This window comes from Aspergillus multicolor (genome assembly GCF_047715735.1).
Source record: "Aspergillus multicolor strain CBS 133.54 unplaced genomic scaffold BDW74scaffold_56, whole genome shotgun sequence".
Lineage (NCBI taxonomy): Eukaryota > Fungi > Ascomycota > Eurotiomycetes > Eurotiales > Aspergillaceae > Aspergillus > Aspergillus multicolor.
This window is the reverse complement of record NW_027396007.1, coordinates 1-122,622: the sequence shown is the minus strand read 5'-3', so window position 1 is coordinate 122,622 and position 122,622 is coordinate 1. Positions and strand designations below refer to the sequence as shown.

Sequence of the window (122,622 nt, the reverse complement as noted above, 5' to 3'; positions counted from 1 at the left end):
CCCCCGGACATAAAAGAAGCATGTCATCTTTGACAAATATATTAACCAATATTTGACCTAGCACGATAATATCCAAGCCCGTCATATCCTCGTATACACACCACAAATCAATCAATATATATCTCATAGATCATGATCAAGCCTCCTCAACATACTCCCTCGTAACACCCCCCTTCCCCTCAGCCTCCATATCCGCCCTAAACGCCTCCTCGTTGTCCCGCAACTCCTTAAGGAGCAGCCCATGCGCCCGCCAAACAGGCTTCTTGTCAAACAGACTCTCCATGCTCTCAAGCGGCACGCCCTTTGTCTCAGGAATTAGGAAGAAGACAAACACAATGGACAAAATCATCAGCGACGCGAAGAAGAAGTACACTCCGTATCCCATCGCCGTGAACATCTGTGGTGTGAACCGACTGATCAGGAAGTTCCAGAGCCAGTTTGAAGCGGCGGCGCAGGCTTGCGCGAGGGAGCGGACGGTTGGGTCGAACATTTCCTGGCAGATTGTTAGTCGGAGTTTCTTTTGGGGGGTAAAAAATGATGGGGTGGAATGGGATAGGGGATGAACGTACGGAGTTAATAACCCACGGCGTGCCGTTCCATGACGGTGTGTAGAATGCCGTCCACAGGTAGAAGAAGAAAATAGCCGCGATGCCACCGCTGTCGAGCTCCGTGCCCTCAGGGTTATTCTCTGGCTGTGCGATCTTGATGTATCCGCCGACAATCCAGAGACAGATCGAACCGCCGAACGCACCAACGAGAAGCAAGTTGCGTCGTCCGAAGTGGTCAATCAGGTACAGCAGCCAGACGAAGGTGATAACGGCCTTGACAACGCCGAAGATACCGGTTGTGAGGAGAGAAGTGTTGCCACCTGTCACACCGATACTCCTGAACACAGTCGGACTGTAGTAGTTGATCGCGTTGATACCGGAGCCGTTCTGCCAGAGGAACAACATGGAACCCAGAAAGAGGCGGTAGAGGATACGCTTGTTTGTCCAGGCTGCCTTGAAGGGCTTCCAGAAACCAAGACCAACCTTGACGCGCTGTTCCTCGAGAGAATGTTCGATCATGTTGACTTCCTCCACCATGTAGATGTGGTCGGGGGACAGGTTGCGGATCCAGGCCAGAGTCTCAACACCCTTCTCGCGGTGACCGCGGAGGAAGAGCCATCTGGGCGACTCGCGAATGAACAGCGCACCGATGATGAGGAGACCAGCGGGGATAAGCTGCACGGCGAAGGGAATAATCCATTGCTTGTGGCTTGGAGCTAGGGTTTCGTCCACACCGTACTATTCATGTTAGCAATGCGGGCTGCGGGATGAACGAAGAGGGAAATTACATTGATCCAAAACCCAACAACGCCACCCAGCTGCCAACCCAGTTCGTACACACCCACAAGACGACCACGAATCGCAGGCGGCGCCATCTCGGCAATATAAATCGGACAGATATTCGATCCAGCACCGACGCCGATACCCGCAAGCACTCGACCGCCATAGATGAGTCCCAGTCCTCGATCCCCATTAGCGCCCAGCATCATGCCGGCACCGAGGAAGAAGATCAGGGCAGCGGACATCAGACCCCAGCGGCGGCCCCAGAAGTGACCGATGGGATACGCGAAGAGGGCACCAAAAAAGGCGCCAGCCTGGTACAGAGAGACAATGTTGGCACTGACGAGATTGGAATTGAGGTTCTCCCAGTCAAATTCATCTTTAAAGGATTGCAGGGACAGCGTTGTGCCGATGAAGGCGCTGTCGTAGCCGATCATGCATGATGTGAAGGAGGCGACTGCGGCAAGCAGGTAGACGCGCCAGTTGTAGACTTCGCGGGGGGTCGGTCGGTCTTCGACCAGAGCGAGGATGGACATTGTGCCTACCTCACCCTAAAAAGATACAGAAAAATAGGAGCGGATGGAGTGGTAATGGAGCGGAAGAAAGAACACCTGGGGAGCAGAGCAGGGGAAAGCTTATATAGGGCCGGGGCGAGCATGCTGGGTAAAGGAAAGCGAGGGCCAAGAAGGGCCACGAAGGGATTTCAGCAGCCCATGACTCGACGCTCGATTGTGGGGAAAGCATTTACCACCTGAGCTAAAGCAGATTAAACGAGGACAATCGCCGAGATCCCCACGGGGTCAGGTCTCCAACTCCGATTAAGCGAGGCCGCAGTTCTGTTTCTCCACGGCCCACTCGCAGGCGAAAGCGTTCATCCGGCTCAGTCCACTCCACCACGCCCGGTTAAACACTCGCCGCCAAATTATAATATCCCATCTTTCTCTCCCCAGAAGATTTTGGACAGTCTACCTTCTCATCTCACATCCAGCATCACAATGGAACCCATCACCATCCCCTCCGACCGTGACGGCGTCGCCTACCTCTACGGCCACCCCCTGCGCAACTCCCTCTCGCCACCCCTCCACCAAACAGTCTACAACGCGCTCGGCCTAAACTGGACGCAGATCCCCCTCTCAACAGCAAATGGCACCTCCTTCACCAAGTCCCCCGAAATCACCACTTTCCTCTCCTCCATCCGCTCAAACCCTAAGTTCGTTGGCTCCTCCGTCACAATGCCCTGGAAGGTCGCCATCATGCCGCATCTCGACGACCTGACAGAAGACGCGCGCCAAGCAGGCGCCTGCAACACGATTTTCCTGCGCAAGGATGAAGACGGCAAGACCGGGTATGTCGGGACGAACACAGATTGTATTGGCATCCGCGAGGCGCTATTGCAGGGTTCGCCCAACGGCGCCGAGCACTTCAAGGGCAAGCCCGCGCTTATCGTTGGCGGAGGCGGCACTGCGCGAACAGCAGTATACGTCCTGAGAAAGTGGCTAGGCGTGAGCAAGATCTACATCGTGAACCGAGATGCGGCCGAGGTCGCGGCGATCCTTGCAGAAGACAAGCAGCGGAATCCATCGCCGTCGGCGCCATTGATCCCCGTATCAGATCCCGCTGTTGCGGCGACGCTCGAGGCGCCTGTTGCGATTGTTAGCGGGATCCCGAACTACCCGCCGCAGACGGAAGAGGAAGTTAGGGCTCGCGAGACGCTGCGAGTGCTGCTGAACAGCCAGACACATGAGAAGGATCAGGGTGTTATCCTGGAGATGTGCTACCACCCTCTGCCCTGGACGGAGATCGCGCAGATGGCGCAGGATGCTCGGTGGAAGGTTATCCTTGGTTCGGAGGCGCTTATCTGGCAGGGTCTTGAGCAGGCGAGGCTCTGGACGGGTAAGGATATTGTTGGGGAGCCGGGGTTGGTGGAGAAGGTCAAGGCGTTTGTTGCGCAGACGGTTGCGGAGCGGTCGAAGTCAAATCTGTAAATAAATTATGAAGCATATAGATCTAGATTAAATGCATTGTATAGAGTTCTATGTGTTCTATGATTGTAAAGTAGGTCTAGTGTATTCTAGCTGGCGGACGCGGCGCCAGACTTCTCGGACTGTCCGTTCTTGCGTCTGTCGTCCTGTCTCTGTGTCTGAAGGGCCCGCGGGCCTAGATAGCACTTGTTAGTATGTAGTCAGGTAGGAGGTAAAGGCCGAGCGTACCGAATAGCCAAGTACAACCGACTCCCCAAGTCCACCGGCGCAATCGGCCCATCAATATCCTGTGGCGGATTCGCCGTCGTAACCAAGCCTCCAGCTTCAAGTAGAATCGCAATACCAGCGGCGACATCCCTGCCCACTTATCAGCAACCTCTCTTCCACGAGACGCCGCAGGAGAACCAGGAAAGAGAACTCACCACTCCCAACACCCACCCTCCCACCAAATATCCACCGACCCCATAGCCGTATACGCCAAATCCATCGTCGCACTCCCCAAACTCCGCATCCCATGCACCATTCCTCCCTTCCCACCCCTGGAGCCTAGTTCAGACGCCAAATTCACAAAACTTTCAATCTTCCTCTGCAGGTTGCCATCGGGGATATCGCGCCGGTCCTTCCCCCACTCACACGCAAAGATACACTTCGACGGCGCGGTCGCTGGCATTGGCAGGATGGAGGGCTGTCGGATCAACGGGAGTTGTTGCGTCTCGTTTAGCCATGCGCCGCGGTTGAGGCAGGATGAGAAGAGCTGGTTTAGCATGGGCGCGTAGATGACTCCGATTACGGGGTTGTGGTTCACGATGAAGCCGATCGAGACGCAGAACATCGGGAAGGCGTGGGTGAAGTTTACGGTTCCTACACACTTGTATTAGAGGACCAGGGACTGTAGGTGCGTTGTAGCCTGGAGAAGATTGGAGAGGTGAGGATAAGATGGAAGAGCATACCGTCCAGCGGATCAACGCACCACGTTGGCTGTGCGTCAATCAGGTACTCCCTGCTCTGGCCCTTCGCGTAGCTCTCCTCGCCGATGAATTTGTGCTGCGGGTATTTGGATTGGATGGCGGTTTTGATGAGGGCTTCGACGTCTGCTCGTCGTTGCATTAGCATAGCCCACACAATCACCAAGCCCTAAGTACGGAAAGAGATGATGGCGAGGTGCGACATACCCTCGTCAGTCTGCGTCACCAAGTCGACCGCATTCTCCTTCTCCGCGTAGACCTGCTCGGAGTTGCGCTCGTAGATGCGCTCGAGTAGCAGCTGGCCTGCTTTGCGGGCGACGTCGATGGCAAAGGCGTAGATCTCGTCGAGCTCGGCTTGCGGGATGGGGTAGTCCATTTCGTTCATGTTTTGTCGTATTGACGTTCAGGGAAAGAGAAGAGGGGAGATAAGAGAGGGGAGAAAAGAGTCAGAGGGGTGATCCATGATGACTTGGAGTGGAGATCATCCAGATAGGCCGCTGATAACCGAGTCACTTATACTGCGATCTATACCTGCATTGCATAATTCTGGGGTTAAACCACGAGGGAAAAGTTAATAAAGACTTTTCTGGAACATACATAGTATTAAAATAGACCGAAGATCATCGACTACCTTCAAAGTTCGATTGCCCCATACTGCCACCCTGATCTTGTGCGCGTTGACTGAGACCGAGCCGGCAGAGCGTTCTCCCACGGCTTTCCCTTAGCCGACCTCCCCGCAACCCCATACTAGGACATACCAGAAAAGAAATATTGATTTAATAACAGTTCATCTCCCATTCGATACTCTCTATATACCTGCATTTGCAATATACTGTTACTTTCACAATGGCCAAGTCAATCCTCCTCATCAACGGCCCCAACCTCAACCTCCTGGGCACCCGCGAGCCGCACATCTACGGCTCAACCACCCTCTCCGACGTCGAAGAATCATCCAAAGCTCACGCGGCCTCGCTCGGCGCCACCCTCCAGACGTTCCAGTCAAATCACGAAGGTGCCATCGTCGACCGAGTTCAGGCTGCCCGCGGGAACACCGACGCAATCATTATAAACCCCGGAGCCTACACGCATACGTCCGTGGCTATTCGCGATGCCCTGTTAGGCGTCGAGATTCCCTTCATCGAGCTCCACGTGAGCAACGTGCACGCACGAGAGTCATTCAGGCATCACAGTTACTTCAGCGATAAGGCGTCGGGGATCATCGTGGGTTTGGGCGTGTATGGGTACAAAGTCGCGGTGGAGCATGTTGCGCTGAATTCCAAGCCTCTGGAGAAGAAGGCTGCTCTGTAAATAGCGTCTGGCGCTACGATATTCCTGCGACGAGTTCATGTATTTTATGGTATCAAACGAATTCCGTTCATTTCAAAGGTTTTCATCTGGGATTGAGAGAATCGGCCGCTATTGGCGGCTCACGTCGTAGGGCGCTTTCCGGTGACGTTAGTGTCTGTTGTGTCGGAAGCAGAAATGAATCGTTATGGCTCGTGTACGGATACAGCTCCGGGATACCTGCTTCTGGCACAAATCCCAGATTCTGCATGAATTCAGGTTGATTGTCCAGCCTATACTCGTTAGTCACGCTACTATAAGCTGTGGAGAGGCTGGTTTACCTGTCTGTCCCATCAAGCGACGCTAACTCATCAAATAAAGCATCTAGATCGGGCGCAATCCTCGGCCGTCGTAGTGGACCAGCGCTGTCAATGTCGATCAAGGAATTGAAACTCAAACTAGCGTCGTTATATGTCGGTTGGAACTGCGTCCCAGTCGCAGAGAAGGGACTAGTCAGATCAGGTACCATTGGGGCGCCATTAGGCCTTCCAGAAACAGAAGAACGATGTTGGTGTGAGCCTTGCTGATGTGGAGGATTTGATGCCTCGAGGCCGGGGGCGATGTTGAGAGATGAGGCGGGCGTTGGTAGAGACAAGATAGCATTCTCCTCGTTGGACGTCCGCATCCAAGTTGGTGAGAGGTATGATTCTGGAGTTGAAAGGTTGACAGGGCGGGATTCATCAATCAAGCTCGTTACCCGCAGATTATTTCCAGGTATATTCTGGACTGACGGGCTCTTCGCATTCGAGTTGCTTGGCCGCATAGTCGGCCTTGATCGTGCTTGAGGCCCATTATCATGAGCCCATACGGTCGCAAGGTGGGCAGAGAATGATTGTAGTTTATGTTTGATCCCAACAAGATCAGCCTCAAAGGCCCAAGGTGCTGTTGCTTTTGCGCCGCCAAGAGGGAGGCCCAACGTCATCGCCATCCCAAAAGTTGGACAAGTGGCTGAAATGCTGTAAGTTTCCATATAAGCTTGTAGTAGCAATATTAGCCGCCTAGAGCCTTCTGAAGCACGTCGTATTCCATTTCTGTCGTTTTTGTGCACAGCTAACTGCAAACTTATGGCGGTCGCAACGGACTCGTACATCATCTCCAGCCCAAATATGTGTGGCGATGCCGGCTTGGTTGGGGCTGTCTGCAGATCAATACGATAGCTTTTCGGAAGAGCCGATACCCAGAGCTGCAACTGCCGCTCAAGTGCTTCTAGATGGGATAGAGAGTTTGTATTCAATTGTCCCCAGCAGCAAAGCTCGTTAAGAATGCACATCAGCGACAGCAGCCGGTTAAACGTGCTGAGCGCATGAAGAGGCCCACGTTGGAAAGAGCGGGAAGACTCTACCGGGCGAAGTCCAGTCTGGTCCTCCCAAGGGTGCCATTCTTCCAGGCCATCTTCATTGATTAGCCCAACTCTTGTCAGATCACTCTTGCCCAGTGAAGGCACCTGGCCTGTCTGGGCAGCGACCAGCGTTTCTAGCACAAAGCACCCCAAGAAAACATGCTTGGACCGTCCGGCGGTTTTATCTTCCGTATTGGTGGCTGCATTCAATGGACAGTTCAACCCTAAGCTTTGCGCAATCCTAACTGCTTGCCCTACAAGCATCCAACTGGCTGCCCAGTCCTGCTGGCCGAGCCTAATCAATGACAGGATCAGGAGTGCCTGAACATGTCCAAGCTGATAGATTCCGCTTTCTGTCGGAATGAGGTTTCGTGCTGTCTCGTAAAACTTATTGGGGTCTGGTCGGTCGTCATGCAAGTCCGATAATTGCCGTGTGGCTGATATTGAAGTTTGTTGAATCGACGCCAATGCAAGGACCGCCCACAATGCCGCGTTGTCTCCTGAGGCAGATGATGTATTATATTGGCCATCGTCAGCCTGCCGAAAGGCTGTTCTAAGGATGTCATGTTTTTCTAGTATAGGAAACCAGCATTGCGTGTAGGAAAAGTATATGTCCAGTAGAGGCCAAGGATTGGAGGGAAGTTGGTAAACTTGGGCTAAGCTGGAAGTATTCTCGGGTCGATTGTGGAACGCGCCATTGATAGTGAGCTCTTTGAATTCGTTGATCGAGATAGTTTGAGTACTCGAATCTCTGGCGAAACGGGCTGGGGTTGGCTTAGGTGGCCTCACTGGGGATGGTCCCACAGCCAACGGGCTATCCTTACCAGCAGCCCCAAGCGAATCCGGAAGCTGCCACTCGAGCGTCTCCGGCGATAGGATACTGCTTCCTTCAACGTCAACTGGAGACTCTATCTCGCCTCGCGCAATCCGTTCTTGGTCTCCATCCGGCTGCTCAAGCAAAGTCAAAATGCGCTCAATTTCTTTCAAAACAGTACTGTTCTTCCACGACGAGAGCAGGGTGTCAGATCCTTCTGCCTCTTTTCCCATGGTGGCCAAATGGCTGGGAATGTTGGCGGCCCTCAACAATGTCCGGACAGCCTCCTCGCTACCTTGGATTTTATTGAACACTAGCCCCCAGAGTAACTCCAGTGTGCGGATGTATCCGGTCGGGAGGCCGCGCTTCTTTGGATTGGCTCGGTATGTACATGGCCGCGAAAGAGAGGCGCAAGTTGAGCATATCGGTTGAGCCCCATCGCATTTGTCCTAAGAGCGACTGAAGATTAGAACCGGACGATGAAGTATGTCTTCCGTGTTCCACAAACCTTTTTGGCGCGACAGCTGTCGCAGGCTCGCGACACTCGCTGCCTTTTCGGGTTCGATGTAGAATCGTCGGCCGTGGGGATCTGCCTGCTATCCTCGTCGACCGCATCGGTTAATCGTCGTTTGGACCTGGCGTTTCCCCCGGTGGTTTGCCGGGTATCGCTGCTCATAGTAGATACAACGGTGCGCTTGAATGTTCCGAGCACATGCTCATCTTCGACAGGCGGGACGAAATGAATCCTTTGCCGGCGGCTGGTTAACTGCTTCCCCGGATGTTGAGCTTGCACTCCCCGCCCACCGACGTAGTAAAATCAAACGCGTCGAACAATTGGTCAACCTAACACGGTCGCGAATGTTACTCTTATAAGCTCCAATCAGATATGCATAACGACAATCATTGGATTGTGATGGAGACGGATGAGGGCAATGATGTTGTGTGGGATGGAAGAAAGCGGAGAAGAGAAGTTGGGGAAATCGACATCGCTTACCCGCTACCATGACAGCGACTACCTTTTAGGCGTCAGTTCAACCAGAAAATCTCCACGCTGTAGCAAACTTTTCATAAGCCAAGCTAATACAGAGAGCTAGAACGCTTTTGCCCACCGGCGAGCAGTTGAGGTAACGTGGACATGGAGGGTGGAACTGGGCGCCGCTAGCAAATGCTGGCCCCAACTGCAGGTCGGAGATTCCCCGCGGGGAAACACAGATTCTGCCAATGACATCTCGCATATTTTGTCGCTTCAAACCCGAGGGCTTCCGCTGTGTTGTTCCGCTGGGGGTGAGGGAGTGGAGGGTGACCTGGCGGCAGTGAGAATCGGCATTTGCTGTCGGTGGGTGAGCGGTTAGCCGAGTAAGGCATCAAGGCAGCGACTATCTATACTGAGCCTCGTTGATCGTTTCAACGCGTTTCTGGAGTATGACCATGGTCTCATGACACGCTTGAACTTTCAGGACGGAGATTGACACATCGACAAAGTAGGTACTCCTGGCAACGAGTTACTCAAATACCAGATTATGGGTTTCTAGATTATGCATGGTCGGTCTCAAAAACATATTTCTTTTCTTGTCACCATTTTCCAAAAAATTTATCACTTTTTGCTGACATTACATGCATATAAGATATCAAATATGGTTTCTACCAGACCTCCTTCAACAGCTCCTTCAGGACACCCTTTTTTGCCGCAGCCTTGGGGAAGATCCTCTCCGTCTCCTTAATGTTCGCCCGCAACGCCTTGATATTGGGAAATCTAGGAACCTCCGTTTCCATGCGCATGGCGTCAATCAAATCAATCAGATTCACGTATACACACTTGAGTGCCTGTTCTTTCCCTTGTTAGCTCCCATATACAACGCCGTTCCCAGAACTGCGCAGAGAGATGGGACAACCCGACGCACCTTTCGACACTGCGTGATACTCGCCGGAACCGGTTCGTCAGGATTCAATACGCGACATAGGTTTTGATAGCTTTCGAGCTTCGTCTCGGCACCAAAGGAAGTGTTGAATGCTGCTTCGGCGAAGTTGATCCATTCTCTGTGAAATCGCCTGCGCCGCGAGTTACGACTCCAGCCTTCGTGGCGGGCTAAACGCTCGAATTCTTCCGTGACTGAGGCCAATGGATTTGGCGTGAAGCCCGGGAAGCGAGAGAAAAAATCTGCAGTTGCTGCCATCGTGATGTATTGGACTGCGTGACCGACGGCTTGTTGTGTATGAGTAACTGTCGGTTGGTGATGGACACAGGTATGATCTTCAGGGCAGCCTGCTATTCTGATGATGGATGCGGTAATACTTCTGTCGGAAGAGAGGTTGAATTGAAGTTGATTCAAAATTGATTCTGGCCTGAAGATAGGTAAGTTTTTGCGTTACGAAGACAGCTTGTGCTCAGGCAAACGGATCGTTCAATGTATGGAAGGCCGCAGAATATCCAGGATACAGTGATGAAAAGAGCTCCAGCAAAAGAAGAACATACGGCCCCTGGATGTCTATCCTTATGCTGAATGGCGTTTAGTCTCCGTTTGTATGGCTTCTATGGCTTATTTCCTGTTGGAAAATGCCCACTAAGCAAATAGTGAGAGTCTGTTAATCCTCTATTAAAGCTCACAGTTTCTCAGGCAATGTTTGCCTCTGGATGGAGATAGCAAGCTAGCTAGGAATTGCCCTCGATATGGCTTCAGGGCCATCCTGAGCCAAGGTGAGAAACCGCCTCTTCCTCAGAGACGACATCCGCGTACTTGGCATCTAAATCGAAGAGCTTGGAATTTTGGATTTCCATTGTCCGATCACCGCAGGCCGAGCCTACAACTTGTGCAATCTTAAGCACAATATTGCGTTGCTTTCAAAAGGTATTGACATATCATTGACCAAAATCCGTTCTGCATTGCATCAAGTCTCGTCGCTCGAACGCATCCTGAGGTACTGACACCGCAGATGACCAGGGTGCCGACGTCCAGTGTCTGTTTTACCACATCAGCCTTGTGGAAGAAGCATACTTAAGCTCGGCCGCTGCTTCCTTAACTTACCTGAAGCTCCGTTGTCAATGTCATCCCAAAGAAAGCGCTCGCGTACTTCTTGAAAACCACAACGTCCCGCTCTGCAGATTGCAATCCATCCATCCAAGCATCCGAGCCCCGACTGTCGCCTTTTCTCCATACGTCGAGATTTTTCGATTTGCGCCAGAACAGGCCGGCATCGGCCATATTGGCCTTAGAATATTCAACTTTACTCTAGGTGACAGGCACATCACCCACCCGCGCGGAAGCAAGAAGCCATCGCATTAAAACCGGGGCTGCTTCGGCCCCCGGTGCCCTAGTAATGATAGAGGTGAAGTCGGTGCCCAGTACGCCTTGCACACATCAATCAATAGCAAATCTGGTCGGTTGCCCCAGCCCATGCGGTGAGAGAAACCGGACCGGGCGTAAGATGCGGAGGCAGCATGTTCGACTTGGAAGACATGTTGACGGGGTCAACACTTACCAGGACTCGGCAGTCTGTTACCATTGAAATTGACTTGGGGTTAAGATAAGGAGCGGGGAAGACATATTTCTTAAAGTGTCTATCCGAAGGACTAGCGTGCCGAAGGATCATAGGACGGGTTAAGAGAAGAGGGAACCCCGGATACTCCACCTCATACATCCCCTGGCAATATGGAAACTTCCAGCCGACGCGTGCCTCCCGACAAGCGGAAGCGTACCGAGATAAGCTGCGACAAATGCAAGTCCCGCAAGCAGAAATGCGACCGGCTGCTTGGCCGAGACCAGTGTCGATACTGCGAGATTCATGGGATTGTATGCAGTACAACCCAGCCGAGAAAGCCGCACAGCTACACCAATGATGATGACCTCCGCAGCCGGCTGGACCTCCTAGAGTCACTCGTGAGAGGACTCATCCCGGAGGCTGACCTCTCTAGCAACAATGAGCTACAGCATCTGGGCAAGTCCCTAGGCATTTCCTTGCCTGGAATACTGGCAGCCATATAACAAGACAGGCATTGGAAGGAAAGAAGGATGCAAGCTACAATGCTGTAACCAGGGCGGATCTGCTACCAGACCAGCAAGGCCGCGCCCAATACATTGGGCCGTCCAGCTCGTTCGCGTTTCACAATAGACTCAGGTTTCTGCTGGGCAGCTACACGTTCAGCGAGATTGCTCTCTTCGGTCGCAACGCCGCAAATGATATTTCAGTTACCCCTGGTTCTGAGTAAACGCGCACACCCAGTGCGAGACAATCTGCGTCGATTGACTATAAGAGCATTTCTCTTGCATTAATGTCGGCAATGACGGGGCTTCTCTGGACTCCCTTGTGGACATTTACTTTGATTTCATCCACCCTGACTTTCCTATTTTGCACGAGGCTTCATTTCGAGACGACTATGAAATATGGGTTGTGAACACCAGAGACCCCAATGCCGTATGGATGTGCAGCCTATTCTGCGTCCTGATACTCAGCAGTCGAATGTCATCGCTATCCGTCTCCGTCACAGGAAGCATAGAGCAACTATGCTGGGCGCATGTGCAGACACTCCTTTCAGCAGTCCTTTTCACCACGAGTGTACACGCCATTCAGGCCCTTCCTCTAACGGCCCTTCACCTCCATAACAACAATCACAGAGATGCCTGCTGGAATCTAACTGGCACAGCGCTCCGTGTTGCCATTGCCATGGGTCTGCACCGTGACAATATCAGGCAAACACATGCCCTACAAAGAGAAACACAAACCCAATGGCAATCTTTCATCGCCATAATCGGGGCAGGCATAGGTGGTCTCGCCCTCGCAATCGGGCTTCTTAAGCGCAACATGCCATGTACAGTCTACGAATCGGCATCCCAGTTCTCGGCCATCGGGGCAGGCATCGGTCTCGGTCCTAACGCCTTACGGGCGATGGAGCTGATGGACTCGCAGTTTGCGGCTATGTACGAAGATATCAAAGTTGGGAATACAAGCCCCTCACGCAGACATCAACAGTTTGAGATGCTGGCTGCAGAAGAAGGGTTCGGGAAAGGAACAGGCTGGAAAGGAGGGTCCGTGGGTCACCAAGAGTTTGAGCGGAGCAGTGCGCATCGGAAGGACCTGCTTGAGGTTATGAAGAGCCTTATCCCCGAGGGGGTCGTGAGACTTGGGAAACGAGTTACAGGCATTGAGGAAGTTGCTACTGGGGAGAAAATTGCCCTGGCCTTGGCAGATGGAGAAACCGTCACCGTTGATGCGGTCGTTGGTTGTGATGGGATCAAGGGGACTACAAGGCATTTCGTCCTGGGGGAAAGATACCCTGAGGAAGTTCCAGCGAAGTACGCGCATACCTACGCATACCGGCATATTGTGTCCATGGAGAGCGCCAAACAAGTGCTGAGCGATCATGCCGCCGATGCAAAATGGTACGTGAGACAGGGGAAGGGAAATGTCACGTATCCTGTCTCGAAGGGTAAAGAGGTAAATATGGTTGTTTTTATCCATGATCCGAACCAGTGGGAAGGCGAGCAGGCTACTAGAGAAGTCCCTCGTCAGGATATGCTCGATGATCTCGCTGGTTTTGATAGGAGATTTGTCGAGATTCTGAAGGTATGCATGGATCTGTCGACTGCCCACTGCTATCCACTTTATCTCACCAATGCTCTACTCGTTAGAACGCAGCGCCTGTTCGTTGGCCTCTCTTCCATCATCCCAACACACCTACCTACTACCGCCAAAACATCTGCCTCCTAGGCGATGCCGCCCACGCCTCCAGTCCAAGCCAAGCCGCCGGAGCCGGTCAAGGTCTCGAAGACGCCCTGATTCTCTCGAGACTCCTTCGGCTAGTATCACACCCATCCGAAATTCAGATTGCATTCCAAGTGTACGACTCTATCCGCCGCCCACGCGCCCAGAGTGTAGTGCAGCAGAGCCACGAAGTCATGCATGCCTACTATCTACTCCACCCTAACTTCGGCGACGACTTGCAAAAACTCACGGACGATGCGAATGAACGTCTTCTAAAGCTCTGGTGGCATGATTTGGAGAAGGACGTTAGGGATGCTGGGAGAACGTTTCGTTCATTGGCTAGACCGGAACGGGACGAGGACACGAGGACACGAGGCCAGTCATTGACGGAGGATCTGCTATCTCCAGCGTATCTGTTGGAATCTAGTTGTTATTCAAGTTGAGATATTAGCGTCGCCATCGGGCGCCCTATCTTAGGGACTGTTGCCGACGGATGTGGGATCCTACCTCGAACGTACATAGTCCCCGCTGGGGTGCAGTTCGCCCCCGAGATAAGCAGGGATTCTCCAAGTTGGTGATAACCATGTGATCATCTCAAAGTCATGATAGATATTGCTGTTGATACCAAAGTCTTGTACGGCTTCGAAGACTCCCGGTACATCACATCTCATACATAATGTCCGTTGGGAAGCAAAATAGCCAATGACTATAGAGCCCGATTTTCGTAGTTTATTTAAGCAGCTAGATAGATACAGCCAAGACTTTTCTCTACAATGTAAACCGAAACCTCATTCCATCCTTGCCAACCATCTTACTCTCAATCTCTCCCCTCTCCTCCCTCTCATCAGCAGCCCTATTCGCCCTCCACAGTATCACCTCGAGTAAACAAGCAGCCATCATACCAATTACCGTAATCACCAAGCCCGCCGTAAACCCAGTGGTATACCTTGGGCTCTCGCCCTTGATAAAGACATTGGCAGACGCAAAGTTCGCACTGTTACCCAAGCCAATCTGAAGTGCATGCGCCACAGCTTTACGCCGCCGTCCAACAGTATTTGCTGATAGCCATGATACAAGTAATGGTAGCTGCACAAAGGCGCCAGCTGCAATGAAATAGAGCGCGAAGTAACGGACACCCGGGGATGAAACCTGTGCCAGTTGAATAGACCAGCCAACCAGACAGAGCATTGACACAGCGATAATGAATGGAAAGCGGAGCTGGGGTTTGCCAAATAGTAAAGAAGTGCATAGCGCGATGAGAGCCCCAATAAGCCAGACGGGGACGCTGCGGACGTTAGATTCGTTCGCGGTCCAGTTGCTTCCGAGCTGCTTCAGGATTGTCGGGGAGAACTGTGATATGGCGGTTGCGGACATGTCGACGCTGAAGTACGCGATGATGTTGACCCAGGTCTGCCAGTTGAGGAATATACTGCGCCAGGGCTGGTCTGCTTCTGCGGCCTCGTCGCCACGCTCTGCGTGTAGTCTGTCGAGAAGGTTGCGCTTCTCGTCGGCTGTCAGGAACGTCGATTCAGCGGGGAATCGGAGCAGGACGAAGAATGTGCACAGGGCGACGCTGATGTTGAAGAGGCCTTCCAGTATGAAGATCCATCTCCACGAGCTGATCCCTTGGACGCCGTCCATGAAGTTGATGGCGTAAGCGAGGAACTTGACATGTCAGAATAGGTAAGGTCTGCATCAAACTGCGATAGCTATAATTTGAGCACTCACACTGCTAAATGATGCCCCAACAAGAGCGCTTGTCGTAAAGCACGTATACCGAATGGCAAATTCATGCTTGCGGTAGTACGCGCCCATCATCAACGCAGCTGCGGGACCCAGGCTCCCCTCAAAGATACCCATTATGGCCCGACAGGCATATAATGCACCCGGAGCCTGTGTGAAGCCCTGGCGCATCGTCACGATTCCAAGCAAAGTCATAGAAACGCCGAGCCAGTAATTCGGTGGGATCGCGGAATGCGTCATGAGCAGGTTCGAGGGGACTTCCATCAGCACGAATGTGAGATAGAATACCCATACAGCTGTATTATATCCATTTGACGGCATTCCAAGCTCATCTTCTAGTCCCAGAAGTCTGGCATTTCCGATGTTCGTCCGGTCGAGGTACGCGGTTAGGTAGAGCGCGCACAGCATGGGAACGACGCGGATGTCGATTTTGCGGGTTACTCGGCGAGAAAGAACGTCGTCGCCATCTGCTATGAGAGAACCGTTGGCGAGACTGGTAGTGGATGTGCGGATTGCTGGATCATCGCCCATGGATTTGATCCCGACACTGGATTTCGCATCTGTCATTGGGAGTCTTGGTGGAGTGAATATGGAAATGAGCGAGCCACGGCCCTGGACCATCGAGTAAATTTATCGTCCAGAAAGGTTTCTCCTGGACACAGGTCGTGGCTCCTGATTTAAAATGTGGCGAGTAGCGTAGATCTATCACAACCTATCTTTTAGCATCAAGCATTCAGCCGACGGCCTCCTTCGGCGAGCTTACCATTCGCTGATAACAGATTAAACCCCAAGGACAAGACTGCGTGATCTATCATGCCGTTGGCTAACGCAATACAGCTAGATAAGATTCTTGTCCTTGTAAATGAAGCAGCGTGAAGGCTCCAATTTGGTATGACCTCGGGAGTGTGGCGACTGAAGATAAAAAGGTTGAACATATAAGGAAGGCACCACTGGGAGTTAGCGGACTTCATGCCTCGCGCTTTATGGATTAAGTCATCGCAGCGGCCCTTCGTTGTTATTTTCATCTCGAATCCTACATCTAAAGGACATACTTATACGCCTCCTTGCTATAAAGTACTCCACCTTCACCCCTAACTCTCTTATTATGCCTCAGAAACCAAACAACAACGCCGAGCATAATAGGAAACGCAACGACCGTGATTCCAAGGCCCATGGCAAATCCAACAGGATAAGTTGGCTTCTGCTTGTCGATAAACACATTCGAGACCACAAAGTTCGCACAATTCCCTAGTCCAAATTGAATCGCTGCCCCCATTGAGAGCGAGGCCTTGCCTCGCAAATTGGTCAGCAAAAGACCGGCATACAGCGGCATCTGAGTCTCTGTCCCGATAGCGATCGCGAACTGCGCGAAATACCGCACGGATGGTGGGTTGACTTGGCAGTAATGCAGTACCCAGCCGACAACGGAGATGATAATGGCGGGGAGAATGAATACCGTCCTGTTTCCCAACTTACCTGCTGCGAGGCAAGCGACCATGCCCACTGCCGTCCCGACTATCCAGATAGGAACCGTCATGGCTTGAGCCTTGCGTGCTTGCCAGCCGAGTTGGTGGAGGATCGTGGGGTTGAAGGCGCTCAGAGACCCAGCGGAGAAGTCAGCGCTGAAGAAGAGCATAGTAAGAACCCAGATCTTGGGGTCGGAGAAGGCGGCTTTCCAATCACGTCTTGTGGGCTCGTGCTGGTCAGATTCGAGCTCCCTGTCCTTCTCTAGCCTTGCTACAAGTGCGCTTCGGTCGTCCGGCTTTAACCAGGTCGCCCGGGTAGGAAAGCCAGGTACGAGAAGGAGTACCATGGCGCTGACTGCGATGGTTACTAGCCCTTCTAGGATAAAAATCCTGAAATATCTTGGTTAGTATGAGGTTGCCTAATTTTTATCCGTGCAATCACTTGCCATCTCCAGCCTTCATAACTTCCCGTCCCGTCCATATCCATGATTGCATAGGCCATCAGCTACGTAAAGCACATCAAGTCAACACAGACCCGAAGAATAAGGTAAAAGAAAGAAGAAAAAGGACATACCCCGCTAAAAGCGGCCCCGATTTGGCCGAATGCAAAGAAACAGGACAATCGAAACGCAAGCTCCCTCTTGCGGTAGTAAGACGCAATTAGAAAGTTGGCGCCAATTGGAAGCGCAGTCTCGACAATACCCATGAAGAAGCGTATCACAAGGAAGCCCTCGTAGCTACGCGCGAGGCCCTGACACATGACGAGGATACCTTCACCCGTCAGGCTTAGCTTATGCTTTCATTTTTGTCAGTCGTGGGTACATACCTAGCAGAAACATCAAGCCCCCGAGCCAGAAGTTCGGTTTCATCCAGTGCAGACTCATGACCATATTACACGGAACACCGCCCAGCACGAATGGGATATAGAAGATCCACAAGCAAGTATTGAACCCCGTGGAGGGCATATGCAAAGACTTCTCGAGCCCTGCAATTCGTGCATTTGCGATATTAGTTCGATCCAGGAAGCAAATAAAGAAGAGAAGACCGAGCACTGGCAACAGGCGTAGGTCGATTTTATTGGTGAGGGCTCTATCGGATTTGGCGGATAATGTGTCGGCGCCAGAGGCCCTCTCAAACACGGCCACAGCCGTGGCTTGTCTTGGTGTATCTTTCCCATCCATGATCTTTGAATTGGGATTGGGGATCATGACTGGTCTGAGGGCGTGAAAAGAGATAGGAGGCCTATCTCGGGGTATTATTCGAGAGCTGAAAATAAACTGAGCGTGCCGTTAAAGGACCGATTGGCCAGCTAGGAAGGTAATTCCTATGCGGACAATGGCCGTCGTATGCCCCAGTACTTAAGGGAGTTGACTTAGCAGTCTGGCTCTGAAAACTCTGGAGGGGTGCAGCTGGTCGCTATGCTCCGAAACCTAAACTGAGACCAGGGTTGGGAGCTTAGCTCGCTGGATTGCGCATCCCAAGGCCTATAAGGCGAGCTCAGGATACCCCTGGAACACAAAACCTAGCGAGCTAGAGCCGCGAAGCTTTTCAATATCGAGCATCCTGTGCCTGATTGCCGACAACCGTTAATGTCCTGTCACAGAAGGCTCCAGGCGTGAAATAGCCTTGAAACAGCCACTTCAATTCATCATCCGACAGCAGAAACGAAAGTCTGATTCAATAAGGTGTGCTCAGGAAACACTGGAGACATTTCACTGTCCTTGCTGGCGAATGCGAGAGCAAACAAACTCAGCTTCAATGCCAGAACCTCACCAGGGGCCAGGACTTCCAATGGATTTGAGCTGGGCGGGTATTTGAGCTCAAGACGTAACCTTAAAGCTGCGATTTTGTGGTAGGGTTCCAGAGCAGGACGTCGTCATAAGAGGTCGAAACACAGATGCAGCCAACGGAACTTTAATCGCAGGGATGATCGCTCAATATGCTTTCACTGCAAAGCTAATATCTGACCTTCCCATAAAACCAAGCAACCCAGACTTGTAATAGATTTGCAGGAGATCAGTTCCTTGGGCAGGGCCAGAGCTTTATCCATCGTCTTCGAGCTTAGAACAGTTTGGAGGCGGCTCCAGCAATGCTAGTCGCGCCATTGTTTGTATGTGTGCTCGCTCACACCACATCTGGCCAATTTGTCCCCTTTGGCGCGGACTCGAGTCCGAAGTTTGAGGTCTTCGCAGGCGCGTTCGACTTTCCCACTCGGCCCCATCTGACCCCCGTGCGACACCCTAGGGCTCGTCATCCAGCTTCGGCTCTAGCTTTAGGTACTCGCATAGGGGCCGCTTGGTCTCAGTCTGCTTCCGGTATTACCTATCCTTGTAACGGTTTCTTCGCGGTCGATTAAAGTATTACGCACTAGGTAGGTGATTGCAGGGAGGAAGCGTTCGAAGGCTGTACTAGACAATTGCGTAAGAATGGCGAATGAGATTTGACGGAACCGGAGGCACGCAAACGCTTGATGTGAGTATGAAGATGAGTAGATTATGGACATCCCATAGCTTGAGGTCACTAAACGGGTTACTTATAAACGCATAAAGGTCATTAATGTCGGTCAAAGATGATGCATAATTTCTCCCAGTGGGAAGATCGCCGGCTGAGCGCTTACCCGCAGATCTCAGGCAACTAGGCATCCACAGCGTGACTTCCCCGCGAACCCCCAACTTTGAGGATTTCCCGCGTTCTAATTTCATCCAAGTCTCCGAATCTCCAGAACCCACTGCCGCTTACTGCTTGGACCCTTGGTCTCTGCTGTCTTCGCTCTGCTACATTCCTGGCACATTGGCACTCCATCTTCATTCCGCTAAAGGCTCGAGCCCTTCAGCCCTTTCGACATGTCAGCCTGACATGATCTGTGTCTTTATTCTCGCATAATCCCTCAGCCTCGTCTCCGCAATGTCAATCCTCGTGCGGCCACCTAAGCGCCGCCTGGAAGACCTCGAGAATTTTGATCAGAACCACCGACGCGCTCTACGAGCCTTCAACCAGGGAGGCACCATACTAGGGACCACTGCGACTCCCGCCGACCATGCGCGCTTTGACGAACGACCGGAGTCTGGGGATGGCTCAAGATACGCATCTCCGTTCCGGGACTTGAGCTCGAGCCGGGGGTCACCGGTGCGCATGGAAGAGTCGCTCCAAACCCTAAGGAAATTCCCCTCAAATGCGTCGATCGTTTTAATCGGTATACGAGGCACCGGAAAATCGAGTCTTGCCGTGATACTCGCTGCCAGTTACGGTAGGCGCGTGGTTGAAGCGGACCGTTATTTCCAGCAGGTGACGGGGCGCTGCCGAGGCGCTTATAAACGAGAACATACCCTCCCGGAGTACCGCCGACAAGAGGCCATTGTTATGGAATCGTTGCTCATGGAGCACCAGGAAAACTGCGTCATCGTCTGCGGGCCAGGCGATGTTGAGCGCAATGGGCAGATGCGCCTCCGGGAATACGCGAAAACTCACCCAGTAATTCATATAGTCCGAGATGTGGAAAGCATTCAGTCTTACTTGAAAGCCCGCGATACCGACAAAGTCCGCCGATTCCTCGACTTGTCCGGCCCGATATATCGATCATGCTCGAATCTTGAATTCTTCAACGCTCCCGAGAAGGGCATAAGTGACCTCAAAGACAGCCAACATTACACGCAATGGGATGCCGAGGTGGACCAGCGCATTCAGACAACGACCCCATTTCTGATGCTCAAGCGATTACAGCGCGACTTTCTTCGCTTCGTGGCGTTTGCTACGGGCAATATGCCGGAGCTGAGGAATCAGCTTTCGCCATTCCCCTTACATATGCAAGCGATCGAGAACCGCAAGTTCACGTATGCTACAACCGTGCCGATGTCCGCCCTCCAAGAGAATAATTTTGATATTGAGGAACTTGAATCTACGGCGGATGCTTTTGAGATCAAGATCGACGTGTCGGCAGCGCCGTCTGCTCAGTTGGGCACCGAGTCGAATCTTGCGGACAGCATCAGCCAGACCGTGGCGACCGTCCGGCGCAATATCATCGTGCCTGTGGTGTATCACGTTGAGAGTAACCTCTTCTCAAATCAGAATGAACCGTCACGCCGATCCGATGCATCGTATCTAGAACTCGTGCAGCACGGGCTACGCTTAAGCCCCGAGTTTGTTACAGTAGACCTATCGTTTGAAGACAGCTTGTTATCTCAAATAATCGACACGAAAGGTTCAAGCAAGGTCATCGGACACTACTCCCCTGCAAAGCCACCTCCCCAAGGATGGGAGGATCCCGAATATCTAGCGATCTATGAACGGGCGAAGAAGCTCGGGTGTGACATGGTTCGATTCACACAGCCCGCAACGTCAATAGATGACAATCTCGCCGTCGAACGCTTTCGCCATAATCTCAAAACACTTTCGGGACCGCAGGTGCCAGTCATTGCTTACAACTCTGGGCCGCTTGGCCGACAATCATCCTGCTTCAACCCGATACTAACCCCAGTGGTACCTCGGCCCCTTGTGTCTCAATCAGGAACCAGAGGGCTTCCATCCATCACCGTAAAAGACGCGCAACAAGCGCTTTATTCTTCATTTGTCCTGGACCCAATGCAATTCTTCGTCTTCGGTGCCAACACGACATACAGTTTATCCCCAGCAATGCATAACGCCGCGTTCAAATTGCGAGGCATGCCGCATATATACCGAATCCACCAGTCGCCGACTCTGCGAGGGATTAATGACTTGGTAGAAAATCCAAACTTCGGAGGAACCAGTGTCAGCTTGCCATACAAGACCGAAGTGATTCCACTACTGCACTCAATGTCTCCTCATGCCCGCGCCATCGGGGCTGTCAATACTCTGATACCGATCCGAAACCTCGAAGGTAGCACCGATAATGCTCTAGACTTAGAGAAGAATCGGGCAGGCCCTATCAAGGGCTTACATGGAGACAACACGGATTGGATTGGTATTGGTATATGCATACGGCGAGGCTTGTCTCCGGCGAATGCCATCCGTCCATCCACGACGGGGCTGATTATTGGAGCTGGAGGAATGGCTCGTGCCGGGATATACTCCATGATCCACCAGGGCGTGCAAAACATCTTCATTTGGAACCGCACTGTCGCCAACGCTGAGAAACTCGCGCAGCATTACATGCGCCTGAAGCTGCGCGCTTTCGGCGGGAGCGGACCTGCTCCATACGAAATTCATGTCCTCAAGTCGCTGCAAGATCCCTGGCCGGCCAACTACAAACAGCCAACCATTGTTGTTTCGGGTATTCCGGCACACAGAATCGGCGATCAACCCGCGCCCAACTTTCAGCTCCCTTCTCAGTGGATCGAGAGCCCGACGGGTGGCGTGGTCGTTGATCTCGCGTACAAACCATTGAACACTCCACTCATGCGACAGATCCGTTCACTTTCACATCGGGGTTGGGCGGCGCTTGACGGACTTGACGTTCTCCCTGAGCAGGGGTTCGCCCAATTCGAGCTCTTCACCGGATGCCGTGCACCTCGGCGGCTCATGCGGACTGTTATTTTGCAAGAGTACAAAGAGGAGGAGCAAGGTGAGGAATACGACCAGAGTGCCATGCAGACTCGACTTCGGAATCTTGATGGGCAGCCGATGTGAGCGCTACGAAAGGGTGGAGTGAGCGTTTATGCTTCGAGAGCCCGGCTCACTTATCTTTCAAAGTTATGACTGACTGAAATGACCATATATATACCCATATGATGTTATATCGGATCTAATGAATCTCAAACTATTCAGAACTTCATTGACTCAACCCAACTTGCTGAACTCAAAAATAGGTTATCACACAGGAAAAAAACTCTAAGCCCTCCCCTCCGCCACAACCTCATCAACCTCATCCTCATCATAATCCCCGGCACCCCCCGCAGGAACAGCAACCTCAAAATTCCCACACGTCAACCGATCATTATTCGGCGCATGCACAACCCACGACAGATCCCCAAAGTACGCCTCCGCGCCTGGTGTATTCGCCAGGAAGAACTCGCTGTAGCTCGCGCGGAAGACTTCGCCCGCCGGCGCCCACACAACGCCGTGCTTCCCGCTCAGATCGCCCACTTCGCATGTATTCGGCGCGGTGCTGTTGCATGGTGGCTTCTGGGTGCGGTTGTAGGGGTCGAGATGGGCGCCCGTGCTGTAGCAGTTTCCGTCGGCGGGGACGGGGGCGCGGTGGATGTGGTAGTCTACACACCAAAGTATTGTCAGCTTGGTCTAGCTAGGACTCAGTGAGCTGGAAGGAGTAGGGGTAGACGTACTAAGATACTGCCCCTCCGGAATCCCACCGATATACACGTCCACCGCGAGGGCAGGGGAGCTAAGCCGCGAGGTAATCGTGATGCCGCCGTAGACGGTCGTGTTGTCCTTCGCGAGGAGGGAGGCGTGGTGCACGGAGACGGGCTCGTTGTCGGTCACAACGGGGGCGTTCGTGCTGACGTTTTGGGCGGTAGTGCAGAGCGCCAGGGACAGGGACAGGAGGGTAAAGGCGCTAGTCAGGATGGGAAAATGCATCTTGTTCGTTGAAGCTGGGTTTGTAGCTATCTGAGGGAAATGGATATGAGACGGAAGATGGAAGACGGAAGAAATATAGATAAGCTGGGGAAACTTCAAGTACGGTGTGTCGAGTAGCAAACAGAGAAGGGAAACTCGCAGTCTCGGAAGTGGGACCCGTCAGCAAGGACATACACCCCGGTCAGCAACGAGCTCATCGCTTTGTCTTATATACTCAGGAGGCTGGGATCTACCTACACTGCTCTGTCAGACTCACTGTACACTGTCACAGACACCAACTACTAGTTCCAACCTCTAGCTCTCCCCGTATCCCATTCCTTTGACACCCTTCCTACTCCCGTGCAATGCAACAGGACCAGAATCCCTGACACAGATCCCCCAGCCGCGCTCCCAAGAAACTCCAGCGGTCCAAGCCAAACCCGGCGCGGCCAAGATGCTTGTGCGACGGTCTGACAGGCAAGGTCCAGAGCTAATTCGCTGCTCAGCCGCCAGGATCGTCGGGTCTTTGTTTACCTTCCTACCGTATCTTCGCTGGTGTTGGGCTGCAGCAGCTGGTGCTGGGCCCTGGGCCCTGCCACCTGGGAATCCGACATTTCGTGGAGCTTGGCCTGAGTTGGCGTTGGCGTTTGTTTGTACGGATGGCTGTGCTGCGCTTGTTGACAGGTTCCAACGTCGCGCGAAGGAGGATACTGGTACTCACTGGACTGGAGTTGTTCTTGGTAATTCAGGCTGACCGCGTTACCGCCGGGGCATTCTTCTGTTCTATTTATCTTGGCCGTCAGCGTTGTCCGGAGAGAGGCAGTCGTGATTATTTGCTGCTTACTTGCCGCCGCTGTTTGTCTTGGGTAGACTGGAGCGGGCAAGAGCCGGGGTTACACTGCTACCTAGGCACCCATGCCCGGCTAGTCTCGAATCGAATCAGCTTTTAGGGGTCGCACGAGGCGTAATTTCAGAATCAGGTATGCATCTCTAAATAAGACAATAACGTCTATACTGACTTTCTGGTAATCTCACTCACCGCATATATGTATATGATAGCGTAGTCAGCGACCCTATATGTCAAGCTCAGTACATCCACCTCCCAGTCTTGACCCCCTTCAACAGACCCTGGCTATACGCAACCTCCCTCACCAGATTCATCAGCATGAAATCACAACCGACCGCTCCCTGAATCTCCAGCGTCGCAGGGTACTCCTCCTGCACAAGCGAAACCCGACTCGTATACCTCACCGTCCCAACGGGAACTGCAACCTCAGGGCTCTCATTCATCACACTCAAGAAGTTCCAGCTGATATACCCCGGCAGCGCGGGTGCGCGTCCTTCGACCGTGTACGCGGCGTCATCGTCCCTATACCACGGGTTTCCGCCATTACCGTTGAATGGGAATACCACGATGGCGTCGGAGCAGGTTTCCTCGGAGGCGGAGAGGAAGAACTGTCGGTAGAAGTCCTGGAACTCGGCTTGCAGGGTGAAGCCGATTTCGCCGAGGGTGGCATTCTGCGGGGCGAGTGATGCGCTGCCAGCAGTATTGAGGGCGACGTAAGGGTAGCGGTCGAATTTCGCGAGGTAGTCCTTTTCAAAGTCTACGGTGAAGTTGTTTGTTCCGGAGACGTAGGGGATGAGCTGGAGTAGAACTAGGTTAGTTCCAAGAATGCTATGGCCAGGTAGGTGGGCAAGCACTCACGTTCGCAAAATAATCGACCAGGCTGACATTGCTGCCGGAGTATTCATACCATATCGCATTGCTGTCGACAATGGTACGATTCACGCCGAGAAATGCCTCCAGTTTCTGGACGTATTCTTCGCATGGCGCTGTGTAGTTAGGGTTGATATTGGCCCAGTACTCCTGCGGGTAGATAATCTTCTTGGGGAACTTGGTGTAGTTCTTGTATCCGACCTGGCTGTACATCACAGCACCGACGCTGTTGAAGGAGTCTACGTCCCGGGCAAAATGGCCCGCCACGTCGAACGGTCCGAATGGCGTTGCAGTGGTGTTGGTCCTGTTCTTCGTCGACCGGATCCCATAGACGCCGTTCTGCGCCGAGGGAAAGCGCATAGCTAAGGAGGGGTTAGGGTTAGCAAGACATGAGCAAAGACAGGCAGCGAGTTCCACTTACAGCCACCGGTGTCCTCGCCAATTGTACTATCTAGCCAGTCATACGCGGCCATAGCAGCACCCGAACCAGCGGATGAAGCGCCGGGGACGAGGTATGAATCACCGCGAGGATTCTGTGTAGACTCTGTCAGATGTCTTGCGCATCAGGAAGATATAGGAATCCTCACAAATGGCAGCGAATAGTCCGGCCACTCGGCAATACTGAACCAGGCATTCGCAAAGACAGACAATTTAGTTTTCCCCACGATGATGGCGCCCATATCAATCAGATGTTGGATGGTCCCAGAGGTCACATTAGACGGGGGATAAGTGCTAGCGTATGCGCGGCTGCCGTAGGTCGTTATCAAGCCCTTGATATCGTACTGGTCCTTCACGCCAACGCGAAGCCCAGCGAGGGGTTTCTCGGGAGTGGGTGGGTAGAACAGTCTCGACGGCACGGCGATTGACATGTCTCCGAATAGACCGGTGCCCCGTACAGGTAGGTTTTCATAGGTGTTGGCGTCGGTGGGGGATGGTATAGTAGGTAGAACAAACGAGTTCGTGTGATCGTCGTAGAGGCGCCAGGCGCGGTGCAGGCCGGAGCTTGTAGCAAAGTAAGGCCCGTCTGCCAATGTTGTATTGCTGTATGATGAAGCCCAGAGAACCTTAGTGGTGCCGAAAGTGTGGAGGAAAGACTTTGCGTCGGTGGATAGGGTGAGGCCTCTGGGGCCCTGGAAGTAGAACGCTGGTAGGTATTAGCCAGCGTTAGGTATGCGTTGTAACGAGGTAGATAGGATCATACCCGATAAGAAGCCCGTCGTAAGGACATCGTCCTGAGTCAAGTAATCGGAAATGGTGCTGTTGAGCCATAATGCCGTAAGGGTCACACTGGGCGAGGTAATGACGGTCACCGGGAATGGCTCTTTCGTGTCGAAGTCATGCACCAACTAGGATTCAATGCAGCTGTTAGACCAATGGACGTTCTGAACAGCATCCATTATATGGAAATAAGGCATAGATACCTCGACGCTTGAGGGGACGTAGTATTGCACATCATGAACAGTGGTGACGCTCGAGGCAAGAGCGCAAACGGGCAGAACCGCCAGCAACAGAGAACGGACATGCATTTCTACCGGTGGCCTTTAGACCGTACAAGCGTTCTTCCTAAATACGAACCGTGCGCAGTTTAATGGTTTTATATATATATTCATCTAACTTATATCTAGGACCCACTATGAGTATGAGGCCCGTACTGGGTATTACCCCAACGCTCGACCGTATATGGGGTAGGGCGATCGAATACAAAGATATAGCGGCGGAATTTGCCTTCCGCCATGATAAGAATCAATGATTATTCAGGAGTGATAGATCACTAACGTAATGACTTCTTCTATTGTGATAATAGATAACTTGGAGATCCTCTCCATAGTTGTCATATCAATTAGTCTTGCGGCCGTCCACTGGTGCAGATTGTCGGGAAATAGCCGGCGGGGCGGGACTCAGGATTGCTTGCAACCGCGCGAACTTGGCTGGGCATATGGGGTTGGAGTTGGGGCTGGAGCTTGGTCTTTTCGGCTTTCTACTGCATATACAAGGTAGAAGGAGAGGACGCCTCCCCAGAGGTAGTCTAGGTAGACCAGACTTGTACGTTCAGATGCAGCATGCGAACTATATATTAGGTTAAATTGCATATAGACATCATCAGAGCCGCTGTGTATGCAAGGGCGTCACGGGTATACGTAAAAATAAACAATCCATTGATAAAAAAAAAAAAAAAAAAAAAAAAAAAGAAAAAAAAAAAAAAAAAAAAAAAAAAAAAAAAAAAAAAAAAAAAAAAAAAAAAAAAAAAAAAAAAAAAAAAAGAGAGAAAGAAAAAGAAAGAAACCCTGATTTGAAGGAGAACAAAAGCCGAGATGGAGGGAAAAGGCTGCCCGCTGCCGTAATGACGACAATAATGTGCTGGATGTTTGGGCCATGGGCAGGTTCAGTCGCACGCCCCAACAAACCGGAACGTAAGTCCGAAGACAGTCTCTGGCGTGTCAGTCATAGTGATGGCGCACCTGACGACCTCATACTGCTCAGTCTCATAGTACCGCAGGACGTCTTCGTGCGCAGCAGAAGCAACCTCGTAAGCCCAGCCATCTACGGTATTCTCTCCGTCAATCAAGGCTTTGTACTTACACCCCAAGTCCTCAGCTTGCCCTGAATTGTAGCCGGACGCAAGATAGGAGGAATATCAGGGTCCAGCTCCAGTTTATCAACGAGGACATCAGGGCTGGCGAGTGTCCCATAGAAGAAGTACCAAACGAGATACTGGCTCTGGGCAGGCAGGAAGGTCTGGGCGTCGTCGGCAGCGCGGTGGTGAGGGAGCGTTGCGTCGTAGTTCAGGCACGGCGCTGCGCTGTGGCGGTCCAGAGCCTTCTCTGCCCGGTTGATGCGGATGAATGTGGGCTTGAATGCACCTGCGAGGGCAGCGGTGATCGCGCTCTTCTCAGCGCCGTCCACGAAGCAGAAGGAGGCATTTCCCGTGTCTCCGGATCCGTCGACCTGCTGTGGGAGCTGGAGCATCCCGGTGAGGGCTTGGACCATGGACAGGGTGGTTAGTGGGCCTTCTAGTCTGACCACGTAAGTGGCTTTGAGATCTTGAACGCCCTTGGCTGCTGGGGCAGCCATGGTCGTAGGCATGGGCGCATGGAAAAGCTCGTCGAAAGAACCGTCGTAGTCGCTGTTGGCATCAACGACGATGGCCAAGTTCTCGAGCTCCTGCAACAGATCCATGTTTTTTGACCAGGGTCGAAAGAAAGAGACCAGGTCGAGGAAAGATCTGGGAGAAGGAGAAGAAGAAGAAGAAGAAGAAAGATAGGAAGATAGAGAGAAAGAGAGAAGAGATCTTAAGGAGTTCCAGTTTTGATGCTTTTATGAGGGAGTCACTACCGCAACATTTGGCAGAGTTTGGCAGGGAAGTCGCTTCCTCAATTCCTGTCCACTGGCGGAATTGCACCCCGAGTAGACTACATTTCATTACATCACAAGAACACAGAGAAGCGATACAAAAACGACTACAAGCAAACCCACCCAAAAAGCCATATCCCAGCAGTCACTAGCAGACCGACCATGGCCAAAGCGGCACGCGAACAGTGGCCGAGGCCAAAGAGTAGAAGAGGTTGACAGTGGTCACGAAGGCTGGCTGATGCGAGGTCGATAACGGGACGTGCAAAAACCTGGTGGGTGTTAGTAGCCTTCTAACCTTGTGAAGCATGCGTCAAAGCTCCATCTAAATGGCCAAACAGATAAAAAGACTGGCCTTGAACTCGAGACCTCTTTTTTTGCCTCCATATTTTTCGCCTTCCTTTCCGCGTCGATAGCCAGAGTCCCCAAACTCCGTCAACGCCAGAGAGGATAAGAGGCTGTCTTTTTGAAATGTTTTTCTGTGGGGGTTTAGACTTGCAAGTGATAAGGTATGTGAGTCTGGTAAGAACTGTGAGGGTTGTTAGATTGGAATACGATGGTTGCTATTGAGATATGTGCTCCGCCGATTAGGCTGTCGACGCATCCAGCGGCTGAAGTACCGCCAGCCATTCTCCGACAATCTGCACCACCAAGTGGACGGCGCCAATGACCAGTGGTCTTGTCAACTATCTGTCAACTATCCGGGATATCTTCGGTGGCGATTGAGCTTGAGTGAGAGGAGAAGCATACCCAATTAACTAGCCCAAACGCCACCACCTGGCCTATCTTCCGAAATGAGACCTATACCAAAAGGCCCAGTCCTCCAATAGCCTTGAGAAGCGGGACGATATCGTTAGTGAGCACAAACGGTAGTCAATGGAGAAAATGATATAGTAAAGAATGGATTCATGTGTCATAACATCGTGTAGCCTAGCTGATACTAAGCCTAAAGTAACCCTAAACGCTAAAGCAATCTGATTCCAAATTCGTACTCGGGCACGCCATGCAACGCATGCTTTCCATGCAGGTAATCCAAAGTAAAGTAGGTAAGGTGAGAATAGAAGCAGTCTTAAAAGAGAAGATAGGCGAGACGCGTCAGATGTCTTGAATAACAATAACCCTCTCCACGACCCAATTGACCAGAGCCTGGCCCTCGGCTTTCCACTGGCCCGACTTCCACATCCCCTCGACCCAGTACCACAGACTCTTCCCTGCGGGTCGAAGGAACATTCCTGAATATCGCGCCCCTCCCCTTGTAGTGTTGACGGAAAGGTCGTGGTTGACGTTGATAGAAGGGATCCCTGGTCCTGCAGACGCAGACGAAGGATCACCGCCGGCGGCAGCTATCTGGTGGCGGATGCGCCATTCGTACTCGGCCTTTTCGCCTGCGCGACGCGCAACGGCTTCTTCGTCTTCGTCTTGGTACAGCTCGCATTTAGTGCACGCCGTGCAGCGAGCGCCGGGGTTGACGCGAAAGTGCTCGCAGAAGTGGCGGTAGCCTTCATGTTCCTCTTCGTCTTCGTCGTCCTCTTGGTCGGGTTCGGGATCGGCTTGTGGGTCTGCTTCGCCAATGTTGCCGAGCGGGTTGATGTTTTCCTGGCGTCGAGGACGTCGGCGGTCGCGCGGGCTCTTGAGTGGTGGACCGAGCGCTTTCCGGCACAAGTAGCACATCGAGTAGCCACAGGTGCAAGTAAGTTTGTTGCAGCCGGACGATTTGACAAAGGAGAGGCCGCAGCGGGGACAGGTGCGCTTTACTGCGGCGGTGCGGGCAGCCTCCACAGTGGCACGGAGATCGAGCAGCAAGGGTTCATGGCAGACGTGTGGGTCACGCCATGGTTTTTTGCATGTTATGCAGCTGGTCCGTCGGCATTTCGTATTGGCGCAGGTGAATTTCTTCATGCGGATCTTGAGACAGAGGTTCAGGAGGGCGTTGTTGAATATTGTAGGGGGAGCGGCAGGGTTTAGCAAATAAGCAATGCCCGCAATCACAAGTAAGAAGGGTATAGTGTCCAAAAAAATGAAGATCATTAAAAGGGTAGAAATAAGTCCGTCCCGGCGGAAGCGCCAGTTGATCCCGTTTGTCGGAGGGTTGTAGACCGGATCAACCTCGGCGTAGGAACAAAAAGGGCAGCGGATGAGCTTGAACTGGGATCTAAGCAGGGCGTCGGAGGCGAGTCTGGATTCGAACTTGGAGTACGTCTCAAGGCCAGCTTTATCGAGAAGGATAGCACGTTTGACCAGCTCGGCACCGAGAATGCCCGTACAGGGTTCGCTGGGAGACGGGGCTAAGCACTTCAAAGTTGACCGCTCAACGTCAACTGAAGTGGACCATCCCTGGCCGAAGAGCGCTTGATGAACGGTATGTCGAATGCAGTTGAAGCAAATAAAGTGCATGCCGTCTGAGCAAATGGATACCTGCTCGAACGTGGCGTCCGTGAAGCAGCACTCGCACTCGTAGAGCGCACTAGCCGCCTCAGCTTCTTTTTCATTCAAGGCTTCCGCCAGTTCCATGTCCACGCGGTCTCGCTCTTCTTGTCGTGCCTGAAGTAACGGCGCCAGCAGCGTCGCATGTAGCTCGCGATCCAGCTCTTCGCATCCAGTCTCCTTCAGTCGAGGAACCTGCTCTCCATCCGCATGACGCTGCCAGAGCACCAAAGGATGGCTGTCATCTTTGTCTTTCTTACGCCTGAACGATGGGAGGATGCTATGAATCGTTGCACGCCAAGTCTTCCTCGAAAGATCATGTAGGACAGGCCGAGCACGAAGGTAGCAGAAATTCACCTCCGCCAGCACCGCATCCACAGTACTTCGACTCAGCCCGCCAAACTCCTTGATCAAAACACCCCTGACAGCAAATTTGTATTCCTCCGTCCGGAACCGCTCATCGACTGGGACTAATTGTCCAGGCGTATCAGGATCAACAGCCGTGGCAGCCGCCGCATCTTCCGGTCCAGACGTTGACGGAACGTTCCATCGTCCCGCGACCCATTTCTCTTTATGACGCAGAAGCTGCTCAACGCAGACCGGGAGCCGGCTAGTCCCGTCGAATCGGAGGAGGAGTTCGCGAAAGACTTCGATTTTGACGTCGGGGAAGATCTGGACGAGGGTTTCGAGCGCGGCGTTGAGCTCTTCCTGCTCTCGTTTTTGGTCTTCGAGGGCGGATGCTAGGGATGGTCGTGAGCGAGAGGATGAGCTGCCGAAGGGGTTATTGCGGAGGGCTTCGCTGAGTGTTGCGGAGTAGCTGGAGCTGCCATTTCGCGATCGAAGTGGGGGAGTGGTTGTGCTGGAGCGGGAGAAGCTGGGCACGGATAATGAGAGCACCATGTTGCATTTGAGTAGGGTGAGGGAATGCTACATGTCGCCGAAAAGATGCAAAGGGAATAGGAAGAGAAGGGCACGAGACCAGAGGGGAGTCAGTGAGTGGTGGAACGGTCAACAAGAGTCAGCTTACGCTGCGGACCGTTTGTTTGGCAGGGCCGGAACTGCGTCACCTGATCGGAGACTTCCTACTTGCATCAACACAGCAACTGAGACTACTCAGGAGTTCAAAGGCACTATTCTATTCATGATTCAATTCTTACCAATTGTGGGGGAAAGCCATCTAAGGGAGATAGGTCGTGTTGAACAAACGATTACCGGTGTCTGTTCCGCCACTGCCGGTATATATATTCTCGGAGAGGCGAAGCGCAACAATCGTCAAGTCATCCGGTCGAACAACTGACTGGAGAGGGCTATCCAAAGCCACTGTCTTCTCCTGAACAACTGCAACGACGACGATACGGATTGTGGTTTGTAAGGTCCGGATGAAATTCTTGAACCCACGACCGTGTCGCCATTGTTGATTACTGTATCAACAAGTATGATGGTCGAATTGCCTTCGAGATGATGCTGCTTGACGTCCTCTGGCTACGTTGCGTGGAGAAACTGCGCCTTCGGACAGATTTCGTTGATACCAAATGTCATGGGCTCTCCACCTCACATCAGAGCAACTATCAATGTCTGCCCCTTTTCCGCGGAGCTGGTAGCCGATCGCCTTGTGCCCTTGGACATGAGCAATTTCGACCTCCTCAACACCAATGAGCTCCGATAGAAGCGTCCCAGCTAGATGTGCCCCAGCCTGAAAATGAGAATTCCTCAGAGGAGGGCCGCTGTTACTGGCATCCCGTATTGGGGTCATGAGGAGTTTGGCCACGGTGCTATTGGTGGTATGATGGATTTGGAGACTTCTTCCTAAGGCGCAAGGTGCAATAATTGACTCAAGGAAATCCGCGCTTTCGAAATCAGCGACTGGGAGTTGTGTGGTATCTAGTCTGGGAGGCGTGGAGCTACTCGGCAACAAGATCTGCTGGGCTCTCAAGCCGTCATTGACAATGGCCAAATGCAGCTCGCAGTCCATGCTCTTGCTTCGGGCCGCCTCTTTGCCCACGACCACAAAGGCCCGGTCTGCTGCAGTGAGCATCGGCAGGCCAAGCGGGCTATCTCCGATGGCAATGACACGACGCGCCCTATGTACATCCTTCGCACGGGTTACCAATGCCTTCTTTACAGAGGCTGTGACGACATATCCGTCCGCGATGCTTCTGCCGCCTATAACTTGCACCGTCTTGGAGAGACCTTGCAATGAATGATTTTCTCCCACACGCGGCGAAATTCACAGGTAACAATTAGTGGACAGATGTCTCTGTTTCTGGCCACTCGGTCTAGGAACGTCCTCATCTGTGGGTATAGCGTCACCCGTTGCGCAATCTTGTTGCAAATCGAATTGAACCGGGCGTCGTTGCAGGCTGACTCTTCGTATAGCAGTATCGCCTGACGAAATGCCGTATACGAGTAACCCATCTTACTACCAAACAAGTCTTCCAATGGCCCGGAGAATGGCTGTTCGTCATCTAGCCTGCTCTCGATGTTCCAGAAAAGCCTTCCTGTATCTTCCGCTGACAATGTCCTATCCGCGTCCATCACGAGCACAGATTCCAATTGGCCAGGGTGAGTTGCAAGTGCTTCGTCCAGGATTCTCTCCGCAACGGCCAGATTATGCTCTTCGTCATGATGCCGAATATCACGGAGCAACCTCAGAAGCTGGTCACTCATCTCCGTGTCAATCTTAGTGTCAATCTTATTCGAACAAACATAGGCGAACAATATGTTGTTGGCGTAGCAGAACTCCCGCAGCTCCTTGATCTCAGTGGCCTGCCACGCGGTCAAGTGAGGCCCTGAGTACTTAGGCCGGTCTTTTGTCTTGTCAGAACTCCGCTGGAACAAAAGCCGTTTCTCGGACGTCTTCAGATACAGAATATGCGTATACGTATCGAGATCCACTTGTGTCAACACCCTCTTCGCTGCTTCGCCCTCAGGCCAGAACATGTAATGCCCCGTCACAATGCCGACCTTCCCTCCCTCGATACACGCCGCCTTGATCTTTTCAATCACCTTCTGCCGACAATGCGCCTTCATGGATTCGTCCAGGAGATCGAAGGTGAGAAGGCCACAAGGTGTCACCTCAGAGATCTGCTCCGAGCCATTAAAGTACGCAAAGTCGTCCTGGCCAAGTTCCTTCTTGAGTTCGTTCATCAAGAATGACTTCCCGCACCCGGGAATGCCGTATAAGCCGACAATGCGAGGGGCTCCTGAGGGAGACGACGGTATGGGAGAGGGCGGCGGCAGCGGTAGCGGTGGACTTCTCAGGAGCGATGTTCGCTCAGGTAGTGGTTGCTGATTCCATGCTTGAGAGTTGCTTATCAGGCGTAGGAAATCTGTGTTGACGGAGGAGGAAGCAGTAGAGCAAATGTTGACTGAGAAGTCTACACTTTCGCTGGGTAAGCTGGAGAGAAGGCAATTTAAAGGGCATCTTCAACCAGAGATCTATCATTGACTGTAGCTGAAGATGTGTGAAAGAAGAAAACACCCAAACAATTAATCCGTCCTTCAGCTTTTGTTTGAACGGGGCTGCTTTAGAGGCATCTTTCTGCGACATCTGCAATGACTGTGCACGAGTATAGGAAGGGATCTGTCCTTAAAACTGACTATCCTTGCTATATCATGCTGCTGTCTGACAATACATCAGTGATGCCACCAATCTATCTGTCGGGCATTTCAGGAGTCTTCTAAACCTCCCACTTCGCTATCGTGCTTGCTGGATGCTCGGTCTCAGACTCTTGGTGGTATGTGCCTATTTGCTCAGGCCGTGCAACTCCGCTCCGTTGCAAACGGACAGATCTTGTATCAATCGACGCGCAGGTTCTAGACGATTTACTGGAGCATCTGGAAATTCAGGCTCGGTTTTCATGAGTTAGACTAACCAGAATGCCATGCTGCCAATCTTGCTTAGCGTTTCCCATCCATGGAGCGGAGTAGCCGGGACACCAGTTGCTATGTTCCATCTCTCATAGAGGATGTGCTATGCCCAGGTAAGCAAGATCCACGAGTACCAGACCTGTCAAAAGACATACCTACATTGGAACTGACTTCAGGGAAACAGCGGCCAGACCCGAAGCATCCTCCTGCTGACCCCTCTGAACCTCACCTGATTGATGCCATGCCTCGGCGCGACCTCATTTAGTTTTGCCTCCTTTGCTGGATTCACAACCTCTCGGACATATTCCGGCCTGGGAACCTTCGAAAACCTCACCGCAACTCTATAGAATCCCTACCGAGACGTGAACTTCGCGAGCATATAGCCGTACGCCAAAGGATGCAAGAAGACCGATGGACGGAGCCGGATAGCGAACCCGTCATGCCGGGCTCTGCTAATGGAGAAGAGCACATCGGATGTCTCGCTGAGTTTCTCCAAAGGTGTTCTGGCGTTTCGTCGCTCTCTCAGTTCTTCGAGGATGCGGGCGCGGTGCCAGGATGCTGAGGTTTGGCGCGTGAGGCGCAGGGTGTTGTGCCATGATTTCAGGAAGGAGTTGAACATTGCAAACCTGCTAGTTGGTCTATTCTTGGAATTGGTCGCTAGGCTGAAGGAATTTTAAAGAGATGAGAAGTGGAAAGGGTCGCATTTACATACCCTCAACCTCTGCGCTGGTGAATGGGCCGGCTGCCTCGACTCCAAAACACCGACCTCACCTTCCCTGGCCACATGCTTTGCCGTCCCATCGACCTTTCATTTGTTTTCCGTCCCTCAGCTGAGACTGATGTCTGTCACCGGCTCATCAGGTACAACATCTGCAGACAATAATGGCGATCTTTCGGAAAGCCAGATCTAGTTTCAACTCCACAGGAACGGGGCTTAGACCATGGCACCATGCTAATTTAGGCACTTACGAGTCCTCCAATGATCTTATTCTCTCAAACGCGACTAGTTTCTCTCCATGTGCTGTGCTCGCCAAAGGAGCAGCTCCTGATTCGTTGATTCGTATATATGAAATGGAGAGTTCATAGGCTGCTACATACTTCACCTTGGCCGTTACTATACCACCAACAACACAATTCGGCCCCCACTGCTTACAGCTTTTGATGATTTCTGATACTGACAGCTGCCAGGCATCCCACATTCTTTGAAGCTATACCGTCATATGAGTTCTCGGGAACAGATACTTAAGCCATCTTGATTGCAGACTTAAAACACCATGCCATTTTACACTTCAAGTTTTCATCATGGCAATCTGGACCAGAGCCGTCTCTCTTGCAGCTATTGTCGCCTCCTCCGGCGTACAAGCTCGCACCAATATCACCGTTGACGACTGGAGCGCACTCGCTCCCTCCCCAGATCTGCACTGGACCCCCTGCCTCCAGAACTATTCATGCGCTAGGCTAGAAGTGTCCCTTGACTACGGAGATCCCTCGCGCGGAACCACGGCCATCGCCTTTTTGAAACTGTCTGCTACCAATGTGTCCGCCGAGACGCGCAGCATACTCGTCAACCCAGGTATGTGCCCTAACCTGACCTTTCAAGATCCTCCTAAACTAAAAATCACTAGGCGGACCAGGAGGTTCCGGCATCGACGTTGTGCTCTCGGAGGGCCTAAACCTAGGGAATGTCGTCGCCGGCGGCCAGCACAACATCGTCGGCTTCGACCCGCGCGGTGTCAGTCGCAGCGGGCCAAACGTGAACTGCTGGCCCGGCGACTCAGCAGGACGGGCGCAGTTCGAGTCACTCTACTACCCCGTTTCGTCCAATTCCTCGTCGACCGCCTTGGGCCAGCAGTTCGCAGCGTCGGCGCTCTTCGGCGACGCCTGTAACCCCCACGTCGGCGGGACGAATGGATCCGCGGCGTTTGTTAGCACGCCCGCTGTTGCGCGAGACATGCTTACATTCATTGAAGCTGAGCAGAGAACGAGGACAGTGAACGCAACTGCCCACGAAGAACCAAAACTCTGGTACTACGGCCTAAGCTACGGGACCGTGATCGGGGCGACCTTCGCGCATCTCTTCCCCGAGCGTGTCGGACGTATGATACTAGACGGGGTCGTCGACCCCGAAGACTACTACGAGCTCGGGTGGAAATCGAACCTGTACGATTCCGACAAAGCACTCGATTCATTCTTCGAGACGTGCTTCGACACCGGCAACAAGTCAGCATGTGCCTTCTGGGGCCCATCGACCGAGAACATTCGCTCGCGCTTCAACACTATCCTCACCGAGTTGAAATACAATCCGATCCCTATCCCCGCTGGTCCCAATTCTACCTGCCCACTCCCAATGCTCGCCACATACTCCGACCTCAAGCAGCTCGTCCTAGCAGCCGTCTATAGCCCGCTGGAGAGATTCCCTCAGCTTGCGACAGTCCTCGCCGGTCTCGAGAAGGGAGATACGAGTTCGTACACGGCCGCAGTCGTGGGCCAGATCCCCACGAGTCCATGCAACTATGCCCCGGAGGCAGCCACACTGAAGCCAGATATCAACACGCTCATCCGATGCGTTGATGGTCTGGTCAGGGGCCAGAGGCTCGAGAATATCAGTCAGTTCAAGGACTATGTTGACATCCTCACGGAGCAAAGCGCGTTCTTCGGCGAGGTCTGGCCGAATAACGCCAATGTTGCTACGTGCAGGACTCTTGAGGTGACGCCGCCGGCGACGGGGGTACTTGGAAGTAAACAGCTCCTTCTCTTCAGATGAGTACATATACAGTATGGACTAACTTGTGTGTCATGACTTAGACTCAATCCTCTCCCGCCGCAACACAGCGAACCCAATCCTCTTCGTAACGAACACAATCGACCCCGTTTCGCCGGCCAGAGGGTGAGTATCCTGTCCCATTTATTCCAACTCTCCCTCTACTGGATAGGACATGTGACCTAAACACTCTCTTAGTGCCTACAAAATGTCCTCCGTCTTCCCCGGCTCCGCCGTTCTATCCCAGAATACCGTCGGACACACGGCTTTCGCCAGTGCATCGAGCTGCCTCATGGGTTGGGTCCAGACGTACCTGCTGCAGGGGCAATTGCCGCCGGTGGATACGATGTGCCAGGCGGATGTAGCGCCATTCCAGAGCTAGATTTGATTTGGTGGTGGTAAGAGATGTATGAGTGGGGTGGTTCTACTATGTCATGTCTTTGATGGCTGCGGGCTCTAGGGAGGGCGGGAAGATTGCCTCTCCAAGCTCCGTGGGTTGATGGAGGTCTTGATCTTCATTATATTTGCTGCGGGAGTGTTTGTACATACGTAGGTAGGCGAATTATGCAAGTGGTTAATTAGGGCATATGTTGTCCTCTTGGGTTGTGCCTCGGAATAAGGGTTGAGGACAGATAATAGCTACCAGTAAAGAGAAGATTCTATCGAGCCGGAAGAAGGATGGGGCAGAGCAGCAACGGCGACTTGTCGTCACCGGTAGTCAGAAATTATAAATTGGTACTAACTTGCGTCGGTGTATATGTCTCGGTATAGATTAAGGTATAATAGTCATGAGCGGATGATCAACCCGCCAGGTCCGTGTCGTATTTCGTGTTCCGATATTGCATGCGTTTTGTATCCCATGAGATGCAGAAATATATATGGTATATATGCCATGTGCATGAAGACATGAGCAGCAGGTACGGTATCCCACCACCGTGTTGGTATATAAGGACAGGCTTCATAGCCAATTGGTTTTTATGGCCCAGCGGTATAATGCGCTCACACCGAACCTAAAGCTCCTTCTTCAAAAAGTGCTCCGGCTTATGCGTCGTCTCATAATCAACATGAACATACGCCCTCTCCACATCCGGGAGTGACTCAAGCTTCGTCTGCAGCTCCTCCGCAACATCATGCGTCGCACGCAACGAATCCATCGGATCCATAACAATGTCAACCTCAACCACAAGCCTCGGACCAGACGTATACGCACGCACCGTATCAATCGCCGTAATGAGCGGGCTGTGCGTCATGGAGATGTACGTGATGAGCTGCTGCATCTTCGTATCCGCCGTAACGCCAATGAGCAGCTGGAACTCGTGGTACGCGGTGTGTAGCCACAGGACGCTAATCAGGACGGAGAGGATAATTGCGCCCATTGGGTCGATCCACCAGCGCAGCTTGCTGCCGCCGACGGAGGTGAGGATTCCGAAGCCGTTGATCAGCAGGTCGTTGCGGTGGTCTTCCCAGAGGATGCGGATCTGCGAGACTTGGTTCCGCAGCGCGAAGCAGTAGAGGAAGAGAACGAATTTTGTGCAGAAAGCGACGACCACGGCGATCACGGAGGGGAGGTGGAAGTCGCCTGTTTCGCTGTCGGAGCCGCTGACGAGATCGCGGATGGAGAAGGCGATGAGGAGGAGCGAGACGGCCGTCATCAGGAAGCAGAAGCAGATGTTGCCGGCTGTTTCAATGCGAGCTTTGCCTGCCGGGAACTTGCGGGGGTCTACGCGGTTGACGGTTTTGTTGCAGAGGAGGAGGGTGAGGTTGGAGAGGGGGTCGAAGACGGAGTCGGCCATTGTGGTGAAGAGGGAGAGCGAGGAGGAGGCAATGGCGCCGTAGAGCTGGAGGATTGAGAGCGCGACGTTCGCGGCGAAACTGCCGTAGATTGCGATCTTGTATTTCAGATGGTTGTTTGTGTTCAGCTCCCTTGCGTCCCGGACGTGCTCCTCCACGGGCTTGAGCATGCGCTCGATGTTCTCATTCTGTGTCTGGTAGAAGCCCTGCAGTTCCTTTCTTGCCATAGACGTCTTGAGGCTCTTTAGGGTTGGGACCGTGGATAGCGCCGAGGTTGAGCGCACTGGCTGTGGGGTTGTTGCGGAGGCGTGGCCATGGCGCTTGCGGGAGGTGTTGGCTTGCGGGTGCAGGGCTTGGATTTCCTCCTCTGTTTTGAGCTTCGATGCAAGCTGGTAGGGATCGTTTTCTTCCGTGTATCGGGGCGGTTGGCCCTCCTCGTCGACATCGTAGGAGCTGGAGCGGTGGTGACCGGTTGGGTCCTCTAGGGCGGTGGTCGTCCCGGTGAGGGAATCGCGGTGGAGGCTGGACTGGAACGGGGAGGGATGGTGCGAGGCGCTGTGCCGGAAATGACTGTCTTCCATGGTATATATGAGGTGAGCCAGCTATCGCTTAGCTCTATATTATATAATTGAGGGTCCCTTTATCTGGTCTGGGGAAAAAATGGTGCAGCCTCATCGCCCTTTGACACTTTTTCAAAGGGATTATCACGTGAAAGTCCTTATCAGATCCGGGCTAGGGGCGCTTGGCAGGGAGGCTGTGCTCCGGTAGCGGCGGCAAGGCGGATCCTACGACGGAAACCTACACGATCTACTCTTCACAAGATGGGAAAATAGGCAGCATTAGTATTATATGCATCATCCAAGCTTCATAAACATTAAGCGGCTCTCAGCCATATAGTACGTAAGCACCAACACGCCAAGGGACGCCAAACCAGCCAAAACAATATTGCTGGACGGCGGCCCCAAGAGCTAATGGTGACAATTATTATATTGAGCAAATAATGTTGGTCGGATTTGGGATGCCGTGCGCTCCCGTCTATTAATGGTAGTCGTAAGTCATGCACGATCAGCACAAAGCATGGCCTAGATCATTAGGCCAAGCGAGTGTAGCTGTCGTGTTCATCGTAGAAGTCAGGTCTTAAAGCCGAAGCTGTATCAGAACCACATGATCCCGACCACTAGAGCTATCACGATAGCCATTGAGCTCCCGCACATGTGCTCAGAGTCGCGTCGGAACCCGGCAAACTTGGACTGGCCAGCAGTCACATCAAGTGAGCTAGGTGATGACGTCGGTTCCGGGCTTGTCGGGCACGGAAGTAAGTCTGATCGGTTTGAACCGGCGTCCATTGTCTCTCTATTCGAAGCACGTCCTAATTGTTCTTCGAAGAGTATTTCGTGTCCCGGGTGGGAATCTGCTTGCTTGGGCTTCATGGTTTGATTCAACTGAAGTGCGGATGGTGGAGTCTTCAAGCTCTCCAGGAACTGTCCGCCGGCAAGGCAGGCCTGCTGCCACGTCTTATGGACCAACAAGGGTAGTTTATATACCCAAACATCTTCATTCGCATGTTCCGCCGGCGTCTCATAGAGCTCATTCTCCGGTGTGGGTCGGCGCTGTTGGCCATTAGCAGTGGCTGGCGTCACAGAAGCATTGGCGATAGTCGGCGTAGCGTGCGTTGAGGTCTCATCAATAGGATCATGTCGTGGCGGAAGTGGTTCAGCCATCTGCTGCTCATCCCAGCGCTTAATGACAAATTCCTTAAGTGCGCTCACCCCTCGCGTTATACTCGAGGGTCCTCTAGTCGCCGAGTAGACAACATCTCCATGTCCGGTCTCCGGACCGACTTCAAATGAGCTCCGCGGCGGCTTATTTACAGCCGAGTGATGCGGCTGAGCACCGCGCTCACCGTCAGTAATACACGACGAATAAAAATCGCCAAAAAGCCACGACCTGCAGTGGTTGCTCGTCGCCACAAGTCGAGACCTAGACTCGATCGTACTAGAAACATTCTTGACGCGGGGAGAGGAATCTGCCAGACCTGTCAGCCGAGCACACCCACCAATGGAACTCAAGCAAAGCTAGATAGCTAGCAAAGCTTAAGCAAGGGGCAATCCACGCAATGGAGCTGTCAAACTCAAAGTCTACATACATCGACCGTGCCCGTCCCCACGGGGGAGCCCCAGATACGCCAGATGCGCGCTGTAGCTGTACCCGTAAAAATCCCATTCCTTCGCGAGCGTCGGCACCAGACTGAGCAGGGAGAATATGAGCAGGGCGAGGAACGGGACAGCACCGGGTTTCTGCAGCCCCGACCGCATGGTCCTGGCTCCTAAGGCTGGGTCGCTCTGGCTTGAAGCCTCCTGCGAGGGCCTCAATTCGCGGTGAAAATCCTACTTGCTTGGGGAGCTTCCGGGACAAGCCACTTCATTGCCGGGGCGCAATGCAATTTTCGGCGATTCGGAGAAGCGTATAGATTTGTTGTCTGTCGGCCTTTGTGTCCTTTCCTCTTGCAATTGTATTTCCAGGGTATAATCCAGCTCTCCGTGTCTCGGTTCAGCTTCGGTCGGTGATATTATCGGCAAAATAGCGCGCGAACAAAGCGAAATCCGAGTCAGGGTCGAGATCGGCAATGGTCGGTACGGTCGGTTGATCGGTCGCTGGCTCGTCGGTGAGCAAAACAAAACAAAGATACCAATCTCCGGGCAACGCTTCGATCGTGGAATAAGGTAGTGGGGGAGATGCACTGCTGCAGGGAAGAGAGCTCTAATATGAGTGGCTTAATCGATGCTGCCTATCGCGCTGGCAACGAGAACCCTGGCACCCTGGAGGGATCGGGGTGAGGGGTGATTGGCAGAGATTGCGTGCAAAGGCTGGAAGGTCACTGACGTCAAAGACAGCGGCTAGCTAACTCGAGCTTCGCGATGCAACCGGACGATAAGCCGCTGTTGAGACTTGCAGGAGCCAAGCCAGAGAATTACGAGTCCTCGAGCAGCCCCGGCGGACTATTGGCTGATGCTCGCGATAAACAGCAGCACATGCAGGGAGCAGCGGCGATCGAGTTCTTTCTCCTAAGTCTCCCTGGGCACTTCTGGCCTGAATCCTGAGGCTTCACTTGATAGCTGCCTAAAACCGATGCCTGAGGCCGTGATGTATCTAGATATTCAATCTTGTTTTCACCCAGAGCTTGAGGGCTAAAAGATCCATGGCAGGTTTTCACATTGTGTATTCAGATGTAAGAATGTAAAATTGAGAAAACTCAAGACCAACCTGAGACTGGCGGCCTATAGAGTTTCACTAGAATGATATAGAGCAGTGCGAGACAAGGCAAATATATAGTGCCCAAGGGCCAAAAAACTCAATATAACAGAACGCACCAGGAGCCAAACCGAACTCCTTATAAATCAATGGCCTGTGGTACCAGATACTGTCGCAATATTCATGGCTAAAATACACATAATCTCATTATCGGCATCACGTATCATATCGGATTCAACATGGTCGAGTTAGGCACAGCAGCAGGTGAGTAGCCACCCTTTCCGGACTTCACCGTCTTCGGAGACGGCGGCATAGGCGTCGTGGCCGCAGTCCGTGGTGATGTCTTTCTCGCCGTCGGCGTTGGATTGCCCTCGCTGCGCGAGCTCTCGGCCCTTGGAGTGACACTGCGAGTCGTGCTTCCGCCGTGACTACTCATTTTGGCAGTACGTTTGACCATTTTGCCTAGCAAGCCGACAATCTCAGCGGCGTCCTCGAAGCTTTCGTCATCCATTCCTTCTTGGGCATTGTAGACGTCCGCAATGGCTTGCTTGGCCAGTTTGCGGCTTGCACTGACGTCTTGTAGGCAATCGTATAAATACGCAGCGTATTCGAGCTTTATGGAGAGGCGGAGAGGATGCGACCCAGGAAGGAACCGCTCGGCGAGAAGAGCGGCATGGCTGAAGCATGCAGTGGCGGTAGGAGTATAATCGATGGCAGGTAATAGAAAAGATGAGATCGGCCGAGGCGGTTGAACAGGTGCAAGGCCAGGAGGGGCCTGTGGGACTTTCAGGTATCCTCTGGATGTATGCTCCGCGACGTCTGGTGGCCTATTCGGTACAGAAATAACCTCGGGCTTTACCATGAAGGATAATCGCGAGTTCTGATCTCTCGGTGATAGTTCGGCTTCTGGTGCTTCGTTGGAGATAGTCGCATTGCTGGACAGACTGGGCGAATGCACAGCTGGTTGATTGTGGAACAGGACGAATATATGGTAAAATGACGCCCTAAGCTTATAAGCTAAGATCTTCAATTCCACGAAGCCTTCCACCATCGGCAGTACGAATTCTTCGAGAATCAACAGGCCTTCGCGCGCCAGCCATATGATGTGATAATACAGTTGCAGGGACTTCGTCTCTCGGGTAGGGTCCAGTCGTCGTAGTCGTCGCGCCCGGAGTAGTTTGTTTGATAGCATAACCGACAAGCCCAGTATCTTATATAACATAGCTGATAAGAAGGGGTTTTCAAGGCCTGTAACCGCGGCAAAGTTGCCCAAGGCCTTCTGGTCTACCTCAGCTGAAGCCATCCAAAGGACTAGGGAGGCTGGATCTATCAAGGCGCAGAGGCCGAGAGCATTAGCTTCTATTGTCGTCAATCGCGGCATGATAGGCAAGCAAAGCGCTGCAATACGCTGCAACCACGAGCTTCAAGCAAGAGGGAGATCGCTATTGATGGGATGTGAAATACTGAAACCCTGTGTCAAATAGCATCTCCCAGCTTGCCCCTTCAAATAGTATGGCGCCAAAAGCAGGGTGGCTTACCTGGTAGCGCGCACGAAGATGTGATAAACCAAAGCAGTCTGGTTCTAAACCATATAGCTTTCCATACTCGAGCCTAGCGCTTAAGAAGCGAGTGCGGTCGGGATGATTCGCTTATGCTTGTGATTAGGTGAGTACTTCGTACTTGGTGGACGAGGTCAATTCCGCATACCGTGGCGTCTATGCTCTGCCCTGTCCCTCCTGCTTCTCTTGATTCGGGATCGAGCCGGTCTCCACTAATAATGACAGGCGTAGACGCTGCTGATTTGAAACACCTACCAGAAGCTCCAAACGATATGTTACAGTAATACCAAAGCAATCGAGCCTCCTAAAAGACAGCCGGGGAAGATGATTTGTACAGTTTAAATGTTGTAAATAACAAACAAGGGAAGAAATGTGGAAGTTAGAAAATTGTTTAGAAAAAGGAAAAAATGATGGCTCAAGTATGGTCAGTGCTTCTCCAGCGATCTCGGGCTGTGTGCAACTTGGGCCTCGAAAATCAGTTTGGATGTACTCGATTATCGGTCGGTCAGCTTGCATCGGCCACGGCCCGGAATGAGGCAGAGAAGAGACAAGTCTTAGCTCCGGGGAGAACGCAATGATGGCGAGGATACAGTAGCGAGATTAGGTACGGCCAGGTTTCGATTCAAGTGTCGAGTGAAGCGCTGATTCATTGTGTAAGATTGCAGGCGGCGAGGCGAGATAGTCGCCTGTTTTTTTTTTACCAGCAATGAGCTGGCAATTGACGACAATTGCTACCTGTCAATGGCAAAGGAATAGGAAGGCTATTATTATCGAGTTCGGGGATTAAAGAAGCGGGCTCAGGATAGCAAGCAGCCGGTGAAAGTAGTAGTTGGGGCCCAAGAAAAGAAAGAATATCAGCCACAATGGATGCAAGGTGGATTCCGCGGTATAAGCACAAGGCGCAAAAGCAGAAGACAATCACAGAGCAAGCGAAATTCTCCGCCGCGAAGGAATACCCTGACTAGCTTGGGCAGCTTGATATGCGGTGACGTTGGAATTGAATCTTGTAGATCCACAAGATCGCATACTAGCCTATAGATGGCCCGATGTCTGGTGAGGCTTCTGCTCCCCCAGATTCAAAGATGTCGGGCGCGAATGGATTCAACAGGAAGATCCAGGCGTCATAAGAAACTCACATCGTCATCTCCATCATCAGTTGAAAGTGGCGATGGCAGAGATGGCCGCATGGGACGGAAAACGGACAACGCATCAGCCCTTTTAGCACAGATACGTGTCAGAGCCCGACTGCAGAATTCGCCTAACCTGCAGCGGCTAACCAGCGACAGCCCAGTCGAGTGGGCCAGGGTAAACTCCAATGGGAAAACCCAGAGCGCCAGACGGCAAGAAATGCTCCGGGTGCAAACAGAAAACGAGACGCTGTGCGGCCTGTGCCTGACGGAGCCGTTCATGTGGAGGGGCAGCCCGCGCGCTTCTTGAACCCCGAGCGAGGCGAGGCGAGGCGAGGCGAGACCTGAGGACTCGAGGGGCGAAGCTCCAGGCCATGCCATGCCGTCAGAGTAAGACTGACTGACAGCTGGCAGGCCGTTGCCAGCGTGGCATCGGCGATAAACAGCAAATCAAGTCACCGCCATATCGACCTGACAAGAGCGCCATCATCCCGGGAGCCTGGTCGACTTAGCAACTCAACGGGCGATGGACAAAGACAAAGACAGACAAAGCCTCGCTCTGACCGCCAGTGCCGATTCAGCTTGACTCAGCAGACACGGGACTGAGGCTCAGCTAGTAATGTCGGTTGATTTGAAGAAGTGAGTTCATTCCGGGTTAAATCTAGCAGCGCAAGAGGCGACGTTGCGGAGTACCCCAACGGCGTCATAGCAGACGGCCGGCTCCCGACGATGTGTGACGATTTCACCAACCTCGAGCTTCATCGGCATCAACGACCACATCATCTTCATTAAGAGGTCAAGTGCGAAGTCCTAATTATCACGGTCACGGGTGACGATGTTGACGCTCTTGTGAGCTGTCGGAATTGAAATTGAGCTCATAGACTGACTGGACTGCGCTTGTTGAGGAAGGAGCATCTTCGAACCTGCCCAGCCGTCTCGGCCTGGCTGGCAGTGGACTCTGCTAAAGGAAACAGTATCCAGGCCCAACTACGATGCTTCTACGTAACTTGGAGCGGCCTACCTGGGCCGCGAAAACACCGAGCGCGGTCCATTAGAAAAGTGAAGAAGGACAGTGAAATTATGGTACACTTTACCAGCTATCCCATGAAACTACTGGACTTGAAAGCCATATAGTCGAACAATGACGGGATGAGAATGCAGCTCAGAGCTAAGAAGAGCAGGAAGAGGCATACCAATGCTGAATTTCAAATCCATGTCGCTAAATCAACTCGACAGCCAAAGCCAAGAATCATAAGAGAAATAAAGTCTTATACAGGATGCAATGCAGTGAGAATCTATATCTGAATGTCGTCAAGTTCGTCATCGCCCAAAAAGCCAACAAATGCTCTATCCAGGAATGTCCGCCAGACCTGGTTCGTGCGCGGTCTTTTCGTCTTCTTCTTTGGTCTCTTGTTATTCGACCCCTTCGTATCTGGTGCGTCTTCGTCTTCGTCATCACTGGAGTTAGGATCACTGGCGAGCGTGCTCTCATCGCTCGAGTCCTTCTTTGCAATCCGCTTAGCGAGTCGGAAGTAACTGCGCACTGTGAGGTCTTTCATGCTGTACAGGTCGTCATCTCTAGTGTCGTACTCGACGTGATATAGGTCCACGTGAGCTGCTGTGTTTTCGTCTTCGGTTGTATGGAAAGCCCCTTCTTGGGTTTCAGTTGAGGCTTGCCTCTCGTAGATTTCTGTGAGGTTGGCGTAGTACTGGGCCAGGCTCAACCAAGTAAATGGCTGGTTCGAGTAGGCGGGCCCAGGGGGTTCGGTTTTGGAAGGATGGTCGGGTAACTTGAAGTTCGGCTTCTTCTTCTTCTTTTTCCTGTCCTTGTCCTTGTTCTTCTTTTTCTTCTTCTTCCCTTGCTCTTCGACATCTTCGATATCATCCGCTTCATCCGCTTCAGCGACATCTTCTGAAAGCTCGCGTTTGACTGACTCCCAGTTGAAAGACTCAAACGAGCCTTCACCATATTCCGTGTCGGCCCACAACTTAACACCACCCAGCCCGGTAGTGTTATATTCGACAACCCTGAGCGTTGGAAAGTAATTTGGCACCACGCTGGGTGAAACCAGTGATAGGCTGTACCTCTCTGCGAACGGCCCACCGATCTTCTTCAGAAACCGCCGTTCCTTCTTTCCGAGGGCGTCCATGTCCCATTCGTCGGAGAAGAAGCCGGAAGACTTGTCATTCGGCGGAGACGGCATCTCAGCCCAATCCTCCCTCAGGCTAGAAAGGTAGTCTGAGCGAGACTGCACGCTGAAGTTGGGATCGCTTGGCGAGTCTTCAATGGCTGCGACGATGTCCACATCACGGCTGTCTTGCAACATGAAGTGGTCGACGTTCATATGGCCGTACGCACTCCCGACGACGACGTCGCGGAACCGATTCATGAACAAGGTGTATTTCTGCCAGCAGCTCTCATCCCAGCTCCGCTTGTCGCCTGACCGTGCAGGTGGCACGTGCCCGATGAGGATCGCCTTCATTTTGCGCTCGCGTAAAACCTCTAGTTGCACGCGAAGCCACTCCATATGTTCATATCCCGGTTCCATCTCCTCCGCACAGCCGTCGACAGCAGAGTTGGACTCGTAGAAGTACATCGTGTTCAAGCTGATTGCGGCAAGCTTGTTGGGAACCAGCTCCGCCGAGAACCATCCTCCTTCCTCGAAAGTGTGACGTTGCGCCTCGGGTATGAACTTTGACCACACTTCCGTGAATTTCCTCGTCCACCTATTCGGCGCCTCTCGGAAGATATTGTGCGGCATGATGTCGTTGTTGCCAATCGTAGGAATGACCGGTATTGAGAGACCGCGGGCGGCATCCGAGTCCTCGAAAAGATCGATGAATTTGGCCGCCAGAACCTTGTTTAGCTCGATGATTTCGCCCGCCGTCCGAGGTATTTTCTCGTCGTTGTCATGTCGAGCGGAGTCTCCAGTCCAAAGCACGAAATCGATCTCGCCTTTCAAATTCCTTTCGATCCATCGGAATGTTTCGTCGATCAGAGCTTGTGGTGAGTCGCATTCGGTCCCCTCAGCTCCCAAAAAGCCCGCTGTTCCAGTATCTCGGTGACATACTCCCTCCGCTGACGTTCCTTCTTTGTAGTGTGTATCTAAATGGAAATCTAAAAGCGGTCAGCCGAGTTTCGCCTCAAAAGAACAGAAAGTAGAAAACTCGAGGACTGCAAACAATACCTGTAATGTGCAAGAATCGACCTGAGAGTCGCCGCGAGGAGTCGATCTGATCTTCCTCACGGTTGAGGCTACCTAGAACCTGTTGTTCGGGCTCTGTAATAGGCACGGCGGACGCGAAATGTCCGACGCCGTATAGGAGCGCGAGTAGGCGCGTTGAAAACATTATGTAAGGCGTATCAAGCTCCGTTGGAGCGGGCCAGGGGTGGGAAATCAAGTGAAATCAAGCATAGATGTTCAAGAAGCAAAGACGAGCATAGGCAGCAAGAAAGAAAACCGCGTAGCCAAAGAAAAAATACTGGGGGCGGCGGCCCTACGTCAGAGTCTCGAAGACCCAATCGGGGAAAGCGTCCGCTAGCCTCAGGAGGATCCAGCCTTACGCTCTTCGACGTCGGCAGCCTTCTCCGTTTTATACTGGCAATATTCAGTCCTTTGAATCTGTTTCTGAAGTTTCTGGTCAGACGAGTTTCTTCCCGTCTCGCCTTAGCAACCGACACTTATTTTTTGAAGTGTCTTCGTATTCCATGGCCGCCCCCACTCTGTTTCGTCGCTGGCTCCACGTGCGCCGTTCTTTGGACTGGGTCGCCCAAGGGAGGGTCGGCTGATTGCTGTTGGTCGAGGACCTTGTGCGCTTTCGCGGATTCTGGTTCGCGTGCCACCGCTCTGACACATCCTTCGTGGTCTATGGAGTGGGTGTCTTGAGATGTCAAGACTCAAGGGCGTCCTAGGATCGCTATAGCACGGCGAGACTGCTCTCTGTACGGAGAGGAGATCGTCAAGGCATAGCGTACGCCGCACGAGCATCAGATGGGACCCGAGTTCCTCTCGATGGCAAATGCTGACTTTAAGTCAGGTCTTTAGAGGATACGTCCTCGACTTTGATCCTGTTTCCTATCGCCAGATGGTCCGTTAATCTGTGTGCATGTTTTAGTTTGAACTTGAGGTATCGGACGATCCGTCGATCATTGACCCGCAACAAGTGGTGCGGTCTGCCCAATGCTCAGACTATGAGACTGTCCGGTGATGACAGTCTTGTTGCTCTTGCCGCAAGGAAGGGCCATATCCCTGTTCAATGGTCAGCGCTCGAAAGGATCATCGCACGCCTACCCTTACTTGTGCTCTGTATATGTTGCATCTCTGCCGCTTGGCGTTCTGGGAAGCTTACAGGATGCAGGACTGAGCTCGTTGCTCTTCACTCACAAAGCAGACCCTTACAATGGCTCATATTGATAAACGGAATCGCTCTGTTTTAGTATACCCTCCTACGCGTATAGATCCGCGGTCACAGGAGTTACGGCCAGGTAGTTGTAGTTGTAGTTATACAATGGGGACACAAGCATACCTATCCGTGTCCTAGTGGTAATCTAGCCATCGCTATGGTTAGTCCGGTGACCTTTTTCTCGTCGCTGGATGAAGACGTCAATGACTTGAACTTATGCGCTTTCCCACGATGGTCAGTAAGTGGCTAAGAGATGGCTTGTCAGGCAAAGTCTGTTACTCGAGGGACTCGAGGATATATACACGCTACCCTCACAAGATGAAGAAGCAAACTACATTTACTAAGCCCATACAGCACATATGCGCAGAGCAATCCTTGAAAACATCAAATCTATCCCAACGCCACTAATATACATGCACATAGCTCATATGTTCACACCTCCAGTGCCCATCTAGAAGTCCGTAACACGCCCTCCATAACTCCAATCGCCCCCAGAACCCCATCTTAAAGGTTCATTCTTCGGCCCTCCAATCTCGCCAGTCTTCGGGTTCTTCTTGCCCTCGAATTCAGGCTTGAGGCCGGGCTTCGCATCGGGGTGAAGCTCCTCTCCATCGCCGCTGGCCTCAACGCGCGCGGGTTCTGAGTCCGGTGACTGGTTAACTTGTGGTGTGCTGAATGCACCCGTAGACTGTTTCTGAAGCTGCTCGAAGATCTTCTGTTCGTCTTCGGGGAGACGAGGTGGCGCGGGGCCTTGACGGAATGCGAAGGCGGGCTTGGAGTCGTCGGCGAGGCGGGCGCGGGAGGTTGAGAAGAGGGCGCGCGCTGGGAGGTTCAGACTAGCGCGGGATAGGACTCGGCGGGGGATGAGAGACAAGGCCATTTTGTGTATAGTGTATGTTTTGAAAACGTGAGTCATTTAGTTAGGAGGAAGAGTCAGAGTTGAGGATGGCGGAAGATAAAATGCGGAGTGGCGGACGGCGGCCGCGGAGGTGATCAGCCGAGCCGATATCGCCATCATTCCGACTCGATTTTAGATGCGGCATTTCTTTCTCTCCCCACGCTTTGTTACTTCCCCTTCTCTTCTTAAACCTCGTTAAGCCGCCAATCTTTTGTGGGCTTAGTCCTTGCAGGGTTTACCATCACAATGTCTTTTGTTCGTGCTGCGTCACGGCGGTTGCCGTTGGCGAAGAGGCTGGTCTCCGCGGTTGAGTCACCGCTGCAGCGCCGGTATGTCTCTGCGACTTCCAAAGCTCAGGTAAGCCAATTGATCTCTAGTTCTAAGATCAGGATGTGTTCTAACATGAGCAGGGCGCTGTCGTCACTCCCGACCCCGGTGCCGATTCGGTCTCAGCAGCTTTCGTCAATGAGCGCGCGCCGTACCTTGTGCCTACCTACGTTCGTCCGGCCCCGATCATGGTTAAGGGACAGGGATGCTACCTGTGGGACATGGAGAACAGGCGGTACCTTGACCTCACGGCAGGTATCGCGGTGAACTCTCTTGGACACTGCGACCCGGAGATTTCAAAGATCATTGCCGAGCAGGTACGCATAACGGCCGCAACTAAACCATTAAATGCTTATAGATGACCAGGCCGAAACCCTCCTCCACGCCTCCAACCTGTACCACAACGCCTGGGTCGGCGCTCTCAGCAAAGACCTGATCACTCTTACCCGCGAATCCGGCGCGATGCGCGACGCAGCGCAAGTCTTCATCGCCAACTCCGGCACCGAAGCCAACGAAGCCGCCATCAAATTCGCCCGCAAGACCGGCCGTGCCCGCGATTCCTCCGGCGCAAAGCACGAGATCGTCTCCTTCCAAGGCTCCTTCCACGGCCGCACAATGGGAGCCCTTTCCGCCACCCCGAACCCAAAGTACCAGACCCCCTTCTCCCCCATGCTCCCGGGCTTCAAGTACGGCAACTACAACGACACCGCCCAACTGCAAGACCTCATCACAGACAAGACCTGCGGCGTGATCGTCGAGCCCATCCAAGGCGAAGGCGGCGTCAACGTCGCAACCCCGGAGTTCCTCTTCGCCCTCCGCAAGCGTTGCGACGAAGTCGGCGCCGTCCTGATCTTCGACGAGATCCAATGCGGCCTCTCCCGCACCGGCAGCTTCTGGGCGCACGCCCACCCCTCCCTCGCCCCCGCCACCGGCGAGCCCGCCCACCCGGACATCCTCACAACCGCCAAAGCCCTCGGCAACGGCATCCCCATCGGCGCAACCATCGTATCCGGCAAGACCGTCGCAGACAACATCAAAGCCGGCGACCACGGCACCACCTTCGGCGGTAACCCCCTCGCCTGCCGCGTCGCCCACCACATCATCCACCGCCTGGCCTCTCCCGAGCTCCAGCAATCCGTCCAGGACAAGTCCGCCATCCTCATCGCGGGCTTCCAGGCCCTGCAGCAGAAGTACCCCGCCCTCATCTCTGAAGTCCGCGGACGCGGTCTTATCCTCGGTCTCCAGCTCTCGAAGGACTTCTCGCCCAAGGCCGGTGAGATCATTACTGCTGCTCGGGAACGCGGTATGCTCATTATTACTGCTGGTGAGGGGTGTCTGCGGTTTGTTCCTCCTTTGACGGTTACGGAGGAGCAACTGAAGATTGCCCTCCGGATTCTGGAGCAGTCGTTTGAAGCTGTTCAGGCTTAGGCTGTTGCTTGCCATGCGCTTGGGGCTTATCTAGCGCGTACAAGGGGTATATGATGTGAATGATTTATTTCAGTTCGTTACACTTCGATTTGCTTGTTGGATTTATGGGTCCGTATACCAATTATCATTGCTGCTTTCGCTTTGGTTTGGGGTAGATAGATATAGAGAAAAGTAGCGGTATCTTCTTCATCAATGCTTACGAGCTGCGCTACTCACGGTTTTGCGATGTTGCGCGTAGGTACTCCGTAATACGAGGTGTATTCCTAGCATCCTGTTTCTAGCTACCAAGTATTGGAGCAAACGTACTAAACAGGAGGTCAAAACGCGGTGTTCATTCCCTGCAACATTGGGTGCGTAACAGGCAAAGGGTTTCAGTAGTAGCAACCCAGCCCCCGAGCTTGTTCCCTGGACACCTTCCCTCTTCCCATACCTCAGCCATCTCCATCGCATCGACATATGCGCTCTTCCGACTCGCCAGTTCCCGTCCATTCCACGCTCATTGATTACGCCGCAGAACTCTAAACTCACAACCTACATGTAGTTAGCCACTTCAACTTCAACCGAAACTGGAGAGGGGAGACGTATAAAAAAAAGGGGGGGCCGCCCCAGAAGGGAAACGGCCCGTTCACGAACCCACACCAGCAGAACATGATCCAATTCTTTGGCCAAAGCCACCAAAGCCCAACTGGTTGCTCGAGAGCATTCCAAGCTATGGACACTTTCACTGAACAAGCAGCAGACAAGCCTAGACTTTGATCCTCACACGAGAGAGGTCCCTTTACTTGTTGGTTCCGGTATCCGAGTCAGAAAGTCAAGAGAAGAGTGGAAGGAATTGTCGAGCTTTGAGAAAGAGGGCTGGGATGCCTGGATTGGTGGGGTGTTGTGAACATGCTATCGCATCGTTATCCTTCTCGCAATCTTCTCCGAAGAGACGTCGGTATGTTCGTTTCAGAGGGCATTGGCTGGAGTACTTGTCGTGCTTTTTCTTCGTCGAGGGACTCGAAGACCTCATGTCGCGAACGTAAACCCATGGTGAATTGAACCTCCCGTGTGTGACAGAGTACCTCCAGGGACAAGATTTTCGTTTTCGCTCCAAAGATGGAGGGCGGCCAAAGAACATCCATAAAAACCGCTTGTTGAGTGTCTATCCCGAGAGATAGGTGTCGGAGCCCGTTCGATCGATTTGCAATCTACATTGCAAAGAGACGGTTAACGCAGTGGATCGGACCTTCGTAAACGAAGCAAATCGGTGACTGGTGCCGTGATTTGGGGTTTGCTAGCCTTGAGACATGTGTTGGGTGTGCGAAAATGGGTCGGTAGAAAAATCGATACCGGAACGTGACCACAGGCCGGGGGTTCTTGGAGACGGTTATGAACTCCAAGAGTCATACGTGCGAAGAAAGAATAAAAGAAAAACCTTGCTACAATCCAATGCGTTGGCCAGCAGAACTGGATCCGGTCGATTCGATCGATTCCGGCAAGTGGGTTTTTCCTATTCACAGCTCGACTGTATGACCGTATGTAGGCAAGTCTTCGACGAAGACATCAGTTGTGTTCAGAACAAATCGATTCGGCAATATACAATGTTTCTGCCAATGTGACTCGGGTCCGCATTGATATTGACCGGCGAGATACATCCAAGGATGCTCGATCAGTCCACACAGGGGATCCCCAATTTCTAGTCTCGGCATAGACAATCCCATCCCTGTTGATCCGCATGAATGCCCAGCGTAGGATACCGACGCGTGTCCGAGCGTTGGACTTAAGAACGCATGGTATTTCCGTCTTTTAGGTGCCTTTCGGCTCCGGAGAGCTGCCTTTCGTCGAAATCAATCGGCTAGTCAACAACTCCCATGCTTCACTGCGAGGCGATTCCAGGACCGACGAAGGTGGCTTAGGGTTAGATTCCCAATCCCGGTCAGGCAAGTCGGCGCTCTACTCGAGCTTTGAGCATGCTCAATCGAAATTAGGGAGTTCGAGGCGGTACGTCTGTAAGGGTGCCTTTGCAGGCAAGAGGTGACACCGGAGGGGAGTTCGGACAAGGGAAGACGGGTTTCAGCGGAGAAAAGATTGAGTACGACAAGAATCCGTAATAACCATACCATGAGCAGAAACAAGCGATGGATCGTCAGAAAATTGGTTGAGCGGGCGATGCGAAAGCTGATGAAGAAGGAAGAAGGAGAGCTCAACACGGGAGCGATAAAGTCGCGACGCGTAGTCATGTGACGCGCTCTGCCAAAGCTGGGGTTCTGCTGCTACACACCGCCCTCGGGGACCCAGCCGCTTCACTGCCGATGCATTCACAGAAGCTCAACCTGACAACGATCCAACTCGGTGCACTAAGGACATCGCCGGCAGCAGTCGGGCAGGCGCTGTCTGATGCGCAAGTACTTAAAGTACTCTGAGTAAGAGCTCGATGTTAGCAAATCAAATCGAACGCCCCTCCAAACGACAGACAATGTCCCGCGGCAATGTCTTCTTCCGGTGTCTGCGGGGCTTCTGGGGAAGCATGCCTCAGGCTGCTCAGGCCCGCTGCCGTGGTTGATTGCCGTTCTTAACTTCTCCATCCTGAATACCTCCCCTCTTCTTCTGCTATTGCTCCTGATGTGGCGTGTGAGGACTACTCCCCTTCGATATCTTTGTCAATTGCGAACCGCCCGTCAATCAGTCAGGATGAAGCATCATTTGATGGTCGGCACCTGGACCAAGCCGGGCCGCATCTATACAGTTGCTTTCGATGATGAGGCCTTGACTTTGGAGCTGGTCAAGAAGACCGACATTCCTGAGGCTGAGCCGATCTCATGGATGACTTTCTCGGTATGTTCCACTGCGGAATTTCGAATTGGCATGTCTAACCGGAGCAGCACGACAAAAAAGCCATCTATGGCGCCGCCATGAAGAAGTGGAATAGCTTCGCGGTAAACAGCCCCACCGATATTGTTCACCAGGTCTCCCACCCTGTAGCAGGGCATCGTATGTTCTTCATACAGTCCACTCACAATATAACTTGACTGACTTGTTGTCTACAGCTATGGCCGCCAACGACGACACAAACACCCGTGCGATTTTCGTCCTCGCCGCTCGCAAGCCTCCCTATAACGTCTATGGAAACCCATTCTACAAGTACGCTGGATTCGGAAATGTGTTCTCAGTAGAATCGGACGGCCGTCTCGCCAAGAACGTCCAGAACTACGAGTATGAGCCCAACACCGGTATCCACGGGATGGTGTTTGACCCCACCGAGACCTACCTATACTCCGCGGATCTGCAGGCCAACAAGATTTGGACCCATTTGAAAGACTCTGAGACGGGCGAGTTGACTCTGGTGGATTGTCTTGAGGCGCCGGACCCTGGTGATCATCCCCGCTGGGTTGAGATGCACCCCAGCGGCAAATATCTCTATGCTCTTATGGAGGCCGGTAACCGCTTGGCTGTCTACGTCATTGACGAGCGAACACACAAGCCTGTCTTCACCCACATTACATACCCTCTACTTCCTCCTGGTATGTTCTCCATAAACCCTATATGCTGCAATTTGGTATTAATGCATCTAGGCCTTCCGCCGCGCAACAAGTACCGCGGCGACGTCACCTTCACCACCAAGAGCGGAGAGTATCTCTTCGCTACTACTCGCAGCAACCATTTTGATGTGACCGGATACATCACTGCTTTCAAGCTGGGCCCGAACGGCAACATCGAGCGCCAGCTGTTTATTCACCCCACATCCACTAGCGGCGGTCACTCCAACGCCGTGAGCCCGTGCGACTGGAGCGATGAGTGGCTTGCGCTTTGCGACGATCAGCTCGGCTTCGTCGAGATTTACCGATTCCGTGATGAGAACCTCTCCCGCGTCGCACGCGTGGATATCCCTGAGCAGGGTTTCGGCATGAATGCTATTTGGTACGATTAAATAAATATAAAGAATGCAAAACGTTCAAAAACACTGTGTCCCTGGGCATCTATCTCCTACCTCGCTCATTGCTATGTGACGATTTATCCCGTCATCTGCCCTGAGCCGCAAATCAACTTTCTGAGTGCCTTGGCGATCTGGCGTCGGGATTGGTCGACTACCCCTGCAGTAGAAGCGGGTAATGTGCAAACTAAACACAGCCCCTCGATAAGATGTGATGATAATTGCTTCTTCAGCTAAGCCTTCCTGCAATGCTACTGCTCCGCCTCGTCATAAAGGAGGCACGTTCCTCGGCAGGATCGGGGTGAACCGTTTCCCACACCCGCATTGACGATTGTTTCAGAACATTGGTCCGCTTGCGCGCAATATGACTGCTACGAACTCAAGTATACGGGGAGCTTACGAGTTTACACCATCCGCAGGCGGCTTCGATGGCGAAGACTTTAGCAACAATCTTTTTACAGACTTGGCCCCTCTGTTGACACTCTTCGGCGAGCAAGTGACGAAGCAGTTCCTTTCTCAATCTGTACGTCAGGTTCTAATTTCAAGCCTGATATGAATTCAAGACATTGAAGCTTACTGGTCCCAGATGGGCTATGCAGATGACATCCTCCTTGCGATGGCACCCCTCGGCATATTGACGTGCGTCATCAGCGCCATTCGTGTTGGAGGACGTCGATGGCTCAGAGCGCTTATCGGACGGGCTCGAGAAACTAGGGCAACTGCGGAGATGGAGCTCTTGTCCTGCACCAGCGATGCCGTCTGCGAACTCTGGAGCGGGACTGAGATAGGTACGTCCAGGACACTGTCGTTTCCCTCGCAACTCATCTCGCTTCTGACCTGTGCCAGTACGAGAGCGAGGGGTCGCTCAAACGAAGGAATTCGTTTACCGCAAGATAGATTCGAATGACAGGCCCGCAGATGGAGAAGCCCACAACATCATATTTGACCTCAAAACAGCTTGCGAGCGTGGGATTATGGTCGGTTCGCATCCCCGGTTGGACGCCTCCACGACCCGGACAGTATCCAGGGAAGCGCTGCACGCCTTGATGGTTCGCAACGCGGTCAGAATCATGCAGCAAGCGCCCAACCTAACTCTCAACGTATCGAATGCGACAGCGTCGCCTGCCATAACTTGGGCCTTTGCAATCTTTGGGGTCATTGTGCAGACTTGTGTACTTGTGATCGCTGCGTTCCTTACATACCACTGGCGAGTTCCTGCGCAGGGCTCCACGATCGTGAAATACGGCTTTCCCATTTTCGCGTCGGGGACAGTCGTCCTCTCTGCGGGGATCTTCCTCTGCTCGTGTAAGTTGATTGGTCCCGGTGGGTGACGTGGCTGACCTCAGAAGATGTCATTGAGGCCCATACAGAGGAGATCGAATTCAATCTCACGGAGAAGGTAGGAGATACCAGGATCATCAGGGTACAGCGAGCCTGTACAGTTGGCGACCAGCGATACGGATCGTACGCGATAATGAACGAGGAAGGCAGCCGAACTCTCCGGACTTCGCGAATAAACGAGCCTCCAGATTTCAGCATGTTCTCTCTGGCGGCAGCAAGTATGTCCATTGGTGGCTATATTATGCAGTTCATTGGATGTAAGCAACCTTTGGATTTCGTTAAGGATATGTGCAAGCCTAACCCTATCAGTGAGAGCGATGCACTGGAGCGTTGCTGTTACGGTCCTCGGCGCTATGCTAGTCATGGCGTGCACAAGGGCATTTGTTCGTCGTGGCCTTGCCGCTAACCCAAAAGTCGTTAAACTTATCGAAGGGCACGAGCTGTCCTGGGTCATGATGGATGCTTGCGGAATTGACTCTCTGAAAATTACCCCGGAGATCTGGCTGGGTGTTGATGGTAGCTCGGTGAGTTCGCCGTGGGACTCACGTTCCGACTTGCCGAACCCAGCCCTCGGCCACATGCGAAGCTTGCCAACAGACTGGCTTGTTCGGGCCATGGTCGAGGGGAGGAAGGAGGTTGCGGAGCTGGTTTTATGGGAGGATAATTGCAGTCGTTTGGCACACCAGCTTGCAACCGCATTGACCGGGGTGCTGCAATATATCTCCGACGAGGATGATGCGTTCGACATGAGGAAAATTCCACTTACCTTCAAGTATCCGCCGAAGAAAGAAAACCCAGGACATGGACTAGTAGAGTATCCAACTGCCAACGATTTCGGCGCTGCTGTTGAAAGTAGAGGCTTCGAAGTGGCATCTGGTCTTCTCGAGTATCGGCTTCCAGGCCAGGAGACTATAATCGGGGCCGGTTTCCAGTGGAAGTGCGGAATGAGCCTGATGAGGCACAGGAGTGCCGCGGAGGAGAGACATCAGTACCAGTTTCGGGCGCAGGCCGTGAGGTCCAGGTACAGCGACCCTGAGAAGCTCGGCAGCGATGTCAGCCATAATGCGTCTATGTTTAGATGGACTATGGACATTGCTTCCCTCACAGCGATTCTATCTCTCTTGTCATTCACCTCGGCGAAATCTTTGGATCCCGACGACAAACCAGGAAAGACAGTGCGGCTCCTTGGGAGAGGCTGGGATGTTCCTATCCCAACGCGGTTGCTATCCATAGAAGGGCATGAGCCAGCAACAACGTCAAGCGGCCTAGGACAACACCAACCCGTCATCGGGCAGGAACTGGCAACATCATCCGGCCCTGGTGGGCAACCAGAGCAATATCAACTAACGGACTTATATGGAATCTGGATACATCGGCCCAACCCGGCAGTCTTCGAATGGTCTCAAGTACCACCATCCGTAAATCGTGATTTCATTTTTGGAGGAAGTCTTGACGGATTATCCAGGTGCGTTCTTAAGAATATGCCGACTGCAGAGTTCGTACTAACATAGATCCAAGAAACGTAAGACGAGAAGCTATTCTACAAGCAGAGAATCGCACCCGGCAGTACCGCGCGAGACGCGACAATCTCATAACCTTTGGCTTTCGCGAGATAATCAAGCCTCTGTCCAGGATCCTATCATATATCGCCCCGGATGGACGTCGTCTTCATGCAGATCAGTTTGAGAGAGCCAAAGGAATATACGTGAGCCATTCGCCCGCTCGCCTGTTCGCCCAAGAGATCTTTACCGAGTTCATGCTCCAGCTCGCGAGTAAAACCACTGAGATAGGAGGTTATACTCGACGTCGACCACCTCTACCAGGTGATCGTCCGGATGAGCCTAGGTGGAGCAATAGCGTCATCTCGAGGTTGGCTGATATAGTCCGCGACTCGGGGCTTGCGGTTGATGAAGAGGAGGCATATACTTTAGTCGTTCCTCCGTTGCACGCCTACGGGCTATTGCCGACCAATCCCAACCTCGATGACGATGAGCGCGCCTTACACCCTGGGCCCGGCGACGCAATTGAGCTTACTATACTCGAGGACGTGGCCCAGAGAGACAGTAGACGGATCTAAACCCCTTGCCCCTTTTTAACATCACGTTACTTACCGATACATGATGCCTATCCTACTCTCCGGACCCAGACTGGGCCAGCATCATTTAGCATCATGATCTTCGTCGTCCACTTGCGTTGGGCGATGCTGGATACAAGAATTCTGGATTCTTCCTCGATCGACGACTGCTGACAAACTCCCAGTCCAGCTCTTCCAATGCAGCTTAATCTCCGCTGCTGGCCCACTCTGTTGGACCCAGTCAATCGGAAGCACAACCTTTCCCCTCACTAAACTACTGCGGGGCCGCGCAAATAAATAGCTGCAGCTTCCCCGCTGTGATCGTCATTTTCCCTCTCTTATCCAACATCGACAGTTATCACCCTCTTGAAACCGGCATCATGGCTGAATTTCCTGCTCTCAAGCCCGCTTTCACTATCAACGTACGAAATGCCCTTCCACTGCCCCGACGCGTGACTAATCTGCCATAGATCGAGATCGATGCTCCCTTAGCAGTCGGTAAGCTGACTTCACAGCCACTGATTCTCACAAACAGCACCGTTAACCTCTGCCAGGTACCGGCGTCCGCCAGACCTCCCTTCAAATTATCGTGAGTATCCACCGCCGAGCCAACCTGAACTATGAACGAAGCTAAGGACGCAACTAGCCTTTCAGCAAAGGCGTCTTCAAGACGCAAGAGTCTTTCGAGCCAGCATTTGAGGCACAGGTCGTTGGCACCGGAAACGACTACATTCACGTCGATCCCGATGGAAAACACATGCGTCTGAATGCTAACGGAGTCCTCAAGTATGTCTCGCGAGCAACCTTATGTCTCGTTGAACAGTCTGCTAATTCCCTTCGTATCACAGGACTCAGGATGACGCTGTATGACTCACCCGCCCAGTAACAGAACCCACAGTGAGTAACCTCATCTAATCAACGCCATCACTACCAGCTCCTCTACGTCAATTATACCGGTGTCATCACAATCACCGAAGCCGAGCAGAAAGTTCTCTCTGGAACCGCAGACGAAGGAAGCACACCGTGGGGAAACTCTTGTTCGTATACCATTAACCGAGCGCTTCACCACTGGAAGTGATACTGATCTTTGTTTTTTCCACAGTCACCCACGTCACCTTTGAGGTGAGATATTCTAGTTGTTCCTGATGCCTTCCGCGGACTGTTACTAACAAAAGATCTAGACCGGTGACGACCGCTACAAAGACCTTGAGAACCGCGTGTTCGTCAGCAAGGGCCGCTTCAATGTGCAGAAGGGCAAGCCGACCGTCGTCGAGTACCGGGTCAGCCAGGTTGTGCAGGGTTAGGTGAATATGGGATGAATGAATCAACGCCCTGTTGGTGTTGCTGTAAAGTCAGAAATGAAGATGAAGTCTCAATGTCAGATTGCTGCTTGCGTATCATCGAAGTTTCCACTCGCCGCAAGCCAGTAAACAAGCGCAAGCCGGCGAGACGAGAAATTCTCGGCTATAGGCTATCTAGCAGCTATATCGAAAGGTTTACACATGTGGATATTGCTGACTTGCATAGGAGAATCTGGACAAGTCCGTTCTCGGTGGTAACGGCCTTGAGGTACTATCTTGCCTGGTATGTGAACGGTTAGAATGAAGCCCCGGCATGTCACAAATCCGATGGTTAAAACTGTTACTCCAGGTCATCCTTCACAATCTGATTCCCTGCCTCGTTCACTCGCTAACCCTCCCACCGCTCCAGCTCGGGGTATAAAAGGAACCTTGGAATCCTGTTTTGGCGTTCTCTCTCCGTCCTCACTACATCCATGGGTCTTGGGTTTGCCTCTCAACCTCGCTCCTTCTCCCCAGGTGCTCTTCAGGTAGGCCTTGTAGGCGTCTCAGTTGTGTATCTAGGTTATGCAACGTAGGCTCGTGGTACGGAGCGCCCAGGTATTCCCCTGCCATGAACTGGATTGTGCAACTGAACATTACCTAGAACTATATACGTCTCGCTCATACCCTGAGACAAGGCGTTCAGCCTAAATTTGGGGTAGAAGTGCGGAGAATCAGAAGCATACAGCAGCGACTACCGTGCCTACTTGGCGGTAGGTCGTCACCCCTTTCCCGTGAGGTCTGAGTGACAGGACATCGAAGATGACGGCTACAGCTCCGTCTGTGTTCAGAGTTTCATCCCAAATGGGAGCTGAGTTGTCTTCAAGTATAATGCTTTCCCATACATTTCCAGCCGCATCAACAGACGACGGGAAACGGTACTACCATACAAAAACGCCACTATCGGCCAATATCACATTGATCGGAAAACCTGACTACTAAGTCATGCCAGCCAACGGCTCAATTCCCGCCGCGAAAAAAAAAAAAACAACATCTGCCTGCTGACGGTTGTCGGAATGAGACATCGCGGGAGCATGGCTCTTCCATCTATTGGTGCATCAAGGCCATTCGCCAATCCTGCTCAAGCCATTTGTCGAAGCCCATCTCCGCGACTCTAGAGACGCATCGGTCGAACGTGTTGAATTGGTCTCCCGTCAGAGATATATGGAGACCACCACATTGAATCTCGGAACTGGGATCAAGTTGCATGCGCATGAGCATGTTTCGCAATAGCGTAATCATCCCATGCTCGCTCGAGGTCCGTATCTGCCCATCCCACCGACGCGTGGAAGGCATAAAGCAATAAGTCCTCCCTTGTCGCACAGGGAATCTGGTTGGGATCCACTATATGCGCCGGCAATGCCGTCGACGGCGGGAAATGGGACCTGGAAGGGGAACAGACGCCAGATTAGCTCAGGTTTCGCCCGGCACGAGCAGCTGGACATTTCACTTACCGATGCTGCCGAATGGAACACGGTCAGGATGTTGGTGTCTTTCTCTAGGAGGCTGTGGTTTCCCACGGCTTTGTACCTTTGGCCTTGTTGTGAGCTGATCGTTTCCACCACACGCTGCTCAGGGTTATCGCTGATACAAACATCCACGCGCTGGCACGAAGGTTAATTACTCATTATGGGGAAGAGGTTGGGCAAGGGAGACGCACGTTGGGTAAGGCTACCGTGGGGCAGCAGTGGATTCTAGCTAGTGCTCCGATGAGCGCAACGTGGGCATCAACAAGAGTGGCATCAAGCGCAATGGGGGAGATGATATTCCTGGCGGTCGCTTGGTATCTCGCAACAGTCTCGGTGGCCATGTTGTTTTGTTGTTCGTCGTGAATCGTGGAAAAGGTGGGTAGAGTAATAGAAGGAGATGTAACTTTGGACACAGGGTGATTACGGGTAGTCTGGAAGTTGCAGGGAAACGGAGAACAGGATAAGGACGAGAGAGCCCAGGACTACAGGTAAGTGGGTATCTAGACTGCGTCTGACCCCTTTGTACCGGACAAGCTATGTGTGTACTGACGAATGGCTTTTATGCGGGGATACTTCTTGAAACATGGGGATCAAGGATGTGAATGAACCTGGATAAACATCAAGGCAAAAAAGAGCAGGGCCTAGGGGCATTGCTCTCAACACAAGCCAAGAAGGCAAAGGAGAGGTTGCCAATCCACCAAAGCACAGGCGTCTTCCAGGAGGGAGGAACATAAAAGAAGGACAGTCCCGGTTGGTGCCATATGGCACGGTACCCTGGTTCTGAGACTCTGGCAAGCTACAACTCCCCCATCTCAGTCAACTGATTGTAAAGCGTGTTCATCACATCGCGGGGCGTCACTTTGCCAGCATAGGGAGGGGTACGGTAATGGGCGTCGAACGCAGCCTGAAACTGCGGGGTGAGATTCTCGCGCAGGACTCGCCGACGCTCAGGTCCCACGCCCTTCCCCAGTGTATGGCATAGACAATGATCCCACATCGCGAACCTCCACCATCCTGCCCCCTCGCGAAGATACCGACATTTCAGCCGCACGATGGCCTCCCAGAGCGCCGCGTGCGTCAGCGTCTTGACGGCCGGCACACCCACCCAAGGGCCCGAGCTAGCGAAGAAGCCTGGTCCTGACGGGAACGCGCACCGCGTCGTTGGTGAGCATGAATGTCCGGTCATTGGCGGACACGGGGTCAAGGGATAGCGGGGGGAGGGTCCACAGAAGGCGCGATTGCTTGAACAGCGAGAGGACCCTGAGCTTCGCATACCGGCGTGGGTCGAGGTGGAAGTGGGCGTCAGCAATCTCATGCCATCCGTTCGGGGCCTGGTCGGCGACCAGCTCGTGTATAGGGTACAGGACCTGGGACTCCCGATTGTCTGAGTACCGGTCGTGTGTGAGCTCCGAGCAAGTGGGATCATCGCAGTACTGGAAGCCTGCGTCGATTAGGGCGCGGATGGCGTGTTCGCGCTGGAAGACGAGAGCAGCTGTCAGCAGAGCCCGGGGACGTCGCGGGGTGGTTGGGGATCGGGATGAGAAGCGAGGGGGCTGAACTTACTTTCCGTCGGGGACAGTGGAATCGATTTTTTGAGCAGCAAAGGGTAAGGGAAGGGAAGAGAACGGTCGGGGGGAGGGGATCGTACCGGAAAGGGCTGAAGCCGAGTGTACAGGCTCACCATCCACCAGCCAAAGAGAAAGCTGGCCACTTGCGCTGCGTTCAGGCGCTGGGCGATGTCGGCTGGGAATCATCAATCAGCATTTGCCTTACTTGGGGGGTGGGGGGAACGGGACATGGGGTATACCTATCAGCGGGATATCGCGAAGTTCTTCAGCCATGTTGAGAACGTTGTGTGATGACCTTGGCATGAGGAGAGCGTGGGCCGTCTTATTTATCCTCGACGTCCCATCTCGAAGCGCCAAAGCAAGTCTTGGAAAGAAGCCGCCAGACTAGACAAGAGTCCCCTTATGCCACTGAAAATCCCAAGGACAAAGAGACCGAACGAGCCCATGAATGAACTCGTGTCAGCGCCTTTCCGACAGAAATCCTAGAGAGCATATACGTCAGCATTATCGCCCAGCAGTTCCTTTGTTGCCCTTTTCTTTTGGACAAGTCGATGCAAGCGACATGACTGCCTGGAACCAAGAGTCTCAATACCCTTTATCGGGCTAAGTCTTTTGTTCAGGAACCTGGCACCCTTTCGCTATTGTTCTCGCTCGCTTTCAGGAGTGCTCTGGTTGCACACTTATTCTTTTCCATCCCTACCGATTTACCCGCGCTATGGCCGGAGGGTTCAAAGGCTACGACATGTGACAGCGTGCCAACCCGATCGAATTGCGCATGTGCTCATAGACATATCCTACACTGGAGATGCTACCTAGGTGGAGAGAACGGGGTGAGAAGCTTAGCCAAATAGTGATTGCCATCTCTACATCACCAAACATCGACTCCCCGTTCTCCTCTCGACTATCCCCGACCCGTTGTTGTTGATGATCGCCTCTTCTCCGGCTACCTGACCACTTGCATCATTCTCACGTCCAGGCGCATCTGACTCCTCTACATTGCTCCGAAGGACTTCCTCCTCCGCCTCTCCAAAGCGCCTATCCCAGGCACGTGAAAACCGTGCCCGCAGCTCGATCGTCTCGTCGACTGTCCAGACGCGCCCTGTTCGAGTCCAGGTTGCGTTTATTTCCGTGTTGGGAACCGTGGCTGTATATGTCATCACTCTAAAGGGGTCTGGATACCGTACGTATGCTGCTTAGTACCCATGATGCTGGTCAAGGGCAACGAATATGCGGGCACTCACAGCTCCCAGGCTCCAACCCTAGCCTTATGTAATGCTGAATATCCTCCTTGGGTCTCGTCTGGCGGACGTGGTTCGTAAATTCCTCGGCGGCGTCGGTTACTATACCCGTGACTCTTACCCTATAAACCCGGAGGATGAAGTTGTCGAAGCGCCAGACGAGCTCGACGATAGGGAGGCGACGGGTCTGGGTTTCGTCCAAGTCCGAGTCGCTGGGCGTTATATCTACAACGTCTATACAGATCAGCCCCTGGAGCGCGGCCCGGGCGGGGAGCTCACCATCCACGTCGAATTGCAAAGGACCAAGGCCCAGTTCCACCGTGAGCTCCTTCATCGCGTCCACAAGCTGATTCCAGTCTAGTCGCCAGCATACGAGACGTGCTCTGTTCGCGACCAACAAGTAAGTACTGCGAGATGGAAAAGGAAAGGTATTTGAGACGGAACACTAACGCAAGCAAACAGCCCTTTAGCTCCCAATTGTGCAGCGCTCCTTTACCCCTCAACAGCTCGTAACATCGCACCGCGACTCTCGCCTGCTCCCTCGATGCGATCTGATCTAGCCCGTCCGGATCCTCTCTTTGCGGCAACGGATGCGCAACGGCGGTTCCTGCGCAGTCCAGAACGGTATTGCCATTTCCGTTCGCCACGCGGTAGTTCAACGGCATGGGCTTGTCGGGGTCGTGCTCTTCTATGTGCTCGATGAACGTCTCCAGTGCCACCCTGTTGGCGTACAGCGCGGCCATGTGCAACGCTGAATACGGCTTCCCGAGGAGAATGTTCACGGACGCTGGATATGTCTGCAGGATCATGGGTACGAGGAGGTTATTTGGGGTATCGTGGTCGTCGCAGTCTGGGGAAGTCAGCCTTGCGCTTTTGACAGTACATGTACCTAGTTAGGGGCTGGAGACGCACGGCTGAATGGACCCTTGACCGCGAGTGTTAGCAGTGTCTCCCCGGCTGACGTGCATACGAATTCCGGAGGCGGGTCCAAGCGCAGAAGATACTGCACCCGGCTCGCAGGGATCATTCCAGACCCGACTACCATCGTGACCAGATGCCCTACCAGACTCATACAGGAGTCATCCGGGCGGCGGAACGCGAAATTATAGAGCAGGCCGTACTTGGCTCTCAAGGTCTCTGCAAGCCGCTGTTTGTCCTCGTACCCCTCTGTCAGAAGGAGTCCGAAAACAGTCAGTTCGTTCTCATCGACTTTGTCTAGGATCTGCTTTATGGACTGGTTCTGACGCTCTTCTAGTGGGAGAGCCTCTGCTATCTCTATGAGCTCCGGTAAGATGGACGGGTAGTACTGTGCGGCACAGTGCAAGGCAGTCTGGCTATTGGAATTCAAAGCGAGAAGGTCCGCCCCGTACTTTATGAGTACGCAGACGGCGTCCAAGCTGCGCCGCTCAATGGCCCTGTGGATTGCGCTGCGGGACGGCCCTGCGCTGCTGAGCATCAGGTTGACTGTATCATCCGGCAAGATCTTGAGTAGTGCCTCGACAAAGTGTCCGCGGCCAAACTGGGCGGCTAGCCCGATGATGTCGAACGGCTGCATATCAATCACGATTGTCTGCAGGTCTGTCATCAGATTTCTATCGACGATGAGGCGTAGCACGTCCGCCAGCCGCGTCTCCCAACCGCTGCCGACTATGCTCATATGTCGGAAACGGGGGGTCTGCGCCAGGGAGAGAAACATCTTGGTCGCAGCATCCCGAAGAACTCCGCCCACTGACCAGTGTCTAGGCGTGGCGTCGAAGAGTTTCTCCAGCAAGTTCGCATCGAGTCTCTCTGCACATGGTCCCAAAGATGTCAGATTGTCGAACTCGCCAGGCATTCCGGTGATAATCTTTGCCTCGCGCGTTGGGTCTGCGCCCTGTTCGAGGAGGAGCTGGGCGGCGTATCCATTGGAATAATCCCAGCTGAGGAACGTGGCATGCAGAGGCGTCAGGCCGTTAGAAAGGCCGGCGTTTACGTCAACTCCTGCCGCTAGAGCCCGTTGCAGAATCCGACGGCAGTCTGCTGGAACCGTGAATCTGTTTAGGAGATGCAGAAGTGAAATACCATCTTTTGCCTCGCAGAGGGAAGCATCGGCCCCCTGCGCCATCAAAAACTCGGCGAGATCGAAATACCCGCAGTAGCAGGCAAGGAGTAAGGGCGTCCACCCGGAGGTATTGCCGCACTCATCGACTAGCGCACCAAGCTCGCACACAAGCAGTGTAACTAGTTCCAGGTCATTCTGTATGACTGCTTCCTGGAGCAAGGTGAACCCGCTCTTGTTCACGTCGTTCAGGCATTCGTGCTGCTGCACTTCGTGCCTGAAGTGCTCCTTGTCTTGGACAATGAACCGTCCTTGTCCGTCGATGCCCAGAGATTTCATCCGTGGAAAGTCCAGCGAGCGTTTGCTGACACCTGGGCCAGCAGGTATAAACAGCTCTCTTCTCTCCCTCGTGATCTTGAGATTCATACTCGTTCTGCACACCGCATTACCCAGTCTCGTATTCAACCAGGCGCTGTACCGATCAGGCCAGAGCCTGCTCCACGTTCTGGCGCATGTCTCGTTGGATCTGGATCTAGAGTTGTCTGATTCCGTCTGCGAAAGTTTGAACGACACCCACTGCGCTTTTTCAAGACACGCCTCTCCATAGCGCCCAACGATCGCTCTCACCCTCTTCTCAATAGCGCCTGGGATCTGGCGCCCGCACGCTTCATACAGATCTATGGCCACGGCCGATGCCTTGGCGCTGCCGAGTTTCACAGCCCTCTCCAGATACTTAAACGCCAGCTCCTGGTCCAGCTCCACGATCTGGCCGTTGAGATACGCGCCCGCGAGCTGGAACGCTGCTTCGGAGCTGGCAGCGCTGTGCGGTTCGGGGTCGGAATCTGCCTGCCTGCGTAGGTCGGCCAGAACTTCCCTCTGCACGACGCTCGGTAGTAACGCTGAGTTGAAGTTGTGCTCGTATGCTAACTAAACAGGATCCGTGGGTTAGCTGAGGTAATGGAGAAGACATGAAGGTGAACATACATCCAAAGAAGCCAGAATCGACGTGCTCGAGGCTTCGTCCGGAGCTCCTTCCCCTAGAGCAGCCTCCCAATTAGACTCGTCTTTTGATTCCGTGGAATCAGGAAGAGCGATAGCGTTGCTGATGTGTTCAGGAAAGATATCTGCGACCGGATTTTCCCTGAACCCAGTACGCGCAAAAGACAACGCCATATGCCTTTCGTACAGTTGGGCCTGGAGCGACGATATTTGTTCACTCTGGTGGTCCATGTCCTGATCAGATTGACCATGTGGCGGCGAGCATCGCCGATTGAGATGTCGCAATGCGTTGCTATCTGCCTGTCAGGATGTCCTGGGAGCCAAGGTTGGATAACCTGGAGTTCACCTACAAGTAACCTGGATATGCATCATCGAGATCCGGAAAGAAAGCCGTGGGGATCAAAGGCTCCCCATCAGCCAGGCACTGCAGCATACCCATGAACAGATATCGTTGAACCGCTGCTAGACAAACACGATCTTCAGGCTCGGGCTCGCAGACGCCAGACAGAAACGCTTCAATGAACTCTTCCTGGTGCTCGTTCAGCGTAATCTTTTCCTGGATGTTCCCCAGCAAAGTCGTGACTACAGAATCAGAGGACCCAATTGTCTGCCCTTTCAACTCCGTGATCTCTCCCGCCAACAGACCCTGGAATGGACGTACCCCCCGCATGAGTATACTCGCCACAACCAGTCCAAACGAATAGATATCCGCCTTATGCAGCAAATCCAGAGCAACAGGTTCCGCCATATCAAGCTCCGGCGCCATCCATGGGACTGTGCCAATCCGCGCCTGAAAGCGCCGTCCTGCCTCATAGTCCGACAAGATAACTGCGAATCCGAAATCGCATATCTTGACTTCTACGGGCTCAATTCCTGCATTTATGCACATCTCGAGCCGCTCAGAGCTGACGTTCTTGCTATACACCAGCATGTTGCCGGGCTTCAGATCGCAGTGCACAATACCCTGGTCATGCAGGTATTTCAGGCCCTGGGCGATCTCCTGCGAGAGGGCTAGCTGGGTGTTGAAGCTTATCTCGGATGATGCCAGGTACTCCGTCAATGTACCTTCATCCGCAGCCTCAAGGAGCAGTTGCGGCCAGAAGCGGCCGTTAACCTGCGATTCATACCAGGAGAGCGCGATGAGGGGTACGATAAAGGGGCACTGCTTGAGACGCTGGTTTGACAAGATCCTTATCTCGTTTACCAGGGGTGCTAGACGGGGCGCGTCTGATGGGTTTGCACTATCCTTTGAAGGCACGATCCGCTTAACGACGAACCGTTCGTTGCGGCTCCCTTGGAACAACGTGCGCTTCCACCTGTCTTGCACTTCGGACGAGGTGTTGACTAGCTTGTCGCGGATGAGAGGGACGAGCTCGTGCTCGGCTCTGGAGACGGCGAAGGAGGCGCCGGTTCCTGCTTGGAACGAGGTGAAGCCGACGAGGGTATTGGTGTCGGAGCTTAGGACCGGTACGTCCAGTGCGAGTGCTGTGGCGAGGAGGCCTGCTTGGCCTTTGACGGTGAATGTCTGGTTTGGTCGGTTGAGGAGTTCGGATTCTTGCAATGGGATGTCGTAGAAGTTCGCCATGGTTAGGATGGCTGTTGAAGAACGTGGGTCAGTCTCGAGATATGAGTCGTGTGGTGCAAATTTGCGGAGACATTTAGTCTATCTGACTGCCTCAGCCTGATATCATGTCGGTTGGTTCACAGACACGAAGGAAGAGGGGTAAGCAGGGGGGTATGCAGGCCAGCCCAACAAGGCTGACATAGCCGAGGAGCCCGCCAATAACCCCTGCCAACAGGTCATTGCGGCTGACAAGATATATAACTCATCTTCGGCCTGTATCAGACTTCCTTTTTGATTGTTATGCATTATGCATCATGAGTGGCCTCGAACTCCCCGCCTTCATTGTCGGCCTGAGCGGGCTGACGGCTATCTTCGACAAGGGGTTTGCCATCTGGCGCGTTCTTCGAGATGCTCAAGGATTCGGCCAGGATATTGCCGAGCAGCTCTGTATCCTGGAGATGGAGTACTTTCGCTTCGAAATGTGGTGGACAGCTCTGCAACACCTTGCTTTGGCGCAAAAGCCTCGTCCACAACCATCGCAATCACAGCCACAGCCTCAGCATAGCCGACTCCAGTCAGCCTTGCTTACGAACATCCACCAGCCTATCATCAGTGCCGCCGAGCAGATCCTTCAGCTCCTGCAAGAGATCGAAGACATTCTCCGCGCAAGTAACGTTCTCGCCGTGGTGGAAGCCCGGTCAACTACCCAGCCGGTGGCGAGTCTGAGCGCAGAGCAGCAAGTCACTGTGACCCGTAGCAGAAAAGCCAGACTCATAGCGGACCTGGCCAAGAAGACGTCCTGGTTTGCGAGAGTCACGCATACAGCAAGCCCGTGGAAAACAGAGACCGATAAGAAGGCGCTACAGGGCAAGCTCAATGCGATCATCTACTGGAATGACGCTTTGTACGGCATCCTTCCGACGAGTATTCGAGATAGCGTTCTGCAGCTCGGCATTTCGAACTATATGCTGCAAATTCCAGGGGATTTACAGAGTTTGTCCACGGGCCCCAGTGACCGCAACGCTCGTACCCGTCAGAATGCCAGGTTGCTGTTGCACCGACAGAGACTATATCAGACTACTACCACAGAGCCTGAGAGGAAAGCTCTTGATAGCGTTCTGAGAAGTGCAAAGCTTGACTTGGGCGTATTTCCCAACATCCAGCCTAACATGGCAAACAGCCAATACTCTATCCTGGAGTATGCCGGCAGCAGGGTGCTGGTAGAATGGTATCAGATCCCACGCAAGAACCGATCGAAAGCCCTCGCCGAGCAAAGACTTGCACAGCTCGTGTACCTGCTCGGCCAAGATCGCGGAAGCCCAAGTCTTCTTGCTCCCGAGTGCCTTGGGTTTGTCGAGTACACTCACGCTCAACGCTTCGGTTTAGTATCCGCCTTACCCCAGAGTAAGTCGACAACCAGAGTATTTCCGGAAACACTGCACAACCTCATTACGCACGCAGTTCCGGTATCTCTTTCCCCCATAGACAAACATCCAGCTCCCCTGCCCAGCATGTATGCACTGCCATCTCTGAACAGCCGGTACAAGACTGCCGCTACCCTCGCGCAGAGCCTTTACACGTTCATGCTATCGCGATGGCACCACGAGCAGTTCAACTCTCTGCACATTGCCTTCCTTGTGGAGAAGCCCCAAAGCAGGAGTTCCAGTGGCGTCTCTACTTCTGCATTGGCTCCACTCGATATCAGCGCCCCCATGATCGGCGGCTTCGCAGTCTCCCGCCCAGACTCGCTCAATGAGCCATCCGTCTCGACAGACCTAACGGACCACGAACAACTCTATCTTCACCCGACACTCCGAATGCGAGTTGCCAATGCTAATGCCAGACCAAACACAGATATGGATACTGATATGCCGCGCTTCCAACGCGCCCACGAGATCTACGCCTTTGGTCTCCTCCTCGCCGAAATCGGATTCTGGAACTCCATTTCTAGAATTGCGGAGCTTGGGGCTAGGAAGATGCAGACCCATGCATCGGTCCCGACGCGAAGTGCTAAGCTTACTGCATCGACTCTATCCCCTGCCGCCTTCAAAGACGCGGTCATATACCTCTGCCAAACGGATCTGGCGTGTTGGATGGGCGAGCTGTTTCGCGATGTTACGGTGTACTGTTTGACGATTGAGGAGAGTGAGAAGGATGAAGTGGATGCGGATGCGTTGGAGAATCTGGATGCTTTCTACTGGGATGTTGTTATGCGATTGTTGGAGAGTCCGTTGGTGGCGCCTTGAGCTAGCATGGTAGCTCTTCGTCTACGCGTGCAACTAGCCGTACCTGGCCCCCTCGTCGGCTGTTTGGGATAGTGAGAAAAGTTTGCTCTTATAGCCTGCTCAGAGTAGCCGTGGGGCAGTCTAATGGGTATTCTATCAATCCCGGGAATTTCCAAGTGACTATAGCTAAAAGCATGCCGAGATCTCGGAACGACCATGCTGGAATATATACACGACTGACATGAGCAGATCCCGCGGTATAACATATATGCAAGCGACTAGCTTAAAGTTAACCGGTGTACGAAATGTTGAAGCTTCTTAGATCCACGTCAAACAGGGTAGCTGGATATTAAGCCGGGCTGGAGGCATGAGGCATGCTCCAACTCCCACTGACGCAATACGAGGCGACACTGGATTGTTATGATGCTATCGGGGACGAGTGAATCTCCTATAATTAAGTGCCCTGCCCCTTCTAGTATGAATAGACAAGATCATTGTACTTAGCATGGCTCTCGCATTCGGCGCTGCATAGGGTGCGATAGGTAGTTAGGGTTCGTCGATCTAAGCCCTACCTTCCTACGTACCTAGGAAACTAGCTAACACTGTGGCTTGCTTGGAAAAGCTGATTCCAGCTCACTTCTTCTCTTCGCTATCACACATCCCCAGAGTCAGCATCCTCGCTCCAGTCTCCCGCCTGCTATGGGTGTTTCCCATGGTGTATTGGGGTAAATTGACCATTGTCCTGTCAGAGCTTCATAGGGAGCTAGGTAGGCGGGTTTACTCACTACCGTCGGAGATATCGTGGTTTCACGAAGCTCTTAGGCCCCCTAGTCCAAATCGGCCCCAACCATTAATCCTTATGACTTGGCCATCTACAAGGAGGTCCGTCACCCCGGCAGTGGGCTCGTCAAGAACATATGGGTGTACAACCAGTTCCAAGGGGTTGTACAGAATTGACATCCAGCTCTGTTCTCCATTATGAGAGTTACCGCACCTTGCGCCCTGCAGGCCGTTTATCCCAGAGAGACAGCGAGCTAAACGGGGATAGGAATCCCAAGCAGCACACCTTCTATCGGCATGTGGGCCTTATAACTAATAGACACCGCGTACCGGCTTTTATTCCGATAATGCTGCAGGAAATCTCATGGTTTCCTACCTATCTTCAGCCCCTGAGTAGACGAGGTACATTAGTTGATTTGGTTTCGACGTGTCGTCCATTGGAGGCAGATATTGTCTGCGAGTCTTTACCTCCATGTATTGAGATGCAGCTGCAGTCAGGTGTCATGTGCTAAATGGTCTCTGCAACAAAATTTGCGTTTGGGGATGCCATGGGCGCAATTAATTCACTGAGGTTTCGTGACGAGGAGCTTGAGATCATCAAGCAGAATAACCGCTAGTCTTTCAAGATGCCGCTGTATACTTACTTCCCGGGCGCTTTTTGAGCTGTGCAGTGGCTATCCACTCTCGCCTACAATAAGGCTGGCGGGAATGCACCTCGATTCAAAGTCAGAGATGGTTTAAGATAATGGGCATTCTCTACCCATATAGCCTCTGGCGGGGCATCTTCTATTGGAACTCATGCGACGAATAGGTAGTGGATAGGTACTCAATTAAACGCCGACTAGCATACTACCGAAGGCAAACCCATCCAAAATCGAGACGCTCAAATAATATCCTTTCAAAGCATCATAACCCCCAGAATCACTGCACCACAGACACGACCTCCCTCACACTTAGGCAGGGTATATCGTCTACGCCCTCTCGATAAATCCATTCTTCCAGAAAGGGCCGTGTCGGACCTTAAGGTGACAGTGCCCAGGTGGCTCACCGATCAGACAGCCCTAGAGTCCCTGCTCCCGTCTTGTTGCCGCTGTTATAGAGGGGATCTGCTGGACTAGTGCCGCGGATTGCGCCGTAGGAAGGAGTGTTCCAAAAAGGGTCAGGTGTTGGGGGGTACGGTATGTGTTTTCCAAGGGTGCGAGTTCTTGCATCGGCAATCAGTGAGTACATCTATCTCTCTCCTCTTCATTCAATGTCTTGTGCCGACTGCGTGGTTAAGATTATCCAAGATGCTTCGTTTCAATCTCGCATTCTCGAGCTCTACACGTCGCTCTCCCAGATCCTTCGCAGATACACGATTTACCCTGCAGATCCGACGAATGTAGACCATGAAACTCTCTTTCCCTTGCGACGGGAATAGATTAGTGCCGTGCCTATGAGGCCGCTAAACATTTGGCTTGACGAAAGAGAGATTTCGTCAAGAGATATGTTCATAAAGTACGGCCGATAGCAAGAGCTGGAATACTCCCTTAGGTTTAATACATACAGCCTTCAGATCACGGTCCCTAGCGACAAGTGCTACCTTACATGGAGAGTATTGAGTTGGTTAAAAGATCTTGGGGTCTATTGAGGTAATACATTCCATCTCAAGTAAACTATGCTAGATGGAATGCTGAGTTACCGTAAACACTGGATCATGGTCTGGCACTCATGCCCCCTGGGCCGAGCATATCACCGTTCATCCTGCGGAAGATACCCCAGGGAGGCATGTATGCATGCAGCGATCCAAGTCCCACTGACATGGTCGCGCTGGAGGAGGCAGAAAGACTGTTTCAGTCCCTCGGGCGCAGCTCTTTGCAGAAACCAAGCAATTGCACACTAGAAGATAAACCGCTTCCATCTGCAGGTTCTGCGGTGCTGTGAGCGGCAAACTATTCATGTTGGCATACCTACCTATATCTGCCCCAATGAGGTACGCTCTTCCTCCGATAATGGACCGAAGGCTGCCCAGATTGACAAGATCTTACCAACATGGCGTGGCCAGTCAATTCCATGAGCAACAGGATCGCCTCGAAGGAAACCGAGATAAAAGGAAATGCCTACCGGCCGCCGCATCAGTGGTATTCGACTTGGGGGCAACAGAATAACAATACAGATGAAGTTCAAGAGCTTCAACGTGTGGTTCCTGGAGATGAACTGCTAATGTATATGGTATCTGATGAGCAGCTATTATGCACCCTCTATAAACTTCCAGGATGTGGCCACCAGCCACATGCATCTGCAGATTGAATAAAAACCTCGTGACAAGTCTCAGACTGCGAGTACCCTAGGTACAAATGCAACATCTCTACCTAAGAAACAGGCCTTCTGGGACAAGAGCTGCGAAACCAAGCTTGGTTCATTCACGGCATCTCTACCGGGTGCGGAGAATAAACTGGATGCTTTAAAAGGCGATGTCGACGAACACATGGTATCAAGGAGCTTAAAGACTTTAGCATTTCTATCATGATATTTGAGAGCAATGTGATCTTTTAATATGTGCGCTGCTACCACCTATTGCTGAGGCATTTACCTACCTAGGTAGTCTGATAGAGCCATGGGCTAATGAGCACTAGTGTATAACTTTAGATCGGGTTCTATCGGTGTCATTGGTGCCGTGCGCTTTCCTCTCCCAGCTCGATGCCTTATTAGACCATCCCGTTACGGCAATGGAATTGCGCCATGATATTATATCTTCCTGTTCCAGCCCATTGCATATCTGGCACCGCCCTAGCAGGGAGACTCGGTGGAATACCGTCCTAACACTGCATCTTCCTACCCTATGGCGACAAAGCTAGGGTTATATATCCCACGGTTCAATGCGACGAACAAGGGAGGCCTCCAGGGCTGTCTTTGAGATGCTCACTATCAAACAAAGACTTACTCAAGCTTCCACGCATCTCGAGGATCGACCTTCTCGTCTTCAAGATCTACTGCTGTAGATGGCTCCGGTTTGTTCAAATCACACCAAGAAGCGAGCAGAACCTTTACCAGCAGTCTGAACGCACCTAGGTATGGTAGCGACCGATCACTACCTCGACAGAATGACGCCGATTTTCTCTGGGGGTCTGGGTACTTTGGTCATCCAAAATCTCAACATCCGACGAGTCCAATCCATTGGGTTCACTCCGGTCAAGCTGCTATTAAGCTACACCCCATATGACCCAATTAGAAGCGAGAAAAAAAATCCAATTGGTCTACTAGTACCTGATTAAAAAAAGCGCACGACCGGGGACATACCTAACGGACATGGAATCTGGACGGGACGCTTTCCGGTTGGGCGGTTATATTTTTTTGACAGGGAACACCATACACTGACATCCCTAAGCACCACCCGTGGATGTGGACTCTCGACCAGGCACACCGTGAATCTCTAAAGCTGCCAGTTCTACTGAGATTAGAGCAAGCTGTAACTTAACCCGGGCTACAAATTAACCTTGAAAATGATAGCGCGGGCGCCAGCTATTGCTCATGAAGGGAATCTAAGGAATGCGAAAAACAAAAAGGAAGATATTCATGGCCCACAAAACCCTGTCGTAACAAGAACTAGCTGTAAATTAGCTAAAGACAAAGAGAGCCTCACCAATTACTTTAAAACAAGGCAGGATAGGACTCGTCAAGCATACAACCAGCGGCCAATGTTCCCTTGCCAGGGTCCTCATTTAAGACCAGTACAATCCGGGTGGCGCAGCATCTAACCTTCTCGCCCTGGTTGTGTTCGCTTCCAATGACACCGACTCCGCTTGTGACCACTCCCAGACAGGGGTTATATGCTCCTTGTTGCCCCCACAGTGCTGGAAATAAGGCGTTGGAGCCATGTGGAGCGTCATGCTGGCATAGCTCAGCCGTTCTGTTGGAATACACCGAGTGCACGGGATAGCAGGGGGTAATGTCACCGACGTCGAACGCCTCTAGAATATGAAGACAGAGGATTTGTTCTTAAGCTCCGAAGGGTTGCATTTAGGCTGTGCAGAGCTAAGTAGTCCGGCTACAGCCATGGCAGGCCTAAAACATGGGAATTGGGCAAAGTAACTCCGCCAGCTCTTTCACTCCAGGGCTGGTTATCGACATGTTTACATGCCTAGGACTACACAATGTACAGTATATTACTATGGTACCTATCAGCGTAAGGGACTCTGGGACTGGGACATACAGGATCTGAAACAATAGCCTTATCATTATCCAGGCTTGCAACCTACGGATGTCTGGGTCCGTTTAGTTGTGGATGACATGCATGGCGTCGGTGCGCGTCTCTACCCGTACAAGCTGGAAGGCCAAATATTATATAGGAGATTGTGTTCTGTGCGGTCTCACCTTCCGGGAACGGGCCCCTGGCAACGTCTATTGCTGAAGGTGCATGTTGCTTTCTAACCTTGGAAGAAGGCAAGGGCTCGGGCGTCTCAAACCACAACACGGGCATTCTTTCCTCAAAGATGAAGCCAGATACAGTAGGTATAGTATAGCAGCATACCAGCGCAGCAACTTGTGCCTGCCTGGGCTCTTAGAAGCGGATAATGAGCGCACGATTCGGCCACAAACAGTAGTAGGCCTATGTACCCTGGATAGTGAAGTAGTCATGGAAGCCTTATAACCTATCTAGGTCTGTGGCACCGCTGGATTGGGGGAGTGATGGATCCACAGCGATGTCGACTCACACATGGCCTCGGTCTATTATGTATTCTCTTCATCAGGCGGGATATTGGCTGTGCACTGGCCAGATAGTCAAGCTCCGCGTACATCTATTAAAGTCCAGGGTAGGTATCTCATCCTCAACAACCCTTTATTGCTCCGCAAATGTGGCTTCCGGGCTGTATATCGTACCATATTAGCAGGAGCAGCCGTTCTCACAGGAATCCATGGTACTCATAGGGGAAACTTGCCATTCAGCCACTGCATTTTCAAAGTCGAAATATCCGAGTCAAAGGTTGATGTATCTGGGTAAAATTATGAAGTGGATAATCAAGCTATAGTCTCGTTGTACGCGACGGGTTGCAGCCTATCACTGCTAGTATGGATGGCACTAAGAACCTATGGTAACCTTGGAACCTCACAGCACTTCCCCCAAGTGGCACAGCCACGAATACACCTATAAACGGACAGCCTCACCCTTGAAATCAAACCCAGCATGACCGAACCCATGCGAGGCTGTGGCTAGCCTCCTCGATTGCATCGGGTTCGCTAATCATCGACAAGCTGACAATACAGAGATTCTTTGGCCGCCTTCATGCCGCCAGTAGACTATAGGTGGACATTCAAGGTTCTGTCTTTGTGAGGTGCAGGTTATCAGGCCCGATGAACCTTGGAAGGAGCTAGGCAATTGCGCGTTGTTAAGATCTACGATTATAATGCTGACGGATGTTTCAACATGCTGATGTTCTCTTCTTTGCTGCTAAGACACTACCAGACCTTGCACGTGCCGTAACCCCAAACCGCGAGATAGGCATGGTATTTGGTTGCAAGTTCTTTAAGAGAGCTTCCAGCGTGCTAGAACGAAACGTGGAGACAGGACTAAAAACCCAGATTCAAGACTAGATCTGCAGGTTCTCCAGGTAATACGGCGGACGTCGCTCCGGAGAAACCTCTAAGGGTATATGACATGATAGAAGTGCATGCATTCTGGCAGAGGCCTGGTTTGGGCACTTGGTGGTGAGACGCTTAACGTTGCATGCGCAGGCTAGCGCAAATATTTATATGCATAGACATCTTAGAGATAAAAGGTCGTCGAGATGGGCCTGGTTAAGGACGTGATCTCGAAAATCACTAATATCGCCCGGGCCTTCGTTTGTCTCTACCTACATAGCTCATAGCAGTCTAGAAACAATTGGACGCTCAGAAGATGTCCTCATCTGCGTCCTGTGGGCTCAGAAGAGATCATAATCCAGTGGACCTTCGACAAGGCGATGCTGTCTGCGTTCTCTGGCCTCGCAGACTTCGATATCATGGTAACACTCCGGCAATTACTGTAGTCTACGGCTGTGATGCTCGGGAGTTTCACTGTTTCTTAGCGCCAAAGAAGAAAGGTATGCCATGATGAAATGAAGTTGTGACCTTGATGCCTTTGATGCCTTTGATGCCTTTGATCCCTTTGATAGGGCCCCGAGGTGGTCAAGCCGAGATTTATGGCAGAACAGCTGGAGAATACCATCCGCGTGCATCCGCTTTGCTGGAGCGTGAGATGAATAGACCAGAAGAATATCATTTGGCGATTAGGCCGCTTTATGTTGGATGCCGCGGGCGTGTCCCATGTTGGGAGGGCTCTTAGCTAGCCCTAAGTTTTGTACCAAGTTCTGCTACCTTTAGAGTACCTCGTAATGCTTTCCTGATGAGCAGGTGATCCGGAATTGGGAATATATGAAAGGACTGGGTGGAAGCATGTACAATGTCCGAGCAGGCTCAATAAGGTTGCCACAGGGACAGATGGATACTGGGACATTTGGACGGCAATGAAAGGGTGACTTAAAGGCATGTTAGGTAGTAAACGGCTTAGTGCAGATAAAATTAATTGCAGACTTCAACAACCTGTGTCTGTATAGGTACCATAATCTCCCCGGCGTTGGAACCCTATGGCTGAGAGACACTAAAACGTTGTTTGAGGCTACCGGGCGTTCAGCTTGGTCAGCAAAGAACGCAAGATGTGTCCACCGTTGACGGCCAAGAGACAACGGCCGAGGATGATTCAGATCGAATCTATTGATGCAATGGTACCTTTACTCTTATGGTTGCGCTGTGGGGGCGTGTATGCTGCTGGGTGGCTTTTGCGGGGACAGTAACCAATTCTGATCACCTGGTACTAGGGACCAGGCACACTCTCCTTTAACAAAGAGTGCCGTGGGGTTATGACATACTATACCTATCATATCACTACGCTATTCCTGGCTCGACATATCCAAGGGTTGGGGTTCTCACACAAATAAGGGTACCCTAATTTGAGACAATATCTCATGTGGCAAGACCCAGATCTTAGCGGTGTAGGTCCTCGTGTGCGTCCCAGGTGTCAAGCAGATTACCATTATCTTTGACGGGAACATCAAGCATACCATGTAGGCTGGGTGTGCCGACATTTACGCCTCCAGACAGCTAGCCTGGTTGGCAACGACGCTATGATTGCCTGGTCAGCTTTAAATCCTATGTCAGCTTGGATGTATGGTGCAATTCACGCGCGAGCCAGCCATGGTATGCTTGAATTGGCGTCGGTGATGCCAGCAGGCGAGATTTGAGCCGGGTGGATAATACGTGGAGTAAAAGGGATGTAAAGGACCTATTCCAAGGTTAGGTTATCCATGTAGCCGGTCATCAGCGCCGGGTGTCAGGTTAAATCTCAACGCAGAGCGTGCAATCGGGGATACCATGGAGCAGGTCTCCTGAAAGATCTAATAGGAGGTAAACGCGGAGTGACAGCTACCTCGGGATATTTGAGGGTCTCCCTACTACCGTCGTTCACCGTCGTATAGTAGCACGGTACCTTACCCACATGTTGGGCGTGCTTAATTGGTTGGATACCGGTAAATGGCGCGGGTGCGTTCCACCACGAAAAATGTATCCCCTTAACACAGCTCCACGAGCAGATCTGGTCTTTATGGATAAGCTATCCAGGCTCTTTCTATCCCCGATCCACACGAGGAGCTGAGGTGTTAGTTCGGCATAGATATCCAGTTATTGCTGGGTCAAGTCTTAACCCAGCTACCATAGGTACACGGCCCCGGTGGTATTACCGAAGCCTAGATAGTCACAGCGTAGAATATGCTCCAATATTAGCGTTGCTATAGGTGTGACTGGCTGCGAATATACTAGCAGCTTATCGGTCGTGGCTTTCCTTACTGGCTGGTTGATATCATAGGGTACAACGTTCACAGAGGCAGTTCGACCCTGTATATGCGGTCTGGCCTCAACCGCATTCTTAATACAGTCTACGGCTATAGAGTCACGAGGACCGATTGACCTTGTCAAGTGAGGTGCCCTGCTGCTGCTGGCCCAGGAGAATAATTACATGCGCTCAAGTTGCTTAACCAAATGACGGGCAATGGACATAAGGTAGCACAGAGGCAGGTGCAGAAGTGCTTGCAGAGTATCTACAGCCGATAGCACAGGGAATCCCGATAAATGGATTACCTAGCAGACTTAGATAATCTGAAAGGTCTTGCCGTGTCAAATGACTCTTAATACCGGGGGCTCAGCACAAGCCCACCCAACTCTACCTGTTATAATACCATATCACACGCGGCTAATCGCCCGAAGGAGACATTAGCAATGACCGAGGAGGAACATGTGAGGTCTCGTACAATTTATAATGAGGAGAAACGCAGCTGCTGGTTGCAAATAAATAGCAACTCTAACATAACCAGAGGAGGATATACAGCATGCCCTAGGAAGGTGGTAGTGCGAGAGATGCATGGCATTGCTACAGTAGCTATTGCCGGAGACTAGGTACCAAGCATTGAAACACTACCGAAGACCAACGTAGGGTCTCCGGGGAAGCATAATGAGGGAAACACAGCTTATTGTGAGGCCAGACGGAACCATGGTAGCAGCAACTGAATGCCTAAATTAGGGGCAGCAGTGGATCCAAAAGAAGCGACATGGGGACTACCCTAGCACGAAGATTAGCGTGCAGGGTCTTCGAAGAAGCATGCGTCTGGCAGTGCACCGCCCTTGCTGTAGAAAGATCTACTTTAACGCAAAATATGCTGGTTCACACTCAGGAAGGTAAATACCTTAGCCTCTTATTAACTGTTGAACGTAATGGCATGGAGTTACACACCTCAAAAGTACGGTGGTCTTGTCAGGCGCCCTCTTCTCGTGTAATACTAACCCTGGAAGTCAAGTAGCTGCCGCGTAAATGGTTGTCATAAAACCAGGACTCTGTCCTGTCATGTTTGCTGGTCATCAACGGGTGGGATGGGCTGATGGCCCTCCTTTCGGCCTAATAGTTGACTTTGGTGTGCATCAAGTTCCAGATTTCACTTTGGAAACGCATGCCCGGGTCGGCTTTCTTTTTTTTCTTCAGGCTACGATTCGAATACAAAGATGCACCACGGACCTGGCAGAAAACAAGTCTATATGCTTGCAGCACTCTGCTAAGAGCTCAAGATTCTGTCTTCTGGATGGGCCACGGCCGCTGTAGGTGCATTTGAGATGCAAGCCGGATGCTGTTACAGTGTCGAAAATTGTAGCAGAGAGAGTGGATGTTGGTTCGTACAAATATCTACCGGCATTGACTGGTTTTACATGATCCTATAATTATTTTGGAGCTTGTCCAATTGCCGTCAACACAGATACCTTGCGGCTAGAACCAAACATGATGCCCTCCCTAACTGGGACCATGTTGAGAAAGCTGTATCATGTTCCAGGATCATGCGTCCAGTGCTATACCAGAGAAAGTAATTTTTTACGTTGCATTTCTTAGTTGTAGTTCTTGATTGATGGAAGACGAGTTCTCAAATGGTCATGGTGGTGATTGATGGATAGGACAGACTGCAGGGCGTCCCGCCATACATGAAACAAATACTGTTAAGAGCCACGCGACTAGTCATGCCGAGAGGTTAGAAGCAAAAGCCGACAGCGGCTTGGAGCGTATCAGTTGATTCGTATGCTACGTTTGTCCCAACAGGGGACAATGCCATATATCATTTGCAACAGCAAAAGCCTGCTCGAAACCGCCTCGCGCCTGTCCGTGTCCTGGTCAGTTCAAAGACGATGAAATTAGAATTCCAGGCCGGTATATGGTGCACAACACCTGTATTTTCTTCAGGGACGCCGAGGAACACAAAAGTCTACCAGACGGAGGGAGTCCCTTACCTAGGTACCATTGTTGTCCTGTAGAGAGACCAATCCGAAAGCCTGTATTACGATCGTTGTCCAAGGAAGATCAACGGGCCCTATGACATTGCCATAGGTTGCGTAGGGTACATCGGGTATTCTCCAAGGACTCCCAATAGTCTTAATGGATGTGCCAGAACTCGCCGCTCTTTATTAACCCTAGTCGTCCTCTTAAAAGATCTTAGTCAATCCATGCTGAACCAACCATAGGTACCCAGACCTACCTAGGTAAACGTCGGCCACGATTACTAGTTACATCCCCAGATCCCAGGGCCCTGGATAGGATAAAGGTATCCAGGCACAAAAGTCAGCCAACAGGGTTTTGTGGTTTTCCGGGAGCACATTTAACTTCCAAATGTTCTGCTTTTTTGCTACTGCAATATTTAAGGTATGAGGTAGACACAGCAGCAGTGCTAGAAATCTCTAAAACAAACTACATGGTTTGTTTTGCATTGATGCATTGATGCATGGGCATTATCTAGCGTGCCTGGAGTAGTACTCAGCGCGAGGAAGAACTCTATATAAAAAGCCGCAGCAAACATTTTCTAAACATGTCTATGGTGCCTAACTTTACAAAAGAGAAGCTAGAACTCGAAGATGGATTTACTGTCATTATGGTCGGGTTCAGGTACCTAGGCACTCTAATGGAAACAGATACCATACGCCCGCTGCACCGACGTCTGCTCTCCAATAACTTTTTCTCCTTTTTCCCTCGGCTTGCATCCATAATACAGTGTCTTAAAGAGCTCTCAAGAGGCAAATGTGGAAGCATGCTGGAAGCACTATCTAAGTATTACCATCATAGGATGGGTGCTGTCATGTACTCTAGACGAAGATGCATGCGTCTGCTATGCAGTCCGACCCTACCATAGGCCGGGCAGAAGCTGCAAGTCCAGTAAATCCTCGCCTTTTTCTAATCTTTTAGTCCAGGAATATGGGATACTATTTTTATACAAAATCCATGGGTCTGCTTATGGTAGAATACTGTATAGAGGCGCCGAACGGGGAGAAATTGGAAATACAAGTCCAGATCTGACTAACATGTTGCTTGTAGAGCATCAGTCGTGGTTAGATCATGCTTTGTTGGCATTATACATGTTCTTTTAGGCTACTAGCAGCAGGGCTGCTCATGGAGAGGCTGGATCTAGATGTTAAGGTGTTAACTAAACAGCGGTCTTCTCGCCTACCTTTGGCGGGGGCGAGGTATTTCCACCAGCAATGACCACGCCGGCCTAGGCTTGAACATGAGCAGGCTATGTTAATCGAGTTCATGAGTTCGCATGGGCTATCACAACACCCTTGTACAGCAGGATGTCAAATACCTGGCCTTCTCCCATTACATGTGTCAGGGTCGTGACTGGGTGCCAAGATCATAAGACAGTGTCCTGCGTTGACTGGATGGTATTCTCAAAGGGGCCACGGTTACCTTATATTGGGTATACAGAATTGGTCACATTGAGGACTATGTAAAAGGGCCCTGGGCTATCTAGGCTGGCCGGGTGCTTGAATCGACAGGCAAGAACCTGAAAACCATCAGATGATCGAAAGGGTTTAGTATGAGCGCCAACGCCAGCTCTACTTTATGCTCGCTGAGTGACGCCTTCTCAGCACGAGTAAGCGCTGGACCTGTTCAGAGTAGCGCTTGCTGCGGCTTGGTGGATATCCTGCCTAACTGCAGTGTGTCATCAGGTTATTATTGGTGTAGATGCGATTACCAAGTAATACCTTGATAAAATGGCCACAGGCTGCAATTGCTGCAGGTCTTGCATATATATGAAGACCGTGTCTGTGTGAGCTCATGCGGGCTATCAAGATTGAGAACTAAGATCATTGCTGCGTGTCTCAACAAAGAAATGTCACTCTATTGGACGCAAGTCTCCCCAAGCCGCTGGGAGGGCGGACTGCAGCTCGTATCATCATCAACGAACAGTACATCACCTTTTCCACGGTTTTGGTGCACGTTGATCCCTCGATTGATGCCCCTAGCGCGCTTTAACATGCCTGCCCAGGTGGAAACGCATGAGGTACCCAGGCCAAGAGCCTGATATTGCTACAATGACCGAAGACATAAAAGAAGTGCGACAGAATCGTGATGAAGTATGTCGCCCACCTGCCGGGACGGGCTTTGGCATGGGCATCACGGCTGCTATTGCCGAAGCTTGCAAGAACATGAGGATCAGCGTTGCAGTTGCAGTGCATGCAGCGAATGTGCTTGTCTTCATAGCCAAGAGCCCACGGTATCCGAAAGACATCCATCAAGAAGTAACCTTAGGACGCAATCAGCCAAGATCCCACCACCATCCCCATGTCTGCTAGAGCCATGGCGGAACGCCCCATGTCCGACACTTGGATGGAGCAATAAAGAAATGCAGTTGTTTTCAGGGAAAGAGACTGCACCAAAGGCATGGGAAAGCATACCTATACTAAACTCCGTCCAGGTTATACCCTGCGAACACTACGTAATAGTCAAATCACAATAGACGTCATAACTAAACGGCAACGGCTGCTGTTCTGCCTATATTCGCAGCACGATGTGTCATTCCACGGCTGGTGCCTGGCGGGGAGGAGCCAAACACAGCCGCAAAAGCCATTTCACATTCTGTTAGAAACTGTTCTGTGACGCCATTTTAGCGGAAAAACTGAACCAATGTCAGACAGCTCCTCGGGGAGAATAAGACACCGTGCATGTAAGGGGTGGGACCCTGAGGCTTTAGTTGATGCATTGGCCTCGTATTCTGGCGGCCGGTCCCTCTTGGCAGCGCTTCGGGGATGAGCGAGATGCGCCCATGGTACTTGCCTTGTGTACTCTGTACATAGTAGGCTATGGAGGGCTGGATGAGCTGTGCCTTGAAAAGAAGATGCCGTCTTCGCCCTTTGCGCATGTGTTACCTAACACCCGCGGCTCTTGTTCCTACCCTGTCCTGTCCGCCTTCGAGGTTCACAGCACCAACAAGGCATTACTGATCCATGAATGAAGCAGCTCATATTGACCCACTTTGCCTGGATCTGGCCCCCAATGTACCGTATCGCAAGAGCCCCTCCTCCACCTGGCTAGTGCCGCGTTTGCTCTCCGCTAAGGTGTCTGTGCGCTGAAACAGGGCCCTGGATCGACACCGGAGAGCCCGCTGCCAGCGAGTTCCTCAAAAGTGTTGGTGGGCTCAGCCGCAGCCCCTGCACCGGATATTGCGCACAGATTAATATCGCTCTGGTGCCCTGTTCAGGCTTTTCGCCCTTTCAGCCCTGGAGCCCTCTTGTGAGCCGCAACCCCTCTGACAACCGGCAAAGACCTTCCCACGCTGACCCTGTCACGGCATCAGAGTTGACTGTCCTATCAAGAAGCTACTACAATATGTCTTCTGCTGATAATGCCCACATCGGCTACGATCCAGTTCCTGACAAACGCGCCCAGTCGTCAACGCCGGTACCAGTTGCAGACCACGATGGCGAGACAGAGGCACCCGCCAAATGGGGCATTGACTGGAGGTGCCCGACTCTGATGATCGGGCTGCTGATTTCCGGTGCCATTTTTGCTGTAGGCCATCATTTCTACTACAGGAGCTTCGCCGGCGCCCGCGTCGCCTCTCGCGAGGAACAAGTATGGGCGATCCGGATCGGGACTGGCTTTGCCTTCCTGATTAAATCATGCCTGGTCTCGTCCGTTGGGCTGGCGGCGGTGCAAGAGACCTGGTCCACCGTCCGCCGAAAGAGCGTCCGACTCAGTGGGATCGATAGCATGTTTGCTGTCCGGGGCAGCCCGCTGGCTTTTCTCACGCCAGACCTGTGGCTGTACGCAAAGACGCTGACTGCACTGGCCATTGTTTGTTGGTATGTGCTCCATCGAGTCCCGTGGTGGACGCGCATTGGATGACTTATGACTTGCCTAGGCTGATTCCGTTGACGGCAATTGTCACACCGGCCACCCTGTCTGTGATTAGCTATCCCGCCTGGGACAAGATGGATCGACTTGTTCCCAACGTCAACTTTGACCTGGAGTACTGGCGGAATCAGGTCACATATACCAGCACGGCCATCAGCTCCCCCTCTGCCGACATGGCCCGTCTCTTCACAGCCACGGCCTCGTCTGCCCAAGTGCTCCCCGTTCCCGCACCCTTCTCCAACTCCTCTTACCAACTCTCCTTCTGGGGTCCCTCGTACAAATGCCACCGACTGAGCGAAGCTCTTGCGGAAACAGACGGCGTGACCCAGGACCTGTGGGATGAGGAAATGCCCGAGGTGACATTCCAGTCCTCGCGGATCTACATGGGAACCCAGCCGACTGCGCTCAACAATACGCTCTTCATCCAAGCGCTAGGAGCCAACCCCCTATGGAACGCCAACACCACCCAGCCCGCCCAACTCGTCTGCCAACTATGGAATACCTCCTACGTGGTCGACATGCGCTTCGTCAACGACATCCAGACCCTAACCCCAATATCCGTGGATCCCATCGCCTACGCAAACTGGAATGGAACCGAGGCCGCACGCACCGTACAGCCGTCATACACGCCCTCAAGCCCATCGGTAAACGCAGGCTTCCACGTAATCCACCTCATGTTCTCCGGCCTCCTGCAAGGCGAGCTGGTCGTCGGAAAGCGAGGCGGCCTGTTGATTACCGACACGGACACCGACACAACCAGCAACATAGCCCCCTTCACCGACATCTCCCTCGCACACACAGCCCTCTTCACCTGCCCCGACATCTCAAACACATCCTCGTACAACAACCAATTCGGCACATCCTTCCCCAACCTCTGCCGCAACGGCACGCTGGCCCACGCAATCGAAGACCTCAGCCACAACTTTACGTACAGCCTGCTCAGCCTGAACGGCGGCAACACGACCGTCCCTGTGACGGACCGCACCCTGCGCAACTACTACTTCTACGGCGCGACGACCCTGCTCTTGGCGTATATGAGTGCGGTTGCCGTGTCGATTATATGCGTTGTCATCGGCTTTGTTGCTTTGCGCCGCAATGGCGTTGCCCAGGGGACGTCGTTCTCGAGCGTCTTGCTGACGACCCGGAATCCTGAGCTAGATCGCTTGGCTGTGGGACACTGTTTGGGTGTTGAGCCGCTAAGGAAAGAGATGGGGGAGGTGACGCTGCGGTTTGGAGAGGTTGAGGTCCAGAGTGAGGGCGCGGCCGGGGATCAGAGTTTGCGGCGCAGACATGCGGCGTTTGGGACGAAGGATGCTGTTGCTGGTCTTGATAAAGGGGTGAATTACTACTAGTTCGTTATCCAGGGAGTAGGATTGGCCGGCATACTGTACCGCGACTTATACATTGTCACTAGAAAGGGCAAACGGCTATCCATTAGGTAGCGTATATCCACTTACGTCCAAACCATCAACTAGGGTGGTGACTAGATACGTATTAAGCTTATGTATCCATATTTCTAAGATGCGATTTATATACCCTACAAACATATACGGCGACTCGGATCTGTACACCCACCCCGTAGGGCGGCTGCCCCAATCTTCTCCTGGAAAAGGTCCCGTAGACTATGGTGTGGTGTGGTACATTGGAGGCATGGAGAAGCGCAACCTTTCCCCTATGTGCTGTGCGTACTGGTTGAATCCAAGTTCTTTTCTTTCTACTAAAGGTAGGTGCCTACATGAGTCGAGACCCGCCGTACCGTACTTCCAGGGCATAGCTTCGTAAACTGCGTTAGAGTCTAGGGCTACTTACCTAGGTAGGGTTACTTTAATAAAATCTAACCTAAATAGTAGGGGTGCAAGGAGTTACGCGGGTATGTACTGTAGCAGCTTTGGGTCCTAGAGACTTTAGATTCTGGATTGGGTCTTTAGTAACGCTCGTAGTCTTGACAATGTCTTTGCTCGGCGACCTTGACAAGCTTGATTATATCCCAATGATGTATTGGGTCCGAACCCACCGTAGTTAAGGTTACCCTAAACTTTCTTCCTCCTACATTAGTACCGTAATCTCTCTGTGATACAAACAGATAATGCCCCTGATAGTCCCCCAACTCCACGCCGCGAGGTAGGTACCTTAGGTTGAAGAAGGTTCCATACCCCACCTAAGCAGAATCGAATCTGCCACGAATTCAGCAATAGGCGGGGTGAGCTTGATATCATATTAAGAGCTCGCAATGGAGACCTTATGTCTTGGGGGACAATGATGAGGCAGGGACTCGGGAGCCATGCGAAGAGGCCGCTATGGACCTAAGTAGGGTATGGTAGCCTGGCGACATGGAGTGAAACCGAGTGCTATACCCGACATACCTAGGGTATGGTATGGTACCTTGAACGCTTGGCGTCCAAAGACACGGCGCCCCGACACAGCCTAGTTATTCTGGTTAATACTGCCCTACCTAGGTAAGGGACCGAGGTAGGTAGCTAAGCGAAAAACCTCGCCAGACCATACATACCGCCTACCCTTGAAAGAGATATCGTCTACCCTTGGAAACCACACGGGGTCTCTGAGCGCTGAATACTTTGGAGGACTGACTCTGAAGCTTGGTCGAATACATTGCCTACCTACACTAGGTACCTACGTGGGAGCTCTCTACTGTGGATGACCGGTCAACGACTACCCTTGCCGCCCAGGTGAAATACCATATAACGGCGAATGGCAGGATGTTATCTTTTATCCTGAACATGCCATCGTTATCAAATTGCTCCTCTATGTTCTCGAGATGCAACACAGCGCGTATAAATTAGACCCAAAACATTGACCATAAAGTGCTTAAGGTATCATCCCATCTAAACACAGTGACATTCATGCCATACCTAGTACGGTATATTCTAGGACAAGGTTTTTTACCCGCCATGTGCATATCTGAGCCCCAGCATCCAATCACAGCCTCGACTTGCTCTCCTCCCGGTTCAAAAGGTTGACATGCGGCGATCGAAGTGGTCGAGTCACGGCGTAGAAGGCAAGGCCGTTTGACTTGGTCGAGAACTGGAGCCGAAATAGCAAGTCAGCTCTTGCCGGAACACAATTCCAGAGATCTATTGAGGCAAAAGATGTAGCGAACCTTGACCTTCGACCCGACGTAAAAAAAGGCGAAGTCCCCTGGGACCAGGTGGTGTGTGATACCCGTGGCTTCGTCCTATCATACCCGGTGTGCAGGCGTCAGTGACTAAACCCTGTATTCATGTCTCTGAAAGGGAAAGCATAGTCATACCAAAACGTCGATCTGCCCACTTAGGACATACTTCGTCTCTTCATACGTATAGTGCGCTGGCCGCTCCGCCCCAGCCTCGATCTTGTAGAATCCCGAGGTGATGTGTGCTGGCGACTCGGTCTTCGTCCGGGTGGAATGGAAATCCGCTGTTATAGCGTTCTGGCCCTCGGGCAGCTGAATGAACTCGTGGCCGGCGCCTTTTATTATTGTGAGGGGGACGAGGGGGGCGGACACTTCGTTGCATAGAAGTCAGTTACCGGGATTCGGACGAGCAGAAGAGACATGACAGGCCTTACTTTTGGATATTTTGGAAGGACTTATTGGAGTGCTTGGGCATGAAGCTTGGAACTGAACTCGGCTTCATTTTATATGAGATTTCGTATACATCGGGAGGTCTTCCGGTGCGGGGGGTATCGGAAGGGCGCCCGATCTCCATCCACCATAACATCAATTGATAATTGGAGAACCTTCCGAAGCCCATACTATAGGTGTCTCTCCCGTCCTGCAGCCGTTTTTAAACGATCAACGGAGCCATCGGCGCCCCATGGCGTGGCCTGCGTTTCTGATTTCATAATCCAAAAAACCAAGGCGCCAAGTATACCTTAAGATTGTCAATGTGCCACGATCCACCAAACCACATGAAAGGGCCAAATTCCAGATGCAGATTGCCGCATAGGCATGTATAAAGGGAGTACATACCGCGTGCAAGGACATCCGGGTTGCCTACATGTATCCCATGTGACCACTGTGGGATTGACGAAAGCCATGGATGGCAATGTTAACACTATTACCGAAGGCGCAAGAACGATGCAGTGCATTTGCAACCTCAGGTAGCCATTGTTTCCACACTGGCACAGGGTAGGACGGCAGGTCGGCCAGTTCCAGGTCTGCCAAGAATATGGTGCGGCTGAGAGACAAGATAGGGAAGAGCTATTTACCCTAAAAGACGATACGTCACGGTGCCCCCTATGTGCACGACATGGAAGTCTAGGAACGAACGAGCGAATACTAGGAAGCGCAAGAAAAGGCCAATGGGGGGAAACCAGCAACGAAGATGGCTAATAACTACCTGAGATGGGTCCACTACTTACTACATATTCAGCAGCGTGCCATCTTGTAGTCAAGGAGCACCTTATACCGGCCTCTAGTGCTTGAGTTGGCTGAGTCCTAGGTTTTTTCGAAAGAAGCTCGGCGCGATATTGACCAATTTTCGCATAGCAGGGCTTGCTGTCATCGGCGACCTTGGTCTATGGATGTCTTCGGATCACTACAGGATGGCCAAAGGTCATGTTATAGACTAATTCTCAAAATTCCCAGGACAAACGGGTTACATGGCAATGGAGTACCATAGGCTCAGGTTTTCTTCGCACGGGTGTATCCTGGCTGGGGATTGCCGCAGGTCATTATATGCCGTTGTGGCTCTGAGTTTACGTTTCCAGGGCTGGCTTTTGGACTTACATCTTCAAGCATGCACATGTTCGCCTTGGGATCACTGCAGCGTATCATGCTTCAAAAAACAGGAAAACCAAGCGGTAGCAAGCGTAATCCCGTTGGGCTCAATTCAAGGAGCCAAATCCGACCGATGTATGCTTCTGCACCACAAAGACGTTATATAGGATTCTAATTCTAGGGTAGCTCGGCAAATCGCAATCTTACCGATCTCTGAGGCCCTATGTAAGGTACTAGAGTATCCCGAAGTCAGTCCTGCAGCACTACCGTACGTTCTCACCAATGTCTGATTTATCCTGTTTTGAGATTGAGATTGTATTGGGTCCCTCACTTGGGTCTTCGACCTGTCACCTACAGTAAAGATCGTGTAACATCAAGTGTTGCTGCAGTTGAGGTCTGAGAGCAGGGATCTTTGGAGGCACGGGCAATGCGGGATTTTCCATCCTATTACTGTGTGACAGTAGACAAACTCAGTGACCAACTTTTGGACCCTAGGTAGGTACATGAGCAGCGCTATCATAGGGTCGGACTGCTGGCACAGCCCCTAGCAGGCAGACTGATTTTTGAATCAGGGGTTAAGGATGACGCGGCCGGATACGTCTTCCTGCAAATGCTTTTCATAGGCGTCAGCCGCAGCTTAAGCTTTTCGGCAGTGTCTGGAATGAGCGTAGCATTGGAGATCAGGCTGTCTGGCGCCGATCATTGTCTGCTTCTTATTATCCTGCAGCCGTCGACATTTAATATAGCACACAGAATGCGTACCCGGGCTACGTATGCCTCGCTGACTGCATGAGACCTCTGCTTGCCCAATATAAGCCCAATTGCCGAACATTGGAAGGCTATAATATTATTTCTGTTGTATCCTGTTCATTTTCCTTGGGGGGGTAACAAGCATTCGTCATGTCTGCGTCCAGCCTTACCCCCTCCGCTGACCTCGACCCTGGCTCAGCACCCGCCCAAGAGCCCTACCACATCCTCTCCAAACAACAGAAATGGAATCTCGTTATCTTCGTCTCTCTAGCAGGCTGTTTCTCCCCTCTCTCATCCAACATCTACTTCCCCGCTCTGGCCACCATCTCCAAGGACCTCGGTGTCAGCGCCACCCTCGCGTCCCTAACTGTCACCGTCTACATGGTTGTCCAGGGCATCACACCCTCCCTCTTCGGCGCATTCTCCGACTCCTGCGGCCGCCGTCTGACATTTGCCACTAGTCTCACGATCTATACCGCCGCGAACTTGGCGCTTGCATTCACCTCCAGCTACCCAATGCTCATGGTGCTGCGAGGAATGCAGGCAGCGGGGTCCGCGGCAACAATCAGCATTAGCGCAGGTGTAATCGCGGACATTGCGCTTCCTGAAGAGCGCGGCGGCTTCATGGGGACGAATGCAGGCTTACGGTTTGTCCTTATTAATCTCCCCCAAGACTTGATGTCTCTGACTCAATCCCAATGTACCAGCATGACAGGCCAGGCTATCGGGCCCGTCATCGGCGGCCTCTTGAACAGCGCATGGGGCTTCCGCAGCATTTTCTGGTTCCTCTTCACACTGAGCATCATCGTCCTCGGCGCCCTGCTCATCTTCCTCCCCGAGACACAGCGCGACATCGCCGGTAATGGGAGCAACCCGCTGACGGGTTGGCACAAACCTCTCATCTATACATTTAGATCACCGAAGGTTTGGTCTGGAGATAGTAACGGTAGAGCCCTGCTCTGTCCTCGAAAACCAGTCACTCTGCGAAACACGTTCAGCTCGCTCGCGTACCTCCTCGAGAAAGACATTGCTGCCCTCCTCGCCTGGGGCAGCGTCGCGTATACCGCATGGAGCATGGTGACCTCCTCGACAACAACCCTCCTCCTCCGCGGCTTCCCGCTCCTGACGCAGTGGCAGCTCGGTCTGTTCTTTCTGCCCAACGGCGTCGGGTGTATTTGTGGCTCGCTGAGCATAGGCTGGCTGCTGGACCACGGCTTCCAGCGCGCGGTATCGCAAGGCAAGACAGCTGGAAGTAACCCTCGTGCTCCTCGCATGGATGAGCCCAGCCCCGACGATCCCAAAAGCAGACGCAGTCCCAATCCCACGCCCGAGCGAGCCAATTCCTACATAAACTCCCGGCTCCGGTACATGCCCCTCTTCGCCCTAACCCTAGTCGTCTCTCTAGCCCTGTACGGCCCGAGCTTCGAATTCAACGACATCAACCACGGGTCCAGCGCAAACCTCGCCGCGCCACTGATCCTCCAATTCATCATCGCCTTCAGCGCAACCGCCATCTTCAACATCAACTCGACCGTGCTCATTGATTACTTCCCGGACCGTCCTGCCAGCGCAACGGCGCTGAACAACATGTGTCGGTGTCTCCTCGGCGCCGCGGGGGTTAGTACCATTGAGCTGTTGATTCAAGCTGTGAAGCCGATGAAGGCATTTTTCGTTGTTGCTGCTATTGTCGTGCTGTTCATGCCGCTTGTTTGGATGCAGTGGGTTTGGGGGGAGAGGTGGAGGGGGGAAAGGGAGGCTGCCCTGGCCTAGTACTTCTGCAGCACCTTCCTTGGCTATTTAGGTTTATTTTGTGCTTGCATGTGTATAAACCCGAAAGCACGATAATCCTGCAAAGACACCTACCTAGGCTGGGTAGGTACCATGCTTCTTAGTTCGTAAAGAATGCGGTGCAGTTGCTGCAGGGGTAATATCATACACAGTCAACAATCCACCCCTCCTGTCTCTCACTTACCTAGGTACTCGGTCATTTGAGTAGAGGCCGCTGCATGTTACCTCTGTCAGTCGAGCTTTGCCATGGACGACTCGAGTTGACATACAGTCTTCCCACCCCCCACGTTTTCTTCCCTGTACTCGTATAAGTGATAGGACTATGCGAGGAGTACGTTAAGCTGAACCATGTCGCAGCGGCAGCTTATGTTTTGACTAGAAACTATCGCGTTAGCGATGCCTGATTGGGAGATACTATAAGATCGGTCAACTGCGTAGGATGTGTCTATAAGTATACTAATTACTATTATTTATTTACTATAATAAATAAAAACTAACCTGTATTTATAAAATATATTTTTAAGGGAATTTATAAAAAGTATAATAATTACTTATACTGCTTAACTTCTTATTTTTTATATAAAACTAGGTAATCTAGTTAGGTACTACAGGCTTAAGTTCTAGTAAATAATTACTTGTTAATTTACCCGTAAAGCCTTTTCCTGTAAAGATAACAGGCTTTATTCCCTGTGCCTATAAGGCATACACGTATAATAATTTTTATGGAGAATAGTTAGGTGTTAGGTTTAAAAAAATATTATTAGTTAGGTCTATAAAAATATTTTTACCTTGTTTTTATTTTTTTATTTCAAATAAGATTCTTTTTCTTATTAAATATTTTTTATATATTTATAAATACTTAAGTTTTTAACTAGCTTTTTTATAGCCTTCTTATATTTTAATTATTTTTCTTAAAACTACTTAGGATTCTTAATACCTAGACCTAGAATATTTTTTATATAATATATTTTTATTTTTTTATAAACCTACTTTTATAATACTTATAAGTATTTACTTTCTTTATCTCCTTATATTCGCGGAGTATAAATATATAAAACATATTATATATATAGAAACTAGCTAGTAAAGCTATATAATAAGTATTTTATCCTATTTACTTTATTACCCTCCGCGGACCAGACCAGAGCTAATCAAACTTTTAGTTTAGCCTTATTTATAACTAATTTATATTACTAATTTAAACATAGTTCTTAACCTAAAAGGTTCTTGTAACCCTTTTTATACCATAATATTTTATTTACAAGGCCTAAGTAGCTTTAACACCCTTCCTGGCCTTTTTATAGATTTTTTAAAGGTATTATATCTAAATTAAATACTATATAAAATATCTTATTTCCTAGTTTTAAGTTTAATATAATAACCCTAGGATTTATTTTATATATTATATAAAATAATATATTCTAAATAAATACCTGCCGCAAGTTAATATATATAAACTTTATAAAAGGCAGATAATTAACTTAATTATCTTATAAAAAGTTAATATATTTTTATGAAAACTATTTTAAAATACTAGTTAAGTATTTTATTTAGCTATTTACTTATAAATTATATATAGTACTTATTAAGTGCTTTATTAAAATATATTATAGAAAGTTTAATTAAAACCACTTTAAAGAACACTTTTATAATTTATTATAATATTTACAGGCATGCTATATAACTAAAATATTTTATAAATCACTATGTAAGCTAGTTTAAGACCCTTAATTAAGTTTTTTATAGGGATAAAGTAGGCTTTTTTATTTATTTAATTTACTATCACTAAAATAATATTATACACATCCCGCGAGCTAATAAGATTTTTTATTTTACTACTTGCAGGCAGGTTTATAATAAAATCCATGCTAATTTACTTTTAGGGCTTCGCGGGTACTAGTAAGAACTATAATAAGTCTTATTATTTATTATAAATTACCCTTAAACCCTGGCAAATATAACATAACTTATAATACTTTATAATAAAGTTATATATCTTTAGTCAAAAAAACCTTTACTTAACTAGCTTTAAGTTGTTTTTTTTACAAAGTGCCCTGTAGATAGGTTATTATATAACTTTATAAGAATTCTTATTTTAACTAGTAATAATTTAGATTGTATAACCTTTTCTAGTTATAAAGGCCCTGCCGCACATGCTATTATTTTTATAATCATAAAATATTTTTATATATTTTAAAATTCCTCCCCTGTAATTTATATTTATAAATTATACCCAGGACCTGTCAGAGGACGCGGCCAGCACGGGGCTCTGTCAGTCAATGAATCCTTGTTACGATACCATTCAAGGGAACGCCATGTTATCCTCGGATTATGGAGTTATTCCGCCTGATTATAGCAAATGCTATAATGCTAAGCTAAAAAGGGACTATAGTTATATTAAATAATATAAGGCTATAAAGCAGGCACTTTATAAAAATTTAATTCAGTTATGTATTTAAAGGACTGTTTTATAGTATTAAATAATTTTAGTTATTATTTATTATCTTTAAAAACCAAGCTACCCTACCTTTTAGTTTTTAATTTAATCTTTTATATAAGCTTTTTAACCTTAAGACTTATACCTTCTACTCTTGCGCACAGAATATCCTTAAACCCCACTAGTTTAAGATGGATCAGCAGGCTTTATCTGACAGGACCTTTCTTACCAAGGGGTCCTACTTTAAAAAAGCTAGTAAACTTTTTAAGATTTTTTATAAAAAATTTAGCTTAAATAGCCCCTTTTTATAAATCCTTTTTACCTTTTTATAAGGAACCTTTATTTTTAATAAAGAATTATTATTATTAATAATTATAACTATAAGCTATACTTACCCAAGCTACCAGGATCTAATTTCTTTATATAAACTATAAACTAGTCTTTTCCTAGGTTTCTTATAAAGCCTATATTATAATATTTTTTATAATTATACTTAAAATATATCTTCCTGGGTATTTTATATATTTATAATACCTAATTATTAAAATAGCTTTTATTTTACTTACTCTGCGTAACCCTTTTAGGTTTCTTTATATTAACTATCTTATATATAATTAGTTCTTTATAAAGGTCTATCCGCAGGGTTTTAACTTCCCTATATAATAAATAATCTAAAACTAGAACCTAGCTAAAAACTAAGATTAATAAATCTATATCCACAAAAGCACCTTTATTAATAACTAAAACATAGCCAGCGCCTTATAGTTTATAACCATCCTAACCTCTTATAACACACCTTTAAAAATAGTGTCTTTACTTATAAAAGGACTTTATAATAGCTAGAAACATTTACTTTTTTATTGTATAATTATTTTTTAATATAATAAGTTTCTGCAAGAAAAAAGCTATAGGCTTTTATATTTTAATTTAAATATAACTAAGTTAATACTTTATAAAACTATCTTTTAAAGTATTTATTTTTACCCATGTAAATAACTTTTTTATAAAATAATTTAATTTTATTATCTCCCTAAACTTTTTTTAAGAAAATTCAGTGTCCTACAGGCTGCCAGGGTTATCACAAATATCTTATTCTTAGCTATTCTTACAGGACTATTCTTAGGCTCTTTAAAAAGATTTATAAAAATCATTACTACTGCCATGTAAGCATAAATAAACCTGCAGTGTTAATTAGTAAATCTAAAAAATATAAAAATATTATATATTATTTTTAGCATGGGCCACTCCTAAATCATGGCCACTTATAATTCCTTTATCTTAACTTTATTAAATATAATAATATACCCTAAGAAGTTAATTCTTTGTAATATAAAGCTATATTTACTTTACTTATAATATAGCCCTACCCTATAAAGTTTTTTAGTGTCTTATAAACATGCTTCTTGGGACTATTTATATTTTATAAGAATATAATAATATTATTAATATATATAACTACTATAATATCTAGCAAGTTTTAAAAGACCTAATTTATAAACCCTTAAATATTACAGGGGTGTTTATAAGCCTAAATAATATTACTAAGTAATTAAATAACTTATACTTTATATAAAAGGCTATTTTTTACTTATCCCCCGTTATAATCTAAATTTAATTACAGGCATCCTAAAAGTTAACTATATATAAATCCTTATATTACTTAATCTTATAATTATTTAATTGATAAAAAAAGTAAATAATGATTTTTATAAATATAGTATTTAGCCTGCAAAGGTCTATAAATATATATATATATAAACTTTATTATTTTTTAGGTATACGTATCAGCGGTGCCTTGATTAAAAGTTTAAATAAATAAATTTATCCCTTTTTAAGTATAGTTTATATATATTTATAAATAACTATAGTTTCCTGTAAAAAATAATAATATAAGGGCTTAAACTGTCAGCCTCAGGCGGTGAAGGAGGTTTAATAATGTACAGAGAATAGAATACTATGACATCACAACTGATTCTCCTTATATATCTAAGGCCAACCCTTAGCATAGCTTAATTAGCCAAGAGTTAGTCTTTATAATATATAACCTAAAGATTAACCACTGTTCCACCCCCTTTTTCTTAGTATTTTACTTTGTACCTGGCTTTATACCCTAGGCTATTATAATTCTAACTCTTTACTTTAAGCTACCTACAGAGAGACACTATGCTACCTAGCCATTTAACTATAAATTTAAAGAGTATTTACTATAAAAATAATCTTAATATGGGACTATTATACTCCCATGGTTTACCTGTGTATAAGACTATAAAAAAAGATAAATTATTAAAGCATAAATATCCCTAAATTAGTCCTGATATAATATTAAATAGGGACTAAATTTAATAATAAGAATAATAGCTTTAAGAAATAAAACAGCATATTAAATAATTAGAATAATAATATTTAATAAGAGAATTAATATTAAAACACTGCTAATATAAAAAAGGGAGTTTAAAAAAAAAGGAGGAAAAATTAAAAATAAAAGTATCCCTAAGTATACTATTAATTTTAGCCTGCAGCAATAATTAAACTAGCTTAATACTTTAGAATTAAATTTTAAAGGAGCTCCGGGTAAGTATAAAATAAATTAGCAGAGAATCTTAGGTGCTTTAGTCTATATAAATTAAGCATGTAAAAATAATTAGAAATATTATACTAATAAACTAAAGAATATAAAGAATGTAAGCAAGAATTTATTATAAAAATACTTTTAAGAATAGACTGCTAGCATTCTTAGGAGTTTAATAACAAGCTTATTAAATATAATAGTAAAGCTAGAAATAGCTTATTAAAAAAAGGATTAAGATCCCCGTGATTTTGCTAACTATTTGGGTATATTAGAATAATATTTTAATTAAGATGCAGAAAAGGTCCAAGTATAAAAATACTTTAGTAAACTCTAGCCAAGCCTAAGAGATAAGATTTATAATTATAATTTTAAAGAATTACTAAAAACCCAAGATAAACTGGTCTAAATTACCTCTTAATTCTAGTTAAAAATGCAGTATTTTTAATCTTAAATTATATCTTATTATAACAAGATAAAAATAATATTTAATTAAGACAGAAACAGGCCTGGCCCAAGAAGGATTAGCCAAGAAGGATTATAATTTAGGAGATAATAAAATTAAGAATTTATAATAAACCAAGGCCTTTAAGAAAGAATTTTAAATTAAAATCAGGGATAATTATCTAAAAAAGGATATTTATAAGAGCAAGGTAAAATAATACTAAATTAAGACTAAAATAAAAGATACACATGTTTTAAATATAAAGAATAAGGGTATATTATGCCAGAATACCCTAATTCTTTAAAAAATCTAAACTATTAACCATGGAATCCTAACCAAAAAGTAAATGTTTAAGAAACCATTGTGAAAGACCCAGAATAAAATAAATATAATAAATATAAAGGGAAAAAACCAGATAAATTTATAAATTAGGATAATAAAATAAGTAAAGATTAAGAGGGAAATAATAAAAAGCTAGAATAAGGTCTTAAACTCTAGTTTAATATCCCTAAATAAAGACAGGTAAGTGTTTATAAACCAAAGTAATTATAAAAACCCCTAAGAAAAATATTAAGATAATAGTGGATATTAATACCTATGCTTAAGTAAATATGGTTAGTTTAGACTTTGTAAAACAAGCATGCTTAAATTAAGAAAAACTGTCGTGCACTATTATGGCAGGATACAGTGGGAGAAAAAACTAAACTAATAAAGTATAAAAAGTACCTCTAAAGATTACTAACTTTAGAGAAATAACAAAAAACTTTATAAGGTTATGTATGGGAGTTAAGTAAATTAATTATAAATACTTAATTATTTTATTAGATACTATAATTCAGGCACTGCATATTTATATATTTGCAGGTTAATAGTGGTTTAAAAATAAAGCGGTAAAGCATTTGCTCCTAAGCTAACATAAGTTTATAAAAGTGTGTTAAAACCAAGCTTATATATTTACTATTATTCCACTTCTGGAAGGAATAAGAAAAGCCAAGAAGATAGATTAAATTAAGAGTTTACTTACTAAACTTAACATGTTTTATAACATATTCTTTTTTTATAAAGTAAAAATAATATTATTAAAATTAGTGCTAACACATAAAATTATAACAATAAATAAATAATTTCTATCTTACAGACTAATCTACCCTCTTTCTCCTGCTAAATTAATAGTATTACACTAATATATTAATAAAAACATTAAATACAGAAGAATCTAACCCTTTAAAAGTCCAGCAGGAGCACCTATCCTTTTTATACCTAAAAAAAATAAAGGATTATAACTATGCGTGGATTATTAGGGATTAAATAAAATAATAATTAAGAATTAGTACCCTTTACCTCTAATTTTAGAAATCCTTAATTACCTATTTAAAGTAACTTAATTTACTAAAATTAACTTAAAAAATGCCTACTATTATATTTAAGTTAAGAAAGAAGACTGCTGGAAGATAGCTTTTTAGTGCTAATATAAACACTTTAAATATACTATTATGCCTTTTAGTTTAATAAATACCCCTGCTACATTTTAAAGTTATATATATTTTATATTATATAATATTTTAGATTATTTTTATATTATATACCTTAATAACATTCTAATCTTTTTCTCTAACCAGAAATCCCATGCTAAACATGTGAAATAGGTCTTAAAACACCTGCAAAAAGCTAAGTTATTTATAAATTTAAAAAAATATTTATTCTTTAAGAAAGAGGTGGAATTTCTGGAGTTTATAGTTAACTAAAATAGTATTAAAATAAACCCGGATTAAGTTATTACTATAACATCCTGGGAAGAATCTTGTTCTTATAAAGCTTTGCAGTTATTTTTAGGTTTTATAAACTTTTATTATTAATTTATTTATAATTTTTCAAGAAAAGTCCTTTCATTAACAAATTTAATAAAAGGAATGCAAAAAAAAGGTAGGCCCTTTATATTTTAAGAACCCTAAAAAATAAGTATTTTGCTCCTTACTTAATACTTTTATAATAGTACCTTTGTTAAGATATTTTAATCCTAAGCAAAAAGGCTAATTAGAGGTTAATGCTAGTGTAAGTAGAATAGCAGGAATTTATTTATAACTAGATAATACTAAAAAATATATACTAAATATTAAAAGAAGACTTTTTAGCCCTAATTTAGTAATATTTAACTGGCAAAGTAAAGGTATAAATTATTACTATTTAAGATCTAATTTAAGATAAGGAACTGGATCCTTCTTAAAAACCTACTATTAAGATTTAGAATGTAAAGAGTTAAAAAAGACACTATATTTATAGTAATCCTTTTAATTTTAAGACCAAATTAGAAGTGGATCTAAAGTTTAATAATTATAATATAGCGGATGTTTAGTTTAACCTTAAGTAAAATTAGGTCCTACCTTATTACCTTGTTTAAAATACCTATATTATTAAGGATGTTTACTTTAAGCAAGTATTAAATTATTTAACAAAGTTAGTTTAAGTATTATAGTCTAAAGATAACTAGACTAAGGACTAAATTACAAGTTTAAAGGCTAAGATGCCTGGGCTTAAGGGTTAGTTTATATAAAAAATAAATTACTCCTGTTTAAGGACTAAATATATATATTATTAAACTAGATACTAAGAACTAAAATTATTTAAGCTTATTATAATAACCCTGTTACAGGATATTTTATAGCTAAACAAACTAAAATACTAGTTAAATAAAAGTTTTTTTTAAAGCAGGATAAAATTAATAATTAAGTCCTATACCTGTTCCTGCCCTAATTACTAACACATTATTACGCCATGACACTATTTATATGGAAATCTTTAACCCTTACCAAGACTAACACGCCCTTTTAAATAAATTAGTATGAATTTTATTACCGGACTACCCCTAATAATATACTAAAAAGAGCATATTAACATAATCTTTATAATTATAAACTATTACTTTAAATAGTCCTAATTTATTCCTATTTCTACCTTAATCCAAGCACATAAACTTGCTAAAGTGTTTTACTAACAATAGGTTTTAAAATGGGGTTAACCTAAAGGTATTATATTAGATTAAGATTCCTTATTTACTAGTAAATACTGGGGAAAACTATAGTTTCACTACTAAACCAAAATTTATCTATCAACAGCATTCCACCCCCAAACCAACGGCTAAACCAAGCAAATAAATTAGGTTTTAAAATAATATTTACAGTGTTTCTGCGCTAAAAACTAACTTGTCTGGCCAAATCTATTAAGTATAGCATAATTTACATGTAATAATGCCTGGAATAGCACTATTAGCATATTACCTTATTAGGTGGTTATTGGTCAAGACCCTGAACTTATTATACAGCTCGCGGACAAGCCTTGGCGGACAGAGGTACTGGTAGCATTAACAAGAATTAATAAATTAAATAAAATTTATTGCAAGTGTGACAAAGAATAGGAAAAAAATATAAAATAATACTAAGAATACTATAATTAATATTAAAAAGACATAAATTTTATACTAAAATAATAAGTTAAGCTTAATACTAAAAATTTAAGGCTTAAAGTTCCTGCTAAGCTTAAGCTAAAATTTATTAAACTATTTTATATTCTTAATAAAATTAAAATAAATGCTTATTACCTATGTTTACTAAAAAAATATAATTAAATTTATAATATTTTTCATGTTTCTGTAAGGCCTGGTAGGCATGTGATGCCTGAGGCTTACAAGGCCCCGGTTGCGCTACTTAATGGGTTCTAGGGAAACCGCAAGGTAACTTGCGGTTTATGTGGTCTTTTGGTAAAAAGATTTATGAAAGTCATGTGACCCTAGCACAAACTCTTATAGTTTCCCTGCTCGAGCCATGGCAAGGCCGAAACAATACCGACATAATGCCAGAACTTAAAGAAGATAAAGAATGGGAAATTAATAATATTATAGCCCAAGATATTATTAAAAATAAAGATTTATACTTAGTAAAGTGGAAAAATTAGCCTTTTAAGTATAATTAATAGGTACTAATTAAGAATATTAATGCTCTGGATTTAATATAAAAATATAAAAAAAAATACTAAAGGGAAAATTATTTTAAAAAGGTAGTAAAACAAGATTATGCATGCCGCGGAAGACCTTACTAAAATAATACTAAAAAATCACTATCTTAGCTGTAAAATTAAAAATTTTTATAATTTATAATAAGCCTTATGCATCTACAAGCCCCTACAAAAGGAAAAGCACTAAAAAGAAAGTGGAAAAGTATTATTTATAGGAGGGGATAAACCCTAAACAGAGCCGGGAAGCCACCGTGGTAACCACATAATAATATAAAAACTTTTTAAAATAATAAAGCAAGCTTACTAAAAAATAGCTAAAAGTAAAATAAATCTTAAGCTCCTAAAAAGCAAGAATAAAGGGTATTACCGCCGTGTACTAAATATATATAAAACCCAAAGTAAAAATAACTAAAAGGCCTAAAATAAAGCCTAAATATCTTAAATAAAAATAGGAAATAAAACCTTTACCTTCTTAACATAAACTATAATGTCCTTCTCCTTAAGATAGGAGTTATAAATTATCTTAATAACCTTAATAAAAAAGCGCCCTTTTACTATAGTTTATTAGGCAAAACTGCTGTTACCCTTAATAAAATAAAGATAAGTATTAGTAGTATAAGTAATATTTTTCTTCTTAAAGGCCAAGCAATCCAGAGCCAGAATATAATAAAAAAGGGTATAATATAATAAAGTTTTTTTATAATATTATATAATATTTTTGCCAAGATCCTTCTTAGTCTTTATTATTAAATTAAACTTTTTTTATATGCCTTTTTAGTAAATTTAAAGGCTTTAAGAAGGTAAAATATTACTTGGTAAATACTAAGCAGTGACTTATTATTTTAAGTTATCTTATTCTCCTTAGCCTCTTCGCCATTAGGTCAGGGCTAAAACCTGTGGTACCAGGTTAAGAGGCTAGCTAAATTAGCAGTATTACCCACTATTATTAATTTAGTTTAAGACCTTGCGTATTAGTACCTAAATAACATAAAATAGGGGGGTACTTACTAGCTTACAGGTATTATTTCTCTTGTAGCACTAATGGCATAAAATAAAAGAGACTATGTTTATAACATAGTTAATTAAGAAGGGTTTAAAGGTGTCTTCGGGGTTTATTACTACTAAAGTAGTATAAAAATAATAAAGGCACTAGTAAACTTTTAAAATAACTAGAGTTTTAATAATATCTTTCTTATGCTTCGGGGCTATAATAATAGTGAAATAAAGGAGATTAATAATAAAATTAAAATAAAGACACTTGCAAAGTAAATAAAAATAAGATATATTTATTTTAAAGAGAATATAAAAAAGAAAAAAAAAGGGATTAAAAAAAATTATTATTTTATATTTAGCTACCTATATAAAAACTATTATTATAATAATAATCCTTAAGCCTAAATATAACCTAATTAAGATAATAATAATCCTTGGCCGGATTATATTTAAATTATCCCTTTGTGTTACTTATGGTTAAAATAATAACACATAATACTATTTAAATAATCTTAATATAAAACTTAAATATTAACAAGGTAATACCGGCTAAATCCCCTGTAAATAAAAGTTACTATAAATACCTTAGTCTTAAGTATTAAACTACAAAGTACTAAAATAAAATAAAATAAAGTTATTAAAAAATATAAAAGAACCTAATACAGAATCCTTAATATTATTTATAAATTAAGGTTAATCTTTTCGGGAGCAGGCAGAATTATTAGCCTTAGGCAGTGAAGAAGGTTTAATAATATATAAAGAATAAAATACTGTGATATTATAACTAATTTTTTTTATATATTTAAGGCCAACCCTTAGCATAGCTTAGTTAGCCAAGAGTTAGTCTTTATAATATATAACCTAGAGATTAACCACTGTTCCACCCCCTTTTCCTTAGTGTTCTACTTCGTACCTGGCTCTATACCCTAGGCCGTTACATAAACAGCGGCTCCTTATTTTTCTTAATCTTTATCTTAAGATTAACCCCTTTCTAATAAGGTGGAAGTTATTAAGTTTTTTTTAAAAAAATACTTATAAAATCCCTGCACTAATCTAACAGCTTATTACCTAATATAATCTATTTGTTTTACAAAAACTAATATATTGTAGCTAAGATTACTTACTAATAATTATAGCTATTATTATAAAATTCTTATATTACTTTTTATTCTTTGCCTTTTTTATAAAATATAGGTAATCTAGCTTAATATACCTTATTTTTTATAATATTAACACTAAGGCTTTTTTCCTTTTATAAAAGCAGGCCTTTTAACCTTATAATTACCTATTTTTTATAAAAATCCCTTGTTCTTACCCTGTAAAAAGTTTTTTAGTTTTAAATTTATATTGACAGGTTTTAGATTGGCACTAGTTAAACCTTATAACATAAAAAAAGGCTTAATTAAAGCTTAGTAACAAGGGATACTAATTTTATAAGTATTTTCAAAAAGTATAGCTATTTGCGGACCTTCTGCTTTACTATAGGTAAGTATAAATAAAAAAGATTTATAAAAAAAATAATTTTAATTTAATTTTTTATTTTCTTAGCTTTAATTACTATTCCCTTTAATATTATAGGTATATATAGTCTAATTTATTCTTAGCTAGTCTTATGCATAAAGCCTTACTTTATATAACATGTAATTTATCCGTGGGATCTCCTAATTATTTAAGGAAAAACTCGCGGAGGTTTAATTAAAATAATTTTTTTAATATTTTAGACTCCACGCCCCATAAACCCTGCAGTATTAAATTAAGATAAAGTACTCTAAAATTTAAACCTTTTTTATAAGATATTATTAGTTTTTAAAAAGGCTTGAACCCTTTTTATAAATATATAATAATTTATATAATTTATAATGTTATGCTAATCCTTTTTACTAGATAATTATAAGATAAGATTTTTTTTAAAATATAAAAAAGTCTAACCCTAAGTAACCTTATTTATAATGTACTTTTATAAAGCTATTAAATTAGCTTTACCTATTTTAGTTTCTTTTTTTATAACCTTATTTACTTCAAAGTTCTTCTAAAAATGGTTTCTTAAGTAGTTATAAGAGGGATAAATCCCCTTAATATAAAAATATAATAATTTTTAAGTTAAATTTTACCAAGCCCTTATAAATAGCTATAAATAAACCTTTTTATAAAAGGTAAAAAAAGATACATCCTAAATAGTTTTATATAAAATTATTTTTAGTTATTATAAGGTTAACTAGGTTTATGGTATAGGTGTAAATTACCCCTTATAAACTAAATATATTAATAAGTATCAAAAATATAAGGTCCTTGGCCTTAAAAGGAGTTTATAAATAGTATAACAGGATATAATGTACTTAAAATAAATAAAAATAAAAGGGTTTATAAGCCTTTTCCTAAAAATAAGTTTAATTATAAAATTAATATTAAGAATTAAAACTCTCACCTTGCAAAGGATAGGTATTCTTTATAGGCTAAGTTAGCATAGGTACTAACTTAGCCTATCCGCGGAAGACCCTCCGCGGATATCTCTAAGTTCTTGTGGAAGGGCTATGTACAATATCATGGGCCTTATAATACTATTATCAAAATAACAGCCTGGTTATCTTTACCAGGATTTATAGTTAATTATTTTTACTAAGAATTATATTATTAGTTAATATCTATTTTATTTATATTTACTTTACTTAGAAATATAAATACTTAGTCTAACTTGAAATTTGCTTTATTTTATCCTGCCACTGCAAACTTAATAAGAAAGTATCTTAACATTCTCTCTTCTTGATATTATTCTTACAAGCATCATGTCAACGCCTGTCATTGACTTGGCTCTCGCACGCCATCGCCAACTTGCGCCATCAGCTTCTGTTCGGGTTTCTCCACTATGCCTCGGTGCTATGAATTTTGGTGATGCACATAAGGAGAAGCTAGGCGAATGTACTAAGGAGACTGCTTTTGAGATACTCGATTATTTCTTTCGTCAGGGTAGCAACTTTATCAACACAGCGACTGGTTACCAGGCTGGACAATCCGAGATGTGGTTAGGGGTGTGGATTACCTCATGAAAGAACTGCGATGAGATTGTGCTTGCTACAAAATATTCTGACATGAGCAGACGCGATGTTCACCTCAAAATGAACTCTGGAGGTAATGGAAGCAAGTCAATGCGTCTTGCATTTGAGCAGTCACTACATAGGCTTCAGACCAGCTATGTGGATGTGTTTTACGTGCACTGGTGGGACTACGCAACCTCAATCGAGGAATTGATGCATTGCTTGAATGACCTGATCTCATCCGGCAAAGTCCTGTACCTCGGCATTTCTGACACTCCTGCCTGGGTATTCGCCAAGGCAAATCAGTATGCTCGTTCCAATGGACTCCGTCAGTTCTCTGTATACCAAAGCATGTGGAATGCCGCGCTGCGTGACTTTGAGAGGGATATTGTTCCCATGTGCGGCGCTGAACGGATGGGAATTTGCCCATATGGCGTGTTGAACCAAGGACTATTCCAGACCGACGATGGGTATAAGGAGCGTGAGAATAATGACACAGGCAGGAAGCATGTCGCTTCCCAGCATGATAAAGATGTCTTTCAAGTGCTGGAGAGGGCTCTTAAGACGAAAGGCAAAGATACTAAGATTCACCACGTTGCACTAGCCTATGTGATGCAAAAAGCCCCATATGTCTTTCCTATTGTCGGTGGAAGGACTCTGGAACATATTTAGGGCAATATTGCTTGTCTTTCACTTGCCCTCACCGAGAAGGACATCGAGGAGATTGAATCAGCTTACAGATTTGACCCAGGATTCCCAAACACATTTCTTAGTGGTAGTCTTTTGAAAGGCCACGATGCTACGCCAAAAGGTGCCTATAAACCAAGTGACGTGTGGTATGTGGAGACAATGGGTACAATTGACTTCGTCGAGCCGCCGGATCCAATAAAGCCAAGTCAAAAGTGAACAATCTAAGGATATATCGAGTTGGCGTGCTTACTCTCAGGTACAACAAAATTCCGATACTTGATAATATAGCTCAAATGAAATTCGACATTCCCGGGCCCATAGACTTCCATGCGTCCAGAGTAGTTACTCTAAATTTCAGGACTTGTAGGAAATTTACTTGATTACACGATTTCAATATAACCAAGACTAGTTAGCATTCAGGCAAGTTAATCAACCAGTCAGGGCAGCAGAATCAAATTATCAAGTACAATTCAATCTGTCATGAACTATAAGCAAATGGAACAGACTGCGGTTGACGCGGCGGCGGAAATTTAAGGACTCAGGCGCTCTATATATCGCAGTCCAGACCCTGTACGATGCGTCTGAGTAAACTGCCATTTAAAATCAAGAAACAATAGGATCCGGATCTAGCGACATCGATAAAAGCACTTTTCCTCTCCGGTCCGGGTTAGCCTCGTAATCCAGAGCTTCTTTGAACGAAGAAAGTTGGAATACCCGTGCAACCTTTGACTCCGCGATGCCCTCGCGGACAAGATCGAAAGCCTCATTCAAAGCGCACTGGATTTCACGACGCTCGGTGGTATGTACCCAATCTCTCAAACGAAACAAAACTATCTGGACATCTGGACGTTCTTGGTACAACCAAGGAGATAAGGACACGCCAGATAGCAGCCCATAGTGGATAAGCGTGCCACCACGAGCGAGTAAGTGAGCTAGATCATTACCCTCACTTCCACCAACAGCATCATACGCAACAGTAAGGCCTCGGCTTTCAGTTAACTCGTAAATTCTTTGCCTGAGCTCCCCATCAGACGGACAGATCACTGCTGTTACGTCGGATCGACTCATCAATTGTTCTAGAACATCGGGTCGCCTAGTTAGCGCGATTGGTCGCACGCCGACTCGATTGAGCGTCCGAATAATCATCTGGCCGATAGCGGAAGTGGCGGCATTGACTACTACCGGAGCTGGAAGAGCTGGTGCATATTCTTTTGTCATCATCCAGGCCGTAAGTGGATTGATATAGGCCGTTGCAGCCTGCTGGTCGGTGAGATCGGGGGGCACTGGGAAACACCATTGTTCTTCACTGAGCTTTAAATCTTGCCAGGCGCCTGCGCTTCCCAGTGGCAACACACGGTCGCCAACCTTCAGTTCAGAGACATTTGAGCCGACTGCTTCGACCACACCAACGCCTTCGAACCCCGGGACAAAAGGCAGCGAAGTTCTCGTACGGTAGGCACCAGTGATTGGAATTAGGTCCGAGGGGTTGATACTGGCAAGCAGCATCCGTACCAATACCTGCCCGGGTCCAGGGATAGGTGGATCGCAGATTTCACCGATAATCATCTCATTTGGGGGGCCGAAGGCCCGCACAATAGTCCTGAACATCGCTTATGTGTATTGTGGAGTGAGCGCAGGTTGATTCTGTATCGCTCCCGGTGCCAGGGTTCGATGTGGTAGTCACTTGAGCGTTCCAAAATGAGGGCAGCACGAAGAAAATCCTAAGGCACAGGTGAATTTGGCCACTCCGCTGGTTATCAGTGTTGGAGAAGTCAGGTAAAAATAGGAAATTCGTTTAGGTATAGCATCGAACCCGATATGGATAAGCTGAACCACAAATGGACCGCGCTATCACAGTTCTGGGGCGGATGATGGAGGCGCCAAACCCGGAATGGGGCCGGCCGAAACAGGCGGCGTCTCAGCAAATTGCATTTCTACTTTTTTATTAGGTTTTTTAATGAATATATTATATATAAAGCCTTGTTTACTAGAGGTATAAGAGTTTTGTGCTAGGGTCATGTGACTCGATAAGACTTTTTACCAAAAGACCACATAAACCGCAAGATACCTTGCGGTTTCCATAGAACCCATTAAGTAGTGCAACCGGGGCCTTGTAAGCCTCAGGCACCACATGCCTACCAGGTCTTACAAGAGGCCAGGATCAGGCTCAGCGTAATTAGGCAGCTAAAAAAGGAGCTTTAAAGAAAGTATTAATATTATAAAAAATCAATAAATCTTGCTAATAAGATTAAATTTATTTATTATAACTTTACTCAAAACTTATGGTTTTATTTTATAAAACAGCGGCACAGCCCTTCCTATAAAAAGTTATAAATATAAGAATTAAGTAAAGGCTATTAATATTAATTTTCATAAATAGCCCTTATTTATAAATAAACTACACATAAAAACTATTATTTTTAAGCTAAATATCCGTTAAGCATATATATTCCAGCGTGATATAATAATTTTCTTTTTACTTACTATCCTTTAGATAAAGTGCTTTGCTAAAAAAAAGAACTAAGATTCCAGCACTATCTTAACATATACCAAGGTTTTTATTATTTTTATATTTATATAAAGCCTTAAGAATATATACCTATATACGTTTATATTAATTTTATTTAAGCTAGTACTTTATTTTATACCTAATTATTTATTTTAAGGCTTTAATAATTCTAACTCTTTTATCCTTAATTACTTATATAATATATATTATATTACCTATATACTCATGCCTTCTCCTTAAAAAGGACTATCCTAATAATCCTAGAGATAAATCTTTTAATATTTATTAATTATTAATTTGTAAAATAGTTAAAAACACCTTTATAAAAAATTATTAAAATACTTAAAAAATAATAATAATCCCCTACAAAAACACCCAAGAACTTTTTATAGCATAATAGCTTTAAAAATAAAAAGACATATTTAATACCTTAAAAATCAATTATTAAAATAAGAAACACCTTTTAAACAATACTATTATAAAAATAAATCACCTAAAAGCTCTGACAGAATTAAGAATAAAAGCATATTTAAGTATAATCTTAACTTTAATTTATAGTAATACCTTGATTAAATTAATATACTAAAGTTAAACTTTAAAAAAGCCCTTAATAAATATAAAGTAAATTAATACTAAATCTTAGGTACTTTAATTTATATAAATTCTACATGTAAAAGTAATTAAATTTAATATACTAATAAATTAAAAGGTATAAATAAAGAATATTTAAAATTATCCTAAAAAATATTTTAAAGATTAGACTGCAACTATTTTTAAAAGCTTAATAACTAGTTTACTAAATATAATAGTTAAGCTAGAGAATACCTGCTAAAAAAAACAGGACCTTAAAGGATTTATTCATTATCTTATTATTTTAAAATAATATTTTATTAAAAATAATAAAAAAATATAAATTTAATACTATTTTAGCAAGCTATAACCAGCCCTTTAGGATAAGATTTATAATCTTAATAATAAAGAACTTCCTAATACTAAAGAATATTTAGTTTAATTAATATTATAGTACTAGTTATAAATATTATATAAATAACCCTGGATTACTTCTTACTATAATAAATAACCTAAATTAAGAGAACAAGGAGGAAACACTCCTAAAATAAGATTAAATAAATAAGGATTTATTTAAGGAAGAGGAACTTAAGAAAGGAACTATTTAATAAGATAAGCTGTTAAAAAAGCTTATAGTAAAATATTAACTTAACAAACTCTTAATATTATAAAATCTTTATAAAGCTATACCAGGCCGGTACGAAATTAGGATTAATTTAAATTAGCCTTAATAATTTATTATAAATATGGGAAACCTGGATATATAGCACTAAAGTATATAAAACTACTAAAGAATTTAAACTTTTAACTAATAAATCTAAATTAAAACACTTAAATTTATAAGGTAATTATTAAAGAACTTAAAAATAAGAAATATTATAAAAAAGGCCCGGAGGAATAGCAGGAAGATAAGTATATAAATTAAAATAAAAATAAAATATATAATAAAAAAAATAAATACAAAGCTAGAGTAAAGTCTTATACCCTAGCTTAATACCCTAAAATTAAGATAAATAAGTATTTATAAACTAAAATAATTATAAAAGTACCTTAAAAGATATTAAAACTAAAGTAGATTTTAAAACTAGAGTAAAGGTAAATGTAGTAAGTATAGATTTTATAAAGTATGCTTATCAAATTAAGTAAAATTATTATATATTATTTTAAAAGGATATAATAATTAATAAGATAGTCCTAAAAAAGTATAGAAAGTACTTATTAAAGTTATTAACTTTAGGGGAACCATGAAAATATTTCAATAATTTTATATAAAAATAAAATAAAACAGAGTTATATACCTAATTATTTTATTTATAATAATTATTTAAGTTACGTGCATTTATATTATTGTGAATTGGTGGTGTTTAGTAATAAAGCAGTAAAATATTAATTTTTAAATTAATATAAGTTTTAAAAAGCCTGTAAAAATTAAGCTTATATTTTTATAATTATACCTTTACACAAGAAAGTCTATAATAACAGCAAGCCAGATTAAATAAATAATCTATTATTTAAATTAAATATGTTCTATGATATATTCTCCTTGCACGGTGCTAAAATAATGTCTTTAAAATTAGTGCCTATATATAAAATTATAATAATTAATAAATAATTGTTTTTTATAAACTAATTTACCCTTTATCTCCTGCTGAACTAGCAATATTACATTAATATATTAATAAAAATATCTAATATAACTATATTAAACCTTTTAAAAGTCCCGCGGGAGCCTCTATCCTGTTTATACCAAAAAAGAATAAAGGTTTATAGTTATATATTAATTACTAAAAACTAAATAAAATAATAATTAGAAATAAATACCCTTTACCCCTTATTTTAAAAATTTTAGATTGCTTATCAGGAGCAACCTGGTATACTAAAATTAATCTTAAAAAATATATATTATTATATTTAAGTTTATAAAAAAGACTAATAAAAAAAGAGCTTTTTAATATTATTATAATTACTTTAAGTATACTATTATGCCTTTTAATTTAATAAATACCCCTGTTATATTTTAAAGTTATATTTATTCTATAATTTATAATATTTTAGACTAAATCTGCATTATTCACCTTAATAATATTCTTATTTTTTCTATTAACCTTGAAGAACATGTTAAGCATGTAAAGCAGGTCCTTATTTAATTATATAAAGCTAAATTATTTATTAACTTAAAAAATATTTATTCTTTAAAGAAGAGGTGGAATTACTAGGTTTTATAATTAACTAAGGTAGTATTAAAATAAACCTGGAATAAGTAATTATTATAACCTTTTAAAAAGAACCTTATTTTTATCAAGCCTTATAATCTTTTTTTTAGGTTTATTAACTTTTATTATTATTTTATTTATAATTTTACGCGGATTGCTTTACCCTTAACTAGTTTAATAAAAGGTATGCAGTATAAAAGAAAAACTAGACCTTTATAATTTTAAAAGTATAAAAAAGTAATATTTTATTTTTTTAATACTTTTATTAAAGCACACCTACTATATTATTTTAATCTAAATTAAAAAGGTTAGTTAAAGGTGGACACTAGTAATATAAAGATAGCTAGAATCTTTTTTAACTAAATAATAATAGGAAATGGCACCTAGTTATATTTTAGTTATATAAATTTATAAGAGCTAAGATTAATTAGTTAATCCTAGATAAGGAGCTATTTATTATTATTTAATTATTTTATTATTAAAGGCAGTATCTTAAAGGTTCTCCCTATTTAATACTAATATAGTTAGATTATGTAAATCTCTGTTCCTTTATGCAATAATAAAAGTATAATAGAAAGCAAGCAAGATAGTGTATAAACCTAGCTGCTTATAATTTTAAAATCTTATATTATTTAGGTAAGCATAACCCTGTAAATGCCATATTTAAAAGATATAAAAACAAGCCTAAAATAGTCTTAAAAAAGACTTTTAGTACTTATTTAAAAAAATAATGCCAGGTACTAAAGTCCAAGTAATTACTTGCTAAGATTTAGTGTAAAGTGCCCATGGAAAGTAGTTTAGTTTAAATGAAGAATATAAGGTTTAAGTCCAGAATATTAAATATAATAAATATTTTAATATTTATACAGCTCCTTCTAGTTTTATAAGCAAAATAAAGTTAAATCTTAATTTTAAAGATTATGGTACTATAAATATATAGTCTAATCTTAAGAAAAATTAGGTCTTAGCCTAATATTAAGTTTAAATTATTATGCTTGTTAAGGACCCCTACTTTAATTAAATATTAAATTATTTAATAAAGTTACTCTTGGTATTATAATTAATAAATAATTAAATCTAGAAGCAAATTACTGCTATAAAGGCATAAAATTAGGCTAAAAAGCTAAGAGTATAAAGTTATAAAAACTAAATTATTATAAATAATAATTTATTATTATTTTAAAATTAAATTTATATTCCTACTAATTAAATGCTTAGAACTAAGATTATTTAAGTATATTATAATAATTTTTAGTAGGACATTTTGGTTTATAAAAAACTAACTATTTAGCAAAATAAAAATTTTTTTAGCTAAAAATAAAATTTATAATTATAACTTTTACTTATTCTTGCCCTATATACTAATACACCTTAACATCTTAATATTATTTATATAATAAACCTATACTACTACTAAAACTTAACTATTCCTTTACTAAAATTATAATAAACTTTATTATTAGCCTCCCTTTAACTATATATTAAAAGTAACACGTTAATGCTATTCTTATAATTATTAATAAATTTTTAAGTAATATTAATTTATACCTATTTTAACCTTAATTTAAGTATATAAGCTTGCAGAAATCTTTTACTAGTATTAAACTTTAAATTATAACTAATTAAAAGGTATTATATAAAACTCAGGCTTTTTTACTAGTAAATATTAAAAAAGTTATAATTTTATTATAAAACTAAACTTTACCTGTTAACTACTTTTCACCCTTAAACTAATACCCAAACTAAACACATAAATTACGTTTTAAAATAGTATATATATTATTTTATTATAAAAAACTATTATACCTGACCTATATTATTAAAAACTGCATGATTAACTTATAATAATATATAAAATAATATTTTTAATATATCCTTATTTTAGGTTCTATATAGCCAAGATCCTAAATTTTTTATATAACTTAAGAATAACCCTAAATAAATAAAGGTACCTGCTGTATTAACTTAAGTTAGAAAACTTAATAAAATCTGTACAAGGTATATGAAAGAATAAAAGAATATAGAATAATATTAAAAGTATTATAATTAAAAATAAAAAAGTATAAACTTTATGGCTAAATAACTAGTTAAGCTTAATACTAGGAATTTAAATCTTAAAATTCTTATTAAATTTAAGCTTAAGTTTATTAGCCCTTTTTATATACTAAATAAAATTAATTTAGCAGTGTACCAACTTTAACTTCCCAAGAAGTATGGCTAAGTTCATAATATTTTTTATATTTCCTTACTTAAGCCTTGGCACGGTAAAATTAATAATAAAATAATACCGGATCTAGAAAAAACAAAGCTTAGAAAATTAATAATATTATAAATCATGACTTTATTAAAAATTAAAAATTATACTTAATAAAGTAAAAGAACTAGCATTTAAAATATAATTAATAAATACTTATTAAAAATATAAATATACTAATTCTTATATAAAATTATAAAAAAAATAATTAAAGTCTAGTACCTCTTAGGGCCAAAATTAAAAATAAAGTGTAATATTAAGTTAACTTATAAGTTATATACTTAAATAAGAAAGACTACCTTAAAATAAAGGTTAAATTTTATTATTATAATTATAAAAGAATACTATAAACACTATGCTATAAGTCTATAAAGCCTATAAAAAGAAGAAGGTACTAAAATATAAAAAATAAGGTTTAAAAAAAGGGATAAACCCTTCCTAGTGGTAAAGAATTACTATAATAACTAATAAAATAATAATAATAAAGTTTTTTATTAATACCAAAGTAAAATAAAAAACAGAACAAGACTTTAACCCTTAAAGAGTAAAATGACGGGGTATTAATATAAAGCAGAGCTAAACATACATAAAAACTCAAGATAAACTAATAGCTTAAAATAAAGACTAAATATTATAAATGATAATAAAAATAAATCTAATACTTTACTAATATAAGCTATAAGATCCCTAGCTTCAGCATATAAATTATTAATAGCAGCCAAGATAATATTTAAAAAGTAATACTTTACTACTATTTATTTAGTAAATCTAGTATTACTAAATTATAAATAAAGGTAGATAGCTTTAATATAATAAGTATTATTCTTACTAGTTTAGTTTAAAGCCGGGGCCGCAACACAAGAAAGAAGGGCATGTTAAGCTATTACTTTATTATAATACTTAATTAAGTTTTTACCTAAGTCCTTTTCTATTTTAATTACTAACCTAAACTTAGAATAGTAGGCTTTCTTTGCTATCTTAAAAACTTTTAGAAGCTTAACATTGCTTTAAAAATATAAAGACACATATTATTTATTTTTTTTATAGTATTATTATTAATAGCCATGTTATTATTATTATTATTAGCCTAAAAACCCTAATACCAGCTAATAATTTAAGAAAGATCCGCCGTGTTACCTATTATCATTATATAAGTTTAAGGAACATGATTTATTAGTAATAAAACTTAATTAAAATATAATATACTTATAGTTTAACAGGTTATGTTATAATAAAAACACTGCTAGCATAATATAAATAATACTATATTTAAGACATAGCTAAACTAAAATAAAACAGTAGTGTTACTAGTATTTATTACCTTAATTCTGGTTTTAAAACAGCGCACGCACCACAGGACTTTTAGTTTAATAAAAAAGTTAAAAATAAGGCGTGCTTTATAAGCATAATAACAAGGCATAATAATAAAAAATTAATAGTAAAACAGGATAGGAACACGTGATCTGTAAATAAAAAATAAAGATAAGGATATTAAAAATAGGGAAATTATAAAAAAAATAAGAAGTAAAAGAAAATTTATTTTTTATATTTAGCTATTTATATAGAGCTAGTTATAATATAATAACCTTATTATAACTTTATAAATTATTACCTAAACAGCAGTTATTCTTAATACTTTTATAACCAACAAGCTTGTAAGGCAGAATACACAAAAAATTAGGCAAATAAGCTTTTTAAAATAACTAAATAAGACCTTTATCCTAATAAAAATAATAATAAAATAATTAAGCTATAATACTTATAACACTTACTAATACTACACCTAAATTATAACTTAGGACCACGGAAATATCACTAAACCATTATAAACCAAGTATGAAATAATTATGTTTAAAAATGCATGAAGTTATTTAAAGATTAGCTTAATCTTAATTAAAAAAGGGCCAAGTTATCACACCCACAAGTACTAAGTAATAATAAAATAAGGGATTTAAATAAGATAAGATATTACGCGCCTGTTACCCTACTATATAATAATAACATTACTACTAAATTAAAGGTGTATTTAAAGCCAACACCTACTAAAGATTAATAATGCAAGAGTTAGTCTTTATCTACATAAAGCCTTAAGAATATATACCTATACACCTTTATATTAATTCTATTTAAGCTAGTATTTTATTTTATACCTGATTATCTACCTTAAGGCTTTGACATATTATTAAGACTTTAATTATTTTAAAAGGTCACTAGTGCCTTTATTATTTTTATACTGCTTTAGTAGTAATAAACCTAAAAAATCACCTTTAAACCCTTTTTAATTAACTATGTTATGGACATAGTTTTGTTTTTATTGTGCTGCCAGTAGTTAGATAAAGCCTGCTGATCCGTCTTAAACTAGTGGGATTTAAGGATATTCTGTGTGCAAGAGTAGAAGGTACAAGTCTTAAGGTTAAAAAGCTTATATAAAACACTAAATTAAAATTAAAAGGTAGGGTAACTTAGTTTCTAAAAATAATAAGTAATAATTAAAATTATTTAATATTATAAAAATAGTTTTTTAAATATATATTATTTAATAAATTAATTATAATATTTTACTTTAATAAGTATATCTAGTTAAATTTATTATGTTACTTTGCTTTAACTAATATAATAGCCAAGAAGTTATTATATTAATACTGCCATATTACTATAATTAGTGCGGATAATCCATGGCTCCGGTTCCTGACGTGACAGCCCGTCACATCGCGCCAGTAAGGTAGATCTATTGGCTGATAGCAGTCCGCGCTGGCCGCGTTCGCTGACAATTTCCAAAAAAAGGTGGGATAAATAGAGGATAAATCCTAGTACAAACCAGAATAAACTTTAGAGAAACTTAAAGAGCACACGCAAAAGGTACCAAGCTATTATTAATTAGAGATTAGGAAGGAGCAGCTACAGGAGAAAAGTTATAGCCTTTTATTTATAAGGCTTAGCTATAATATGCAGGGTAGAGCTATTGCCCAAGATCTAACTATAACTAATATATACCTCGTGGGCATTGCGAGGTTAGATAGTAGTGCTTTTAAAACCATGAAATATCCTAGCTAAACTACCCTGAACTCTTAGGCTAGTTCCCATGCGAGGTTATCAAGTTCCAGCCAGTCAACTGTAGGCTCGGTGCGCAAGCATGGGACGCGCCGCAGCAAGGCTTTCTCGTTTTCAGAGGGTCTGAGCCACGAAGCCTTGCAGTCAGTCTTGAATCTGCCTTGAATGCTGGAGAATATAAGTCATCCGCAATCCGCAGATGAGTGGGAACATCGACCCACCCAGACAATCACTGTACAAAACCCCAACCCGTTGTTTTAGCCCCGCCACCTGAATGGAGTGTCTAGGCATCCCAGTCGACCACAGACTCGTGAACATTGTGAAGAATTTACATCTTCCATTATATACTGAATCTAGCGACCACCTGAATATCTTAAAGACATGGGGAGAGTCATCGACCTGTGACGGGAAAAGCCTTGAAAGGTCCAGGATCCACCACGGACTGGAGCTTGCGAAGCCAGCGACAAAAGGAGGCGTCCTGGTGGCACTCTTGCAGCCGCATAGGAGGCAGGAATTCGACAAGGGCTTTGTGGCAGATCTACAGGATTGTGCCACGACAGACTCGGTCAGCGACCTGATTCAAGCGGCGACTGGTGGGCGTATGGGCGTCGATGAGGTGAGCGTATTCGACACGCTACCGTACTGTACCGAGAGTACGGACAATGACGACATTCTCCAGTTGGCGCAGGATGCTTTTCAGAAAATGGTTCAGGCTAAGAAGCCTGATGTGGTCCTCTCCTGCTATCAGGCACTCCGCTCTGACACCAGTAATGCGATCGTCAGGGGGTTGAGCAGCAGAGGGGTTGGGAAGGTTCATGATAAGCTGGAATTCGTGCTCAAGGATGGGACGACCATAAAAAGAATAAACGCGTTCCACCCAAGCTATGCCGTGAATTATCATCGGACGTACAGCTGCTTTCGTCGGCTGCTCCTGGTGGAGTTTGTGCAGGCCTTTATGCACTGTTCAGAGGCAGGAATTGAGGCAAACTGGATACGGGAGCTACGTCAAGACTGCGCAAGGGTTGCCAGGGACTTATGGAAAGAACGTGAGCAATTTCTTCAACTTGGACCAGTTATTATTGGCCCTATACCTGAAGTTGCATAGGTTGACGCAAACATAATAGAGCAGGAATGCAAGCAAAAAAGTCTCGCCAAGCCCAGAATCGACGAGGGTCAATGGGAGACCATCGTCAGCAATCTTTGCGAGAGTATATCGAAACTGGGCTATTTCAAGGGGATTATCGGGGTGGATGAACTGGTTCGCAGTAACCTGTCCTGGATATGCGCAGACGCATCGCTGCTTCTCACCGAGGTGAAACAGCACAGCGAAAAGGAACCGGACGCAGCTCGGCAAGTCGGAGGGAGTGTGCGAGATGACATCTTGCGTTCCTGGCGCTGGAGCTTCTATGCGGGCATCGATTTGAGACGGAATGAGAGCCTAACCGATCCACGCGGGTTCTACGAGGCCACGAGTCTCTTGATCGAACCCGAAGCGCCCAGAGGAAGTCTTTCGCGTGACTTGCATAGCCACTTACATGCTTTTCTACTCGATCTTAACTTGTCGTTCGAATATGAAGGGGATTCCAGATGGCGATGGGATGGTGCTGAGCACAGTAATGCCTTCAAGCGCTTTGCGGCAAACCTGGAAAGGACTGCCATGCGATATAGTACTTCTTTATCTGACGGCATGAGGGCGCTGGAGATTTGAAACAGACTCATGATTCGCAGTATACCATCGACACTTGCAAATTTTTGACTAGTAAGACCACTTGCTTTTTAGACATCCATAGCAATACTTTGATCCACGACGCAGTCCCATCGGCCTAGTTGTATGGCTTCTTCCGAAAAGAGTAAGAAGCTCCTTTTATTATCCCTTGTCTGTTTGACGGACGTTTTGGCACCCATAAACGTGTTTGTTTCAAAATGTGGCCTGGAATGAAGCACCCGGAAATGTTTTAACATGGTGTAGCGGATGTGGTACTATTCATTCAGTTGAAACACTAGAGATTGATGCAGAGGAAAATGCAGGAAGGTGACACTGGATTTTCCTTGAAAATTAATAATCAATGGTTCACCTCTCTGCGAAGATTGGCAAGAGAGGGTAGGTGGCATCAACATTGAAAGCGGGTCCCGCCACTTGGGAGTTAGCTAACCGCGTGGAACTTGACTTTACCCCTAGTATGTAAAAAATTTAAATAACTGTAAATTCCCTAAATTTTACTTTAAATTTTGGTTTTTTTTTTCTTTAAATTTAAAAGATAAATTCCTAAAGTACTTAATAATTACTTATTAATTACTTTATAATAAATCTTTAAGATCCTAGCTTTTTCTTATAAGATAATTTCTTTTAATTAATTAAAAGTAAATTAAGTAATTAATTACATAAGGTAGGTTACAAGCAACTGGCTGCCAAGCACTTGCTAACTAATTAAAAGAAAGGAAATATCTTAATTTTACTTATTAATGCCTTAAGGAACCCATTAAAAATTTTAAAATTAAAATATAATAATAATCTTCCTAAATATCTAGTAACTAATTTAATAAAATATGGCTATGTTATAAATATGCCTTTTAATTAGTAAAGGGAAACTGTTAAGGACATGGTTAACAGTGTAAGTACTTATTAAGTGCTTATTAAATAATTACTAATTACTTAATAAATTTAATATTATATTTAGCAAAATTATTATAACAGGCCTTATAGCCAGTCTTTATTTCTTAGAATATCCTACTTTAGCTTATCCTATTAATGTTCTAGGGTTAAAATCTATAAACATGCGGGTATATAGCTTAAAAATATGCATTATACCTGTCTTATAAATAATTTATAGGCTACTTTATAAAAAAGTTAACATAAAATTAGTAAAGTTAAGAGAGATGTAACTAAAGATACTGCATATAGGTATAAAGTAATTAGCAAGCACTTAGTAAATATTTTTTAACTAGTTTTTAATAGATTTTACCGCGCGGTAAAGAATCTTTTTAAGAACTAATAATCTTGTTTCAAATTTCAAGATTCCTGCCAGCCATAACTAGCTTAGTTATTTATTTTAATAAGCTAAGTAGCTATAAACTAGTTTTAAACTGCTTGCTAACTAAGTATAAAATCTATTAGGTGGTTTTAACTCTTATATTAAATGTATTAACATATTATCTAATCCTGCCGGGTTTTATACCTATCAGGTGCCTAAGAATGGCTTTGTTTATTTTTAGTTTCTTTAAGAATTATTTACTGGTGAGGTTATTATTAATACCAAGGAATATGGTGCGGTTAAATTAGTTAAATCTAAGTTACTTTTTTATAGTAAGTACCTAAGAGATATTTCCTAACTACTTATAAACTACTTGCTAAGCACTTAATTAGCTTATAATTACCCTTAGGGACCAGGAAAACTAGTACATGCTAAATATAAGATTATATTTTACTGGTTAATTCCTATAAATCTTAATTACAACCCTTATTTTATTTTTATATCTTATGGTATTTATATACATGCCCCTTTACCTCCTTAAAAAACCCCAGCAAAAATTATGAATGGTATCTTATAATTAATTAAACAGGCTTAAAGCCTAAGCTTAACACTTAATAAGTACTTCCTAAGTAGTTTAAAAGTTAATTATAAGTTATTATTAACTACTTTATAGGCGCTTTTCTTAAAAGTCCAGTATTATAGTTATTTTATGCTAAATATAGTTATTATATAATCTAGTAAATTTATAATAGTTTCTTAAATCTAGACCTAATTAAGGCTATTATTAGGAAACAGCGCCTTTTATATTATCCAGCAGGTTAAGATGTTAATAGTGTGATTTTTAAATTAGGAAAGAATATAAAGTTTAAGGTAAGTACTTAATAACTGCTTTCTAACTACCTAATAACTAATTATATAATCTAGGAGTATGTGCAGGAGATTTACCAGAATAATAATTAGGTCTTTATTATTTATATCCTTAAAAACCAAGCTAAGCTTTTTTATACTTTACCTTTAGTTAAGATTAATATATTATACAAGCGTGTTTAGTTAAAAAAGCTAAAGAAATTAGTGTTTACTATATATTTAAATAATTAAAAAAAAAGTATGTATAACTAACTACCTTATAACTAATTAGCAATTACTTGTTAACCACTTATAATAGTTATTACTTTATGTTAGGTCTTTATAACTAAGGACATAATAAAAGGCTATTATATTATATTTAAAAAAGTTTATAATATTATTTACAGGTTAACTAGTAAAAAGCTTA

General features: G+C 46.7%; 37 protein-coding genes across 37 annotated transcripts; 16 read left to right on the top strand and 21 right to left on the bottom strand.

The window, feature by feature from the left end:
* Positions 1–136: 136 nt before the first annotated feature.
* On the bottom strand, positions 137–1,864 carry BDW74DRAFT_184158 (sugar porter family MFS transporter; the record flags this gene model as incomplete). Its single annotated transcript, XM_073730731.1, has 3 exons — positions 137–493; positions 570–1,286; positions 1,337–1,864. 3 exons carry the CDS (start codon positions 1,862–1,864, stop codon positions 137–139), a joined length of 1,602 nt encoding a protein of 533 aa, XP_073577777.1.
* A 369-nt stretch (positions 1,865–2,233) lies between these two features.
* On the top strand, positions 2,234–3,364 carry BDW74DRAFT_164154 (shikimate dehydrogenase family protein). Its single transcript, XM_073726214.1, has one exon. It carries the CDS (start codon positions 2,324–2,326, stop codon positions 3,311–3,313), a length of 990 nt encoding a protein of 329 aa, XP_073577776.1. The 5' UTR covers positions 2,234–2,323; the 3' UTR covers positions 3,314–3,364.
* A 6-nt stretch (positions 3,365–3,370) lies between these two features.
* On the bottom strand, positions 3,371–4,818 carry BDW74DRAFT_189575 (inositol monophosphatase family protein; the record flags this gene model as incomplete). Its single annotated transcript, XM_073732010.1, has 5 exons — positions 4,483–4,818; positions 4,261–4,401; positions 3,733–4,171; positions 3,539–3,667; positions 3,371–3,485 (listed from the first exon to the last, which is right to left on the bottom strand). The coding sequence occupies exons 1-5, from the start codon at positions 4,658–4,660 to the stop codon at positions 3,371–3,373; spliced, it is 1,002 nt and encodes a 333-aa protein (XP_073577775.1). The 5' UTR covers positions 4,661–4,818.
* BDW74DRAFT_184155 (type II 3-dehydroquinate dehydratase) lies at positions 4,740–5,583 on the top strand (the record flags this gene model as incomplete). The annotated part of the gene is made up of 2 exons (XM_073730730.1): positions 4,740–4,826; positions 5,062–5,583. 2 exons carry the CDS (start codon positions 4,740–4,742, stop codon positions 5,581–5,583), a joined length of 609 nt encoding a protein of 202 aa, XP_073577774.1.
* An 82-nt stretch (positions 5,584–5,665) lies between these two features.
* Positions 5,666–8,448, bottom strand: BDW74DRAFT_184154 (putative C6 transcription factor QutA; the record flags this gene model as incomplete). Its single annotated transcript, XM_073730729.1, has 3 exons — positions 5,666–5,852; positions 5,901–8,221; positions 8,281–8,448. The coding sequence occupies 3 exons, from the start codon at positions 8,446–8,448 to the stop codon at positions 5,666–5,668; spliced, it is 2,676 nt and encodes an 891-aa protein (XP_073577773.1).
* A 965-nt stretch (positions 8,449–9,413) lies between these two features.
* On the bottom strand, positions 9,414–9,946 carry BDW74DRAFT_184153 (uncharacterized protein; the record flags this gene model as incomplete). The annotated part of the gene is made up of 2 exons (XM_073730728.1): positions 9,414–9,596; positions 9,674–9,946. The coding sequence occupies 2 exons, from the start codon at positions 9,944–9,946 to the stop codon at positions 9,414–9,416; spliced, it is 456 nt and encodes a 151-aa protein (XP_073577772.1).
* Positions 9,947–10,588: 642 nt separating this feature from the next.
* On the bottom strand, positions 10,589–10,972 carry BDW74DRAFT_184152 (uncharacterized protein; the record flags this gene model as incomplete). Its single annotated transcript, XM_073730727.1, has 2 exons — positions 10,589–10,729; positions 10,796–10,972. The coding sequence occupies 2 exons, from the start codon at positions 10,970–10,972 to the stop codon at positions 10,589–10,591; spliced, it is 318 nt and encodes a 105-aa protein (XP_073577771.1).
* Positions 10,973–12,431: 1,459 nt separating this feature from the next.
* BDW74DRAFT_189572 (uncharacterized protein) lies at positions 12,432–14,146 on the top strand (the record flags this gene model as incomplete). Its single annotated transcript, XM_073732009.1, has 3 exons — positions 12,432–13,331; positions 13,397–13,799; positions 14,100–14,146. 3 exons carry the CDS (start codon positions 12,432–12,434, stop codon positions 14,144–14,146), a joined length of 1,350 nt encoding a protein of 449 aa, XP_073577770.1.
* A 50-nt stretch (positions 14,147–14,196) lies between these two features.
* On the bottom strand, positions 14,197–15,743 carry BDW74DRAFT_189570 (uncharacterized protein; the record flags this gene model as incomplete). Its single annotated transcript, XM_073732008.1, has 2 exons — positions 14,197–15,134; positions 15,198–15,743. 2 exons carry the CDS (start codon positions 15,741–15,743, stop codon positions 14,238–14,240), a joined length of 1,443 nt encoding a protein of 480 aa, XP_073577769.1. The 3' UTR covers positions 14,197–14,237.
* Positions 15,744–16,072: 329 nt separating this feature from the next.
* On the bottom strand, positions 16,073–18,195 carry BDW74DRAFT_120214 (uncharacterized protein). Its single transcript, XM_073721990.1, has 4 exons — positions 17,505–18,195; positions 17,253–17,449; positions 17,125–17,183; positions 16,073–17,068 (listed from the first exon to the last, which is right to left on the bottom strand). The coding sequence occupies exons 1-4, from the start codon at positions 17,884–17,886 to the stop codon at positions 16,252–16,254; spliced, it is 1,455 nt and encodes a 484-aa protein (XP_073577768.1). The 5' UTR covers positions 17,887–18,195; the 3' UTR covers positions 16,073–16,251.
* A 1,878-nt stretch (positions 18,196–20,073) lies between these two features.
* BDW74DRAFT_164145 (putative quinate pathway repressor protein QutR) lies at positions 20,074–22,487 on the top strand. Its single transcript, XM_073726213.1, has one exon. It carries the CDS (start codon positions 20,117–20,119, stop codon positions 22,280–22,282), a length of 2,166 nt encoding a protein of 721 aa, XP_073577767.1. The 5' UTR covers positions 20,074–20,116; the 3' UTR covers positions 22,283–22,487.
* Positions 22,484–23,188, bottom strand: BDW74DRAFT_171807 (putative cytosolic Cu/Zn superoxide dismutase; the record flags this gene model as incomplete). Its single annotated transcript, XM_073727371.1, has 2 exons — positions 22,484–22,863; positions 22,936–23,188. 2 exons carry the CDS (start codon positions 23,186–23,188, stop codon positions 22,484–22,486), a joined length of 633 nt encoding a protein of 210 aa, XP_073577766.1.
* A 1,065-nt stretch (positions 23,189–24,253) lies between these two features.
* Positions 24,254–26,410, bottom strand: BDW74DRAFT_171806 (uncharacterized protein; the record flags this gene model as incomplete). Its single annotated transcript, XM_073727370.1, has 6 exons — positions 24,254–24,811; positions 24,873–25,246; positions 25,306–25,417; positions 25,472–26,028; positions 26,086–26,230; positions 26,306–26,410. 6 exons carry the CDS (start codon positions 26,408–26,410, stop codon positions 24,254–24,256), a joined length of 1,851 nt encoding a protein of 616 aa, XP_073577765.1.
* An 857-nt stretch (positions 26,411–27,267) lies between these two features.
* On the bottom strand, positions 27,268–28,061 carry BDW74DRAFT_171805 (gamma-glutamylcyclotransferase family protein; the record flags this gene model as incomplete). The annotated part of the gene is made up of 2 exons (XM_073727369.1): positions 27,268–27,435; positions 27,465–28,061. The coding sequence occupies 2 exons, from the start codon at positions 28,059–28,061 to the stop codon at positions 27,268–27,270; spliced, it is 765 nt and encodes a 254-aa protein (XP_073577764.1).
* A 1,057-nt stretch (positions 28,062–29,118) lies between these two features.
* BDW74DRAFT_164143 (E3 ubiquitin-protein ligase) lies at positions 29,119–31,650 on the bottom strand. The gene has a single exon (XM_073726212.1). It carries the CDS (start codon positions 31,554–31,556, stop codon positions 29,328–29,330), a length of 2,229 nt encoding a protein of 742 aa, XP_073577763.1. The 5' UTR covers positions 31,557–31,650; the 3' UTR covers positions 29,119–29,327.
* A 183-nt stretch (positions 31,651–31,833) lies between these two features.
* BDW74DRAFT_171803 (uncharacterized protein) lies at positions 31,834–35,145 on the bottom strand (the record flags this gene model as incomplete). The annotated part of the gene is made up of 5 exons (XM_073727368.1): positions 31,834–31,994; positions 32,051–32,138; positions 32,212–32,846; positions 32,888–33,912; positions 34,883–35,145. 5 exons carry the CDS (start codon positions 35,143–35,145, stop codon positions 31,834–31,836), a joined length of 2,172 nt encoding a protein of 723 aa, XP_073577762.1.
* Positions 35,146–35,487: 342 nt separating this feature from the next.
* Positions 35,488–37,865, top strand: BDW74DRAFT_120161 (alpha/beta hydrolase). The gene is made up of 4 exons (XM_073721989.1): positions 35,488–36,099; positions 36,152–37,264; positions 37,332–37,413; positions 37,486–37,865. Exons 1-4 carry the CDS (start codon positions 35,829–35,831, stop codon positions 37,667–37,669), a joined length of 1,650 nt encoding a protein of 549 aa, XP_073577761.1. The 5' UTR covers positions 35,488–35,828; the 3' UTR covers positions 37,670–37,865.
* Positions 37,866–38,297: 432 nt separating this feature from the next.
* On the bottom strand, positions 38,298–41,393 carry BDW74DRAFT_171801 (uncharacterized protein; the record flags this gene model as incomplete). Its single annotated transcript, XM_073727367.1, has 3 exons — positions 38,298–39,648; positions 40,243–41,113; positions 41,225–41,393. The coding sequence occupies 3 exons, from the start codon at positions 41,391–41,393 to the stop codon at positions 38,298–38,300; spliced, it is 2,391 nt and encodes a 796-aa protein (XP_073577760.1).
* Positions 41,394–42,465: 1,072 nt separating this feature from the next.
* erg27 lies at positions 42,466–43,945 on the bottom strand. The gene is made up of 2 exons (XM_073721988.1): positions 43,869–43,945; positions 42,466–43,656 (listed from the first exon to the last, which is right to left on the bottom strand). The coding sequence occupies exon 2, from the start codon at positions 43,631–43,633 to the stop codon at positions 42,554–42,556; it is 1,080 nt and encodes a 359-aa protein (XP_073577759.1). The 5' UTR covers positions 43,634–43,656; positions 43,869–43,945; the 3' UTR covers positions 42,466–42,553.
* Positions 43,946–45,818: 1,873 nt separating this feature from the next.
* Positions 45,819–48,565, bottom strand: BDW74DRAFT_120071 (endopolyphosphatase). Its single transcript, XM_073721987.1, has 2 exons — positions 48,205–48,565; positions 45,819–48,134 (listed from the first exon to the last, which is right to left on the bottom strand). Exons 1-2 carry the CDS (start codon positions 48,365–48,367, stop codon positions 46,312–46,314), a joined length of 1,986 nt encoding a protein of 661 aa, XP_073577758.1. The 5' UTR covers positions 48,368–48,565; the 3' UTR covers positions 45,819–46,311.
* A 1,098-nt stretch (positions 48,566–49,663) lies between these two features.
* Positions 49,664–50,370, bottom strand: BDW74DRAFT_164133 (succinate dehydrogenase assembly factor 4). Its single transcript, XM_073726211.1, has one exon. It carries the CDS (start codon positions 50,334–50,336, stop codon positions 49,872–49,874), a length of 465 nt encoding a protein of 154 aa, XP_073577757.1. The 5' UTR covers positions 50,337–50,370; the 3' UTR covers positions 49,664–49,871.
* Positions 50,371–50,564: 194 nt separating this feature from the next.
* Positions 50,565–52,073, top strand: BDW74DRAFT_184136 (acetylornithine transaminase; the record flags this gene model as incomplete). Its single annotated transcript, XM_073730726.1, has 3 exons — positions 50,565–50,675; positions 50,729–50,962; positions 51,012–52,073. The coding sequence occupies 3 exons, from the start codon at positions 50,565–50,567 to the stop codon at positions 52,071–52,073; spliced, it is 1,407 nt and encodes a 468-aa protein (XP_073577756.1).
* Positions 52,074–53,794: 1,721 nt separating this feature from the next.
* BDW74DRAFT_120036 (uncharacterized protein) lies at positions 53,795–54,226 on the bottom strand. Its single transcript, XM_073721986.1, has one exon. It carries the CDS (start codon positions 54,176–54,178, stop codon positions 53,915–53,917), a length of 264 nt encoding a protein of 87 aa, XP_073577755.1. The 5' UTR covers positions 54,179–54,226; the 3' UTR covers positions 53,795–53,914.
* A 520-nt stretch (positions 54,227–54,746) lies between these two features.
* BDW74DRAFT_184135 (lactonase family protein) lies at positions 54,747–55,983 on the top strand (the record flags this gene model as incomplete). Its single annotated transcript, XM_073730725.1, has 4 exons — positions 54,747–54,890; positions 54,938–55,046; positions 55,103–55,576; positions 55,628–55,983. The coding sequence occupies 4 exons, from the start codon at positions 54,747–54,749 to the stop codon at positions 55,981–55,983; spliced, it is 1,083 nt and encodes a 360-aa protein (XP_073577754.1).
* Positions 55,984–56,350: 367 nt separating this feature from the next.
* Positions 56,351–59,404, top strand: BDW74DRAFT_184134 (uncharacterized protein; the record flags this gene model as incomplete). The annotated part of the gene is made up of 6 exons (XM_073730724.1): positions 56,351–56,509; positions 56,573–56,774; positions 56,833–57,291; positions 57,336–57,584; positions 57,637–58,792; positions 58,846–59,404. 6 exons carry the CDS (start codon positions 56,351–56,353, stop codon positions 59,402–59,404), a joined length of 2,784 nt encoding a protein of 927 aa, XP_073577753.1.
* A 377-nt stretch (positions 59,405–59,781) lies between these two features.
* BDW74DRAFT_184133 (DUF3237 domain-containing protein) lies at positions 59,782–60,705 on the top strand (the record flags this gene model as incomplete). Its single annotated transcript, XM_073730723.1, has 8 exons — positions 59,782–59,823; positions 59,872–59,899; positions 59,956–59,990; positions 60,048–60,187; positions 60,250–60,265; positions 60,336–60,438; positions 60,504–60,523; positions 60,583–60,705. The coding sequence occupies 8 exons, from the start codon at positions 59,782–59,784 to the stop codon at positions 60,703–60,705; spliced, it is 507 nt and encodes a 168-aa protein (XP_073577752.1).
* A 2,301-nt stretch (positions 60,706–63,006) lies between these two features.
* BDW74DRAFT_184131 (uncharacterized protein) lies at positions 63,007–64,051 on the bottom strand (the record flags this gene model as incomplete). Its single annotated transcript, XM_073730722.1, has 4 exons — positions 63,007–63,294; positions 63,365–63,685; positions 63,892–63,953; positions 64,018–64,051. 4 exons carry the CDS (start codon positions 64,049–64,051, stop codon positions 63,007–63,009), a joined length of 705 nt encoding a protein of 234 aa, XP_073577751.1.
* Positions 64,052–67,606: 3,555 nt separating this feature from the next.
* BDW74DRAFT_119992 (uncharacterized protein) lies at positions 67,607–68,034 on the top strand. Its single transcript, XM_073721985.1, has one exon. The coding sequence runs from the start codon at positions 67,734–67,736 to the stop codon at positions 67,983–67,985; it is 252 nt and encodes an 83-aa protein (XP_073577750.1). The 5' UTR covers positions 67,607–67,733; the 3' UTR covers positions 67,986–68,034.
* A 311-nt stretch (positions 68,035–68,345) lies between these two features.
* Positions 68,346–69,785, bottom strand: BDW74DRAFT_119952 (kinase-like domain-containing protein). The gene has a single exon (XM_073721984.1). It carries the CDS (start codon positions 69,636–69,638, stop codon positions 68,400–68,402), a length of 1,239 nt encoding a protein of 412 aa, XP_073577749.1. The 5' UTR covers positions 69,639–69,785; the 3' UTR covers positions 68,346–68,399.
* Positions 69,785–72,485, top strand: BDW74DRAFT_119916 (uncharacterized protein). Its single transcript, XM_073721983.1, has one exon. It carries the CDS (start codon positions 69,932–69,934, stop codon positions 71,861–71,863), a length of 1,932 nt encoding a protein of 643 aa, XP_073577748.1. The 5' UTR covers positions 69,785–69,931; the 3' UTR covers positions 71,864–72,485.
* Positions 72,486–84,392: 11,907 nt separating this feature from the next.
* On the top strand, positions 84,393–85,047 carry BDW74DRAFT_119908 (uncharacterized protein). The gene has a single exon (XM_073721982.1). It carries the CDS (start codon positions 84,577–84,579, stop codon positions 84,955–84,957), a length of 381 nt encoding a protein of 126 aa, XP_073577747.1. The 5' UTR covers positions 84,393–84,576; the 3' UTR covers positions 84,958–85,047.
* A 669-nt stretch (positions 85,048–85,716) lies between these two features.
* BDW74DRAFT_164112 (uncharacterized protein) lies at positions 85,717–87,991 on the top strand. Its single transcript, XM_073726210.1, has 2 exons — positions 85,717–86,302; positions 86,362–87,991. Exons 1-2 carry the CDS (start codon positions 85,827–85,829, stop codon positions 87,704–87,706), a joined length of 1,821 nt encoding a protein of 606 aa, XP_073577746.1. The 5' UTR covers positions 85,717–85,826; the 3' UTR covers positions 87,707–87,991.
* A 1,300-nt stretch (positions 87,992–89,291) lies between these two features.
* BDW74DRAFT_184126 (uncharacterized protein) lies at positions 89,292–90,389 on the bottom strand (the record flags this gene model as incomplete). Its single annotated transcript, XM_073730721.1, has 4 exons — positions 89,292–89,396; positions 89,473–89,547; positions 89,623–89,855; positions 90,350–90,389. 4 exons carry the CDS (start codon positions 90,387–90,389, stop codon positions 89,292–89,294), a joined length of 453 nt encoding a protein of 150 aa, XP_073577745.1.
* Positions 90,390–91,971: 1,582 nt separating this feature from the next.
* Positions 91,972–93,591, top strand: BDW74DRAFT_189560 (uncharacterized protein; the record flags this gene model as incomplete). Its single annotated transcript, XM_073732007.1, has 2 exons — positions 91,972–92,468; positions 92,529–93,591. The coding sequence occupies 2 exons, from the start codon at positions 91,972–91,974 to the stop codon at positions 93,589–93,591; spliced, it is 1,560 nt and encodes a 519-aa protein (XP_073577744.1).
* Positions 93,592–106,841: 13,250 nt separating this feature from the next.
* On the top strand, positions 106,842–107,996 carry BDW74DRAFT_171791 (uncharacterized protein; the record flags this gene model as incomplete). Its single annotated transcript, XM_073727366.1, has 3 exons — positions 106,842–107,086; positions 107,153–107,732; positions 107,763–107,996. 3 exons carry the CDS (start codon positions 106,842–106,844, stop codon positions 107,994–107,996), a joined length of 1,059 nt encoding a protein of 352 aa, XP_073577743.1.
* Positions 107,997–108,214: 218 nt separating this feature from the next.
* On the bottom strand, positions 108,215–109,593 carry BDW74DRAFT_164110 (zinc-dependent alcohol dehydrogenase family protein). Its single transcript, XM_073726209.1, has one exon. The coding sequence runs from the start codon at positions 109,386–109,388 to the stop codon at positions 108,384–108,386; it is 1,005 nt and encodes a 334-aa protein (XP_073577742.1). The 5' UTR covers positions 109,389–109,593; the 3' UTR covers positions 108,215–108,383.
* A 9,007-nt stretch (positions 109,594–118,600) lies between these two features.
* Positions 118,601–120,564, top strand: BDW74DRAFT_164108 (uncharacterized protein). The gene is made up of 2 exons (XM_073726208.1): positions 118,601–119,423; positions 119,502–120,564. The coding sequence occupies exons 1-2, from the start codon at positions 118,652–118,654 to the stop codon at positions 120,083–120,085; spliced, it is 1,356 nt and encodes a 451-aa protein (XP_073577741.1). The 5' UTR covers positions 118,601–118,651; the 3' UTR covers positions 120,086–120,564.
* Positions 120,565–122,622: the final 2,058 nt, after the last annotated feature.

What these genes read in the sequence shown, in the direction of transcription:
- BDW74DRAFT_164133 (XM_073726211.1), bottom strand. Translation starts at nt 50,336, where the DNA reads ATGACTCACGTTTTCAAAACATACACTATACACAAAATGGCCTTGTCT.
- BDW74DRAFT_120214 (XM_073721990.1), bottom strand. Translation starts at nt 17,886, where the DNA reads ATGATCCCCAATCCCAATTCAAAGATCATGGATGGGAAAGATACACCA. An exon ending in GGGCTTGATGTTTCTGCTAG is followed by an intron (nt 17,450 to 17,504) that starts GTATGTACCCAC and finishes TGACGGGTGAAG; the next exon opens with GTATCCTCGTCATGTGTCAG. An exon ending in TCGGGGCCGCTTTTAGCGGG is followed by an intron (nt 17,184 to 17,252) that starts GTATGTCCTTTT and finishes TGCTTTACGTAG; the next exon opens with CTGATGGCCTATGCAATCAT.
- BDW74DRAFT_120036 (XM_073721986.1), bottom strand. Translation starts at nt 54,178, where the DNA reads ATGGTATGGTTATTACGGATTCTTGTCGTACTCAATCTTTTCTCCGCT.
- BDW74DRAFT_119908 (XM_073721982.1), top strand. Translation starts at nt 84,577, where the DNA reads ATGTCGCCCACCTGCCGGGACGGGCTTTGGCATGGGCATCACGGCTGC.
- BDW74DRAFT_164154 (XM_073726214.1), top strand. Translation starts at nt 2,324, where the DNA reads ATGGAACCCATCACCATCCCCTCCGACCGTGACGGCGTCGCCTACCTC.
- BDW74DRAFT_164112 (XM_073726210.1), top strand. Translation starts at nt 85,827, where the DNA reads ATGTCTTCTGCTGATAATGCCCACATCGGCTACGATCCAGTTCCTGAC. An exon ending in GCACTGGCCATTGTTTGTTG is followed by an intron (nt 86,303 to 86,361) that starts GTATGTGCTCCA and finishes TGACTTGCCTAG; the next exon opens with GCTGATTCCGTTGACGGCAA.
- BDW74DRAFT_120071 (XM_073721987.1), bottom strand. Translation starts at nt 48,367, where the DNA reads ATGTTTTCAACGCGCCTACTCGCGCTCCTATACGGCGTCGGACATTTC. An exon ending in TCGATTCTTGCACATTACAG is followed by an intron (nt 48,135 to 48,204) that starts GTATTGTTTGCA and finishes GACCGCTTTTAG; the next exon opens with ATTTCCATTTAGATACACAC.
- BDW74DRAFT_119992 (XM_073721985.1), top strand. Translation starts at nt 67,734, where the DNA reads ATGGCCACGGCCGATGCCTTGGCGCTGCCGAGTTTCACAGCCCTCTCC.
- BDW74DRAFT_164110 (XM_073726209.1), bottom strand. Translation starts at nt 109,388, where the DNA reads ATGTTCAGGACTATTGTGCGGGCCTTCGGCCCCCCAAATGAGATGATT.
- erg27 (XM_073721988.1), bottom strand. Translation starts at nt 43,633, where the DNA reads ATGGCTTCAGCTGAGGTAGACCAGAAGGCCTTGGGCAACTTTGCCGCG.
- BDW74DRAFT_164143 (XM_073726212.1), bottom strand. Translation starts at nt 31,556, where the DNA reads ATGGTGCTCTCATTATCCGTGCCCAGCTTCTCCCGCTCCAGCACAACC.
- BDW74DRAFT_164108 (XM_073726208.1), top strand. Translation starts at nt 118,652, where the DNA reads ATGGAGTGTCTAGGCATCCCAGTCGACCACAGACTCGTGAACATTGTG. An exon ending in CAGGGACTTATGGAAAGAAC is followed by an intron (nt 119,424 to 119,501) that starts GTGAGCAATTTC and finishes CAAACATAATAG; the next exon opens with AGCAGGAATGCAAGCAAAAA.
- BDW74DRAFT_120161 (XM_073721989.1), top strand. Translation starts at nt 35,829, where the DNA reads ATGGCAATCTGGACCAGAGCCGTCTCTCTTGCAGCTATTGTCGCCTCC. An exon ending in CAGCATACTCGTCAACCCAG is followed by an intron (nt 36,100 to 36,151) that starts GTATGTGCCCTA and finishes AAAAATCACTAG; the next exon opens with GCGGACCAGGAGGTTCCGGC. An exon ending in CCCGTTTCGCCGGCCAGAGG is followed by an intron (nt 37,414 to 37,485) that starts GTGAGTATCCTG and finishes ACACTCTCTTAG; the next exon opens with TGCCTACAAAATGTCCTCCG.
- BDW74DRAFT_164145 (XM_073726213.1), top strand. Translation starts at nt 20,117, where the DNA reads ATGCGCCTCCGGGAATACGCGAAAACTCACCCAGTAATTCATATAGTC.
- BDW74DRAFT_119952 (XM_073721984.1), bottom strand. Translation starts at nt 69,638, where the DNA reads ATGGCGAACTTCTACGACATCCCATTGCAAGAATCCGAACTCCTCAAC.
- BDW74DRAFT_119916 (XM_073721983.1), top strand. Translation starts at nt 69,932, where the DNA reads ATGAGTGGCCTCGAACTCCCCGCCTTCATTGTCGGCCTGAGCGGGCTG.